This window comes from Octopus sinensis, linkage group LG1 (genome assembly GCF_006345805.1).
Source record: "Octopus sinensis linkage group LG1, ASM634580v1, whole genome shotgun sequence".
Lineage (NCBI taxonomy): Eukaryota > Metazoa > Mollusca > Cephalopoda > Octopoda > Octopodidae > Octopus > Octopus sinensis.
Window position 1 is genome coordinate 59,143,211 of NC_042997.1, and position 144,179 is coordinate 59,287,389.

A 144,179-nucleotide genomic window follows, 5' to 3' on the forward strand; every position below is an offset into this window, starting at 1 on the left:
GGTATGTATGATTTGAATGTGTGATAGTGTGTATTTATCAGGTTCTAATGTATGTTTGATACGTTCTGGCTTATATGTTTAAAGGGCAAAGTAATAGAACTTATTAATATTTGTAGCATTGTAAGGCAATGAGCTAGCAGAACTGTTAGCACACCAGGCAAAATTCTTAGCAGCATTTCATCTGTTATGAGTTCAAATCCTGCCAAGGTCAACTTTGCCGTTCATCCTTCTGGGTTCAATAAAATAAGTACCAGTTGAGCACTGGGGTTGATGTAATCGATTTACACCCATCCCCAAACTTTCTGGCCTTGTGCCAAAAATTTGAAACCAATAGTTGTAGCATTGCAAGGCAACAAGCTAGCAGAACCCAGCACACTATATAAGATCCTTAGCAGCATTTCATCTATCTTTATGTTCTGAGTTCAAATCTGCCTTTAATCCATCTGAGGTCAATAAAATAAGTACCAGTTGAGCTCTGGGGTCGATGTAATCGACTTATCCCTCCCACCCAGCTTGTAGGACTTGTGCCAAAAATTAATGAAATTAATATCTGTAACATTGTTCCATTCACCAACAAAACTACCACACAGTGATATCTATACTGAAAAATATAACCAGGAATAAGATAAAAGCGATTACAGAAGAATGGCAAAATCTCCAATAAGGAAATATTTTCGTTTTAAGTAAAGTTTCTGAATTATACTCCTTGTAGAAATATAATTTTATCATAATCACTTTTATCATTACCATTTTGCATCCATTTTTCCATGCTGGTGTGGGTTTGGCTGAGTTTTTCAGGGCTGACCATTTCTCATTTGAAGCTCCTGCTTTCCTGAATCAGGAATCAGATCTCACTCAATGCATTCCATTTTCACCATATTTTCTAAGGTAGGATGCCCTTCATATTAGTTTCAAATTTTGGCACAAAGCCAGCAATTTCAGGGGAGTGAGGAAGTTCATTACATCAACCCCAGTAATCAACTGGTTCTTATTTCATCACCCCATAAGGATGAAAGGCAAAGTCGACCCTGACAGGATTTTAACTCAGAACATAAAGACAAACAAAATACCATTAAGTATTTTTTTGCATACCCTTTATATCACCAGCCATCTTACTAAATGTACAAGGTGTATTTTATCATGGTACCTGCACTAGTGAAGTAATCAGAAGTAGTCCTCAGTAAGATCAAGAGTTCTTTCTAATTATATGATGTTGTTATCATTCATTCTTTCACCATCACCAGAGGATGATATGATATGTATATATATATATATTTATATATAAGAATTTTTTGCGTAATAAGATAAAAAAACTAAGGCTGTATAGATATTAGAGCATTTATAGTTAGAAGGTAATGGTCTAATATCTATACAGCTTTGGTTTTTTTATCTTATTACGCAAAAAATTCTTATATACACACACTGACATAGAACCAACGTTGAACCCTTTATTCGCAATATTACCAAATCTGGAACTTTAATTATGGTTTGTCTATAGCACTTATTCAGCATTAATCTGACACCTTTGGGTCTTAATGACACCATTATCTCTTATATATATATATATATATATATATATATATATGTGTGTGTATATATATAGAGGATCTTATACAAAAATTCTATAATTATGAGTATAATTATAATTAGGGTTCAGCAAAAATTTGCTTCACCACATACCGAAATTCAGAAATAGCAGTTAAAACTAATTATTTCACTACCACAAGAAAAATCTCCCAGACAGCAATATTCAACAACTCATGCAAGTAAAGAGAAAAAAATAATGAATCCACCCAGCTTTGATTAATTGTATACGCGTTTCGGAGTTAGAGAGATGTGAAAAATGTAAAACCATATTGAATTAATAATTCACACGATAATTATTAATTCACATAATAAGATACAAGGTAATAAAGATTCACAAGTTACAACACGGAGTCCAGTGCAAAATTTTAAATTATACAACATTAACAGGACATACTAATACATGAACATAATGTTCTATTGACGGGCCGTTTTGGAGACGTGTCCGATAATATGGCATAAATTTCATATTTTAGTGAAGCAGGCACTCCCTTCATCAGGATGCTTCATAACACGAAAGACACAATGACAGCAACATATAAAAGGACAACTTACTTCGTTACATTCTAACCAATTTCAAAAGTCTTATATTATGTTGATGTTTTATATTTTGCCTGCATATATATGAGCATTTTTAAATATTTTTAAATACCTACGAGTTTTTATCTTATATCAAATCAACGTTTTTTATATCTATTTATATATCTATTTATGTATTTATATATTTTTAAAATGTCAACATATTTTTTAATATTTTAAAATATTTGCATATTTTTAAATATTAAATATTTATATGTTTATATACTTGTATGTTTTTAATACTGTATTATCTGGAACTTTATATTGATTTATTAATGTCCAATGAAGGTACACATATATATTGAATATTCTACTGGACAATAGGTCATGTTCTTCTAGTTTTCTGCTGGTATTGCCTCCATTCAAATTATATACATACATATATATATACACACATATATATACACATATATATACATACATATATATATACATATATATATATATACATATATATATATTCATATATATAAACATATATATATATACTATATATATACACATATATATATACACATATATATATATACATATATACATATACATATATATACATACATACACATATATATATACGTATATATATATATATATACATACATATATATATTATACCAAATCAAAATAGATGAACATCAAGGGAATTTGTATCTTTGTGGTACCAGTGCCGGTGGCACATAAGAAAACCATCCGAACGTGGCTGTAGCCAGTACCACATTGACTGGCCTCCGTGCTGTGGGCATGTAACAAACACCATCCGATCATGGCCATTCGCCAGCCTCGTCTGGCACCTGTGTCGGTGGCACATAAAAAACACCATCCGAGCGTGGCCATCTGCCAGCCTCGTCTGGCACCTGTGTCGGTGGCACATAAAAAGCACCTTCCAAGCGTGGCCGTTCGCCAGCCTCGTCTGGCACCTGTGTCGGTGGCACATAAAATCACCCACTACACTCTCGGAGTGGTTGGCATTAGGAAGGGCATCCAGCTGTAGAAACACTACCAGATCTGACTGGCCTGGTGCAGCCTTTGGGCTCCCCAGACCCCAGTTGAACCGTCCAACCCATGCTAGCATGGAAAGCGGACGTTAAACGATGATGATGATGATGTATATATATATATATATATACATATATATATATATACATATATCGGGCATGGCTGTGTGGTTAGGGACCTTGCTTCCTAGCTACACGGTTTTGGGTTCAGTCCCACTGCGTGGCACTTTGGGTAGGTGTCTTCCACTATAGCCCCGAGCCAACCGGAGCTTTGTGATTGAATTCGGTAGGTGGAAGTTACTGCCGTGTGTGTATGTGTGCATATAGCTGCTCAGTGACTCTCCGAAAGAGAGAGAGGGTATACATATATATACATATATATATATACATACATACATATATATATATATATACATATATATAATATATATATATATATAACACAAATATATATATATATATATATATATACATAATATATATATATATATATATATAACACAAATAAGAAAATGGAGAAACAATTTAGTTGGTTCATCAGCTTTCGGATATTAGAATGTTAAATTATTTATTCATTTAACAAAAATGAGAACCTTAATAGCATACATATATACATTATAATTCAATACATATAAGATAAGAATACAATTATAAAAATCATAATATAAATTACTAAAATCATTAAAATCACTCCTTATAGCTGTTTCAGCCTATGGATAAAAGTGGTTTTTTTTTCATGCCTATAGTTGTCAATTATATTGAGGTTGTAGGCATTTAAAAATAGGGTACTTATATATATAACCATAGGCCTCATCAGAGGCCTATAGTCATATATATAGTTTTTTACTGCTCTTTCTAACACAAGGCTTGCCTATTTGGAAGCCTCTTAATGTGTCTTAATGTACATATTTTTATGCGAATAATATATAGTCTATTGACTAATTTTTTTTTTTGTGCTAGGCCACTGGTAATAATAATTTCTATAATTCTTATTACCCTGATACTATTCACTATGTTTAGATATTTTTTGATAAATTTGTTCGAAATTTTACCAACATCCTCTCTGTCGCCAGAAATAAACTGCATTTGCGTAGTGGTTTTGAAAAGTTAGGATATACAGGCAGCTAGTTTACATGTGGATCTAGTTGTGTGTATATTTAAAATCTAAAGACTAGCCTCAGTAAATATGTTTTTACTGGAATTAGTCAGAAACCATGGTCTAAGAACTAAATTAGATGGCAAACATTTTAAATTTTCATTCCTTTCGTGAATTTATCCCTAATTAGTGTTTTGAATTTTCTACTGCTCTTTCTAGCACAAGGCTTTCCTATTTGGAAGCCTCTTAATATATACATACATATACATACATATATATATGCATATATACATACATATATATACACACATATATATATACACACATATATATATACACACATATATATATACACACATATATATATATAAACACATATATATATACACACATATATATATATAAACACACATATACATATATATATACACATATACATAAATATATACACACACATATACATATATATATATACACATATACATAAATATATACACATATATATACACATATACATAAATATATACACATATATATACACATATACATAAATATATACACATATATATACACATATACATAAATATATACACATATATGTATATATATATACATACGCATATATATATATATATACGCATATATATATATATATACACACACAATATACATACATACTTGCACACATATATATCAACAGGCTATAGCAAAATTTTTCACCATCCTGAAAGGTCACAGTTTAAGTTCTGTTGTGATAAGTTATAAGTTAAAATTGATCTCATTAGCTTTTGACAAGATTTAAACTATCAAACCATAAAACTACAGGCTTTGAAATTGTAACTAATAAGTATCAATTCTAGTGTTCTTCCCACTGCATTTGCTTGATCCCACCAAGCTTCCGTTGTTTTAGAATTGCCATATAATCACTAGAATTGAAAAAGATTAATGATGGTCTATATTAGCAGTGATTGTTATGGTAGTGTTAAGAAAGCACTAATATCACCCAACACACTGTTACCTCTGTCTTTGATATATGTTCTTTTTCAATACAATTAGAATATTGCATGTATAAAAAAAAGTTAATTTCAGCATTGAGACAAATTTTAAGCTCTTTCCACATTGCCCACAATCTTATATATATTGCATGCATTTATGCAAAAAATTCCATAGATTCTCGTTGCTTACTATCCTGATGAAGAAAATCTGAAAATTCAGTAGGTAACATTTGATGTAGTAATTTATATAACCCTCACCAATTAGTAACACCCACCCCACTTAATGACTACTGCTGCATTCTCTCCACTAATACCATATTGCAACTATAATTCTATTCCTCTTATATTACTTACCCATTCTCATGCCTCCCTAGAATCATCACCCGCTCTGTCTTCTACTCTCCCTCAGTTATAGGGGCCATTCTGAGCCCTTAGTCTTGCAAGTTACAAGGCAATCTTCTCTAGTCCTGGTACCATGAAAAAAAGCACTTGGAACATTTTGTAAAGTGGTTGGCATAAGGAAAGACATCCAGCGATAGAATCCATGCTAAAGCAGACACTGGAAAATGACACACTGCTCTAACTCTCAGATCCTATTGAACCAATACATGCCAGTGTGGAAGCCAAACATTAAACGATAACAATGATGCCAATAGTTCAACAGAATGCATAATTAGATAACTGACACTATTACACTAACAGTAAGAAAAAAATGCAGATGATTAAACACTAATAATCTATGAAATCAGTCCTAAATATATTTCTCGCTCTCTCTTTTAGAATGTTTTTTCCGATCCTACTGTTGATTTTCTATTTACTTTTTAAAAGTTTCATTGCTCCACAAATGTCTGAGGTCAATGCATGAGAGCAAGGGATGTAACTCTGAAAATTCATAATCATTTACTTCAATGTTTTATAGTGTTCCAAGAAAATTTGATGTACAAGATTAGGCGTTCTTTAAATTTTTTTTCAAATTCATTCATTTTTAAAATGGTACAGCAATTTTTTTCTATATATTAATAAATTTTCTAAAACAGTTGTTTGCTTCACTTCATCCCTTATTAATATTGGGTAGCAGGATTTGTCTGAAAAAAAATATAGGTATGGATTCCATAATCTTTGGAAAATCATATAGTTCTATGAAGAAAATAGTTTAGGAACCACAGATCTACTCCACACTAACATAGGTTTTTGATTACAGTCATATACCATTTATGTTATGAATACTGAAAATTGATTTAGAAAGAAACTTTAGAGGCATGTTAGCTATTGCTCTAGTACCCTTCTATCAATGAAAATTTACAGCAGCTCCTAAAGAATCATGTTATTTCAGTGTAATAGAGTATTTGCTTTGAGAAGACCTTGCAAACCAAATGAGATCGTAGCCATGGCCTAGGCCAGTGTGGCATAACTGGCCTATTTAAAAGTACTCTTCAATCATCAGGCAATAATGCTGTGCTTGAGAAGACCTTAAGTCAAGTGAAATTGTTGTCATGGCCAATGCCAGTACCACCTGACTGCCATCCATGCCAGTGGTTTGTAAAAAGCACCATTCGAGCATGGTTGATGCCAGTGCCGCCTGACTGGCCCCCATGCCGGTAGTACATAAAAAGAACCCACTACACTTTCAGAGTGGTTGGTGTTAGGAATGGCATCCAGCTGTAGAAACCTTGCCAGATCAGATCGGAGCTTGGTGCAGCCTCCTCGCTTGCCAGTCCTCAGTCAAATCGTCCAACCCATGCCAGCATGGAAAGTAGACGTTAAACGATGATGTTGCCATTCCAATATAGACTGGCACTCCATTGGTTACAAATATTCCAATTGATCCAATCAATGGGACAGCCTGCTTGTGAAATTAACACACGTGGCTGAGCACTCCAGACACATATTCCCTTAACATAGCTCTCAAGGAAATTCAGCATGACACAATGTGACAAGGCTGGTTCTTTGAAATATAAGTAGTATTCACTTTTACTAGGTGAGAAGACTGGAACAATGTGAAATAAAGTGTCTTGCTCAAGGATACGCTGATGGAAATTGAACTCACTATCTTACAATTGTGAGCTGAATACCCTAAGCCACAAACCAAGCCATTATCACTTTATAAACAAGGATTTTAAAGTAGCATAGCATACATGGTTAAAGTGATGTGCTGGAGTTAAGTTATAAAGTTGCTTTGTTTCAGAGTTAATGACACATGAATGGTTCAGATTTTCTTCCAAAATATATGAAAATAAATTAATAAAAGCAGGATTAAAATCATAATAGTTTATAAGTTTTGATATTTTATTTTACAAAACAACTCCCTAGTTCCAACAAGTCTACTTCACACTATTGATTTTCTGAACTTCTTTCCATACTATGAACACAAAAAGTATTTAAAAAATAAAATAAATGACTTTGAATTTTATAACAACTTTCTGCAAACAGAAAGATAACTTTAATTCTTTAAATTTAACAAATAGACACACACACCCTCAAAAAACTTTAATATATAATCCAATACTCAGAAGAAAGTTTTAAGTATTTCAATTGAGCATGAAGGGGTGACAAAATCAACTTTCTTAAAGAACCAATTAGATTATTCACTGCCAAGTCAGCATCATTTCAGAGGCATCTTTAACAGATGTTGAATAGACACATTTCCAGAACAATTTTAGTCAAAAGCTTTTCAATGTGGTTTTAAAGTTTGCAACTAGAACAACCAGTCTGACAGTTTTAAGGTCCAATTTTTATCACCCCAACAAATATTGTTTACAAATACCAAACAGCTGCAAAGTTATTTGGATTTGTTACGAAGTGAAATAGTTTCTAAAGATATTTCTTTACAATAAATTTTCATTCAGTACCAGAAAAAAAAAATACAACTAACTTTTGGTTGTCAGACGAAAATTGTTCTCAAAGCATGTCATGATTAAGTTTCTTTGATGAATGTATTAAAGATTCAAGTTATTTTTTTCCAGGAATGCTGATTTTTTTAGATAATGATGAGGAAATGTTACAATGAATCCTCTTCATTTGTCTCTAAATATCAACAAGACTATCATATCAAGATGATAAAAATCACAGATCAACAAAATACAATTATATATCCCAAGACCAGCAATGCATTGGTAATGACCAATAACATTTTAGATACACAACTTTTGTTTTTCACACCAATAACGTACACCGTGCTGAAATAATTGCAGCCAAATGGCTAACTCTGCAACTGTACAAATTTGTTGTAGATAGAATCAGCCATGTTTATAGTATCATATATATATTTCTGTAGCTATCAACAAAATTAGAATTAACTTTGGTAATATCATCAATGCTAGGGTTCTATTATGACACACCAGCTTTTGTTATTTCAATTTTAAAATTAATGATATTAAAATTAGTCATACATCATTACATTAGAATAATATAATTTACAACTAGTTTATAAAAAAATATCAAAGGAATGTTTAAGTTAAAATGACTAAAAAAAAGCCAAATAAAAAGCACCAAAATAAATAAGAACTGTATGAAAACACGAAATTATATTCACCAAATACAAAACCTATTGTATCAACAGATTTTTATATCTAGACCTAAAAATAATTGGTTTTTTTTTTGTTAATATACTTGATTAATACTGAAAGGTTAACAAGGGAGGTAACTCTACAGTCTTCGGCATTTGTGGAACGAAGTTTTAAGCAGAAATATTAAGATAACCTAGTTCGGAGAACTTTTTAGTGAGGGAAAATATTTCCTAATTAACATGTGATATTTGATCCTTTCCATTCCAAAAATGGTCTAACAAATACTTAAACAAAATTTAGGTTATTCTTTAATTCTACACTAAACTTATGCACCAAAAGTAAATCTATGTAAAATGACACAATGAACTAAAGTTTTTGCTTTTTTATAGTTTTCTATTCTTTTCACATAAGACCATTTAGAATTTAAACAAAGCAATTGCCACTGTAAATCATACTTGGCTTGCAGAAGTATCATCAATAATTTAGTACCACCTTATGGTACTTGCAACAACAATAATAACAATACACGCCAATTGCTAATTCAAAACTATGAGCAATGGCAGAAACAGGCAAAAAGGAAAAGATAAACAAAATCAGCAATAACAAAGAACATAACAGTAAAACAGCAGACAATTTCAGCATAGCTCTAGTTTTGGCTACAGAAGTCTACAATGATGTGAAATCTTTCTATTCTAATGGTTTGATTCCTTTCATTTTGCTTTTATTGTTTGTTACTTTTTGTTTTTTCCTTCTTCCCACTTTACTCATTTTTTTTTTAAATTTACTTTTATATTTTCATCTGATTGATGGGAAGCACAGAAAGAAAAAAATTCCAAGATGATATAAAAAAAAAAGAAAGTGTTAGCAGTTGGTCTTCAACTAAATTTCAACAGATTCACAATGACTTCAGAAAATGGGTATGTAGCTGTCGATTTTGGCTCGGTGGCGCTGTGCTACACATTCAGCAATCCAGATGATGTTGCGACACTCTTGTTCTTTGAGTTTCAAGAAAGAGTAAAAGACACCATATTGGAACTGTTGCATGAAGGCATTCCTCATCAGCTTCACCTGAAACACATGCAATTGTAAAATATGTCACTTTACTTCATCCAACAGTTAAAACATTCAGATGTAACTCAGACGTCAGTTAACTCGTACATTTTTCCTTCCTATATATAAAAGATCTGATCACCATTAACTCTAACAACACCTCATTATAACCCCATGCTCCTCTAAAACTAACATTGCCTTTCTTCCTCCCTAACTTCATCCCCATCACATAATTTCATTACCACATTTTCTGGCATACAAGTCAAATTTTTCAGACTAAGATTTACAATGAAAAAACGTAAGGTGACTTTTACACCAAGGCAACTTTAGAGGACTATACATTCCATGTGAAATACAGCAGGGTTTTGTAATATAGTGACAATGTTTGACTGCTTACACTATATACATCAACATGTACACCAGAAAATATGGTGTGCCAAACTAAGCAAGATAACTTCCATAAATAACCTACAAAATGTCCTCCAAAATGCAAATGTTACATATCTGAACAAAATTTAACCACAAGAATACGTTCACACTATGAGCTAAAAATTTTTTTAAATATAATAACCCTGCATTTTCTGATTACACTTGTTGAAATAATACATTTAGGTAAGAGTATATAACAAAAGCTAATACATTTTCCAAACCACAAATTTCTGCCCCGAACAATAACTGCTTGAGAATTTCCATATTCATCCTACACTAGCAAACAGCTTACACTTCAGGAATAGTGTACCATCACACACATGCATAATTCCTGAAATGCTTGGAGAAAAAAAAAGAAATAAAGAGTACTCATCCTATGAATAAACATTTACTCACACCAACATTCTTCAATCAATGGTTTATCATCAAGCTGTTACTTTTATCACTACTGCAACAGTCTCTGCTCCAAGGAAATTGATAGTATATCATCTCCATTTACTTGTTTCACTAACCTTCTCTCCCATCTGTCAAATATACCCCACATCCTAAATGTTTGTTTAGTATGTCATCTCCAGAATAACCACCTGAACTGCATTTTTGTCTTAAAAACTATATAGCTTCAAAATGTTGAAACTTATGAGTAACTATAAATAACTTCAGCTTCCATTCTTTTTCTCCAATCTAAGCCACTCATATTAGTCTAAGTAAATTTTGAAGAAACAAACAAAAAGGAAAACACACACAAAAAGGTGCTAAATCAAAGAAAAACCTTGGTCATAAAAAATTACCTCATATTCAAAAAAACGATCTTCTAGAGTTTTTTCACCAGCATTTACTCCAACTCCTTCAAATAATTCTTTGTATACCTATAAAAATAACAGGAATATTGAAAATACAATAATAAAATTTAGCAAAATTAGTAACCATATTAAAGGCTTAAATGAAAACATAGGTTTGTAAACATTCATAGCACAATGGTTATTTTTTTTTTTGTGTATCTCTCAAATCTTTCCACTTTTTTATGCAGTCTTGTGTATTCTGTATTACTTCTCAACTCATCAAAATAAGAGGAATCCAACAATGAGCAAGACAGCAAATGGATCATAACTTGGATAGTTTCACAGTCACAGAAAGAGCATACAACACTATACTCCCATTTTACTTTGGTGTCTCAGGTTAAGCCAAAGCTAACACAGAGTTAGGGTTTTAAAACTTGTTCCATGCAGACAGCCCTTTGAAAAATCTCTGCTAGTTCTTTCAATATATCTGGCAAAGTAAGATGTGGCACAGATAAGAAATAATAGTTATGACTGCAGTTCTCAATTATCTATATTTTTTAGATTATTTAGAGTTTGGTTACTGACCTTGCTCATATTTTATTTCTAGAAGTTAGTCAGGGAAGGAAATGATGTACCCATATCTTTGTAGGCCTTCTCAGACTGCTAAAATCTAATGTGCAAGCTTGAACATTCATTGATCAAGAACAGATATCATGTAGTAGTGATAAAAGAGAGAAAACTGCACATCAGTAAGTAGTTCCAGTGTGCTGGTGAGTGAAAAACTTCCAATAATTCAAAGAGTCTTCTTTTAGATGTGATCTAGAATGTCAATATTTACATCACCAGCACCACCATCCCTGACATGTGAGCAATACTCGAAGGTTAGTTTACTTGAACTTTGTTGAGAAACAGTAACTGATCACAGTTGTCAGTTTAGTGATGCTATATAGATGGGAGAGCCATGAGAAATCAAAAATCAAGAAGCCAAGCATTTGTTGCAACTTCGTGATGTACATAACTACAGAGGTAATATGTGAGTCTGTATAAAGATATATGTAGCAACCATGTTTGTTGTATTGAAAGAGATTACATTTTGATGTCATCATTGAATAATGTTCTTGAGGTTACTGTTCATGGAGCTCAAGCAAGTTTGGTGCAAGGTTTTTATATCTGCTTGATTTGGGATGACCTGGGACTAAACATACTTTTAAGTAATGCAATTAACAGCTAATTGTAGCTTTGAAAAAAATAGTCAAAACTAATTTCCATTTTTTTAAGTGACATTCTTCAGCAGTCAGAGGTGACAGAGCTAGATCACATAGCAAATGGTGAAAGATGACACATAGAAGATAGGATGGATGGTATACTGATATTTCAATTACAATAATATTGATGTTTTTGATAAGTAAAAATGAAGCCAAACTACTTACTGCATAATAATCTGCAACAGCTCGTACTTGTTCATAATCATCTGCTCTGCCTAGCATATTAAGGCCATCAGGGTACAGTTTACCCAAACGTGGATACAACTTAGCACGATCTTCTTTGGTTAGCTCTGTCCCAAACGAATTAATGGTAATAACAAAGGCTCTTCTATCAGCTTCAAACTGCAAAATACACAAAGTAAAATGTCACACACAGTTACTTTTTGTTTCATTTTTATTGATATTGTTATTGTCTTTTCCAGTTTTGAGTTCATTTTGCAATTGTATTTTCTATTATTGTAATCACATTTTATGTGGCTGGGGCAATTTCATAAATACATCGATAGTCAATTATTGCTTTAATAAAAAATTTTTTTAATATTCTTAATTGAATTTGATATAGTTTTTTTTCCACTACAATCCTTATTTATCATCAATAATATATTCTCCTTCATTGTTCAGGATTTCTTGCCAACATTCCACAATCCTATCAATGCCTTGATGGTAAAAATAACTGTCTTGATTCAAAGATAAAAAAATAAGGTTTAAATTAAATGGGGGTGGAAAAAATAATTCAAATGAATTTATCTGACAACCCAACAGCTTTTATTTTTTTCTCAATAACATAGCCTAATCTATCTCTTAGTCTAACTTAATTTTACTGCACAAGATCAGTCTCAGTTTTCATTTTTCTGGTGAAAGGGAAAGACAAAATAAGGTTTTCTATAACCAAAAGCTATCATAATTGCCCTGTTTTCAAAATAACCTTTAGTTTCACCCCATGTTTTTGTTCTTAAGGACTTCTTAACTTTTATATATAATATAAAGGCTGAAAAACAACCAATTAAGAAATTGAAGAATACTTAAGGTCAGATAATCTATATCTTTAAGAATCCAGAGAATATTTTATGTTTTTGAACTGAAGTTAATATGTTATGTGCCATAACCTAATAACTGATTGGCAAACTCTTGTTCACAAACACCAACCCATCAAGAGCACTGTATCCTCTCTACTTCTTTTATCACCACTAACTACACCTCCGAACTTGCATGCTATGTATCTTGTTACAGTTAACTAGCCTCTTTTCATAAACCTTTGTATTGAACATTTGAATCATTCCTTCTAGGACACCTTCCCTGCCCATATTTTCTCAGACAGATACCATGTGTGACAAAAGTTTAAGCTCAACATTAATAGCACCAATCTTCTGAACCTCTCAAGTTGCTCTTTCTCATCTCTAAATACTAATAATAAACTGCATCTGTTGATCTCTTGAATTTAAACCTTACACTATCATTGTATTCTTTCTCAAAGAAAGGTACATAATCCTACCTTAAGTCTAGTTGACTAGTGGTACCACATCAAAACTTATATCAATATGAGCATTTAGTGGTAGAAAGGATATTTAGCTCTAACAATATGCAATCCACCCTACCCATTTAAACAGAGAAAACTGAATAGGAAAAGAGAAAAAAAAACATTAACTTATAAGGTATAAAAATTAAAAAGCCCTTAAAACAAAAGTATATGGTGAGATTAAATGAAGGTTATTTCGAAAATATAGAGCAACCATGGCAAATGACTGTTCCCATCACTGATTTTTATTTTTATTTAGCCTACATCATCCTTGGTGTTCTTTTTAAGAAGTTTGTAGGGTTTGATTTAAGAAGGATTTGGTTTCTACATCTAGCAAGCTGTGTGACAATGTAGAGGCTTCTTTGTTAGCTCTATTGTTAAAACCTGCATCAACCTTAGTCAAAGAAATCTATAGCACACATATGGATGGTAATATTAATAACAGATGAGGTATTGACCAATTTCAAGGGTCATGAGTTTGTATCAGTTACAAGTGTTTTGTTGCATCTCTGGCAAAGACAGTAAATTCTCCAGTCTTTCAGTTTCAGTAACTGGATAGCAGATCCAAAACATTTTATGAAGAAACTAAGATTGTCCCAAACCATGCAATAAGCTAGCCAGTAAGTTCCTCCTTAGATTTGGCATGATGGAGGATAGAATAGATTCTCCTGGGAGTGAAATGAAGGAAACAAAGAACAGGTAGGGGGATCTTGGCGTCTTGATCGACAAAGGGCTGACCTTCAGGAACCACAGAAACCAAGCAACTGCAAAAGCAAATCGAATACTTGGAGTCATCCGACAATCATTTGACTTCATCACCCATGTTATCTTCGTCCAGTTGTACAAGTCTCTAGTTCACCCAATTCTTGAATATGGACACACAGTTTCAAAACCCCGGCATAAGGCAATGTGTTGTGAGTTGCAGGATGTTCAGAGGTGTGCCACCAAACTCATTGCATCCTTGAAAAAAAAGCCATACCCAGAGTGCTTGACTGCACTAATCCTGCCTAGTCTCAAACATCGCTGTCTCAGTGGGGATATGATCAACATGTATAAGTATAAGCACAGCCTGTACCTGACCAACTACCCCTAATTCAACTACTTCCAAGGCAAAAATACAAGACACAGCCTGAAATTAGAAAGATCACACTGTAGGCTCAACATTAGAAGCTGCTTTTTCGTACAGCATATGACCACCTCCTGGAACAATCTGCCAAACAGTGTGGTCACACTCCATCAGTCAATGCCTTCAAGAACAGGCTTGACAAACACTGGAGGGAGCTTCCTGCAAAATTTGACCTTGTCTGTTACTATCAGCTACAACTGTCGAAGTGTTGTACCACACGACAAATTAATTGTACTAGTGGAAAAGGACCTACGAACAAGCTCCTAGTATCTTCAACACAGAAACCATCCAGTATTGTTACAATGCTACTAAAGTTAAGGCTTAACTAGGATTAGTTCCATACTTAGAAATTAGAACAACAATAACTCAGAATTAAATGGGTTGGCATTAAGACATGCATCCAGCCATAAAACTGCTTCAAAAAGTCCCGCTCAACCTATGCCAGTTCAGCAAATTGGATGTAAAAATGTTGATGATTTATACATGAGTATGTGAAATTTACTTAAAATCTTGTTTAGTGATTTCTTGAGATCAAGATTTGACAAGGGTGATTGTAGACTAGCAAAAAAAAAAAAAAGTATTTTTTTTAAAGGTATTTCAATATTGAAAATGTGATTTTAATTGTAGTAATAGCTGAGTCACATAACTGCTCACTACAAAATCACTGGTTTTTAACATAACTGCAGATTGGGCTGATTTAGCTTTAATAGTAGTCAACAAGAATGATCATCATTCTAATAAGAAATACCCACAAACTCTTGCACAACCTATTTCCAACAAAATAACAAAAGCAATGCCAAAAATAGACTATGCAAATAAAATGTGGATTCCACAAGCCACATCATAGTCTATTCATGTAGGAAACTGTAACTATGAATAAGAGTTGACAATAAGAACTAATACAGGGTAGAAGCATTCCCTATAGCCAGTACCATGATAAAATGCATCCAGACAAAACTAAGATTACATTATAATCAAGTTGGTTGGTATTCTCAATTGTTGTATGAGCCAGATGATTCAACTACAAAACTTTGCAAACATATAGCAGCATGGAAGAAAAGATATAAAATGATGAGGAATTCTTCAAATGTATGATGAAAAAAATACAAGGCATTTCAGACAGAAAACATACAATTGCCCATAGAACAGAGGTTGTTGATAATCTTAATCCATGAATCAGAAGATCTAAAGAATCAATCACATTGTAACCATGTAATGTATTCAAGATATTTAATAATACTTTGTATAAAAATATACTTACTTCAAGAGCTTCACACATAACCTCAGCTGTGGCACCACCAAGTTCTTTACAGAAGTTATAGAAGTCTTCAAGATATGCCTTTAAATTAATACATTAAAGCTGAATATAATGAAGTCACAAAATCTTTAATGTACATGTGGAAATGAAATATACTTTAAAACTAAAAAGCACATGTTATTGAGTAACTTTGATCAACTCTAAACAATAATTTCACACAAAAATAAGAATTCAAATAGCTAAGAGTAATCTGAGAGAGAGTCAAGTTCAACAAGTATTACAACTAAAGTACTTAGCTTCATCCATATCAGTCCTCATATCAACTTGGAACACATAAGAGTAATATTGGTTTTAAATTTTAGCACAAGGCCAGCAATTTCAAGAGAAGGGATAAATCGATTACATCAACCCCAGTACTCAACTGGTACTTATTGACCCCAAAAGGATAAAAGGCAAAGTCGGCCCCAGCAGCATTTGAACTCAGAACAAAGTCGGAAGAAATGCCACTAAGTATTTTGTCTGGTGTAGTAACAATTCTGCCAGCTCACTGCCTCACACAAGAGCAATATTGATAACAGCTCATAAGGAAACCTTTTTAGATTAGAAGATCATGGAGTATTAATGTGATTGGTGAAACTAACAAGTTACATAGTACAATTAGTTCTTAGAATGAAACAATGTATGCTGCAGGATTATATTGAAAAATATGAGATGAGATTTTTGATAGGAGTGGCTGCAAGATACATCTCTCAGGTGCTTTGGGAAGCATCATCAGTAATCTAGGATGTTTTGGACTAGTCAACATTCAGTAATGCAACATATGGCACCCAACCTTTACTAACCAGTGATTCCAAACCCAACCAGAGCATCACAGACTGATTGACCTGCAAACTCCCAGCAGCCCACTTCAATTGGCTCACAGTGAGCCCACCAGTTTCAGCTTCTGCACTGCTCCCTCTTCCTAGTGTTTGATAAGCTTACACTTGTGAGCTTCTACTAAGAGTCCTTCCCAGGGAACAAAATTCCTAGTTGTCTATAAATGAGAGGTTATGGATACATTCTTGAGTCCATAAATGAGAGGGTGCACAGAATCAATCAGATTGTGACTACAAATAATGGTTTATTCAAAGTATATTCTAATAACCTCAGTTAACTTGACTGGACAATATATACCATACCTACTTTATAAATAAGTAACATGTAAGGGATATCTAGCAATAAAACTAAGAATTGCTCTAGTCATTTGATCAGATGTTTAAACGCGCAAAAGTATTGCATTAAAACAAAGAGTTGAATGAAAAAAGAATTAAAAAGAAAAGAAAAAAGGAATTAAAACAAAAAAAAACAATATATTTACCTTGTAGAGAGTATTTCTTATGATTTCAACATTCATTTCATCAAGATCTTGTTCAGAAATACAATCAATGAAATATGGTGCTGAAAACAGACAAGTAGTAGTAATTGTAGTAATAATCAGGACTACACTCTCCAATGTCACCACAATCTCATTGCTATCAACATACTCCAACATGCTACCCATGTACCATTCCCACATAAATCCATATAAATAATCTCATGCACATGTATCTTTTACAATGATAAGCAGTGAATGAATATGAATAACTTAGAACCCTGCACTCATATAGGCATGTAATACAAATGGATCTAATCTGTTAGAGAGCATCTTGTATCGACCACTTGAATATTTCATCATTATCATTTAGCATCCATTTTTCATACTAGCATAGGTAAAACACTATAACTGGGGCTGCTAAACTGTACCATGCTCCAGTTTGTTTTGGCTTAATTTTTAAAGCTGGATGCCCTTCCTAATGCCAACCACTCCATAGAGTGTACTGAGTGCTTTTTATGTATCACCAGCATGAGTGTTTTTACATGTCGCTGACAAGGGTGCCTTTCACGGATCACCCACATAGATGCCTTTCACGAGTCGCCCGCACAGATGCCTTTCACGAGTCACCCGCATAGATGCCTTTTACGAATCACTTGCATAGATGCCTTTTATGAGTCACCCACACAGGTGCCTTTTATGAGTCACCCACACAGGTGTCTTTTACGAGTCACCAGCACAAGTGCTTTTTATGTGCCACCAGCAAAAGAAATGAGAATTGCTAGACTTACCAAGAGGGGTGTCAACCAAGACAGCATTGTAGAGTTCAGCTGGAGTGGAAGCAATATGGATGGCTTCCATCTGTTCAAAACTTCCCAGTGGATGGCTCTTGGGAATCAGTTCAGAAATTGGTCGCTGATGAACAGTACCAGTAATTAATAGAGTGATGTTGTCAATCATGTAGCTGTACCTGAAACAGAAACAAATCAATTACCTATTGCATTCACTGAATGCCTTATGACCATACTCACTAGTAACAACACATAGCCAACACCATTAACACCATCACAAAGAATATTTTTCAAATTAATATAGGGCAGTGATTCTCTAACTGTATACTGGAAGGGCTAACTAGGAGCAACTCAGATTTTTAAAATATAACTGAAGGCTTTAGAAAATCTATACAAATGCTTCAGTATCTTTATAAATGCTACATTCATTATTTTTCCATGTTTATCACACATCTGATAAAACACAGGTATACTCACACTAACTGCTGATACCATATAAATTAGATTTACATGTAGAGAGAAAGATTGAATGGTAGACATCCTCTCTCTCTCTCTCCATACATAGCATTTTAACCTCACATGTTCTTTTCTAGCTTTTGCTCCACTCTATAAGAACAGTCACTTTCTGCGATACATCTTCCTCATAAAAATATCTCCCAAGTATTTCACCACCCTCTCACAAATACTCTTTCTTCTTGCTTCCAGTTTTCTCTACTTCTCTCACTGCTTTCTGTCAGTTACATAGCTGCAAATTCTTACACTTTCTTTTTAGTTTTACCCCAACTCTAATAAATATATGATAGTTATGCTTGTCTACAACTATCATGTGATGCAAAGACAAAGAGACAGACAGACATACAAATATATACACACACGTGCATGTGAGGGGCTTCTTTGTTTTTGTCTACCAAATCCATTCACAAGGCTTTGATCAACATGAAGCGTTAATGAAAGACACTTACTCAAGATGCCACACAGTAGGACTGAACTTGAAACCATGTGGTTAGGAAGCGAACTTCTTAACCACACAGCTATACCTATGCCTTTGTCTATCTCAATTCAATTTTCAACATATTTATTTGCAATAGAACTTTCTTCATTGACCAACATTAAATGAAAAAGAATAAAGAAAATCAAAATCAATGGGGAAAGACGTTTGTGTCCAACAGTTAAAAAATTGCTGCAGAAAATCAAGCTCATGTTTTATACAAGCAGGACAAATTTTAAAAAGTATATATGATTGATTGATTGATTCTAGTTTCAGCTCATGAACTGTGGCCATGCTGGGGCACCGCCATTTGGTGTTGCTACATGGTTTTACTTCACGAAAGCTTTTTAGCAACTGCCATTTGGTGCATGAGAGAGTTCGATGCAGCTGCCCTCATCTGCACCTCCTGCCGTGAAGTTGGTTCATCTGGGATACCTGACAGGAAGAGATCCAGTTTCATTTTAAAGACATCTGCATCCACCCCATGCAGGTCTCTTAGGTTCTTCGGGAGGATATTGAAGAGCTGTGGGCCTCGCAAGCCCAGGCTATCACAGTATCTTGTCCTACATCTTGATGGCAAATTTGGAGTCCTAGGCATCATGCAGTGGCGCCCAGTTCTGGCATTTGTGTAACTCTCGATGCCAAAGTTTGGGACAAGTCCCTCCAGGATCTTCCAGATGTATATTATGGCATATCTTTCCCACCTACGCTCCAAGGAATATAGTTTTAATCTCTTGAGTCTTTCCCAGTAGCTTATATTCTGCATAGAGGCTATCTTCTTCGTGTAGCTACGTTGGATCGTCTCAAGTTCTGTGATCAACTTGACACTGGATGGTGACCATAACTGAGAGCAATAGTCAAAGTGGCTTAGGACAAGTGTCCTCCAGAGGACCATCATGGTTTCTTGTTCTCTTGTTCTAAAGGTTCTGAGAATCCACCCGGCCAGTCGTCTACATTTCATTGCCAATTTAGCAACATGTACACGGAAGGTTGCGTCATCACTCATGTAAATACCCAGGTCACGCACTGATTGTGCCTCTGGGATTGCAATTCCTCCAGGTCCAGTGTATTCACTGGGTATTGCATTTAGTTTTGCATGCTGATAGTATAAAGCTTGAAACTTTTCAGCATTGAACTGCATGCTATTCTTTTCAGCCCACTTGTATATTTTGTCCAGCTCACATTGCAGGCGTTTAGTGTCCTCAGGGTTCTGTATTGCCTGTGAAACTTTTGTATCATCTGCATAACTTGTGATCGTGGCTCTCTGCGTGGCTGAGGGCATGTCTGAGAGGGCCATTATGAACAGTAGTGGTCCCAAAACAGTGCCCTGCGGAACACCGCTCACTATTTGCGTGTTAATGGAAGTGGCCCCATTGGCTACTACCACCTGACTTCTATCTTTCAGAAAGTCATGAAGCCATTCTCCCAGTTTTCCAACTATGTCGAGATCACGCAGTTTGTGACATATCATTCCATGATCAACTTTATCAAAGGCCTTTGCAAAGTCGAGATATATCACTTCCATATTTGAGTGTTGAGCAGTCGTTTCAGCACCCAGTCATAGTGTTGTAGGAGCTGAGTTAAACAGCTTCTCCCTGGTCGGAAACCATGTTGGGTGTCGGGCAGCAAGTCATTTTCTTCAAGGAAGGTGATCAGTTTCCTTCTGACTATTCGTTCCATGACCTTGCTGATGTGTGAGGTCAGAGAGATAGGTCTGTAGTTCTTGGCCTCCGCTCTGCTACTGTATTTTTTTCCTAAAGATATAACTCTAAACAATTTTTTCTTAATTTCCTTTGTGATGGGTGCCAGTAATTTTTAAATGTTACAAATTCAAAAAGCTTGAGAATGAAGGAGAAGAAATGATAACCATTTCACTCAAAGTGTTTGGTTTTCATTTTACACTTGAAACCCACCAATATCAAGAACATGTGCCACCTACATGAACTAAAAAGGAAAGCCTCTATGTAGTTATTTGATCTGCTAGAAACAGCAACCAAACTCACCACACACACAGAATCACACTCTACCATTTTAAACAAAGTGGGACACTTTGGACAATATAGCTTCAGACATACTATGTCTAAAGATAAGATTGAATAGTCAAAGTTGGAACACCCCAGATTACAGCTCAGTTTGATCTAGACACGGTGCTAAACAACTTGCATTATTTGAAACACTATGAATTAAAACTGGATTTGCAGACTTGTTTTCCTGGAACTTTATAAGCCAACAGTTACAAAAGATAAACACATGATTACAATAAGAAAAATATGCAACAATATCTTTTACTTGTTTCAGTCATTAGACTGCAGTCATGCTGGGGCACTGCCTTGAAGAATTTTTAGTCAAAAGACTCAAACCCCAGTACTTTTTTTTTCTAAGCCTGGTACTTATTCAATTGATCTCTTTTGATGAACTGCTAAATTACAGGGATGTAAACACACCAACACTGGTTGTCAAGCAGTGATGGGGGACAAACACAAAGACACACACACTTAGATTTACATATATACAAGCTTCTTTCAGTTTCCACCTACCAAATCCACTCACAAGGCTTTGGTCAGCCTGAGGATATAGTAGAAGACATTTGCCTAAGGTGCCACACAATGGGACTGAACCCAGAACCATGTGGTTAGGAAGCAAGCTTCTTACCACACAGCCACACCTACATCTATATAATCAAGAAATGATAATACAAAGTTAAAAAAGCTGGCGTCAGCCTTTAAATAAATTTTAAAATTTATTTAACTTCTCATTTTCTGTGGAATAAAATACAGTTTGTATCCATTAAAATGATTTAAAGATACTTAATAAAAATTTACAGAAACATTGGACTAATTGCATCACAATATTTAGTTTCTTCACTTACAATTAATTCTACATTACAAACAGTTATGGTCAACTAAGTATTTCCTTCTAACAAGTGAAGGTACATGGCTCAGTGGTTAGAGTACTGGGCTCACAATCATGAGGTAGGGAGTTCGATTCCCAGACCAGGCTGTGTGTTGTGTTCTTGAGCAAGACACTTAATTCTTCATTGCTCCAGTTCACTCAGCTGAAGAAATGAGTTACGCCATGGGTGACAAGCTGCATTTGACCTCTGTCTTGGATAATATCAGTGGCATGGTGAGAGGAGGCTGGTATGCTGATCTTCCATAAACCTTGCCTGGACTTGTGCCTCAGAGAGTAACTTTCTAGGTGCAATCCCATGGTCATTCATGACCAAAGCAGATCATAACCCTTACCCTAGTATTTCCCATAAATAAAACCAATATACTGGGTATCGGTTCAATCTCCTTTAAATTCCTCTTTTATTGATTGAGATGTAACACTTCATATGCAATACTTCTTTTATTCAAACAAAAACAAAAAAAAAGTCTACAACATCTAACTATATACTCCAATAAAGGCCAACGATAATTTATAAACTAATACAAACAATTGGTCTTTAATAATATAATTTCACAAAATTCTATTATAGGCTCAAGACATGAAATCTTGTGGGAGGGGGCTAGTCAATTATGTTGACCCCAAAGTTCAACTTGTTCTTATTTTATTGATCCCCAAAAGTATGTAAGTTAAAGTTGACTTCAACAGAATTTGAACTCAGAACGTAAAGCCAGAAGAAATGCTGCTAGGCATGTTATCTGGCATGCTAACAATTCTGCCAGCTTGTCATCTTGGTGATTTTAATAATAAACATTTCTTTAAATACAGTTGATACAGCTTAGATTACAAAATTTGGCATGTCTAGCCAAAATAAACCAAAATTACTAAGAACTGTTCCTTATTATTCCTAATAAGACAGAATGTTGAAGAGCATACAAGATATAGATAATTTCTCTAATTATGAATTCCAGTACTATATCTAATGGCATATAAGACACTTTTTCTCACCACCCCATCCTCTGGGTCCTATATGGGAAATTGAGTCATCCATAAGCTAATTTTGTCCTTGTTGCTCACTTTTTCCAGAATATGTGCTACTGAAATTGTGTCTAGTATACATTGGTCCTTTTTTTTTTATGTTATCAATGATGGTACATACTAGCAAATATAATAACCAACTTAAGTGAATACAGCAAAAATCGAAGTACATATGACATTATATGAGAATGTAAAAACAATTTGAGGACCACAAAACAAATTAGCTTTGTTTGTGGTTCTTGGTAAACTCAAAAATAGTAATTGACATAATACTCACGTGATGTAGTCAAGGAATGTTGCCAAGGGTTCTAGGGAATGGTTGCGTAGATGTTGGAACTCAATGACTAGCTTATCTCGGAGGCGTTCATCAATCACATTCACTGTTAGAGGACTTGGTTCATTTGCCAAGAAGTTACCATAGTCAGTACTTTGGAGATGGAGTTTTAAATCTGTAGAAGAAAAGTTTATGAACTAAGTATCCATTATTTAACAAACGGAAGTAAATTAACTGGATTATCACCTAAAATAAGATAATTCTTACATCATAGGTTGCAGTTTGTTACATTTCTCCTGAATATGTACCAAAGCAGTTTTATTTTCCTTTTATAAGTTAGTCAAAAGAAGCAGATCAGTGCCATGGCTCCTGGTGGAAGCCAAGTTAGACTGGTGAGATTTATTCAAGTGATGTTCAGTTGCATTAGTGTACAAGTGGTTGAGTATTCCACAAATATGCGTGACCTTAATCCATTCATACACACTCGTGTGTGTTCTGTCATTTGTAATTTAAAGTTATCAGATAGGCTACATTCAAAGCAGGAAGACTCTAAGGCTGACAAAGAGAAAACAAAGTGAAGAAAATTGCAGACATAGAATAACAAGAGAAGGAATTTGAAGAGAACCATATAGATTGGGAAGAGATGACACTCAGCTAAGTGGTGATTGATAGGAGGGGAGCTGTCGTAGTTAAAGGTTAAATAATTCAAAAGAAAGCCCTGCAGCTTGTTATATTCTTTCAAACAGTTCAATCCATGCCAGCATGGAAAGTGGCCATTAAATGAGGATAATGACACCAGACAAGAGGCTACAGTGAAATAAGTCAATACAGAATTGTGAAAGGATAGTAAAATGAGATTAATTGTTGTAAGTACAAATGAAGCTTTATAATTAGGGAGAGATTAGGGAAAAGTGAAATAGGAAGTAGATTAGAGTATATGGATTACATGTAAACAACAGAATTTGATCTACACACATAACTATATGATACAAATTTCACTTTCAATCCACCTATTAAAATGATGCCTCTGTGTAATCACTCGATCAATGAAAAATAGTAAGCAACTTTCCCTCAAACCTTACTCGGTAACTTTATAAAGGACACATTGGATAGTGTAATCTGGGGTACACTATGCTTGAAGAGAAAAGACAGTTAAGGTTGGAACACCTAAACAATTATTCATTCATACAGAAGGAGATAGAAAAACGGAAGCAGAACCTATATTCTAACAATGCTGTCAATTCTTTATTCATTTCTATCATCATCATATTTCTAGCAATGCCAGTGAACACCAATGTGCATCACTAAGTTCTCAGCAAGCCTATTCTACAGTCCAATTTCAAATCTCAACACAATATTTTAGATTCAGTGCAGTAAGGAAGATCTACGAATTGAACAAGTTTTGCTTTTATGTGACAAAAATTCTCAAATATATTTATATCTTTAGGTATTAAAATTGTTTTAACAATTTGTAACCCCACTAGTGCCAGTGACATGAAAAAGCACTCAGTACACACTGTAAAGTGGTTGGCAATAGGAAGGGCATCCAGCCAGAGAAACCATGCCAAGCTGATATGAAATTCACCAGATCCTGTCAAGCCATCCAACCCATTCCAATATGGAAAAGACATTAAATGATGATGATGCATTGTACTGTATTCTTCAGAAAGACATTTTATATTCAAATATGGTATGTGCTGGTATGGTCATGTGACAAGAATGGCTGAAGATAGTTGTGTGCAAAAGTGCCACACCCTAGCAGTTGAAGGAACATGTGGAAGAGGTAGACCCAGGAAAACCTGGGACGAGGTGGTGAAGCACGACCTTCGAACTTTAGGTCTCACCAAGGAAATGACTAGAGACCGAGACCTATGGAAGTATGCTGTGCGTGAGAAGACCCGGCAAGACTAGTGAGACCATAACCCGTGGCCTCTACCTGGTATGTAGCCAGTCGACTTATACATACCTTTCCTTCTTGGGACACAAAACTCCACTTGTGGCAAGTGAAAATCAAACCAAATCAAATCAGATATCAGAACCAAAATCGAAGTCGATCAACATCAATGGAAATTGCGGCTGTGATACCAGTGCCGGTAACAAGTAAGCGAACCATCTGATCGTGGCCATTGCCAGCGCCGCCCCGACTGGTCTCTGTGCCGGCGACACATAAAAAGCACCATCCGTTCGTGGCCGTTGCCAGCCTCGCCTGGCCCCCGTGCCGCTGACACGTAAAAAGCACCATCTGTCCGTGGTCGTTTGCCAGCTCCGTCTGGCACCTGTGCGGGTAGCACGTAAAAAGCACCCACTACACTCACGGAGTGGTTGGCGTTAGGAAGGGCATCCAGCCGTAGAAACACTGCCAGATCAGACTGGGCCTGATGCAGCCTTCTGGCTTCACAGACCCCAGTTGAACCGTCCAACCCATGCTAGCATGGAAAGCGGACGCTAGATGATGATGATGATGACGAAATATATCCTCTTTTAATTTTTATTTAGTTAGAAATCATATATCTATGTTTCTTTATGGCTGCATTGTAAGGAATGCCTCAGACAATAAAACAGCTGCTCTAAGAGAACTGCAGAAGATAGTTCATGGGTTATGGTGTGATGCCTCGAAAGCATGTCCAACTGCCTACAGACACCATAGTAGTTACAATACAACTTCTTGCTTATGACTAAACCAAACTCTGTGTCAAGTTGCAAAACTCAGTAAAATCTTGAGGATCACAATAACTCAGCACTAGCTAAACTGCCTTGGACTACTACCACTGCTATTTATAAAAACCATTAAAAAAAACTGATTAGGTATATGACCTCCTGTTACAGTAGTTCTCAGACTGATATCAGTCTTCCCACCCACCAAAAATATAAATACAATTTTGTTCCCCACTCCCAAATCATAAACAAAACAGAATTTGCATGCATATAATTCTTCCTTCTTTCGATGATGTTGGACAAGTTTGAAAACATTAAAACCATCTCATTTTATTAAACATGGTGAATTGTATGTCCTCTTTTCAATCATTGCCACCAACACCTCCACTCAAACACTGTCCACTACTGCACTGCATTTCACACATCTAAACAATTCCTGATAGAATGGGCAATGCTATCAGAAATTGACAGAAATATATTTATTGTCAGTCCACACATCTCTCCATTAGTTTTGTTGTTTAGCACCAGGCCAGTCCTAACCCAGCAAACTTATGATCAAAGACTTTCCTAATCATGATCATCCCATTTTTTGTATAACAGGAACCACATTGTCCAATGTATCTACATTTAATACAATAGGGTGTTATCTGAGGTGGGATCTGGCTGCTATTTCTAGCAGATTGAGTCACCATGTAGAGCAGACATGAGTAACTTGTTTTTGAAAAGTGAGTTGCATGAGACGTGTCTCATCATCAGGCAAACTGCACTACTAAAAAGACTCAAGGTAATTTTTTATTAGATATGCCAATCAGAAAATTCTGCAGAACAGTTTACCTATGACTTCTGTGGCTTCTGTGTCATAGCTTAGTGCCAGGGTATCTGATAATATAGACAAATAGACAAATGCCAACCCTCTTAAACCAGTTCGTGCTAGAACAGAAAAATAAAAGATCATATGACTGAAAATGATAAAGCTCAAAAAAGAATTAAAACCTATAATTGATTTGTTCCTTATATTTCTGATATAAAGCTTTTGATACTAAACTAAAATTTCTTCAGAAGAATAAACAACTGTTCAACAAGTCCCTGTCGTGGACATTATCATTATCAACACCAGCTGTACCTTTGATGGTGCATGCGGCCTATTTCACAAAATGAAAACTATTCCTTAAAAGAAAAAAAACAATGCACATCCAATCAATAATGGGCTAATGCTGTTGTTTATTCTAATGACAGTTCAGTGTGGTTACTTTGTCTTGTCAACAATGTATTGAAAGGAATATCAACCAATTCAAATACATTGCCAATGAAAAAGAAACACTCAAGCAAGAGAAAACTAACAATATACATTATTAGTACAATATTTAATAATACAAAACAAACTCCTTTTATTAGAATTAGCCAGAGAGAATAGCATTTTATTGCAGACTGTACCAGTTTTTCCTTCAGGCAATTTTATCCCACTAAATGTCCAGTAAGTTTTAACAAGTATACACTGCTGAAAGCAGTGTCTCTCTCCAAATAGATATTGGTAGTCTATTTTATGAAACTCCTTGTATCTTTAGGTATGTGAATCCACCAAACAAGGTGACATTAAGTTAAAAACAAGGTTAATCTCTTCCAAAGCAAAGGACTAATGTTTACCATTATGACAGTAGATGAGATATGAATCTCCTAGTTAGTATTCAATTCCACTTCAAGTAACTTTCCAGTAGAGTATTTTAGGTTGATACTAAGAGATAAAATGCCTGCAAAGGAATGTGTCTTTTCATAAAAAAAAGGATGTTACATTGAACTGTTGCCATATTACATGGATCTATAATACAATGTCAGTTCCCGTGTCTTCCAATAAATTTACATGTCATCCATTAGGTCTTTCCAATTCAATCCTCTTTTCTTAGAGCAGCAAAGTCTAGAAATGTCTCAAAGAGAACACACAGTAATAAAACAAAAACACAATTCATTCTAGCTCCAACCAAGAAATTTACAAAGGGAAACTTCGAGGAAGCAAATACTAGATACAAACAGAAATAATGACTTTTAACAGAGACACAAGGCCACAAATTTTGAGAGAGGGGAATATAGCCAATTTAATCCTGCAATATTTCACTTGTGCTTATTTTATTAACCTACATAGGAATTAAAATTAAAGTCAACCCCAGCAGTGTTTGAATTTAAAATGTAAAGTACTGTATCCATTTCTAACACCCATCACCTCAGCTGTAGAATTAATAGTTGTACCAATCAATGGTATTTTTGAGCTCTTGTAATGAAGACATTTTAAATCTAATTTACACCATGGAACCTCATCCATAAAACAATCACTGTACACACCAAGAAAACATCACACTTCACACCCTTAACCCTTTAGTATTTAAACCGGCCATATCCAGCCAAAATAACTAATCTGTTTTATGTTCAAACTGACCAGATCCAGGCTCACACGCCTACCCTACAATGTTATTCTACATTAAGTAATTACACCATCAAGATCTTGAAGATATGAGATAATGCATGATTAATTCAAATCAATATGAATCAATAAGCATTATGTTTGATAGAATAATCTGAACACTAAAGGGTTAAACATGATCAGCATGATGCTCCAAATGCTGGGCAATATCAAAACTGGGAATCTTTTGAGGCAAACACATCCTCAACTTAGCAAAGGCTGATAGCCCTTCTCATTAGAGCTAGAAAATACTTTGGCCCACAACAACTATTAACACTACCAACAGATGAAACTTACAATGGTAATTCCTGCAAAATAAACGTTCAAGTGTGAAATTACCCAAAAAGGAATATTGAAATGGTAATCTTTAAAGCCAGTAATATAGTAATTTAAACTACTTAATAACAGGTAATTAAAAACAGAAAATTCAGAGTCCTTTATTTCATTTTTACAACCTGTGGTTGCAACCTAAACTGAAATGCAAAACAACTTTACAGAGAATTGAACAGATGTTAATGACAAGGAAAACAGGAAAAAGGAGAAGAAAAAAAGAAAAATGAACGAAAACACACACGCTGTGGGATGAAGTTAAAATAATAGACAGAGAACACCTCAGGAAAATACGAAAAGAAGCAGCACATATGCTAGGACACAACAACCATCCTAAGCAGACAGAGTGCAGATATGAATAGCATATGGGAACCGGTATTAAGGAAGAATAGGAAAATATTATATTTATAAGCCCTAAAATTCACTCCATAATTGCCCACGGGCATCTAGCGTAGTGGTTAAGTGCACAGGCTTAAGAATGAGAACCCAGGTTCGAAATTTCCCCCAAGACACCTGATGAAGGCTGGTGGGTATATCAGCCGAAACATTGAGTTAACAAACAAGATGAGGATAAATATCCGTCAAATGTAAATGATGTACATAATTCCTCATCATAAGTTTTAACAAAATCTTATATGGACCCTCAAGGGTCATGCTGCCCCCAGTTGAGAACCAATAGCAGAGAGAATATATTAGACGTGTTACTTTATGATATCGTTTCGTACAAGCGGTAGTACTTTTTTTTTTACATTTGACTGCGGCCATGCTGGAGTACCGCCTTTAGTCGAGCAAATCGACCCAGGACTTATTCTATCGGTCTCTTTTGCCGAACCGCTAAGTTACGGGAACGTAAACACACCAGCATCGGTTGTCAAGCGATGGTGGGGGACAAACACAGACACAAACATATACATATACGATGGGCTTCTTTCAGTTTCTGTCTACCAAAGCCACTCACAAGGTTTTGGTCGACCCGGGGCTATAGTAGAAGACACATGCCCAAGGTGCCACACAGTGGGACTGAACCCGGAACCGTGTGCTTAGTAAGCAATCTACTTACCACACAGCCACTCCTGCGCCTATAGTGGTTAATGTTTACAAAGAGTAAAAGAAAAATGATCGCAGGATTTTAATTATAGTGAATTACATAACCAAACATAAATCAACAAACCCATAACTGGATCTTGTATAGCTAGAGTACAAATCCCTATTATCAATTCGATCTTACTACTCAAAGCACAAAAAAAAATTTTCAAAAAAATACTTCAAGCTGAAGAATTCCTTTTGGAGCTTTTGAGGAATTTAGTAAACCATTTTAAAAACACTCTTACACCTACAGACCGACGAAGACCAATATTAACAATCAGACTAAGAGAAAACCAATATTAATGACTAAATGTTTAGAATAATAGTTAGCTATTAGCATACTTTTGTTTGCTATGAAAAAACTAGATATGAAACATATCAGAAAATTCATTATTGTAATTATTTTGGCTAATTACCTGAGTGCAGAGACTTAGGGTCTATTAAATCGATTGTTCGCTGCTATAAAATATGTGGCTTCATGCTAATTTTGGAATTCTTTATTATTTATTCAATAAAGTACCAGAGTTGATTTAGTCGACAAATCCTCTAACCCAAAATTTCAGGCCTTGTGTCAATGTTAGAAACAAAAATCTGGAAGAGATATTGTGAGGGAAATGTTAGAAAACGCAACCTGTATGCCTTTGTAAGAGTATTACTTTTCTATGTAAAAAAAAAAACAGTTCCAATAGGAAACACAAAGCAAGTCGTATACATTTCACCCAACTGATAGTTGAAATGGGAGTGTTCTAGTTAACCAAGAGTTGACGAAAATTGAAGTCATTTAGAAATATCATGTGATAAAAGCTCTATCGTGATTTATGGAGAAAAATTTAAAACGTGTATGGGTATGCGTACGCGTTAGGAATGCTTGGTATCTCTAGAAAGTACGTGTACCAGTAAGATACTGTTGCTGGTGCCATCAATGCATTGAGTGTTACATTCTACTGATAGTATAGATAAACTATGTTTGAGTGTATTCGTCCAAACACGTAGAATTGTGGTCCAAAACTCTCAAGGATCAGCTATCAATGACTTATAACTACGGCCTCCAAAATGTGGAAAGTGTGTCATTATAACTAGAACCAACAACAAAACCTATCATCATCAACATGGAAGGAAGTAATTTCCACAAATGAGTATATATTTGGAAAAGACTCACTTTAGATGGCTGAATGTACGATTGAAATCGCTCGGCAATAACCCTTGATCCCATCTAAAATTATTTCAATTTTACCAATATAATGGACAGAAAACGCATAAACAAATGCAGAAAATACATCAAGCTGTAATTAAGCCTTTAGTTTAAACTGTCGATACTCGAATTTAAACAGTTAATAAAATCTTATCAGTGTGGAGACCTTTCCAATAGGTTAAATGAAATTTTATAAATGCCTCGATATTAACATATATGGAGTAAGGGTTTATACTTGCAGTAAAACATAGTATTAAAGATTGAGAATAAAGTTCTTAGACGTAAAAAAATCCTTCTTCGAGGAAAATTTCGTATTAAAAAAAAGGTTAATAAAAAATTTAATTATTCAAATGAAACACCTTTTCTTGTTTTTTTTTTCTCTACGTCTGGAGTGTTATAAACTTAAATGCGACTCGTACTTCCTTAGCAGCATACAGTGAACATCGATATCCTCGGATGTGTAAAATATAGATATTAATGATTTCTTTAGACCATGCGAAGCAAATGCTTCCATTCATTCGATCTGTTGCGGAATGAATATAATGTATATAGACAGACAGACATTTTATATATATATATATATATATATATAATGTTTGTATGTATGTGTGTGAGTGTGTTAAATATTTATTTGAAAAATGAATTATTTAGGATATATCCGCTTATATTGAAGTTAGATATCGAAGCCCAAATGTAACCACCCACGGAATATAATTAATATATTGCACTCACCTTCCAATGTTTCACACTGAACCAAGTTCACGTAGTCGGATTGCTTAAGTATGCCACCTTTGAAACCACGGACCAGGCCTTCCAAGTAGCCGTGGTCAATGTTAAAAGATATTTCAGACATCATATTGAAGCCTGCCTGTATGACCACAGTTGCAAAGTAAATGAAGAAACGATGTTCACAACAGTATACGGACAAGAATTACAAGGGGAGTGTGTGTGTATGTCATGTGAGTATTCGCTACTGCCACCTGCTGTAAATTTTTTCCAGTAATTTATTTACTAACAGGAATTATCTCCCTTGTTCAGCGCTTACGCTCTATTCAAACATTGGTAAATATTTCGATTGTAATTTGTGCGATAGCGAATAAACCAAATTGTCAAAATGCAGCAGGGTCGACGAAAATCTAAACGAGGAGTTCACCTTCGTTATGTAAACTAACTTGGAAATCAATAAACAATTCCTAAGAACAAAGCACAACTTGTTTTTGAAAAATTACTTCGACTTTGACATCTGTTCGAAAGCAAGATAAAAAAATTATAGCTCCAAGGAAAATAAACGCCATGGATAAGCATCCATGATATGAATTTCACTTCGATTCCGAATTTCTGATTTTGACCGAAGGAAAGAATTTGATGTATATATGGTGAAGGCGAATGGTTGACTATCCAAAGTTCACGTTTGGCATCATTACCTTTCAAAAGCCCTTACAACCATGACTTTTAGTCGCCAACTTTGTTTCAGCCAGGATCAAATCCAAATCAAGCCCCAGCCTAGCAATATCATTGATGCCCAGTACAAAAATGGCTGTATTCAGATGAACTCTTGAAACAGAATGACTACACCATCAAAGGTTTCCAATAAGCCTTCCGAGCAAAATGGTTCTTGAGCCTTATCTTCTACTGATCTCTGAATGACATCACCTGTGACTGGATTGAAAACTTTTTTTTTTATTAAATTGAATTTGAGGAATACTCTGTGGGTCTCTGAAAGAGTGTTCGCGAATATCCTTGTGGCACGAATGGCTACTTCGAATCTGTAACGATTACATGCACATGTTTGCACGTCGGCGTCACCAAAATTGAAATGATTTATATGTAGCAAATGAATGACAGGAAGAAAATATTAGTTGGTTGAAATGGCCCTTCATTTTCATCGTTACAATGTAAGATACAACTTGTTTTTAGTTGTTACCCAATGATAATTTATCGTTCTGTTATCTAGTCAGTAGGCAGTTCAGTTCATATTTTGTTGACTGCTAGAAGACCGATGAAAGAAGGAGAGATTAAGAATACAAGGGTCTGGCCTTAGGGCTGACAAGTAGTTAGGGTAAAAGTTATGTTGTTGCTGGATAACAATCCATAAGAGAAGGGAGAGAAATAGATGCCCTTCAGCTAGGTGCCAACAGACCAGAGAGAGGACTTATTTGGGGTTCTGTATTAATATTTTTTGCTAACTGAATTAGGTCTGGCTAATAAAAAGATTTTCTGTCTCTTATCTGGCTAAAGTCTATTTAACCCAAGAATGTTAACTTAGACTATAGAACTTAACTTAGTGTGACACTTGACTCCCTTAAATTTCTAATTGCAAAAGCAAGAGAACAATAGGAACGGAACTGGTAGAAAAATGTAGACAAGGTTTCAAATCTTGGGTAAGAAACTCGGAAGCTATTCATTACTCATCAAAGTTTAATATCAACTCTAGGCTGAACAGTTTCGAAATATAAAGAGAGGTGGCAGGGGACCGATGACAAGCAAACTTTCAACGTCACTTCATCAGCTATTAACTGGAGACCACAAAGATATGAGCATCTTCCGATATCATTGCTCTTTTGAGTGGTGTTGAGTAGTATTGATACCACAAGAGAATATCCTTGTTATTCTGACTGAAACTACAACACGTTTCTCGCCACAGTTATCCTTGGAACCAACACAGTAACCAAGGTAGAAGTGTAACTATTCCAACTGCACAGCAACTAACTTGCTTCACTATTTGCAGAAGATATGGTTTATTTTTGCTGGGTTTTTTTTAATTTGTTTTGCTCTCGGCGCTGGTATTTTTCTCACATGCTTCTACCATATCCACGATGAAACATTTTGTTTTTCTATCTCATATTCGTTGAATTACTGTTTGTGACTCTTCATAAGTATAGTGTTTGTCAAATAGGACATTGTCAATCCAGCTACAAACCCATGGCATTCTACCTGTGTTGGAAGCACTGTACACTGTCATCCTTGTGCCTCCCACAATTCTCTAAAGCCATCATACTCCCTCTCATGGTCCCATTCTATCTCACCTTTCCAAGGTACCATCAACTCAACAATCAAGACTTTGCTTTGTTATTACTGTAGGGGTGATTCGAAACTTAACTGCTAAGTAGCCGGTCAAACACCACAGCCGAACCGCAGTAGTTTCATGTGATCTGTCTATTAAATCAGTGGAAAGCTGTTGCGTGATTCAATCTTCTAGAATATTCTTCTTGTTCCCAATAAAAGTGCTGCTTTTTTGGGGGGGCCTATACTCTTGTCACATCAGTCGGCCAGGCAGACAACCAAGACAGACAGCTCATATAAATATCAAAGAACATCTGTCGCGTTGAAGATAGCACAATTATTTTCAAATATGTTGGACAAACCGCATACACCAACGATACATAAACATTCAGGTCTCTCTAGCCCTGTTCTTTTTTATTGACAAGAGACAGAAGTACATCACAAATCGCTCTTAGGAGTAATTGCAACCCGGATACATTCTTATTTTATTTTACAGCATTAAAATATAAAAACTGCACAATACACTATAGTGTTAGGCGTATGCAATTTCATGAACTTTTGTCACATATAATTAAACAGGATTAAACATGTAGACATAAAGCTTTCATTCAATTATTCACACACGTGCACCTTGTATATCCTTCAAATCACACTGTACTATCTTATACGGTATACATATATCTGTTTGAATTTCTGAGATGGGAAATTATTATTACTATACACATATATTCGGATGAGTGTTCCCATTTTGGGTGTAGTTACAAAGTTTTGGCCATTGTAACTCCGGCCTTTTTCAGTTGTCTTTCATATTCGATAACATACTCGAAATTTCGAACCAAACCCTTTATTAAATCCAGGGTGTAGATTGTTCTCATTCAGATGTACATACAATGGATATTCTGTTATTTGAGATGTAGCATATTCATTCTACTTGAACCAGAATATATATACTATTTAGATAACCCAGGGTCTAAATTCATGTTCCTTAGCACTCCCTCCCTCAGACAATCGTATTAGCTTTGTTTTTGCCCCGGCAAAATTGACTGTCAGCTATCTCAAATCATGCAACATGTTAAGTTGATTGAGAAATATTGGGACAATATCTATTTGTACCAGTTTAAATAAACATACGTTATCTAATAGCTCTTTACTACTAGCATTATCTGCTTGAACACGTTTGATTCCAGAAACAAGAAAATATGTACACGTTACCATTTGTCTTAGGGGAGAAACCAGTGTCTGTTACCCTTAAGTTTTTTCAGAGCTTTCAAAACTTGTAGAGCGAAATTCTTCTCAAATTGGAGATCGGGCCCAAGTACTTGTAACAAAGTAGACTCCATCCCAAGGACTAGGCAGTGATGTTAAACACCAAAAGCATTGGCTTACCGCAATCTCACTGACTTTTCCAGACTAATCTTTACTCCGTATTAGTAGGTAGGCATCCACTTATTTAAAAAAAAAAATGATGCTCCTATAGATGGTCGTGGTCTCACGAGGTGAAACTATCTAATAACGACTCCGTTCAGAAGGCTGGAATAATACATATAATGTGCCAGTGAGGAAAAGAGAGAGAAACACAACCGAATAGAATGTTTAAGAGAGTTTTATTGATATTTTAACATGTGTGTCTGTGTATGCGTCATGTATACAGAATAATAGACAGTCTGTCACGAGAACAAAGTGTGTGTGTGTGTGTGTGTGTGTGTATAGGTATGGATGTATGCATGTGCGTTAAGTACTTATAAGAACCATAAAGAAGGAAACAGTGAGAAAGTCTATAATGAGAAGTTAGACGAATATTCATAGACACAAGAATGAGAAATATCAGTTTCGTAGTCAGTTGTACACGGCAGTTGAAATACTGTATCAAGAAGTTGTGGCAATGATGCAGAGCTGGTTGCAGTACATTTCGTACGAAGTTGTGGCTATAATGCTACTGTCTGGGTCGCTTGTACAGGAGTTCTCGCAGGTTGTATGTTTGCTGTTAACCATGGTGAAGTAATTCACAAACAGTGCCGTGTTAGAAGCTGTGCAGTGTTGCTTGAGCTGTGTACGTAGAGATGATGTTGACGACGTTAAGATGATGGTGGCGACGAAGAAAGAGATTACCGTAATGCTGTTGGACAGGTGTTGTCGTCTGGCTCGCAGGTTGTGTTGTTGCTGTTGGTCCATGGTGAAGTAATTCACGAACAGTACTGTATTGAAACCTGGGCGTGTTGCTGTTGGACGGATGTTGTCGCTGGAACTAGCTGTGTCTTGTGTGGTCAGTGGCTAGACGTTACAAGGTCTGGAACCGAAGAATTTATTTACCTATAAAGGTATACATAGAGGGGACACTACAAGAGACGAACACTTACATTCTTACAAATGGTTTGGGTTACAATGAAATGGGAAAAATCGGATAAAAGGATGAAATAAAATTATATACAATTAAAAGTTTATAAAATAATGTTCCGGGTTATTTTTCATGGTTAACCCGCCAGTTTTTTACTCTTTTGGGTTTTTTTCTTTCTTGCCCGGCTATGCTAGCACGGCCCCATTCATCCTCAGCTTCCTTACTACAGACATCCATATTTTTCCGAACGTAGTTTGCGACAGGTACCTTTTCTTCAAACGGATCTTTCTCAACAGATGGAAATTGAAATAACTTACCAACCCGTGTCCGGAGATGAAATGACTTATCCCAATCCCTTTCGCTCGTGTCGTCCATACTGTTTCTTTCAGTTTGGCTGCTATGCAGAAAAAAGATGCCTTCTTTTCCTTGTTGAAGGAAGAAGGCGGTACGATCTTAATCATGGACTCACTCGAGAGCCGTACTCTTTCTGCATCTGACATCAGTTATTCGACATAGGCTATCAACTCCCTCAACTCCTCAAAGTGTATGAAGGCGTGCGCGACAGTTTCACTGACGCGGCCGCACCTCGGGCATGTGGGAGAGGTGTCAAAACCGTGTCTAGACAACCTCTCTCGAACCGGTAAGGTCGATCGGTAGCACAACCAGGCCAAGGCTTTCTGGAAGTTATCCAGATACCTCGGCCAGAATGTCCTTCAGAACAGGTTGGTCAGTTGCTCCTCATCGAAGCCCAGAGTCTCCCCCAGGACATCGTCGGACTTATGCTCTGCCAACCCTTTATAAAAATCCGCAGTGGTAACCTCGCTGCCGGTATTGCTCACCCGAGAGAACAGAGTGAGTGCTTGTCCGCACTCCTTCTGCCATCCTCCCATCCTAGGTCTCCGCTTGATCCATGTATCTAAGTCCCTGAGGGACTTCAGTTGTGGAAAGAGTTGCTTGGCATGCGGTGACCACACCTGCTCACCATCCAGATAGCACCAGAGATGTCTCAGCCTCATGCACATCATCAGCCAAGGCACCCCCAGTCCACCCTTTAACGGTTTTTGACAGCAGATGGAGCGCCTCACAAGTGGCAATTTCCCTTTCCACAAAAAGCGGGAAAGGATCCGTTCCAACTTGGTCAGCCACAAACCGGGGCAAGGCACGACAATTAGGCGGTAGGTTATCACCGATGCTATAAACACCTGTGCAACCTCGACCCTTCCTAGTAAAGATAACGTCATCCCAGACCAGGTCTGGGTTATGGCCGTCATTTTACTCGCCACTTCGCTCCAGTTTTTCTCCACCTGAAGATCTGGTCCAAACCAGATTCCGAGCAATTTAACCGGGCCCTGCGTCCAGCGTCCGACCATGCTGTTGAGAGGCATCGACTTGCCGCGCCAGGTGCCGAGTTGCAAGCCGACTGATTTCTCCTAGTTAATTTTTGTCCCTGCCACCTGATAGATCCGTCGTTATTTGACCAATTCCACATTGGAACGCTCGGATTATCAAGTCTGTATCGATCTGCCAGCCTAAATCGCTTCAGCAAATCGATGAAGCGTGAGTTACACTTCCTAACATTCGAGCCTGCGCTATCCAGGCATGTATCCAGAATAGCGTTAAAATCACCTGGCAAAACTAGTGTCCTAGATGTCACAAGAAAGTTCTCCAGGCGTCGATAGAACTCATCCCGTTTGCCTAGCGTGCTGGGCGCGTGGATGCCAACCAACCTGAAGGCCTTACCTCTGTATGTCAGATCCAGAACGACCGATTCGCCTTCTGGGTCCACGAAGATCGTACGTGTCTGCAGAGCCAGACTTTTCCGGAGCAAAACTACAACACCTCTACTCCACCACGCTTCTGGCTAGGAGACATGATTTTCTCATAGCCATTTAGGAGAGTTTAGAAGGCCTGCAGTTTGTCCAGCCTGGTCTCTGTAGCAACCATAATATCAATTCTATGTGACCTGAGATCGTCGAGGAAGCAAGCCTGCTTCTTCGAACCCAGGCTACGGACATTTAAACACGCAATGCATAGCGTAGCCATATCAAACACAAAAAAGAAAGAAATTCGAGCTTACCTGCTCATTCGTCTTTCGAAGGGGATTATTCTCAGTATTTCTGAGACAAGTCCCGCCCCTCCTTTCTTTCATACAAAAATGGTTCTACTGGCGGGTTAAATACTTTAGGCAGTTCTTTCAGTTCTGTTGTCTCTTTTGGATGTCTACTTTTAAGTTTGTTGTATAATTTTCGAGCAATTTTTCCCAATGTTACTGGGCTCATTTTATTGTCGTTGACATATAGGGACGTTTTGTGATGAGGTCCAGTGACCCCATCCAGGTATTTGTTGTTTTTGTAAACGATTGTCGTAGTGTCCTCTCTTTCAGGAATATCGATTGTCTCCGACATAAACTTATTTTCTTTCTTTTTTTTCCTTTTCCTTCAGTTCAGGTTTCTTAACTATTTTGGTTTTTGGAGCCGCCTCCTGTGAATTGGTGGGCGACTCCAATCTCTTGGTTCACTTACGTGACACCATCTGAAAGTACATATTTTCAGTAGACGGTGTCACAACAAACTCTAGCTTCTCGGGGTTTTCCTCACTAATGGAAGCGGTTGGTAGCTGTGTAATGGCCTCCTTGACCAGAAGCGCTGTCTCTTTACTTTTCTCCTTGGAGTCATTTTTACTGGTAGAGGCGGTCGTTCGCTGTGTAATGGCCTTGTAACGATAAATTTGATTAGGTACACAATATTATGAAATGTCGGAGTCAACAGTTGTAACGATAAGTATTTGTTGTTATGGCGGCAAGTTGTAAGATGTGAAAGATGGACAATGCATGAAACTTTAAGGAAATATTTATTTACCGTTACGTTACAATACCTTGCCTCGACGGGCAGGTTATAATAAATTCAAAAGCATTCGAAGTTAAGTTTGTGTTTGTGTCCTCTTCATTGTTTAGTAGTAATTACAGAGAGAGATAGAATGATGTTGTAAGAGAACAGAATTAGAGCTAGTGAAAGTTGTAGGGTTGTGGGACGTTGCTGACAGTAAATTTCATTTCTCTCGCTGACCGGGTCTTTAGTAGCTGCATTCCTTGTGATCATGATTCTAGCAGTCCGTTCTCTAACTAATTGAGTCGTCACTAGCCGCCTCGCTCAGTTATCGCCAAGTGACTACCTGGTTGAGTCGTCACCCACTGATTTTTGCTTGGGGTATTCTTGCTTTTATAACTCTCCAGAAGGATAGATATACCATTAAGAACAATAGATTTAGTTGGTGGTTTTGTTATCTCTATTCTAGCTTTTGGTGAAGTAGAAGAGGTTAGAAAGGGTCAAGTGGTGAAGACATTATTTCGGCCTAGCTAAAGACATCTGGAAAATGTAAAACTGCTGTCAGAGAAAAACCATTGTTCCACTGTGGGAAAAGTTCTCTTGAAGTGTTAACTTAAATTTGGCTATGGTGGATCGAATCCACTTCATGCATGCAAGATCCACTACAGCCTTCTTGGCCAGAAGTGCTGCCTCTTTACTTATCCCCTTGACATATATAACATAAATACGGATGTAGCAGATATCAGCTAGACTTATGCCGTTTGGACCTTGTTGTGTCCACTACTCTGATTGGTTGGTATTGGCGCAATGTCTCTTGCTCTATTACGCACCAAGGTGCAACCCAACCAATCGCAGCCTTCTGATAAGGTCCCGTGACACAGTCTTCTAAATCTCCGTTGGAGCCTCCTAGTCCCTATAAAAGCTAGTTACAACAACCGTATTTCGTCACAGCCAGTTCTAACGACAACAACACCAGCAGCTCACATGCAAACTCAACTTCGTCCAGCAGCATTCAGGACCTCTATCTCTGTCGCCTCCGTCCTCTTTACGACGCTAACAACATCTCTACGTACACAGCAAAAATCGCTCAGGTCCAACTCCTCACTGTTTGTGAATCACTTCACCGTGGTTTACAGAAAGTACAACCTGCGAGATCTTCTTGTATCAAGTGACCGGCAGCAGCATAGTAGCCACAACTGCTTACATGACATGTGCTTCGACCGGCTCTGCTTCTACGCTACAACTTCTTGTTACAGAACTTCAACTATTTGTACCTGGCTATGAACTGGTGTCTATCATCATGTGTGAACTTCTTCTGGCGTCCTATTATAAATTCTTTCTATGCTCTGTATTTTATCTCACACGCATACACCCTTGTTTGTACACACATACACATTATGTATGCATGACGGCCTATTATTATTATTATTATATATGTACTTATGTCACACACACGTTAACACCTAAATAAAACCTTTCTCTTAACATTCTACGGTTGTGTTGTTTTTTTTTCCTTCTGGCACTCATACTCATTTATCTATATTGCTTTTATTGTAAGCGACCGTGCGGTGTATTAAAGGAGTCATTCATTCGTCACCTCTACTTTCGCACAGTTGTTCTACAGGGTCATCTTTACTGGTGGATGCAGTCGCTCGCTGTGTAACAGCCTCCTCGACCAGAAATACTGCCTCTTTACTTTTCCCCTTGGGTTCGTCTTTACTGGTAGTGGTGGTCTCCCACTGTGTCACAACCTCCATGGCTGGGGGGACCGTCTCTTTGTTTTTCTCTTCTTCTTCCTCCTCTGCTTCCTTGTCTTTTTTTGTTTGTTTTTTTTGGTGGGGCATTTTGACCTCAGGTGCCCTTTTTTTCCACATTGAAAGCATTTGGGTCTTCTCCCCTCCACATGGATTGTCAATATTGACTCCTCTATGTATTTTGTTTCAGGTAGACCTTCCAAATCCAGATTTCTCGCTTGTGCCAGGATCTCCATTTTGACCCCGCCAATTCTGTGGGGCGTCTCTGGAGATCTGAATAATATTTATTTTGTCCTCTCTCATGTAGAGGAGTGTGGCAACAATCCATGCTACCTCCACCTCTGATGGGGATGTTCGTAATCCTTATCCGGGACGTTCTGCATCCCAAATATAGAGACAGTAGCATGATGTTGCCACATAGCAAAGTTCAAGTTGAGAATTCTCTTGCCTTCTCAATTGATTTGAACCTTGCTTCGATGGTCGCGTACCTTGTGCCTCGGGCTAGGTATTTTATTTTGTTCATCACCGGCCCAAGACACCTTTCAACTGTGCTTTTCTCCAAATATTCCAGCCTCTTCTTTTCCACATCATATGTTTTATATATAATGGTCTTCTCCTTCATCTTGTTTCTTATTTCACTCGAGGGTGTTATCTTACTTTCACCGTTTTCTTTGGTGATCATACCATATTATGCTCGTATATCCTCCATCTTTAAAGTAATTGTTTCAAGTCCGCCAACAGCAGCAGCAAAATTCATTTTTCTTTTTTTTTTGTCCTTCTTCAGAAGACATCTTTAATATTTTTAAATAAAAATATTTGAAAATTTCACAATTTTTGTTCTGAACAGGAATGCAGTTCAAAATTAACCGCAAGTGGTAAACACAATTTTTATATCCTTTTATGTGAGAAGCAACTGATTTCATTTTAGAAACAAAGCCTTTCACTTTTCCAGTCATGGCTGCAGCTCCATGTGATGTAATGTTGATTAAATTAGTAAATGGAATATTTTTATCATTAAAGTACTGCATTACTTCATTGAATATATCTTCTCCATTAGTAGTTTCAGACAAACTCTTAATGAATAACATTTCTTCCCTTATATCACCTTCATGGATGAATCTGATATAGACCAGAGGATAGCTTGGTTATGAATTGTGCTATCATCAACCTGGATAGAAAAATTTGTTTTTTAGAGAATTTCTGCAATCTTCTCTTATCTATACAAAATTAGACATTTCATCCTGTCTTCTTGTAATTGTACTCAGAGTAAATGTAGTATCTTTTCTCAGAACCTCATTTACACAAGTTATCATAGCAGGCTTGACAAGTTTCTCACCATAAATCTGCAACCTTGGCAATAATTTCAGAGACCAAATAACTTGGTTTGAGTGTCTTAGCTTTTTCAGTATTTATCTTCTTTACAAAGTCAGGTAGTTTGATTGGCTGTATTTTCTTTTTATTCTCAAAATATTCCCTACCTTTAACAACAGATGATGGATGCCTTAATTTCTGGTGCTGCTACAGCTTAACTTTCTTCATGGAATGATTTGTCATGATGGCATCACACTCAAGACAGATTTTGAGTCTACAGATACAAAACCAAACATGATAAAATCTTCTTTGGAGTTCCTCAGTTTTACCTTTTTAGCAGTTGATTCAGACATTATTACAACTGATCTTTAAAAAAAATAAAAATAATAAATACTTTATTTCTATAAATTAAAAGTATTAAATTTATTATTAAGCAATATTGTGTAGTGATCTATTAAAAATATCAAATTTATTGTGAAACTGTCGTGATTGTAAAATTTAAATTATGTAATTCTTGATTGTAATATATTATTGATTATATATTATACATTATTGATTCTTATGGAATAATTATTGAATTTTGTTTTCTTATTTATTATTCTGTCTTCATATAACTTCTTATTAACTAACAGTGTCTTTATTATCGAACAATATTGTGTAGATCTGAAATGGCTTCAATTTTTTTATGGCTACAAATTCTCTGGGGACCACTATAAAATTTCTGGGCACCACCGGTGGGTCGCAGGAACGACGTTGGGAATCATTGGTTTAAACTATGCTTCAACTAAAACTAGTCAATCAAATTTACATAACAGGACAATTGCTGATGAAGTGCACAAATTAAATCACTTGCAATATATTACACATTTTTTCCCTCCCGATAATCTTAAATGTAGTTTAATGTAATACCACCTATTAAATATACAATATTGGCATTGCTGTAAAAACTAAACAAAATTATTACATCACAGGTTTTAAATAAATTTCTCTCTGAGTAGAAAAAGAGGGATCTATTTGGTAAAAGTTCTAGCAGGAACTAGTGAAGTCGAACCCACTCTTTCTATCCATAAAGATTTAAAAAAAAACTGTTGTGTAATCTCTTAGCTTACTTTCTTTCCATGACGAAATAAAAATTTTATGGTTAATAAAACATTTACTTAATGTTATATGGCATAGCATAACTACATCTGAATTTAAAGTATCTACTGTCGATGTATGAATAAATTACATGAGTAAATGTCAGTTAAGAAGCTTATTATTTTTATGGGAAAAAAATCATCACTTGGTTGGTGCTGAATAAGTGAAAAAAGTGGAAATCAATAATAAAATATTTTCTAAAATGCTGCATATTTCGTTGAAAATAAATTACTTCTAAAACCGGCGAGAAAAGTAGACGCACTGAAGTATTGTTCTGTCTAAAAGCCAGAGCGAACCAGCCATAGTATTTTGAAATGTTGACGTGTACATAAATAAAAACAACACCGCTGCCTCCGTTCATTGGCCAGTTGTGTAATCTCGTCTCAACGTTGATTTTAAAAATAAATATTTTAAACACAACTAAATGGTTTTAATTAATAACAATTCATATGGTTATGCAATTTAAATATCTGTCGAAAATTGAAGAATTATTTGAAAATATTTGTCATTAAATATAATCTCAGGGCTGCGCTAACGCGAAGTCAGTTGCGAAGCTGGTAGCGTATGACGTATGTAAGATCTTTCATGCTCTCCTGATACCGTGGTCGGATTTAACGATTCAGTTTCTCGTTTGAGTTCTATTAGGGTTTGGTTATTTCCAACTATTTCATATGGTCTTTTAACGGGAACACTTGTTAAACCATGGCTAGTAAGTATCCATTTGTTATTTATTCTCAATAACTCCATCTGGCTTTTGAAACCGAATTGGTTTTCAATTTCTTTTTAATCTTAGATTAAAAAAAATAAAACACAAGACCGGACAGGAATCCTTTGCATACGTGGCTCTTCTGTTCTCATACTTTCTTTATTTTCCTTTCCCAGGAATAACATTTTGATTTTCAGCTGAACCATCGACTTAACCTTATTTAAATCTATATATTTACTCATATTTATACGTAAATTGTATTTATGAATATATAAACTAGAAATCCTCAAAGATATTTGTAGAACCGTAGAAATCTGATGTTAGTTGCTTTTTGGTGATTGCCGTCGTGTAGCGTTACATATGGCTATAACATAACATAAGCCCACACCTATCATCTTTTCGTTATACTCTCTCTTAGCCACATATGTTAACATCTGTCCATATACTCAAACATCGTCATCGTTATTTTACAAATTAATTTCTTAATTAACGCTAAGTTAATTCATTGCTATTTTATTTGCAGTTAAGTTTCTCGAATTTGTGAAGCCTTTCTGTGCTGTTTTACCTGAAATCTCGAAACCAGACCGAAAAGTAAGGCACTTTTTTTTAAAATTATTTTTATTATCACATCTTTATTCTTAATTGAGGGGATAATTATAACCCAGGCTAGTAGTATTCCAAAATAAAAAGATGATCCTTTAGACTTTGATTATTTATATATATAATTGCTAATTCTTCTCGTTTCTTATAACCACTTATATTTGTAACGGCATGACTGCAACCATTAGTTATACGGTCCAACAAAATTAACATTATGCTGCGTTAATATCTCATTTCCTATTTGGTTTTAGCTGACGATGTGATTGATGTATGATATATATATATATCAGTGAGTGTGTGTGTAATGTTTCAAAACAGCCTCCTCCTTCTTCAAAAATTAACAAAATGAAATGACCATATTGTCAATTTTTGAGATGTGACATACTCTTGGTAAATAATGCCAATGATCCCGTTTCGATTTCCAGTTAACAATTATTCTACTACGTCGTTTATTTTTAGTAGAAGCATGCAGAGCGCATAGTACCCATTTTTAATCGTTTTATTTATAGCGCTACTATGATGGATGCAGACGATAGGGATCAGAATAGATGAACTTAAATGCACTGATCGTGTGTTTTTAGTTTAAAAGTAACTTGGGATCTATTTTTGCCTTGTAAAGATAAAATAAATGTCGGAAACGTAATAAGGCTCTTAATATTTCAGAATATGCCTCACACTACTCAATTTCATTTGATTATTCAAAAAAAGAATTGATTGCCTGTTATGTTTAAATTATTGTATGCAACTTCGCCACTAACAGTGACCTTCAGTCTGGTCAAAATGTTTGTATTTTGTCTGCTCTGCTCTAGTCCATTCCTTTTCAACGCCTTCACACAAGAAACTATTTTAACTGAAGCATGCTTTTATGTTTTTTTTTTGTTATCTAGATCCAGTTTCGAGAGAAAGTGTTATGGACCGCCATCACCCTATTCATCTTCCTTGTGTGTTGTCAGGTAAGTTGCGATTTCTGGCCCCTCCTCTAATCTGTCTCCTCGAAGGAAATTAATTGCTAATAAAATGCCGAGATCAGTCTAAGTGGCCTAATTCCTTCTATTTTAAGAGAGTATTTTATATTCTAACAATTTATTTTATTGTATCGCGCTCATGCTTGTATGAAAATATCCGATGGTCACAAAAAACTTTACAACCAGATTGTGCAACACTCATTAGTGATCTGCTTCTTATTAACAACGAAAATGTTGATTTATAAGCTTCTAGAGTTAATTTCGCACGTCTAACTGGGACGTGTCAAATTTGCTTCTTCATTCGTGATGTCTTTGCAGAAAATTTGTCACATGCCATATTTCTGTTTTGTGTCAGTGCATATAATCCGACCTCAAACCAATATTCTGTGAGCCCGTAATCTAAATCGTATTGTGGGAATTCTTTTACCTGTTTCAGTCGACTTATTGCGGTTATGTGGGAACACTTCTTTGAAGGATTTAGTCCGACCTCAGTCTCTTTATTTTAAATCTGGCTGTTATCGATTTCGTTTTGCCGAATCCCGAAACTACAGTCACATAAAGAAGCTATCACCGATTGTCAAGTGGGTGTAGGGAAACACACACGTGTATACATATATTTCTGTATGTACACGACCGGCTTGTACACAGTTTCCGTCTATCATATTCACTCAAAGGCCCGAGGAGGTTATATTAGAAGATACTTGTTCAGAGTGCCGGGCAGCAGAGAAGTCATTAACTGAATTTTGTTTTGGTGTCAATTGCTGAGAAAATAATGACTTCAGTTTTTTTTTTTTTTTTTTAAATTTCAGACTAAATCCGTAAAAACTAATACAGTTTTTATAATCTTTTTATTTAATTGTTCATGCGGTTATTAACCTAAATATCTGAAGATCAGCTCTTACAACTTTTAATTAAGTACATTGTTGTATCTAAAGTAACTCCTCCACTGTTGATAATAGGCTCTGGTGTTGCCCAGGTCGAGCAGACGAATAGTTTGTAGTTAGCTGTGTGTGTCTTTATATACATGCAAACATGCTATGCCTCCTTTTTAGTTGAGGACACGTGTGGGAGTTGTATTAGTAAGAGATATACAACTGTGAAGTCAGCTGTTGTACTAATGTTGCCTCATTCGTCTTTCCATTTCGCATTAAGTAATTTTTCCATTCTGTATTGATTCTCTAAGGAAAATAGTTGGATGACTGTTGAAGACATTCGTCTTTTGCTATAAATACTGGTCATCTAACTCGTGTACCCAGTATGTTTCTTATATATTTTGTAAATCTTCTTGTCAGCTAGATTAGCAAATAGATTTTTTTGTTGTTTTTTCTTATTTTTAACGTCCACTTTTCTGTGCTCGCATGAGTCGGACGAATTTGTTGAAGTGGATTTTCTGTAACCGGATGCTCTTCCTGTCGCCAACCTTCACTCGTTTTACAGAATATTAGAAATGAAGGCCATCACTTGCATGATGGTGACACTCACTTGCAAATGTTGATGGGCTTTTAGTTCCCATCTTATGAAAACAATGCTTGCCCATGCTGTGGGACTGAACCAAGATTCATGTGGTTAGGAAACAAACTTTTTATTAGACAGCCACAGCTAATTATTAATTCAACGCATTGTAGGTATTACTAACAAGCCTTCTCTTTGATAAACAGAAAAAGAAGTTCATATTAGATTAGACACAATGCTAGTATTATTCAAATTGTATGGATTTTTGCTTAGAATGATTGGGATGACATCCACATTCTATGTGAAAGAAACAGGTCTAACGTCAATAACCTCAGATAAACAATCACTTGTAATAGATTGTTCTATAGCCATGAAGTGATAGAGAGGTGAGAACAGCATTAAGTGCTGGCTGATAAAGTGGCTCCTGAAACCAGAAGTTTCTAGATTTAGATGGATTGGTACATCTTCAATGCAGTATTAAGAAATGTTGCGAGTTGAATCTGATTGTGCAACATTTAAAGAATCAAATAACATCAAAACCCAGTGTCTTTTCAAGCTACTTTGGATTTTGTCTTATGGATTTATTACCATACATTATAAGTTTAGAAAGTTTTCAGTAAATTGAGAAGTTCACAAGATATATCAGCAGTTACTGTTTCTTCTCTCTCTCCACTTAACAACCAATGTTGGTTTGCCTTCCACCCAACCCCTAACTTAGTAGTTTCGCAAAGGAGCCTGTTAGAATAAGTACCAACTTAAAATAGATATTGGGGCCAACTTCATCAACTAAACTTTTCGAAGAAGAACCACATGACTATACCTATTTTCTTTCCCATTGCTTAGCCTTTTAGCATTTAAACTGGCCATATCCAAACCAAATATTGTTATATGGTCAAGCCAACTTGATTCAACTTCTCACACTTTCCTTACAATATCTTTCTAAAAATAAACAATCCTATCATTGAAATCTCAGTCGCAAGAATTCAAAACGTGATAAAAAAATGTCTTACATTTAGTAGAGTAGTCTAAATGCTAAGCAGTTTCCTTGGATATTCAGAGCACTGACTTTTCTAATTGCCTGTATCTTCTTTCTTCCTTAGATTCCTCTTTTTGGAATCATGTCTTCAGATTCTGCAGATCCATTTTACTGGATTCGAGTGATCCTTGCTTCCAACAGAGGAACATTAATGGAACTTGGTATCTCTCCCATTGTGACTTCTGGCCTCATAATGCAACTTTTAGCTGGAGCTAAAATCATTGAAGTTGGTGATACCCCCAAAGACAGAGCCTTGTTTAATGGTGCTCAAAAATGTAAGTATCTTATAAAATCTTTGTCAGTCATTGGTGATAATGTAAATTTTCTTTTGGATTAACTTAGAGGAAAGGTGTGTAGCCCTTAGCCTTTGCAAGTTCAGTAAGATCATTGAATGCTGTTAACATTATGCTTGAAGAGTTGCAAATCAACTGTTAGAAATATATGTGCAAGGCTGAGTTTGAGATGAAGAGTAGTTAGTGTGGGCCTGGAGTTGAGGGTGGACTTTATGGGTAAAAAGAAGAGGAAGCAAGTGTGTCTGAAGTGCTTGAGTGATGATAGTAAAGTCAGAGAGGAGAGTACACGTGATGGTGAATGACTTCATGTTAAGTAGTCAAATGATCTTTACTGGAGTCTGTTTCTTCATTTTGTCTGAGAATGAGTACAAGTATCCAAATTTAAATTTCTTGAAGTAAAAATGATTGAATGTAATTTGGTGGAATTAAAGTCAGCTTTCAACAAGATGTTTCTTGAAATGAAGGCCTGTTTGTGAAACATCTTAGTGTAGCTCCTTCAGTGAAGAAAGACACTATGGCATGTATAAAAGAGAATGGGTATATCAAGTAGTTAAAAAGAAATGCCACGTTTGAAGTTTGGTTGTATTAGATAATATAGGGTCCCTGTTGATCATATTCTTGCACCTGTATACACAACACTAAGCAAGGGCTTTTGTGGGGAGGGTGGAAAATTGACACTAGTCAATTCATGCAAGTCTCACTTTACAACCATTGTTGTCTAAGAGAAAGACCACTGCATTAGGACCAATGAGCTTGGCACCAGTATTGTTACAAGCATTATTGTTAGAACACTAGAGATTGAAGCAGATATCAAGGCTTATTGTCTTGCTCTAGCACTTCAGCCAGCTTATTGCCCTGGATTTGTTCTTTTTTATCAACTCAGAAAGAATGAAAAGCAAAGTTGATTTTGGTAGGAAATGAATACAAAAATTGCAACTTACAAACTGTATCCAATTATAGCAGTGCAGGAAATTTATATTTTTATCAGTCCTACCAGGTTGTTAGCTGAGACATGATTTGGATGTTAGTCACTGGACTAAATAAAAACTGGTGTTTTACCAATAAGTTGTACCATTTTAAAGTTTAGTATGCTTCTTTTCATGTCTTGGTTGATTTTTGTTTTGTTTTGTTTTTTTAAGTGGGAGATTTCAGTTAAATTAGCAGGTCTTAAACACTTATGTTTATGCAGAAGGTTCTATACAACTTTTGTTTGAATCTTTTTTGTATTGACTAGTACAAAGCCAGAGCAAGAATGTATTTTGAATATTCGGGCTTCAAAATTTAAGATGAAGAAAATATATAATAGATTTACTTTGTCTTTTTAAAGTTGCTCTTGTACAGAATATTCTGAAACCCAAATATACTGAGTTGCCTATGCCAATTGTGAATAGACATTCTTATTTCTTATTCTCTTCAATTTGCATTGAATTTAATATTTTCATAGGTTTTTTAATGTGTTAAATGTTATTTTTATTTTAGTGTTTGGTATGATAATCACCATTGGTCAAGCTATTGTTTATGTAATGACTGGCATGTATGGTGACCCTGCTGAAATTGGACCTGGTGTCTGTTTACTCATTATCATTCAAGTAAGTAAACTAAATTTTATCCATCTTTTTTGTTATTTCATCATTTTTTTTTTATTTTACTGGGGTTAAAAAAGCATTTATTTTCTAGTTCAACCCTGTAGTTTCAAGGTACTCACAGATTACTTAAGCTGATGAAACTTTGAACTTTGTACTGTTTCTGTAAAAGTGATCAGCTAAACATTTACATAGATGAAAATGACTAGGAAAATGAATTTTCTCCTTAACTCTAAGTTCAAATCATTTGTTTACATTACTACCGTTTTGCTTTCCATTTGATTTTATTTCTAATTTTTCTCTCTTTCAGTTATTTGTTGCTGGTCTCATTGTACTACTTCTTGATGAGTTATTGCAAAAAGGCTATGGTTTAGGATCTGGTATTTCCTTGTTTATAGCTACCAACATTTGTGAGACAATTGTTTGGAAAGCTTTCAGTCCTGCTACAGTCAATACTGGGAGAGGTAAAGCTTTGATTACTTAGTTGTATAGATTTTAAAAACTTATGCTAATGCTCATAAATCTGTCAATTATTCATTTGGTTACTTTTTGCACCCTTTTGCTGTGGAAATCAGATATATCCACTCAAAATTTACTTAACCATAACTGCAGAAAGCAGTTTTATATGCCAGTCTATCTTTTGTGTTAAATACTCATTTTCTGTTGGGCAATATTTTAAATTCTATAAAACAAGGATGTTTTGTACATTTATTTCTTTTTTATAGAATTAGACTATTGATATGTTAAGATGCTAAATGATCAAAGAAAGTTGTAGTTGTCAACTGAAGCAATCAAGTCACAGTTTGGACTGTAAATGTGTTCATAAGTTCGTCAGTTTAGACTTACTGTAATTTTTGTATTATCTTAAGACACCTAGCTCTTATTACTTAAAGCCTTATGCATGCATGTGTGCACTCAACACTAATTTTGATCTGTGTTATAAATATGTAAAAGTATTAGAGTAAAATACAAAAATATTTAATCTTTCCCTTTTGAATTTTTCCCATCTAGGAACTGAATTTGAGGGTGCTATCATAGCTTTGTTCCACCTTTTGGCTACACGGCATGATAAAGTTCGGGCTTTGCGAGAAGCTTTCTACAGACAGAACCTGCCAAATTTATTAAATCTTATGGCCACTATTTTTGTATTTGCCATTGTCATCTATTTCCAAGTAAGTTAATATAGTATTGTTTAAGTGCTTACTTTTTGAATTGTTTTCTCCTTAGCTAGGGAGATATTTTATGTTGATAGTTCTATGAAGAGATTAAAATCAGGTGGATTTTTTTTTCTCTCTCTATTTTGTAACAGTAAACTGTAGAACTTGTCTTGTTTACAAATATTACTCTCTTGTATAAATGTTTAACATTATAGAATTTTTGTAAGACATTCTGAAAAGTTTTTTTTTTTTATAAATATTGAAATATGTTTGTGGTGATGTCCCAGCACGACTGCAGCTACATGGCTGGAATATATTTAAAAAAATACTAATTTGAATAATATGATAGTAAAGCTATTTAGCTTAATTAAAAATTTGATAATTTTACAAACTCAGGAATAGTTCAGTTTATTTAAAAGTAGGGTGTTAAACTGAAAGGTCAGTCCAGTATTTTTGTAGCCAATATTAGTAAGTTCCTCTCAAATTTACCTTTCAGAGGCCAGTTATAAATTGGACATAGTGCAAGCTGACATAGAAATATAATTTTGACCTATAGTTAATTGATCACTGTGAAAAGTGGACAAAAAATTAGTGCTATATACTTATAATATAACCATCTTTCAAATTTGCTCTCTGCAGACATAAAAAGATGAAATATTTAGCTGATGTTTTTACAAGCAAATATTCACTCCATTTCTTCTCATACCTATAATTTCTGGATATAATTAATTGCTTGGTGTGACACATGCTAATTTAACTTGGACTCAATACTTAAAGACCCAATTCTACTAACGGTTATAGTAAGGTTTAAATTTCTATATCGCCTGAGGAAGCCACCTTGTATTATCAAGTTTTACTTTTCTTTGCAACTATTAAAAAGGTTCTATAAATGGGATGCAACATACTTAAATTGTTATATTGCACTGCATTCAATCAAATATAATGAAGTGTGCAGTGCAATCTTAGACTAGGCATTTTACATCCTTTGTTATTTACATTTGTGGGGTTCATTGTTGGCTGTTCAATTCTACCCGCCATCCCTGTTAATTTACATTGTATCAGTCCAAAAGCTTGTAGTTATTGTTTCTTTTCCTTTAGGGCAATTTGCTTCTCTTCAACAATTGTTCCAACCTTCTCTTTTAGCATATTGCTATAAAGAGTGCCATCAGTTTTGCCTTAAACATTTTTATATTTCCTCAGACATTCTTTTTTTATCTCAGTATAGTTTTCATTCTTTCTCCTACAGACTTTACCTATGTGTAGCATTATGAATTTTTGTAGACCTTAAATTTTCAATCCCACTTAAGTTCTATAGATATTTAACAAGACTCCTAATTTGTGTGTTGACACATGCCTTCCTCAGTGAATTTATTTTAGAAAAAGTAATTAAAGAGCAGCCTCCCTTGGTTATAAGGAAGAAGAGAAAATATCCATTTAGATATTTGGAAATATGTTCAATTGCAATGGCTCTAGGTCTATGATTGCATTACTTTTACAAACTTTATTAGTAACTGACATTATGTAAAAAATGATGCTAACATTAAGATCTGGATCATTGTTTTTCTTAAATGATTTGATGAAATTAGTTCAAATGTATCAATTTAAGCTTTACTTATCTTTTTTTTTTTCTGTTTTGCAGGGATTCAGAGTCGATTTACCCATCAAGTCAGCCCGTTACAGAGGACAGTATAGCTCATACCCCATCAAGTTGTTTTACACATCAAATATTCCTATTATTCTTCAAAGTGCTTTAGTATCTAATTTGTACTTTATTTCTCAGGTAAGTTTAAATAGCTCAGTAAATTTTGGAATTATTACGATGTATTAAGTTACTGTCTTAAATTGACTTAGCTAGTGATTCTCTCTGTTAGGGTGAAAGCTAAATTTCCTTAAATGCTCTAGTTGTAAGATATATGTGATCACTTAGTCTTGTAATATACTTAGCAAACGAACCAAGTGAGTTTCTATATATTTCCTTGACCTGCTAGAAATAATCATATATCTATCTCAAACCACACCTGACCATCCTTAAAAAGAAATACACTGGACAATGTTGTCTTGGCAGAAATGCTCAGTAAGGGCTGATATTGGACGAAACAACCCTACCAAAGCACATTCCTGCTTTTCCTGTGTATTGTGGAATCACTACAGAGTTTAAACACTCTTCAATGGTACTTAAATAATAATAGCTAAAGGGAGATTTTCTACTCGTTTTTAAAACAAGTTCTGATTCAATGATTCTAAAGTTGAGTTTCACATTCTTGTGTTTGGTTAAGATATGTAATGTGCTCAACTAAAGATGAGTGAAAATTTTTGCATTATAAGTTGCTGGTTGACACTGCTTTTTCATTGGTCTGTTAGCAAAATAACTTCCCTCACAATGTCTTCATATACAGACATAAAATGTATTTAGCTTATACTGTGTAAAAGCACCCAGTGCACACTGTAAAGTGGTTGGTGTTAGGAAAGGCATCCTGCCTTAGAAACCATTCCAAAACAGACATGGAGCCTGGTCAGTTCCTGTCAAACCATCCAACCCATACCAGCATGGAAAATGATGTTAAATGATGATGATGTGGCTTGGATGAGAATAAGCACAAAGCAGTTATGCTAGGTATCTAACATAAACTAATAAAGAAAAATAGTCCAGGCTTGTGATGTGATGGTATTAAATAACACTATTTTACAGCTGTTATTGTGCTAGCTAAGGATAATTTATATTTAAAAGATATTTTGAAAGTTGACTATTTTTGCCTTTTTATATTTGGATTTATGGATATTTAATTGATTTTTTTTTTTTATTTCTTTGTTTATCCTTTTAGATGTTGGCTAATAAATTTCACGGCAATATCTTTGTAAATCTTCTAGGAATTTGGTCTGTAAGTACTGGATTATTTTATTTTTGTATTTAAATGAATTTCTTACAAACATGAAACACTTTGCAGTTCATTTATTTATCAATATCTTTAGTGATATATGTGCAGTGTAACAAATCAGTATTCCAAATTGCTTTGTTTTGTTTTTAAAAATATATATTACTTTACTAAACCAATGAAGTAATTTTTTTTGGTTATTATTGGTCTTCTGGTGCCTGGTCCATGGGTTCCTTTTCCAGGATTTGCTCTGTTGCAAACATTAGGACCCACTTCCTAACTGAGGTTATCATGACTTATAATGCACCAACTTCTCTAGTTACCAAAAACTAAATCTGAACCTTCTGGACAATTCTCTCATTAAAGCTTTTGGAAAACTCATTACCACATTCAGTTTCATTTCAATATAAAATGTAAGGCCATATACTTATGTACACAAGGGTTAAGTTTCTAATGTAGAATTAGATTTTTACTGCTACTTGTAAAGATTAACTGCTTGAAGAAATTGTACTGAAGTGTCTGTGATTTTCGATCTGTTTTAGCTAAATATAATAAGTGTGGCTATATATTTAGCAAAAGAAATACATTTAAAACAAGATTCAATAATATGAAAAAGTTCAGTTAAAACCCTTCATTGCATTCATGCTAGTATGAAAAAATAGATGCAAAAATAAACAAATGTGCAAAATTGACTGAAGAAAAGTTCTCTTTTTGCAATTAACTGGTTGACAGCAGAGATGGCATTCAGTTATAAAAGTAGTTGCTTCTACAAAGACCCATTGCACCTATGCATGCACAGAAAACAGTTTAGAAAGTAAAAAGTAACAGTTATGTAAATTCTACAGCAAGTACAATTTAGCCTTAGAATGAAAGAATAAATTTTTCTTTGTTTACAGACTGAAGGAGGTGGCCCTGCTCGTTCATATCCAACTGGTGGGTTGTGTTACTACCTATCTCCTCCGGATACTTTAACGCATGTTGTTGAAGATCCCATACATGCGTGTGTCTATATTTTCTTCATGTTGGGATCGTGTGCGTTCTTCTCAAAAACATGGATTGAAGTCTCAGGTTCCAGTGCTAAAGATGTAAGTTATTGCATTAGTTTTCTTTTTCTTTCTCTCTTTCCCCTATATTTTGTTATAAACTTGAGAGATGCTGAATATAGAAGCATTTGTCCTGTTGTTTTTGTTTTTTTGTGGCTAAGATACCCACCTCCCATTCATTAAAACTTTTTACACACTGATGTGCATTTTTTTTACTATGATACCTCAATATTTTCTGCTTCATTTCTTTTGAGCCTGCATGTCTTCAGCAGTCATGGCCCATGTTTCACTGTCATGTAGCATGGCAGTTCACACACATGCATTGTACAATCTACCTTTCACTCTGAGCGACAGGCCCTTTGTCACCAGTAGGGGTAGGAGCTTTCTGAACTTTGCCCTGGCTATTTTTATTCTAGTGGTAACACTCTGAGCATCCACCCCCACTACAGACTTGGTCACCTAGGTAGTGGAAGCTATCAACTACTTCTAGTTTCTTCCCCTGGGGAGTGTGATGGAATCTGTTTTCTGAGCATCTGTGGTATTTATTGCCCCTGTGCATCTGCCACACACGAAAGCTATCTTCCTGGTTAGTCTTCCTTTGATGTTGCTGCACCTCTTATGTGTCCATAGCTTACACTGGGTACATCTTATGGAGTTTCTACCTACACCTTTTCTACAGCTCGAAGAAGGGCACCTACTTACTAGAACTTTGGTCTTTGTGATGTTGACTCTAAGGCCCTTTGATTCTAAACCTTGCTTCAGCACCTGAAATTTCTTCTAGTTCTGGTAGTGATTTTGCTATGAGGGCCAGGTCATCAGCATGGAGGAGCTCCTAGGGGCAACCTGTTCTGAATTCCTGTTATTGCCTGGAGAACTATGATGAATAAGAGGGGGCTGAGGACTGATCCTTGGTGGACCTCTACTTCTACCTGGAATTCTTCACTATAATCAGTCGACCCTAACCTTACTAACGGCATCTCTGTTCTGAGTTCAAATTCCGCCAAGGTCTACTTTGCCTTTCATTCTTTCAGAGTCAATAAAATAAGTATCAGTTAAATGTAATAGATTACCCCTTCCCCAGAATTGCTGGCCTTGTGCCAAAATTTGAAATCACTATTAATTCCATTGAAGTGACTGGAGAATTATCTGTAAAATGTACACCACAATCTACCTTTCACTCTGAGCGACAGGCCCTTTGTCACCAGTAGGGGTAGGAGCTTTCTGAACTTTGCCCTGGCTATTTTTATTCTAGTGGTAACACTCTGAGCATCCACCCCCACTACAGACTTGGTCACCTAGGTAGTGGAAGCTATCAACTACTTCTAGTTTCTTCCCCTGGGGAGTGTGATGGAATCTGTTTTCTGAGCATCTGTGGTATTTATTGCCCCTGTGCATCTGCCACACACGAAAGCTATCTTCCTGGTTAGTCTTCCTTTGATGTTGCTGCACCTCTTATGTGTCCATAGCTTACACTGGGTACATCTTATGGAGTTTCTACCTACACCTTTTCTACAGCTCGAAGAAGGGCACCTACTTACTAGAACTTTGGTCTTTGTGATGTTGACTCTAAGGCCCTTTGATTCTAAACCTTGCTTCAGCACCTGAAATTTCTTCTAGTTCTGGTAGTGATTTTGCTATGAGGGCCAGGTCATCAGCATGGAGGAGCTCCTAGGGGCAACCTGTTCTGAATTCCTGTTATTGCCTGGAGAACTATGATGAATAAGAGGGGGCTGAGGACTGATCCTTGGTGGACCTCTACTTCTACCTGGAATTCTTCACTATAATCAGTCGACCCTAACCTTACTAACGGCATCTCTGTTCTGAGTTCAAATTCCGCCAAGGTCTACTTTGCCTTTCATTCTTTCAGGTCAATAAAATAAGTATCAGTTAAATGTAATAGATTACCCCTTCCCCAGAATTGCTGGCCTTGTGCCAAAATTTGAAATCACTATTAATTCCATTGAAGTGACTGGAGAATTATCTGTAAAATGTACACCACAATCTACCTTTCACTCTGAGCGACAGGCCCTTTGTCACCAGTAGGGGTAGGAGCTTTCTGAACTTTGCCCTGGCTATTTTTATTCTAGTGGCAACACTCTGAGCATCCACCCCCACTACAGACTTGGTCACCTAGGTAGTGGAAGCTATCAACTACTTCTAGTTTCTTCCCCTGGGGAGTGTGATGGAATCTGTTTTCTGAGCATCTGTGGTATTTATTGCCCCTGTGCATCTGCCACACACGAAAGCTATCTCCTTGGTTAGTCTTCCTTTGATGTTGCTGCACCTCTTATGTGTCCATAGCTTACACTGGGTACATCTTATGGAGTTTCTACCTACACCTTTTCTACAGCTCGAAGAAGGGCACCTACTTACTAGAACTTTGGTCTTTGTGATGTTGACTCTAAGGCCCTTTGATTCTAAACCTTGCTTCAGCACCTGAAATTTCTTCTAGTTCTGGTAGTGATTTTGCTATGAGGGCCAGGTCATCAGCATGGAGGAGCTCCTAGGGGCAACCTGTTCTGAATTCCTGTTATTGCCTGGAGAACTATGATGAATAAGAGGGGGCTGAGGACTGATCCTTGGTGGACCTCTACTTCTACCTGGAATTCTTCACTATAATCAGTCGACCCTAACCTTACTAACGGCATCTCTGTTCTGAGTTCAAATTCCGCCAAGGTCTACTTTGCCTTTCATTCTTTCAGGGTCAATAAAATAAGTATCAGTTAAATGTAATAGATTACCCCTTCCCCAGAATTGCTGGCCTTGTGCCAAAATTTGAAATCACTATTAATTCCATTGAAGTGACTGGAGAATTATCTGTAAAATGTACACCAGTGATTTAGGTGATTTTTCTTTACTTTCAAAGTTGTACATGAATAGATTTTTGTTTCCCTTTCTTTTTAAAGGTACATGAATGAATTTTTGTTTCTGTTTCTTTTCAAAGGTTGCTAAACAGCTTAAAGAACAGCAGATGGTAATGAGAGGTCATCGAGAGAAGTCCATGATCCATGAATTGAACCGTTATATCCCCACAGCAGCCGCCTTTGGTGGACTTTGTATAGGAGCCTTATCTGTTTTGGCTGATTTCTTAGGTAAAAACTTTCACAGTACTTTAATGTCCATTTTTATACCTATTATGAAATTTTCGTGGTAAGAAGTTTGCTTCCCATCTACATGGTTTGGGGTTCAGTCCCACTGGATGAAATGGCACCTTGAGCAAATGTCTTCTATACCCCCAGGCTGACCAAAGCCATTGTGAATGGCTTTGTTAGAAAGAAACTGAAAGATGCCTCTTGCCTTGACATCATATGATGGTTTTAAAGGAATATTACTGCCATGCTAGTAGTGACCTTTGTTATCCTTTATTTTGATCTTCTGTGAAAAGATGTATGATTATGAGGAAATACTACCTTAGATGGAAACAGTGAGAGTTGGCAACATGAATGGCATCCAGCCATAGAATACCTGCATCAACTAATTTTGCCCGAGCCATTCAAGCATGGAAAAGTGAATGATAAAATGATGGTGATGAATTAAATCTAAGATTATCATCGTTTAACCTCCTCCTTCCATGCTGACATGGGTTGGATGGTTTGACATGAGATGGTCAGGTAGAAGACTGAACCAAACTTTTGTCTCTGTTTTGGAATAATTTTTATGACTGGATGCCCTTCCTAGCACCAACCAACAGAGTGGACAGGGAAGAGGAGTGAAGAGATGGTGGCAAAGTACTGGGATAGTAAAGGAAGAGATAGAGAGTGGCATGTACCACATACCCTCAAGGTACAGTGGTTATAATATAAGTGGCAGGGCATTGCCAAAAAAGTGTGAGTAGGGAAAAAATAGAAAGCCATGTTTATGCTGTGTGGTTAGTGCAAGAATCAAAACTTATATGTAAACTCTTGAGAATTTCTCGAGGCAAGTGTGGTCAATGACAATAATTTCCATAATCTCAAGATCACTAATGTTTGTAGAGGTAACAGTTGATTAAATTGGCATAGATATGGTCATGTGGTTAAGATCACTTTGCAGCTACACGGCTCCAAGTTTGATCCTACAATACAGCACCTCAGACAAGTGTTTTGTCATTGTCTTGATTTGATTCGTCTTGTCATTGGAAATGTAGTGAACTTGTGATCAACCCATTGGAAACCTATAACCTACAATACACTTGTTCTTAAAATACCTGATAAAAATAAGTAAACTGACCCCAGTACTTATTTTATTGACTGTGAAACTAACATTGAGTTGCCAAAATTGAACTAAAAGGCGAGCTGGCAGAAACGTTAGCACGCTGGGCGAAATGCGTAGCCGTATTTCATCTGCCGTTATGTTCTGAGTTCAAATTACGCCGAGGTCGACTTTGCCTTTCATCCTTCTGGGATCAATAAATTAAGTACCAGTTACTCACTGGGGTCGATGTAATCGGCTTAATCCCTTTGTCCTTGTTTGTCCCCTCTGTTTAGCCCCTTGTGGGCAATAAAGAAATAAGATTGTACTAAAAGGTGAAAGTGTGCAGCTAAACGCTGAAAAACATTTTGTCCATCCTTCCGATATGGTAATGATATCTAGATATCCAGTATATTTAATGCTTTGCCTACCATGGGAGTCATTGATAACTCCCCATGCAACATTTCTTAATATGGCACAAAATGGATTTTGTTAGCAAAGTGTTAAGTATATATAAAAGGGATGATTGCACTGATGTTTGCTGAGTGAAGGTGCAAGGAGTTGGTAGTAAAAGCTAGATGTTAACTGAAGATGCAGTAGGAAAAATTTTTTTAAAGTTTGTTCTTTGATGTAATATTAAAATATATGGGAATATACTGCATTCCAGGTCATTTCAGTAGAGCCAGCTTTAAGAAATAAACCTTTAACCCCTTTTGAGACACATGGTGTTTTGGTATGTGTAGCCAAAAAGACCAAAACTTTTTTTGTATTGAAATACATCTGCTGAAAGATGATCTCTGATTAGCTATTACACTTCAAGACCAACCATTCACATTTGTTCCATCGGGTCGATGGATTGGCCTCAGAGTCCTTTCAGCTTATATCACTTGGGCTGATCAATCGGCTTTGGTATCCCAAGAGGTTTGAATGAACTTGGCCTTAAATATTGTGTACGTATTTAGGTGTACTAAACTGTATGACATTCGTTTGTAAAAGTAATTTGTTTTGAATTTCAGGTGCCATTGGCAGTGGAACTGGTATTTTATTGGCCGTTACAATCATCTATCAATATTTTGAAATCTTCGTCAAGGAACAGAGTGAAATGGGTGGAATGAGCACACTTCTATTTTAAGTTTATTTCCAATTTGAGTGACAGAAGAAATGAAAGCTTACAACTTTATTCTGTTTATTTTGTCTTCACACACAAACACATTCATACTTTGGAAACTATTATTGTCAGCTTGTGGGCACAGTTTAGACATGGCCATTTGCTTATCCAAGTTGTTAGCTGACTGGCTAATAATTACATTCTCACCTGTGCTTTATTAAGCTTTTTGTTTTGAAGTAGGTGAGTATGCTGAGCCTTGCCAGTTGCTACAGCTTGACTTCTGTGTATGTGTGTGCATGTGTGCACACCCATCTTTGGATGACGCTCACTCCTGAATCTTCTGCAACATTTACCTCCCAAATGTCATATCAAAACTCTGGCCATTTCTAGGTTTTACTAGCCTACTTTCTTCACGATCCTAATAACATAAGGATAGGGGCAAAATACATAAACATGTTGGAAACCCTGCAAACTAACCAAACCACTTCTAAAACTTCAGTCTTGTACATTCTTCAATGTCTTTGACCATACATATATCAGGAGTTGCCTAATAGAACTAAATGGTAAACAAGAAACTAGGAAAAAAATTTTTATTTAAAAAAATAATAATCAAAATAAATAAGAAAATCCTGAAAGACTTTAGTTAAAAAAAAAAAAAACAGGAAAGACAAAAAAATCTGAAACTGTTCTTTTGTTTTGTTTCCATACTGAGGTTTGTTTCTTGAATTGTATTTGAGACAAGTTATATTTTTGTTTTAAATTTTGTTAATATTTAGTATTTCAAGGATCAACCTAATCAAGCCAAATAAGCTTGCAAGTATTCTCTAGAAATCATTGTTTGTCAAGTAGTTTAATGCAGCCTGGAAAGTTTAGCCAAGATCTTTTAGCTTATCTCAGCAAATAATCATTGAGGACAATGTGTGCAATATCAACACACTACTTCCACTCACTCTAGACCTGGTTGGTCATGTAAATATACAACTTACTCAACTAACCAAATTAACTGAAAAGCTTTAAGAATATTCTAATATATTATCTTCCTACATCTCATTTCTGGTTCTAATGAATATATCTGCTGAGTGTATTTCCCCTTACAAAAATTATTTTTAGTTTAACATTCCACTCCAACACTACACATAAATGGTCCAAGTTGACTCCTAACAACTCTTCTTTGGAATGGGTATTGGATATTAACTGGATTGTAAACATTGCAAAAAATCAATGAATTTTACTTTTATTTTCACAGATGTATCATAGCACCAGAAAAGGAGTAAAGTATTGTCTAGAGTTTTAAGTCTTTTACCAAATTTGCATGTTTCATTCATATTATTTCCTAGAACTTTGACAGCCAATAATTGGTTTATTACATGTTCATTAAGAATTTCTTTAATGACATAAAAACGGTTAGGTTAGAATCATCCCACATAATTTTAACAGTACACTTAAGACCATTGAATAAGTGTACTCGTCTTAAATTAATTTCACCAGATTCTTTCCTTACATTTTTCTCTCTAAAACTCCATTTGAAGTAAATTCTGTAACTCACTGTTCACAAGCTGCTATTAACAAACAACAATGTATGCCTTTTTCAAATACAATTGCCTCTACATTGAATCTTCTTATATAAACCCTACTCTCTGTTTGTTGCTGTTCGCAGATATTACATTTTGATAAAAAAAAATATCCTTCAATATGATATGGTGCTCTATTTGTCTTCTTCAAGATGTTCAGAGTCCTGTCTCTCCCAACTGCTCTCTGTAAGTGTTGCTGATGAACTGGTAAATAAATATAAAATAAATATGAAAGATGTGTTTGGGGAACAAGTTTCCTGTGTGGTCAAAAGTTGGTTTCTCTTTATTTTATTTTTTACAGATGACCCCTAAACAGCTCCCTGGTTCTTTTCATAATTTAAGATATCTATTTTTTGCCAAATAATGACAAGATTGAGCTGCTGAACACAACTGAAAATATTGTCTTCTCAGACTTTGCTGCATTCATTGATTTGTTTTATTGAGTCAAAGTGCATTACTTTGCTTAGTTCACATTGAGTAAATTGATAGTAAATTTGATGGCCGTGTGGTTATTTTCTGTTGGAAAACATGTTGAGGAGTGGAATGTATTTACTTATGGTGATTTCTGTATTATTACTAGTTATTCTATATTATTACTGAAAACTGGGACTTTCTGTTATACATAGATTACCTTGCTTGGAAACAGGTGAGGGTTGATGACAGAAAAGCATCTTGCTAGAAATCTACCTCAATGAATTTCGTCTAAACCATGCAAGCATGGAATAAGTGGATGTTAACGATTATATATAGTGTGGTTACAAACAATTCTCTCTAGGTTTACTTTTAACTCTATTCAGCTTTGTAGAAGTGAAAGTTTTTATGTGTGAATGAGACATCTTTACTGCCTGAAACTTGATTTAATAAATTTGAAATTTAATAAGAAACTGTGTTTAATGGTTTGTGCTGTTATACATTTGCATAGTAAACTATTACATAACTAAATACAGTAGTATAACTCAAGGTAAAATAGTTGTGGGGGAAAAAAGAGTATGTTCTTCCTGGCTCCTCTAGGAGTAACATGGTGCAGCATTGTTAAAGACTTTTCTTGTGGAATATACTTAGGTTTAAGAATTTTGAATTAAAGTATTTAATACACTTTAGCAAGATTGTATTTCAAGCAACACTTCAACAGTTATCTTTTTATTGAGCACTTTATTTGTAAAGTGTTAATAAAAGTTTGGCAAAAAACAATTTTGATCAAGTATGTCCTTTAGTATCTCATACTTTCTTGTAATTTCTTTTTAATTAGGTGTTGGTAATCCAAATTATTCTAAAATAAAGAACACGTAAAACACTCAGCACACTATAAGTAGTTGGCATTAGGAAGGGCATCCAGCCATAGATACCATGCCACAACAGACAATTGGAGTCTGAACAGCTCCATATCAAACTATCCAACCCATAGAAAGCAGACATTAAATAGTGGAAGACATTTGACATATTTGAAATTTCTAATCTTGTTGAGTATCTTTCAAAACAGCAGTTAAAATTTTAATTGCAAAGACTGATTTATTTAATAAATTAACTTAATTTTCTAGAAATACATCATGACTGTTTTGTTTTTGGCTATAATTTTATCTTTAAAACTTAGTTGGTACAAATATTTTTGAGAGCATTAAGTGCACTGCTCTTTTGATCATTGATTCTGAGGAAGATATGATTAGTATTAAGAACATTTATTGGAAATGGTATAATGTGAAGTAACAAATCAGATCTTTATTTGAAAGATTTCTCCATTTTCATGTGGTGTGTTAGACATAGATTAAATTAACAGGAGTAACTTGCATTGAGTAGCTATATCAATGAAAATTATTCTCTAATTTCCAAGTCTTCAGAACAGAAACTTTGAGAATTCATTTTATAACTAATATCAAGTGGATTGTATGAGAAAGGAAAGATTGTTGCAATCTTTTGCAACAACAATATATACATAATTGTAACAATATATGGTTTGTAAAATAATTCATTAATTGTCATAACAAACTCTTCCACTTAAAAAGGTGAATACTACAGATAACTAAAAATGTTTTGCTACCTTCCTGAACATCTTCATACCAAAATTTAGTTAGACATTTTGTGAAAACAAAAACATTCACTTTTCGATACAGTAGGCTATTTTAATGGTTCAATTTTATAAAGGTTGTTCAGTGTTGTATAAAATAGCAATAAAAGTCAGACCTTACATGAGGTTGGCTCAAGGACATTTTTTTTTCCCACATTCTTGAAGCTGGCTCATACCCCTTGATAGTGCAGTTGACATACCTGTATTTCAGGAAAAAGATTTCACTGTTGCTGAGTTCCATTTAATTGTATTGAGAAATTCATCGGCTAAAGAAATGAGATACTGCAGTAATACAAAGAGTTAATTTGAATGCCTTTACTTGACCTAGTTATTTCATACGATTACATCTTTTTTAGTGACAATCTTCCTAAACTCAACGTGTCACTCGTTAAAAAGAAAATGTATACACTAGGAGAGTTAGGGTAAACCTCTCTTATATAAATATATTACATATATTTATATACACACACACTAAAGAGAAATTAGCAGCTTCCTCAGATTCCATTTTTCTCATAGCGCTTTTCAAACCAGGAAGAACTTACAGAATGTGGATAAATTTCCGTAAAGTATTTATATTTTATATATAGAAACATTTTTTAAAAAATAGTCCAAATAAGTATATTTAATCCTTAACAAAACAGAGAACTTTAAATATTTTGCAACCAAATAATCCCCAACAGGTCTACATTTGTGATGTTTCCGAATTTCGTCTTGGTTGTAAAATTAACATTTTTTAAAACCTAGTGTTATATGGAAGAAAAAATTATATACAAGCACATAAATGTAACAATGAGTGGATATTTGTAAAACAATTCCTTAATTGTTCCACTAAAAGATGAATGCAACTGATAAGTACTGTAAAAATGTTATGCTAACTTACTGTACGTCTTCATTGTAAAATTCAATTAGAAAATTATTAAAATAAGAGCATATTAATAATTTAACCCCATATATTCAAATAGTCGAAATTTAATAAAAAAAATTGTAAGATTTACGTAATGAATGAATTTTTTTATTTTTATATATTAATGGTTTTTTGATTGGGAGATTTACAGTTTTAAATTTCGAAGTTCAATTACTCTCTTCACGTTGAGGCGGGGGGGGGGTCATGCAACTGTCTGGTGGGGAAACAAATCTTGAATCAATGAAAAGAGAATTTGTAGTGAGTAGATAGATATGTCAGTGGAAATTGTTAGCATCGTTATTTAAATCTCTATTCTCTAATTTTTTTCCAATGCTGACATGCAAAGGCAAAGTTTTGGTAAATTTTTCGTAGAGTTTTAAATGAACGAGAAAACTTTCGTAGAGTTTTGAATGAAACATTAAGAATTTTTTAAATGAAGTAATATTTTTTTATAGAAACACGGTATTAAATTCCATTGGCGGGGTATTCACTGCTCCTGGAAAGAAATCTTCAAGGAACTTGTGACATTCATTACAATTTTACTTCTAATAATCGCATGACACACGAGACGTCGTCATCAGCCGTGGAGATAAAAGCAGAGTTCGCTGAATTCAAACCGTACAAAAACGGATATAGAGAACGAAACCAATAATTTCAAACATATTTCTGTCAAACAGCAGATGTATTTAAGCTCTAAGTGACATATTGCAGCAAAGAAATACATATAATAAAGAAAAATCCTTAATTTTAACTTGATCCGGCCATAGGTAATAGCGAAATTCGTAACTGTCTTCAGACACCAAATTATCACATGAAAACGTAGAGTTAGGTAACTGTCATAAAACAACATTATAGGGAAAATGTTGATTTTTTTTTTTTTTTGGTTATTAAGAATAATGAAATTATTTTCTCGACATCAAAGATACATTTTTGCAAATAGATAATAAAATAGATATTAGAGAAAACAATTGTTCTTGCGTTTCCGAGAAACTTGTTTGATATAAAAGCATTGTGACCTAAGTGGGGGAAACAAGTGTTTCGACCATTCCCTTCCTATACGAAAGAGCCGCTATTAGCACTCGTGTGTGATGTCATGAGTTTGTCATGGTGAATGTTAATATTCCTCTGACGACAATAACAGGAGTGGCTGGTTATACTTAATTTGACAACTACATCCGTCTTGTCAGTCGCCGAGTTCTAAAATGGATTTAACTGAGGCAACGAACGAGCCTCTGTATACGGACTTTCGACCTGCTAGAAATAGCAGCTAGATCTCCCTGACGTTCTGAAAAGTGGATAATATAATCCTCGATACAATGTCTGGAAATAAGAATGGAGATGGCAAAAACGCCTCTTATAGATTTGTTTAATCAGGACTACCCAGAGCAAAATAACAACCGTGAGGTAAACCACCTGCAAATCAACTACTTTTAAATGTGCTATGCTATTGGATAATGAGTATCGATAATAGGGGCTGCAGGTTGACCGTTCATATCCAGTCGTTGAATCTGGGCTATATCTATGACCAATATGCCTAATACCCAATGGCTTAGCACCCCAAGCAGCAAGGAATGGAAGCAATACATAGTTAACAAATGTTTGTAGGTTGCTCGACTGCGACAAGTTCCACAATTGTCTGCAGGAGCTTTGGTGACTGTACTAGAGTGATTATGCTAAATGATCACCACTACAGTTACCAGAACGATTTGGTGTCTAATTCGATACAAATTTTCTTTACAAAGAAATCACTAAACTCCAAAAATTAACTCCGTGAATTAAACTAACTGGTGATACTTTCAACATTAACAGTTACTAGCCTGCATGTCAAAAAAAAATTGAAACTATTAAATATACAATGAGTTCGAAGTATAAATTTTGAACTGTCTTTGAAAAGCAGCTGGTAGCATATTTAGACTGGTAACCTACTGCCTCAAGAGTTGACATTTTGTGCCTTGTCGTCAGCAATGTTCTAATTCTTGAGAATTTAATATATTCAGTTGGGATAAGGCATATTTTAGTGAGACACTTCAAGGCTACAAACAACGAATGCTTGTTTGTATTATAGGGATCAAATCTACAAAAAAAAAAAAAGAATATTTTGTCATTGGGATACTTTTTACTCTTTTACTTGTTTCAGTCATTTGACTGGCCATGCTGGAGCACCACCTTTTAGTCGAGCAAATCGACCCCGGGACTTATTCTTTGTAAGCCCAGTACATATTCTATCGGTCTCTTTTGCCGAACCGCTAAGTTACGGGGACGTAAACACACCAGCATCGGTTGTCAAGCGATGTTGGGGGGACAAACACATACACATATATACGACGGGCTTCTTTCAGTTTCCGTCTACCAAATCCACTCACACTTGAAGACACTTGCCCAAGGTGCCACGCAGTGGGACTGAACTCGGAACCATGTGGTTGGTAAGCAAGCTACTTACCACACAGCCACTCATGTCTTTCCATGTAATGGAACAATCTTTCTGTTGGGCTCATTCATCTTTTGGCAGGTCTTATTTTATCCTACTTGGAGTTGCTAGTTTAGTAGCTGTCTAAACTGGCACCCGCATTATGTTATCATGGTGAGAAAGATTGCCAGATGTGGCTAAGTTAAGAACAGCATGTTTGGGGTAAGAGGAAGGACCATGTCGAATGTAGGGACAAAGGCTAGACTGCATCAGAAGTTAACCATCTCAGTGGGCAGCAACCACAAAAGGAAATGATAAGAGTAAATAAAACCCTTAACTCTTCCTCGAATACCATGGACTCTCTAGTGCTGGTAACAAAATGCACCCATTACAGCCTTTAAAATAGCTGGAGATAGAAAAAGTGTCAATGAAACCATGCCAAAAATGTAATGTGTGAGTGAAGCAAAGATTCCATGAACTATATAGTTGGCTACCCATCTAGAAGAGCAGTAATTCCAAATAGGAGCCAACTGATAATCTATCCAAACTATACCAAAACGGAAAAACAGATGATACACATATAGATTCGGTCATATTATATATGTATGTAAGTGTGTGTATTTCTTTCTCTCTCATATATAAGCTTAATTATTCTCTCATGCACTCTGATCCATATCACTACCAAAAATATGCCTACTTCACTAATCCCAGCACTGTTACTCATCCAGAATTTGTACACGTGTTCCTTGGATATGGGGTGTTTGGCAGAAGATCCCTTTGACCTTATCTCTTGCACACAACTCATCTATGTCCCTCTACTCTAACATCTCTACAACCTCTTCAGATCTAGCATTCATTGATGATAATTTGCACCTGGTTAGGGATAGGAGAGTATACATACACATACACACATATGAGCTGTGGCCATGCTAGGGCACCACCATATGGTGTTGCTACATAATTTTACTTCACAAATGCTTTTTAGGTATTGACTTTTGGTTCATGAGGAAGCTTGATGCCACTGCCCTCATCTGCACCTCCTGCTGTGAAGTTGGCCCATCTGGGACACTTGACAGTAAGAGGTCCAGCTTTGTTTTGAAGACACCTATGTCCACCCCATGCAGGTCTCTCAGGTCCTTTGGGAGGATATCGAAGAGCTGAGGTCCTCTGAAGCTAAGGTTCTTGCAGTAGCTTGTCTTATACCTTGATGGCAAATTTGGAGTCCTTGGCACTATGCAGTGGCACCCAGTTCTAGTATTTGTGTAACTCTTGAATCCAAAGTTTGGGACAAGTTCCTCCAGGATCTTCCAGGTATATATTATGGCATATCTTTCTCACCTACGCTCTAAGGAATACAGTCTTTCCCAGTAGCTTATATGCTGCATAGAGGCTATCTTCTTCGTGTTGCTTCGTTGGATTGCCACAAGTTCTGAGATTAACTTGACACTGGTTGGTGACCATAGCTGAAAGCAATAGTCAAAGTGGCTTAGGACAAGTGTCCTCCAGAGGACCATCATGGTTTCCTGATCTCTTGTTCTAAAAGTTCTAAGAATCCATCTGATCAGCCGCCTGTATTTCATTGCCAATTTTGCAACATGCACATGGAAGGATGCATCATTACTCATGTAAATGCCCAGGTCTCACACTGACTGTACCCCTGGGATTGCAATCCCTCCAGGTCCAGTGTATTTAATGGGTTTTGCATGCTGATAGCACAAGTCTTGAAACTTTTCAGCATTAAACTGCACGCTATTCTTTTCAGCCCACTTGTATATTTCATCCAGCTCACATTGTCTTCAGAGTTCTGTATTACCTGTGAGACTTTTATATAATCTGCATAACTTGTGATCGTGGCTCTCTGTGAGGCTGAGAGCATGTCTGAGATGGCCATTATGAACAGTAGTGTTCCCAAAACAGTGCCTTGTGGAAAACCGTGTCATTGGAGGTGGCCCCACTGGCTACTACCACCTAACTTCTAGAAAGTCATGAAGCCATTCTCCCATTTTTCCAGCTATGCAGAGATCACAGTTTGTGCCATTTCTCAGGCCATCTGAGATTGGGCAGATTGAAGTCTCCCATAAGAAGTACACTTAAGTGTTGTTCTAATGTAACTAGAACTTCTATTTTTGTAAGGCGGCCTTCAAACTTGCCTACATGATTTGGAGCACTGGGAGGGCAATATGTAGCACATATAACTACATCAAGTTGTCGTATATGTACAATTAGTGTGTCACATACTGAATTTGAGTGTATCAAAAGGACCTGGGGTGTGAGGTCTTTGCGGATGTACATAGCAACTCCACCATGAGTCCTTTCTTTCCTGTCAGATGTGTTTCCATAAGTGCTATGGATAAAGCTTGATTGTATGCAACAAGGTCTCTCAGGAAAGGAATTTCTGTCCTGTTACTAAGTGTTAACAGTCCTCTAATGTTCAGTAAGAGCACAGATGTGATGTCTGTGTTGTTGCCAATAGTGCCCACCTTGGGTCTATTTGCTGTGGTGGTCTTGTGTATTGGGGATAGTCCCATCTGTGAGATTGATGTAGCCTGGTCAGCTGCTGTACAATCTTTTGTGCCATGCACAAAAAAGATTGTTGTTCAGCAGCTGCCCTTTCAACATGTTGATATATATTTCCACTGGCTTTGTCCAAACAATGAAAGAAACAAGTAGAGAAATGAGATAGGCAACATAAAGAACATTCCCTTCATCAGTTGTCCCGTTTTATCTACTCTGTGTTTCGAAGGTAGGGACAAGATGCAACTTCGTTAAGACAGTCCTTCTTGCAAAGCAAATTAAATAAAATTTGGGACTTTTTGCAGAGGGTTATTGTAGCAACAAAAACAGGACAGTAAGAACAAAACATGCTTCACCATCCCATATCTTACTGGGTCTACCTCTTCTACAGGTTCTTTCTACAGTTAGGGAGAGGCACTTCCTCACACAGCTGTCTTCATTCATACATAACACAGCCATACCAGCATAGTTGCCTCTCTTGCACACCACATTTGATGCTTCTTATGCCCAAATTTTCTCTCAGGGTGCTTACACTCTGTCATGTATACACACTGACATTACACATCCAGCAGATCATACTAGCTTCATTTCTTTCAAGCCTATGCATGTCTTCAGCCTTCATGGCCCATGTTTCACTGCCATGTAGCATGGCAGTTCACACACATGCATCATACAGGCTACCTTTCATCCTGAGCGAGAGGCCTTTAGTTGCCAGAAGAGGTAGGAGCTCCCTGAACTTTGCCCAGGCTATATATATATATATATATGGGAACGACCGGTTGATCTTCTGATTTGGTCCTATCTAACTATCATCTGTTCTCCAACATAGAAAAACACTTGGCTGAGAACCAGTGTCATAGTGATGATGACATGATATCTGCTGATGATGACTTTTTTGACCAACAGGATGAAAGCTTCTTCAGCAATGTGATCCAACCACTGCAACACTGATAGAAGTGTATGAATCGCAAGTGGGGTTAAGTTGAAAAATAAACCTCATTTGGGCACATTCCATGAGAGTATCTTGGTCAACGGACCCTTATAAACCCTTCAAGGCAGTACCCCAGCATGGTCACAGTCTAATGACTGAAACAAGTGAAAGACAGAAGATAAAGAGTTACAACTAGATGAGATTAAACTATATTCTGTAATACATTTAGTCTGGCACTGTTTAAGCTATTGTCAATATCATAGAATCTCTAAATAGAAAAATTTTATCTTCTTAAGTTGCATTAACTTTACTGAAGCTTCTGCCATTGGAAACAAACAATACGTTCAATGAAGCTGATGTCATTTTAAAAGATCATATACAAGATGCACGAAAAGAATTGAATTCAGAGGCATAAAAAGATTTATTTTGACAAGCATTTATATATAATTTTTTATAGAAATTTTTATATACTCTTTTAAATGATGATGATTCAATGGGCTTCACATTTTTATTTTATCTGTTTTCATTTTGTTGTTAGAAGTGTATGAACAGTTCTGGGTATGGAGAAGATAATCAGTGATCAAGGCATTTGGACTGTCATAGTCAATGAGACAATACTAGACTGTCAGAAATGATAATATTTGAGTAAAACACAAGGACTATCATTTTTTTTCTAAGAAATAGAACTGATGGTAATTGATATTAATAGTCATTCACAATAGAATGGCTCTCATAGAATATTATATTATCTGACATTCAGTCAAAGACCAGGTAATTTATCAAAGACTCCCAAGCATTTCAGAGGCCCACAACTTAAATGTCCGATCATAGGAAGAGGAAGCCATATATTTGAGATCTGGCGAGATGTCAAATCCCATGATTTTGCCTTCATGACCAGCAAGTGTTTTCATAGGTGACCATGTAGGGTGGGTCCATATCTAAAAACATAAAAATGAAACAAAAACAGAAATTAATCATTCAGTATATTTACAGATATAATTAGGTACATTATAAATGATGATGGATGACATTTGGACATTTCATATCATGTTGCGAAATGTTATTGATACTCAAAAGGTTAAGGATTTCTAAATGAAATACAAACAAAATATACTTCATTCTAGAAGACTGAACAACACCTTAGAACTAAGTAGGTTCTGGCTCTTTACAGGACACAAATATTAACCATAAAGGAATACAACTTCTATAATTTATATCTGAACATACAGGATTATTTCTGGGACAAACTGGTCACTCACTAGAAAAAGCCACACACACACACACACACACACTCTCTCTCTCTCTCTAGCATCTAACCCTCTATTGAATTGGCACTTCTTTTATTGGTTCTAATTATAGTTCCACTCATTTTGCATAATACATTACCACTAGATGGATAATTTTCTATTGCAATGATATCTACTTTGAACTTATCTTCAATAAAGCCTAATATACTCACTCCACCTTTGTTCATAAATCTCATTTTCTCAAATCCAAGATCTCTCAACTTGGAACAATTCAAATTTAACATTAACATTCACAAGATCATCCAGACACTCCCAATAGGAGGGCTTAAAGTGACTGTGGACATTGTAATTTAAAAAATTAAAAATCATCTAGAGGTTTCTTTTGACTTTAGAAATTAAATAGGAAGATTCAACATTGAAAAGAAACTATTTTGTACCATAAGCTCAACCTCCATATATGCCATACCACATACAGCTTTTTGCAATGATAGTTCAGCAATATCAAAACTTCCTCTCTCACAAAGTTTTTTTTTTTCTCACTCAATATACCTCATCAAGATGTAACCTGTAGAATGAAACCAAACTAAATAAGACTAAATCAAACAGTTCCACCATTCTGGTAAAGATATAAAATGAAACCACTGACCTTAGATGTATTGTCATATGAAGAAGTTACCAGGTAGTGACCATGGTCAGCTGTAAGTAAATATATAAAAGTCAATCACAAACAAAGGTCATGTAAAATATTTTTAAAACGTTAAGCAATTAAGATAAATATTATTATTAGCAAAGGCGTGGCTGTGTGGCACCTTGGCCAAGTATCTTCTGCTATAGCCTTGGGTTGACTAAAGCCATGTGAATGGATCTGGTAGATGGAAACTAAAAGATGTCCACTGTGTGTGTGTAACTATATGGGTCATTGTATTTGCGTTTGTCTCCCACCACCACATGATAACCAGTGTTGACTTCTTTATGCCCCCATAACTTAGTGGTTCAGCAAAAAGAGTAAGTACCATGCTTAACCCTTTCGTTACTGTATTTATTTTGAGATGCTCTGTGTTTCTTTCAATTACTTTAAATATAACAAAGAATTTAGTAAAATAACTTAGTTATCATTAAGTTAGTGTTAGGAACATAAATTGTGACTAAAGTTTGGTGGAAGATTTTAATTCAAAACTTATGAAAACAAGACATTTATACTCAGAACCAAAGCCGGTTTCAGCTGGGTTGGTATCGAAAGGGTTAAACAAAAGATAAATACTGAGACTGATTTGTTCAACTGATCCCTTCAAAGTGGTGCTCCATCATGGCCACAGTCCATGAAGCAAGTAAAAGTCAAAAGATAATCACTGCTACCAACATGAATTTTAGTAGCACTGTCACCCCTGTCAATGTTAGATTGTCCAGGTTTCAAATCCCAGCATGTACACTGAGTCCTGATCCCAGTTATGATTCCAAACTAAAACCATTTCATTTATAATGTTAATTTTTTTAAGGAAAGGTAAAGTGAAAAGGTGGCAGAAGCATTAGCATGCTGGGCAAAATGCTTAATGGTATTTCACCTGTCTTTATGTTACGAGTTCAAATTCTACCAAGGTTGACTTTTCCTTTGATCTTTTCGGGGTTGATAAAATAAGTACCAGTTGAACAATGGGGTAGATGCTATTTACTTACCTTCTCCTCCAAATCTGCTGGCCTTGTGCCAAAATTTGAAACTATTATTTTTAGGAAAGGTACAAATATCATAACTATTTATTATCCTTCAACTATAAATCTGGCGAGAAAAGCCAATGTTATATTAAAAAGAAACATAGTATAAAGTCAATACTAACACAGGTATTAATTATTTAAAGATGAAATGAAATGCATGATCTTTTAAATTCTACTAAACAGGTCACAGAATACCCACATTTTCAACTATGAGCTTTCCACATCAAAGAGATTCTGTCTTTCTCAAAAAAGCATAACTCCAATATACGAGATGCATGTCAACATTATCATTGACATCCAAATAATAATAATAATAATCCTTTCTACTATAGACCTGAAATTTTGCAGGATAGGGTTGGGGTGCTGGTCAATTACATCAACCCCAGTTCTGGCAGAGTTAACCTTGGTGAAATTTGAAATCAGATCATAGAATTGGATGAAATGCTGCTAAACATTTTGTTTGGTATGCCAAAGATTCTGCCAGCTCATTGCCTAAATAATAATAATAATAATAATAAAAATGTCACCCTTTTCAAGTCTAACCAGGCTCATGAGCCCGATTTCCTGGTTTCTGTGGCCTATGTGTTTCCCCCAGCTGGACGGGACGCCAGTCCACCGCAGTGTTACTCAAGAAACAGGAAGAGAGAGTGAGAGAAAGTTGTAGCGAAAGAGTACAACAGGGGTCACTACCACCCCCTGCTGGAGCCTCGTGGAGCTTTTAAGTGTTTTTGCTCAATAAACACACACAACGCCCAGTCTGGGAATCGAAACCGCGAGTCCGCTGCCCTAACCACTGGGCCATTGCGCCTCCAATAATAATAATAATAATAATAATAATAATAATAATAATAATAATAATAACAACAAGTTCAAATTTTTCCACAAGGGCAGCAATTTTGGGGGAGGAGATGAGTTGATTACGTCGACCCCAGTGTTCAGCTAGTACTTATTTTACTGACCCTGAAAGGATGAAAGGCAAAGTCAACCTCAGTAGAATTTGAACTCAGAACAAAAAGATGGATGAAATGCTGATAAGCATTTTGGCCAGCTTGTCACCCTAATAACAATAACAATAATTATAATAATAATAATAATGGTTTCAAAAATTTGGCACAAAGCCAGCAATTGTAAGGGAGAAGGTATGTCAATTATATCAAAGCCAGTGCTCAAGTGGTACTTATTTTATCGACCCCAAAAGGATGAAAGGCAAAGTCAACCCTGGTAGAATTTGAACTCAGAGCATAAAGTCAGGAAAAATGTTGCTAAACATTTTGTCTGGCATGGTAACAATTCTGCTGGCTCATTGCCTTATTAATAATAATAATAATAATAAGCCTTTCTACTATAGGCACAAGGCCTGAAAATTTTTGGGGGGGGGGGGAATAGTCAATTACATTGACCCGTGTTTCACTGGTACTTAATTTATTGATCCTGAAAGGATGAAAGGCAAAGTCAACCTCGGCAGAATTTGAACTCAGAACCTATAGACAAATGAAATACCACTAAGCATTTCACCTAGCCTGCTAACAATTCTGCCAGCTCACCACCTTAACAATAACAACGACGACGAGGATGATGATGATGATATAATAATAATAATAATAATAATAATAATAATAATTAATAATAATAATAATTAATAATAATAATAATAATAAAAATTAAAATAAATGATAATGATGATAACAGTAAGAGGCATAAAGAAACAACAGTGGAAATAGCTACACTAACTGCTTACTTACGTTGGAATTTCACATGTGAAACAAGGTTGGTGTGAGCAGGAATGGTGTAGACACATTTGTGTTGACGGATATCCCATAATCTAGCTGTGTTGTCTTCACTGCCAGTTGCAATGTGATACCTAGTGATAAACATAATAGAACAGAAACAATGATAAACTCAGCATATAGCTTTATTTGTGTCTAATGACTTAATTCATGTACAAAACACATTTCCTTTTCTAAACTACATCTTTACAATACAGCCATACAATAAGTCGTTCCAATACATCAATACAGTGTCTTATAAAAAAGATATAGTACTCACCCATCACTGTTGAAATCAATATCTAACACAGATTTAAGATGTCCTTCAAGAAACATTACACATCGACCAGTCCGAAGATCCCAAACTCTTCCAAAGGCATCAAGTCCTCTGAGAATAAATAGATGGAGAAACATATATATAGAAACAGAAATATATATATATACACACATACACACACAAATCATCATCATCATCATTGTTTAATGTCCACCTTCCATGCTGGCATGAGTGGGACAGTGTTATAGGAGCCAGCCAGGCAGAACCCTGCACCAGACTTCTTTGACTGTATTGGCAGGATTTTCACAGCTGGATGCCCTTCCTAACACTAACCACTTTACAGTATGGACTGGATGCTTTTTAAGTCGCACCTTCAATGACAGGGTCACCAAGTACTTTGCAAGACAAAAACAAGTCTTTTCAGAGGAGAGTGGGCTGATCATTAGTAAATCATAAATCCAAAAGAGAAGCACACTCTAAGTTATAGAGCAATAGAGTATTTAGATAAAGATAATTATGACCAGCTTATGGGTTTACCTAGGGTTTTGTGTCCATAAAGTGCTTAGCTTTACAATGTTTTATCAGACCCTAATGGCTTGGTCAGACAAGACATTGTAAAGCTAAGCAGTTTATAGATACAAAACCCTGTGTAGCCCTATAAACTGGCCATAACTATCTTTATCTAAATTATATATATATATACATATATATATAATTAGGTGGAGACATGGCTGAGTGGTAAGAAACTTGCTTCCCAACTACATGGTTCTGGGTTCAGTTCCACTGCATGACACCTTAGACAAGTGTCCTCTACTATAGCCTTGGGCCAACAAGAGCCTTATGAGTGGATTTGGCAGACGGAAACTGAAAGAAGTCCGCCGTGTATATATATATAAATATATTTATGCATGTCGGTATTTGTCCCCACCACCATCACTTGACAACTGATGTTGTTGTGTTTATGTCTCCATAACTTAGCAGTTCAACAAAAGAGACCAAAAGAATGCATATTTGCATATTGACTGCTTAAAACTATAAAATACGTGTTGCTTGTTTTTTTTTGTCATTGAGGTGCTAAAAATAACATGCACCCCTACAATTTATTAACTTTTTTTTGTTTTTATGCATAATTGTATGAAGTCCCATGTATAGAATACAAATTTGCAAAAATTGTCTGGAAATTCCAAAAAATATATATAACATTATGAGGGGTTTATATGGCATTCTTAAAGCCTTAAGCAGAGGTAAAGCACATGGACTGCACCCCTTTGGGTTTTTTGGAGGGTGCTTTTTCTACAGAATCTCATTTTTTTTACTGCAGAGATTCTGAACCTGCAAAAAAAAATCAGCATTTCAAAATTTTTATTTTCCCCTCAATGTCTTTCAGAAATCTTTTTGGCGAAATATGTAGAAAAATACAGACGCTATGCCTGCATGAAGCCACTACAAATATTTTGTAGAATATATATATATATATATACACACACACACAAACTCACATACATAAATACATGTTTTTTTTTACTTTTCCTTATCATTTCACTAGCACCATCCTTTTTTAGGGAAGAGGTGTAGAGACAAAACTTTTTTCTCAGTCTACTTTGTTTTATCGACCCTGTCTGCATGGCAAAATACAAAAAGAAAAATACTGACAGAATGAAAAAATTAAATTGATCAGAGAGATTCTTCAGGTATTAGGGGCCCTGAAGCTTAAGCTGCATTAGTCTTATAGATCTGCCACTGGGTTGTGAGTATGATTCCAGCACTACCCTGAGTGTTATGCTCTTGAGGAAGACATTTTATTTCACACTGCTTTAGTTCATTCAGCTGTAGAAGCAAGCTGTGTCATTATTCATGACCAAAGGGGGTCTTTTTACATGATGGACTTCTTTCAGTTTTTGTCTACCAAATTCACTTACAAGACTTAGGCCAGTCTGAGGCTATAGTAGAAGACACTTGCCCACAGTGCCATGTGGTTGGGAAGCAAGTTTCTTACCACAGAACCACACCTGTGCCTTTTTTAAAAATATGTATATTTTTTTAGAGGTGATCTTACTTCCAAGGTTGTAATGTCCACAAAGACATTAATATCAAATATTATATTTCCATCATCGCCATCATCATCATCGTTTAACATCCGTTTCCATGCTAGCATGAGTTGGACAGCTTGACTGGGTCTGGGAGGCCAGGAGGCTGCACCAGGCAATGAGTGTAGTTAGGAAGGGCATCCATGGTAATATATATACTAAAATAAGTTTATATAACATATTAAATTTCTATAATCATACATGTACAGAAAATCTTCCTACAGCGTGGTTAATGCCAGTGTCACCTGACTGGCTCCCATGCTGGTGGCACGTAAAAAGCACTATTCAAGTGTGGTCGATGCCAGTACTGCCTGACTGGCCCTCATGCTGGTGGCACGTAAAAAGCACCCACTACATTCTCGGAGTGGTTGGCATTAGGAAGGGCATCCAGCTGTAGAAACTTTGCCAAATCAGACTGGAGCCTGGTGCAGCCTTCTGGCTTGCTAGTTCTCAGTCAAACCGTCAAACCCATGCCAGCATGGAAAACAGATGTTAAACAATGATGATGACGATGTGATATTACATAATTTCATACAACATCCTTCCATTTTGTCTGCTGAGACCATGAGGTGGTCCAAATTACAGGAAATTGAGAGAATGTAAGAATTTTCTGGCTTACTACATAAACAATAAACTTGAACAACCCCTCTTCATTATATACATCTGTTAATAGATAAGAACTGCAACAGCAATAATAATAACATTTATTATGCTGCTCATGCAAAGATTATATTTATAGCATATCATTTATGATTTTAATTATTATACAAATAAATGATTTTCATCCTTACATAAGTCAAAGTTATTTTTATATTGTATTGTAATTCTACTATTGTAGACTAGCTTGCACCAATTTCATCTAACTTAAAAACAATATTCATTTCTTTTATCCCTTGTCATTATACAAACATTTCCCCACCCAAATCACCCAAGTATTAAACATTATGCAAAGTGCTTTCTGAATAAGCTTGCACAGAAGCTATTGTCATTCAAATATCTTACTAAACTTAAAAAGCAAAAGCAACAAGACTAACCTCACACAACCAACCTGCTTGTCAGGTGCAGTTTTCTTTTTCTTCTGTTTTCTTACAAATACTGCCCATCCTTATTGAAAACTCAACCCCTACCACCATCTAATTGTTCTTAACCCTTCCTTAGTCGGGTAACACTTTCAAATATCGTTTATATGATAGGATGTTACACCATTGCATTAGAAGAAAAATTCAAGTATCATTATTATCTTGTAAAATATATTCATACTGTTCCTATACCGTATTTCTCAATTCACTGGTGACAAAAAGACTGCATTGAAGCAGGGTTTAATACAAAAATATAATACTGATTAAAAAACTGTGCTGTTTATAACTCTGGTTTATTAAGTGGACATTCACAAGATTGCGCATATAATTTTTTTTATCAGTAAAATGATACAGAAGATAGAAAAAAATAAGAAATCAATCAACAACACAATTTGAAATAAAGAGTTACACTAATGTGATGATTGTGGTTGGAAGGTAATGAAGACACAACAGCTTCTGATCTGGCAATAGTCTTCTAATTTCTATTCTGAGATGTTTTTGAGAAGTATTTTCTAGTTTTCTTTTTAGATCCCCCTCTATAAGCACCATACATACGAAGTGATGGTGCTGTAGCTTATTCTGTGAACATATAGAATAGTCAAAATGAAAAAACAAGAGGTCAATGACAGACGTTTCTTGAAGCATCATTTCTCCCTGCTACCATATTGAACACATCAAACCACATCTCCCCTTTGTTTGAAAAGTGGTGATTTAAAGCTTCTTTTAGTTATGGTAGTAAAGTTCCTTCCCGAGTCATATAGACTCATAGGGCCGGTTTCCTGGTTTCCATGGTATATATATATATGTTCTCCAGTGGATGGGACACCAGTCTGTCATAGGATTACTCATTTTTGCCAGCTGAGTGGACTGGAATACACACACCTCCACTTTACATATCGTAATTTGGGATAATTTCACACCCCAACAGAGAAACAAACAAGTGTTCTCTTCACAACAGTAGAGACAAGACTGCACAATTCTTGCTGATACCATCTCTCACTGTTTCCAAAAAGCAGTCAAAAGGAAGAATCATCAACTTACCTTTTAAAAAAACTGTTGTGAATAAACAATCTGCCAGACAAATGGAAGATTAAAAAATTACTTACAATTCCAGGGATACTGTCTCACTCTGTACTTGTTAAAGCATACTCTTAAGGAATCAATCACACTCAGGCCTTATTATGTCTTTATGCATTATAAACACCCAACTTATACTCACTACTAATCTAAAAGATCTCCTCTTATCTGATATACATCAGAGTATTGTTGTTAAAAAAAGAAAAAGAAAACAAACTAACTCACTTGTATATTCCAAAGCAGTAGCTTTATTAAAAAGCAATTCACTCATATCTTGTAATTACAAGAACACTGTTTTGAAAGAAAACTCTCACACTCAACACTAACTAGATAGAGAATCAACCTTGAAAAAAAATTCATTACCACCTGCTTATTAGAAAAGAAATCTAAAGAAGCTTCTTGCATTTAGTATTTCTGAAAACATGAACTTAAAAAAACTTGCACACTCACCCTGTACTCGCTAGAGCACCATCTTTCTGGAAAGCAATGCAATAGACAGGTTTACTGTGTCCTTCTTGATGAAGAATTTCTTCCTGTACTTCCAAATCCCAGAGTCGCCAAGAATTGTCAAAACTACAATATTAAAGACATTAATAAACTGTAATAACAGCAATAATAAACATTTATCATCATTGCTATCCTCTATCTATTTTGTCTACTGCTCAGACTGTGAGCCAATCTCCAGTGTTCTGTGCTATTTTACCTATCAGACCTACAACTCCAACATCTGCATAAAAGCCTCTTGTATCACTAACCATTACCATCAGCTTGCATATATTTTGAGCTACATCATACATATCATAAATTTACCAGGGAATTTGTGTATTCTTATGGAGACAGGCTGCTTGGAGAATTATTCACTAATCAAAATAGGAAGAAGAGTAAGCTAAAATGTTAATAAGAGAAGATTATGGTAGTTAAAAGGAGCTTACCATTGTCCAGGATATATGTTAAGAGCAGTACTATTTCAATAAGAGAAAACATTTTTATTTATACCATATATTTTGTGAACAATAGTTTCCAATGAACCATTAGTTCACTTTTTTCAGATAGAAAGAGTGATAAGGTAGTGCCATGCAACTCATGCAAAATAAAGACCACAAGTAGTTTATTTTTGTCTAAATGCACTGCTTTATTGGTATTCTGTATGAAAATTGTGGTGGGAGATACTTTCCTAAAGTACTATATAGTGGAGTTGAACATAAGACTGTCATTTACTTGTGATATATAAAAAAAAAAAAAATCTCAGTTTATAAAGAATGTAACTGACCAACAGGTTCCAAGGAATCTTCCAGAAGGGTGATAAGCCAGTCTAGACACTCGGTATGGGGCATGGCCTTCAATATCAGCTACTGGTTCATCACTAAATGAAATATAGAAAAATGCTATCAACAATTAATTATTGTGAGATGGCATCAGGTACTAAGTCATTAAATAGATATAGATTCAAGCAGTGTTGAAATGATTGAGTTATTTCACTGTGTAAAACAGGTTACAGACACTTCAAAAAAATATTGAAAAATAATATTTGCTTCAAAATTCAAAAAATAATGTTCTACAAAACCAAACACTTCAGTACACTTTAGTTTTCAGGATAATGATTTACAGAACTAAAAAAATTTGAATACTACTTTTCTGCCAGAGTTTGATTGGTTAGAACTAATATGAGCTACATAACAATACTTAACAATGTAAAGTGAAGAAGCCAAAAGTGCAACCCGCCTACTTTTTTTAAGATTTTGTCTGACTTTTGAACCAAATTAAAAATATTTAAAATATCATGTAGTGCATAGACAGTGTAGATAATAAATACCCATAAACAAATACTACCTTATAAGGTTCCAGAGTTTTACTGTGCCATCTTGTCCACAAGAAGCCAGACAGCAAGATGCATCATCCATAGTAAGAGTTGCTTGAGGATGGAACACAATTGCTCCTACATTACAGTTATGGCCTGTAAATAAACAGAGTGACAAATTGACAAAATAATGACAAGCATCATTGTTCTATAGTTGTATTCTTCTTTGTAACACTTTACAATCATTTTTTAGATTTGTAAAAGACAGAAGCAGCTAACAGGAGAAGACATGGCTGTGTCATAAGAAGTTTACTTCCCAACCACATGGTTTCAGGTTCAGTCCCACTGTGTAGCACCATGGATGTCTTCTGCTATAATCACAGGCTGACCAAAGCCTTGTGATTGGATGTGGTAAACAGGGACTGAAAGAAGCCTGTCATATGTGTTTGTGGATGTGTGTACCTGTGTGCATGTGTGTATGTGCATATGTGTGTGTGTTACTATCTTTTTTCCTTGACATCATGTGATAGTTATGAGTGCCACCATCATACATACAGTGTCCTTTGTTTCCAATTTTCCCTGGAAACATGCCTGGTCATGGGGAAATATTACCTTACTTGGAAATAGGTGAGGGTTGGCTACAAGAAGAACGCCCAGCTGTGGAAAATCCACTTCAACATATTCTCTGGCCCATGAAAGCATCAGAAAGTGGATGTCAAAATGATGATGGTTTATGATGTGTGTGTGTGTTTGTTTATACACTTAGAATCTACAAACCTCGGAGAGTACGGATCAAACTGCAGTCAGGGACAGACCAAAGTTTACATAAACCAGACCTGAATAATAGATAAGAGATTAAATAGCCAAAATCAAAAAAGATAATTCAAAGAAAATCAACATTAAATCAAATGATAATGTTTACAGTTACTCATCATCAGTAATTAATAAAATCTTTATTTTTATTATGTCACAACTTAGACAGAGTTGTCAGTATTTAGCGAACCTCTGTAGAGTAGAACTGCACTGCTAAGCTCATTTCTTGATTTGGGAAAAAAATGAAGTTAACAGCTTGCCTGTTCACATTAAGTTCAACTTCTGACTGGTTAGCAATAGGACATTTAACTACAAAATTTCTAGCAAACCCACTGAAGAGGAATTTTGTCTACTTACCAAGATGCCACAGCAAGCATAGATGAATCTGGACTAAACTGACAGAATGAAAGAGGGCGGTTATCTCCTATCTGACTGCATTCATTAGACACAGACTACAAGATATTGAGACAAAAAGGAAATTATGACAACACAACACAAGATAAAAGAGAAGAATAATTCTATAATTATACAGCAATATTACTTAGCATAATTTGAGAGATTTTATTTGTAATTCTCAGACCCAAGCTCCTTACCCTCCATCCAGATTCCTGAGCAAAAAAGGTACATAGTTGCATACACAGCTCAAGAATAACGATCGCAGGCAAACTAATGGGCAAAATCACAAAAAAAAAATTATGCTTTCATAAGGGTAAAGACTTCATCTGAAGAGTAAATAATTTCCTTAGCTGCAAAGAGTCTAGGCCCCGCTTATTTACTAGATGAAGGGCTGGGCTCATCATATGCTCATTTCATTACAAAAAACCCATTTTTAAAATTAAAAACAAAAGTAGACAACAACTATAAGAGACAGCATTAACAATAAATCATAAACAGACTTGACTCAAAGCTGCAAAGTGATTGTTTGACTATTTTTAATATTGTATCTTCTTTTTCTATGAGTGTTGTTCATTACAGCTTTAACGGGAATCTGCTGGAGATTACATTTAAGCTATTCCCACTATAATGGGTTCATGGCATGATAGGGTTAATCAGTGAAACTAAAGAATGACCTTGGTTTTGCAAAAGTCCTTGTGAATTACAGTTAAGTTTGTTGCGAGGTCTTTTATGTGGAAACAGACCTCATTGGTGCTGGTGGCACATAAAAATTACTCAGTCCACTCTGTAAGGTAGTTGGTGTTAGGAAGGGCATCTAACCATAAAAGCCATGCCAAAATAGACAATGTAGCTTGGTGCAATCTTCTTCCTAGCCAGCTCCAGTCAAACCATCCTATCCAAGCCAAGCATGGAAAACATGTTAAATGATGATGATGAAGGGGGAAGTAGAAGATAGTTTAGGTTAATTCGAAGTTTGAAAAATTGGATGATACTGAATGGAATTAAACATATGGGCATATGAAGTTTTGTATGGTGTAAACCTTTTCCAGAAAGTTTATATATAACACATGGTACAAAGTTTGGGTAAGACACAAGTGTGGATTTTGTAAGAAATTCAATAGATTTTATCTGGTAAGGAAATGTTTTAGATCCAGATGATATAGCTTTAATTTTGCATAATTTTCTAAAGATTGAAAGTATTTGTTTTGCATAGATCAAGGGTTTTATAACCACATTGGTCACTTTGAAGATGTGATAATGAAGATACTGTAAGAGCTGATTGTCATTGATTATATCTGTTATTTTAAAACTGTAGATTGGGAGTAAGAGAAATGGAGTAATAATTAGCAAGACCAGAAAGATCTCTTTTAAGGGCATGGAATATACAATTGCTTGCTTCCATTGTTCTAATTCTGATGGCAAAGAGAAAGGGAGGGTTAAATAATATGAGTAGAATAGGAAATTTGAATCACATTTCATGCTTTTGAGAATACCAGCTCAGACACTCTCCAAACCTAGAAATTTTGCAAATGAAATATTATTGGTATTTATTTGATCAACCTTAGAGAGAGAGACATAAGACAAAACTGATTCTGAAATGGTTTGATTTTAAAACTATGAAATATTCAGATACAGCTCTTTGTGTTAATTTCAAAACAATAATACTGATATTATAAGTAGTACTAGTAGTGATGTTATGTGTTATTATTTTTAGCTAATGTTAATGATAAATACTTGTTTTCCAATTTAAAGTGAATGTCCTGAACATAATAAGAAAAACACTGCTCTCAAAGCCACCTAATTTGATAAAATACCTATTCACTTATGATTCATCTTCTAAAAAGAAATTTTAATTTCTACAATAATTCGTGTATAAAAACAAAAATACTTTATTCCAGTTAAAATTTTTAAAAATTCATTATTAGTGAGAGAAGCAACATTAGCTCAAAATAGAAATCTGTGTATTGTACTTAAAGTAAATACACTGTTGAGAGCCTTATGAACTGTGGTACTCATCTCGAGAAAGCATCTTTTGCTTGACAGTGTTAAAAAACTCAGAATATTTCAACAGTAGATGAAAATCATCCAACACTGCTAAATACATATTTATGCTTCTTCAAGTTTCCTCAGAAGTAAGTAACCAGTATGCAGATGCTAGTGGTTTCTTACTATTAATGAAGCCCCAAGAAGTAGAAATCTGTATTTAGCAATGCCACCACCACTGCTGGATGGTTTTTGGTTGCTACTGATATATTTCAAAGTTTTTTGCACTATATGTCTACAAGAGACACTTTTTGAGATGAATACTACAGCTTATAAGGCTTTCAAAAATGTGTCTACTTTAAGTGCGATACACAGATTGCAAAGAAAATTATAATTATAAATCATCATCATCATCATTCTTGATTATAATCTTTATAAATAAAAGTGAAATTCTATCTGTCCATCTGGAACCCTTGTATCTCAGTCTACATTCGCTCTACATAGACATACCTTTTTGCAATCAGAATGATCCCGGGATTGAAAATCTGACCTTGGTTCTTAAACATCCAGCATTGGGATCTGCTGTAAGAGCATTTGGACTGCTATATATATAGCAGGTAAAGTAACCGTAAGAGGTTTCAAACGGTTTACAAGAGTCACCTCCCTTAGCAATAATAATAACCACGACATTCTGTATCAGAAAATTTTTTTAATTTAATACCAAAACTTTGTGACATTTACCTCTATTACCTACACTAATAAATGCAACATTCTGTCTGTCAACCAAGAATGTTGTTCATCCTGCTGCTTTATAGTGATCTCAAAATGTCACAGCAATACAAAATTCTCCAAATGTGACACCCTGTGAAATAAATCTGAGATGGTAGGATACCAATAAATGTTTCATTATTATTGCTATCTTTAGTTTTGGGCCAAAGGCCCAATTAGCCCTCTGCAGGAGCTAGCCTAAAAGTTCACATGGAGTGCTGCTTTTAAGCTAGTTATGAAATATAACAAAAAGTATAACAATATGAAAGCATAAACAATTAAGAAAATTAATAAGTACCCGAATTCTTTTATGAAGATCATGTAATTTAGCATCTCTTTGTGCTTTGGGCATGTTTTTAGAATCTTTTTGAAGTTTGATGCGTGCTTTTGCTCTGAAAAAAAATAATTTAGAAAGAGAAATTCATGAAATGAAAGCATGTAACCAAAAGGTTTCAAAGAACTTTATATTTGTTTGTTATGGATTGAACAGACCTTCAAATTTAAGATATATGTATACAGAGCTATACAGCTAGGTAAGTGGGAAGGGATACATTGTTTTAAAGAAAAAAGACCACTCGACTGGGAGAGGGAGTAAAATAAGTTATCTTCTCAAGTCATGCCAACGCATAAGGACTGGTTTCCCAATTTCCATGGTGTATAAATTCCTCACCTGAACAGGACGCCAGTCCATGCAGGATTACTCATTTTTGCCAGCTGAGGGGACTGGAGTAACATGAAATGAGATGTTTTATTCAAGAACACAATGCATCGCCCTGTCCAGGAATCGAAACCACAATGTCACAATTACCAACAAAGGTAGTAGCTCTCTGAACTTTGCCCAGCCAGTTCTTATTCTAACAATATTTTCAGAGTATCCTCTACCATTGCTAACATGATCAACTAGCTATTTACTACTTCTAAGGATCCCACTGGACTATTTGAAGAAGTCTAGTTCCTGTATATTCTTCGTATTTATTGTACCTGCACATCTGCCACACGCAAAAACTACTTTCTCTGTTAACCTTCCTGTAATACGATTGCACCTCTTATGTGTCCATAGCTTGCACTGAAAACAGCATAATGGAATTTCTACCAACACTTTTTCCATATATTGAGCAAGGCCATCTCCCTGAAGATATTAGCAATTTGTCTGTTTTCTTACTTACTAGGACTTTGGTCTTTGCTAACTTAATTCTAAATTCCTTTGATTCCAGACCCTGCTTGCACATCTGAAATTTCTTCTCTAACTCTTGTAGGGATTCAGCTAAAAGAACAAGGTCATCAACATTGAGGTGCTCTTAAGAGTAACCAGTTTTAAATTCCTCTGTTATGGACTGGAGGACTATGATAACCAAGGGGGTGCTGAGAATCAATTTTTGGCAAACTCCTATCTGTACACTAAATTCATTGTTATACTTATGGCTGACTTTCACCCTACTGACAGCATCCCCGTACATGGTTTGCATGGCTTTTACAAACTACTCATCTATTCCTAGCTTTTGCATTGACTGTTAGTTAAAGGATAGAGGACTCTGTCAAAGGCTTTCTCTATGTCAACAAATGCCAAGTACAGAGGCTTATTTTTTGCTAAATGCTTCTGCAGTTGCCTAACTAGAAGGATAGCATCAGTAGTACTTCTTTTCAATCTCTGTATTGAACTCTCACAAGTCATCCAAGTAATGCCATAGTCATACAAGATCTTTTATTTCTGGATACTCTATTTAACTGCTTGGTTCATCTCACACACTGAAATACTAGTCTTGTTAAATAGTGCAGCTCAAATGACAAAGAGCTGAGTGACATGACACAGCAAGTATGCCAAACTCACAAAGCTACAACAAAATTGGTATATTTCTCCTTTCTTTTTGTAGAGCATTTGACCTCTTTTATACACTTGTAGAATTCAGCTGAACTTGTAGAAGCCAGCTGCTTTAAACAATCTTCAAAATCAATTATTGTCACATATACTAAATGTTGATACACACAGTGAATGTAAACACAAACAGAATGTAGTCACTAAATGTTAATACAAATCAAATGTAGGTTATACACTAAATGTTGATTCAAGCTGTGGTCACACAGATCAAAGAATCACCTTGTAAAGTATCAATCCAAAACAAAGCTGCCATTAATTCACCTCACATCTTCAGAGACAATGACAAGTGACTGAGACTTCTGTCAATTTGCTGCGCTTAAGAAGACATGCCAAGCTATGTAAAATAGTGAAACTGAGGTAGTGACTAGTGCTGGTGACATGTTAAAGGCACCCATGCTGGTGACACGTAAAAGACACCCTGTACACTCTGTAGAGTGGTTGGCATTAGGAAGGGCATCGGGCATCCAGCTGTAGAAACCAAGCCAAAGCAGACTGGAGCCTGATGCAGCTCTCCGGCTTACCAGGTCCAGGCAAACTGTCTAATTCATACTGGCATGGAAAACAGATGCTAAATGGTAATGATGATGATGAAAATGATAAAAGCTACAACTGCAAAAGATTCTTTATCACCAGATACTTTCATTTTATTTTAAAAGCAAAACAAAAAGAAGCAAGATTTTAGTTTATCTCTAATTGTGTGAGTACAAAACACAAAAATATTTTTCATTTCACAAATTTTCAAAATCATTCTCCTAGCAAACTTACCAAAATTTTTGTTTTTTTTCTCCAAAGTTTGTTAAATAACTTTAAACATTGTTTTTTTTTTCAGTACATATTTTCTTCTTTTTCTTTAAGTAGAAGTATTCAAATTACTTGAAAACAATTGGTTTGTACAATGTTCAACCATTGCTACTGTTTTATGACACCTTTTAGGATTTTTAAAAATAGATATTGCTCATTTATAGATATATGTCTCAAACAGTCATAAGCAATTTGGTATTTCTTACCAGTTCTTCCACAGATATCCCATTTTTGGATATTTATCAAAACTTAACTGTTCTATTGGGCAAGTTCACTTTCCTCTATTGAGTTTACTTTTAGACTATTTCTGTCTTCCAACTTTTTTAATTTTTTTCCTATTTGTTGCCATTATAACAAACCTGGTAGACATTATTTCTTTCCTTTTAGTGAAGTCTCAAGCACAATAGCCCGTCAAGTTATGACATAGACATATGAGATCCTTTATCTTTAGATAACATATCTAGTCCAGCTCTCACTTTGAACTGTCAGCCTTGTTAAATAGTAAAGCCCCTGTAACTAAAGGATTGAGTCACATGATACAACATGTCAAACTACATAACAAGAGGAATATTATAGCTTTTATTATACATTTTATTGTTACATTATATGAAAGTTGTCAAATTAAGAACCAGTAATATTATGGCTATGATTAAATAAATAATATTCCTTCTATGCAAGTGTATCTAAGGAGATAAAACCCTAAAAAACAGAAACAGTCACAAGTGGTTTCATAATATATAAAACAACAAATTCCACAATTTGACTTACCTTGGAATAGAATAAAGTGCTAACCAATATCGAGATTCTTTTAGTGTGTCTGAGCCTTCATGATACCAGGTAATATTTTCCTACATAAACATAAGAACAAATATTTAAAAAATCATTATTTGCACCATGCACAGTGAGATCTGGAATGATTATTTACAAATATACTCTTAATGCATCTAGGCACATTCAGATACAAAATATACAAATTGCTGTAGTGTACATCATAGGAGAATAACTTTTTTCTTTTACAATAATAGTGTATGCAACATACTCAGCTCATTGGTACATGGGTTTCTGGGACACTGATGTTTCAACATGTGTTGGCTGACGTAAAACAGTACTTATTCTGCAATGACATTCACTACAGCAATCAGAATATTTAATTTCTGAACCAGCCTAGACATATAAATATCAAAAAGAACAGTGTAAAATGTTTGAAATAATATATATATACTGCTCATGGCTAATGAGTCGGTCAATTTGGTTATTTGCCTGCAAATATCTGCAGTTAATAATTTTACAGAAAACAGATACTTTGTAATATTAGATATCTCAGTCTGAAATGGAAAAGCACCCATTTCTCATTGAGGTTGTTTAGGGCAGTGTTAAGAGGACATGAAAATGGTTATAGCAAGGTTTGAATTCAGAACCCTGTCAGCACTAAATATATCACTTTAGCATTAATATAACAGTCAGGTCTGAATTTTGAAATAGTGTGTCCAAAACAAAAGTAAGATGTGTCCAGTGAAGATAAATTATTTTCAGTAGTTGTCCACATATTGCAAAGTGAAGAGAGATGGCATCAATTGGAAACAGTTATGTCAGAGAACATGGAATCAAAGAATGAAGCAGTTGAAATGAGATGAAAACAGGATAAATAACTGGTTGATAACTTGGAAAGATATAAGAAAAATATCGAGTGAAATGGTCAGAGTAGAAATGGCAGATGGCTAAAAGTCATCAGGTTAGAAGTAAAGAGAGAGACAGACAGAGAGAGTGTATGAAGGGAAATCAAAACTTAACAGCGAAATAAACAACAAATGTAAACTAAGATCCAGAGAAGTCCAATATTAACAGAATTTTGATGACTAAACTTTCACAATTCCTACATCAGAAACAATAACTGAAAAGATAATGCACATTATTCAGAATCTACATACTATAAAATAGAATGATGTAATCATTTTTGAAAACTCTACCTCTTCTCTTTTCTTCTTTTTTTCTTCTTGTTCAATTTTCTTTTTTTTTATAGTGTCTTCTCCAATCTGAGCTAACAACTGCCTCAAACGTTCTCGACGATCAGCAGGACCTTCTCCAAAGAGACCTAAAGAACAAAATCGAACAAAGTTTATAAATAAAAATCCAAGAAAAAAATGCTTAAATAAAAAGAACAGCATGAATAATCTTTAACACATATACAATATAAACACATTGTTGAGAATGCTCCACCGTCCCATTCACTGATCTCGGTAGCTTTATAAAGGAGCATGGACAGTGTTTTTTTCCTGACTAAAATGGGGGGGAAAAAAAGCTGCCAAAGGAAGACAGCTATGCAAGTTTCATCATCAACAGTACAAATGAACTTAAGTATCCAAAGCAGGTAGGCAATTTTAAAGACAGAGTCACGTGCCCTCTAAGAATGGATATGCAGATAAAAATGATTTGTAACAGCTCCATACTGATGATGGACAGACACAAGACTGAAAAGATTGGAGTAAAAAGTGTAAGTATATAGACTGTTCTTTAATGGTATCCAACACTTGTGTATAGGAGAATAGATTGAAACCTGTGCAGCAGTGTGCATGTGTATAAGGGAAAACAAAAACAGTTAAAGTAAATAACAAAGTAAATATATTTCATTAAAGACTTACATATAGGCTCCCCGAGCTGCCTTAAAGTAGCTTTTACTTCAGTGTCATCAGTGGATACTTGGATCTGTCGAGCCTGCATTAGAGATTCAGAGAGACAAATCAAAAGTAATGTGCAAATTGTTGTGCAAAACAGTTATTACTAAACATTAACAAATCATCATCATCATGATTTTTACATCTGTTTTTCCACAGTGGAAAACCAAAGTGCCATGAAAAAAATCATTGGTATGGGTGCTGGTGCCATGTAAAAAGCACTGGTCCTGGTTCCACATAAAAAGCACAGTGACACATCATAAAAAGCACCCAGTACTCTCAGTAAAGTGGCTGGCATGAAGAAAAGCATCCAGCCTTAGAAACCAAGCCAAAACAGACTATGGAACCTGGTGTTGCCCATAGCCTTGCCAGCTACTGTCATGCTATCCAACCCATGCCAGCATGGAAAACAGACATTAAATGTTGATGATGATATTGAGGCAGATTTTCTACAACCAGACACCACCTGTCATCAACAAGTAAGATATTTTTCATTCCACTGGTCATCAAATGCCCAATGAACAATGGGACTTTTGTTTACTGGAGAATTTAAATAATGTTACTGTTTTTTTTGTTTTTGTTGTTTTTTCTCCGACAGCACTAACAAGGACATGCAGATGTGTATGTTTGCATCTCCTTCAAATTGCATGACAGTTGTCATACAATGCCAGTCATTTCCAATATTTTGCAAGATCATGTTTGGACATGAAAAAATTACCTTGTTTGGAAATAGGTGATGGTTAGTGATAGGAATGACATCTGACCATAGAAAATCCACTCCAATAAACTCCATAGACACACATGTGGAAACAAGCTTCCTTGACGTTTTTATCTATGTCTATCTACCAATTTCACTTACAAGATGTTGATTGATCTGAGGCTATTGTCGAAGACACTTGCCCAAGATACCACAGAGAGGGACTGAACCTGAAACCATGTAGTTGTGAAGCAGACTTCATAATCACACAGCCATAGCTGCACCTATACACAAAAGTCACCTTTCCCCTGTAAATATGAAGCACTGTACCTATATAAGAAAGCATGTTTTTTCAAGGCCTAGCAGCAAAAGCAAAATATTTCCAGCTTTTGACTGAGACTGAATCATAGATTTGACTCATCTGGAACTAAACACCCAATCTAGTTATGTCTGAAGTATGTTCTTTCGTTTTTAACTGATGATTTTATTATAATCATCATCATTTAACATCTACTTTCCATGCTGGCATGGTTTGAATGGTTTGATTAAAAACCGGTAAGCCAGGGAGCTGCACCAGGTTCCAATCTAATTTGGCAAGTTTCTATGGATGGATGCCCTTCCTAACTCCAAATAGATATGAAGTAAATTAATCTAATAATGACCTTGTCATTTTGAACAATGCAATTAAATCATTGATGGTTAGAGATCAGCTTCCATTAGCAAAGGACAGCATTCTACAAGTGCAAAAAAACCCTCTGATAAGAGTATACTCAGGATGATATTGTTGGATGAGTAAGAAGTAATTAATGTGATACAGTCTGTCTAATGATAAGGAAGCAGCACTATCAGGATCCTGGATTCAATCTCACTGAATAGCATCTTGGGTAAGTGTTAGTTACCATATCACCAGGTCAACACAAGCCTTGTAATTGAAGTTAGGTGGACAGAAAATGTTGAGAAGTTTGTTATAGAGATTGTACCAGTAATTCAATGACTCTGCCCAAGTATTACATTAAGGGTACATATCTGTGGAATGTTCAGCCACTTACATGCTAATTCATTCAGCAAGTAGGTCAGTCAATCAAACAACCGAATACTTATAACTTATGGACATCCATTTGCTTTGCTAATAGCCATACAGCAGCAGTGACAGTACCACATCATCTTCATCCTCCTCCTTCTCCCACTCCTTTAACATCTGTTTTCCATGCTGAAAAGCTGCACTGGGTTGCAATCTGGTTTGGCATGGATTCTGTGACTGGATGCCCTTCCTAATGCCAACCACTTTACAGTGTGTGCTGGGTACTTTTAATGTGGCACTGTACAAGCGCTTTTATATGGCCGCAGCATGAGTGCTTTTTACATGGTACATATATATTTATAATATCAGGTTGCCTCTATGTAGTCACTTGAGCTGCTACAAACAGCAGCCAAATTCCCCTCAAACTACACTCTACTGCTTAAAAACTGAAAAGGACACATAGGATAGTTGTAGTATATTACTCACAAAAAAGATGGAATAGTCAAGCTGGAATATATTTGATGGCAGGATGTCTAATAAGTGCTAAAGGGCAACAACATATCAGTATATTTATTTTTTATACTCATTTAAATGGCTGACACCTTTCATTCACAATATCTTCATAGACTAACAAAAAGAGAACTAACTGCACCCATGAAACTTAGAAAGAATCAACAGAGTTTTTGTTAGGAATGTGCTAAAAGTGTATAATGAAAATTTGCATCTCAATTAAATAATAAAAAATCTGTTTCTATCTAATACCACAATGATTTTTCTGTCAGCAGTTAAAGCCCTTTTGTTGCATATACATTATTAATATCCTTGAAAAGAAGATGAATATGACAATCTCATTCCCATCTCTGGAGTTTGATTTTTGTGCCAAAACAAGAAATTTTAATCACAAGAACTAGATAACTCTACATGATATCACAAAGAACTACATGCATTTATAGGATATCATAAATACTTAATGATCTCTTCATATTACAAAGACCTAGATGTCACTGATCTTTATGTAACTGACTGACACTAGGTAATATCTTAACATAAATGCATAAGTTCATAGTACCTTGAAGAATTTCATCATCTGCAAGAAAGAATGATCAACACAGACAAATAACAGAGTTGATTTTAGAAAGGCTCAAATCAAGTTACCCACCCTTTTCCTGCGTTCAAATTCTGCTAGTAATTCTGCTTGGCTTTCACTTTGCTCATCATCAATTTCAAACACTGCTCCTGAAATGGAAACAATTGTTTTTTTTTTTTAAATACAACAAACACTTGCTGTACATATCTGTTTTAAAATTTTTTCTGCATCATACTGAGAATACAATTAGTACTTCAAAGGTAAAACAAAATTTGAGAAGTATTGAAAAGTGCAAACCATCTGATATGTTAATATTTCCAGCAGCTATTCCAGCTTCTATAGCACTGGAGGTTTTACGGTGTGAATCATTGTCAGTATTCTGATGTTCTTCAAGACTCCCATAATGCAATCCTTTATCTTTCTTATAATAAGACACTTCATTTTCATCATCAGACATGGTTGGCTACTTCTGAAAAGTGAAAACAAAAAAAAAATAAGTTAAAAGAAGAGAGAACAAAAGAAATATACAGTGGAGATGATTTAACTAAAACAATATCAAAATGTTTTTTTTGACCTGGTCATTATTTTATAAGATGCCTCATTGATTTCACAGAGCATACTATATTAGAGGTACTTAATTTATTAACCTCAATGAGGGCGGCGAGCTGGCAGAAACGTTAGCATGCTGGATGAAATGCTTAGTGGTATTTCGTCTGTCTTTACGTTCTGAGTTAAAATTCCGCCAAGGTCGACTTTGCCTTTCATCCTTTCGGGGTCGATAAATATAGTACCAATTTCGCACTGGGGTCGATGTAATTGACTTAATCCCTTTGTCTGTCCTTGTTTGTCCCCTCTATGTTTAGCCCCTTGTGGGCAGTAAAGAAATATTACTAACCTCAATGGGAATTGCTCCAGTTCACTCAGCTGTAAAACTATGAGAAAAACTAGTTAAAGCAGACGTAAAACTAATTTTTAAAACATTTAATATGACCTAATCCAAATGAGCAACAGTTAACTATAAAGTTCTATCAGTAATAGAGAGTGTGACTAGCTAAGCACATAGGGTAACAGATAATCACCCATAAATGCAATGATTTGTGTCTTATCTTAGGTAACACGTTTTTTCTACGACTAGGCATTTGACTCTTAAATGGTCCAGTTCAGCAAGTAGAAAATAGATATCATAGGATAGGAATAATTCATTGCTCCAAGCAGTGACAGCATTGTTGATTTGATGAATGATTTGTTAGCTAGTAGCACCAAGTTTAATTCTGCCTGTTAGAAAGATACCTGTATAAACTAGCATCTCATCCAAATAGAGGAAGCTTTATTTCCCATTTGCTTAAGGTTACAAAAACTGTAGTATGTATCACGTAATATGGATCATTGTGATTCAGAAATGGATTAGCTTTATACCAGTAATAGCAAGTGTATATATGTGCAGTGACTAATTATACATCACATGAATCATTATTCTGTTTCTTCTAGACAGTGGTTCACAAATCCCATCTCTTTCATGGAATTAAGATTTTACCACTACTTAGAATGAAAGAGATACACCTTAAAATCTTGATACAAACTCATACTATGATGATGAATGGCTAGATTCTTTTTCAACAAAGTGCACAACATTGTCTTGCAACTCTATCAAAAGAAAATGATGTTGAACAATTTTCCAAGAGTACTTTCTTCACAAGATAATAAAATTAATCGAAAGTTACAATACTTAAATAGATTGCCCTTAACATATAGAAGTTAAGCTTGATTGGAACAGTGTGATACCAACTTAGTGTAAATAAATCTAAATTAATTCACACAAAGTTGATGACAAGCAACAAAGCATGAAATTACAATTGACATCACCGCCATGTACAAGCTACAGAAATAGGGAAAGAGGCGGGGAAAAGAAGACTGTAGAGCGTTCGTATTGCTAAACAACTGGTTGAGCTTGATTGAGCAGACCTACGAACCAAAGGCAATCCAGTGGTAACCATCCCGTCCTTTTTTCGAACAGATTGAGTGACATGTAAATGTTCCCTAACTGGCACATTCATGTCTTTTTCCAGGCTACAATTAGCAGTATAAGTAAAACAACAAACCTAGTCGAAGTACTAGGCTAGAAGGGAACTTTTTGACACTGGTCCTGTGAGTACAAAATATTAATTTCTTACACAAGCACAAAACTAGATTCGTGCGATAGAGATAATCGACTGAGTCGACACTAGTATATGACAGGTACTCATTTTATTGGCCCCCAGAAGAATGAAAGCCAGTTAGATCAACTTCAATGTTATTTGAATTCACGCCGTACAGGGGAAGTAGTTTAATGGTGTAGAACTAGCATTCTACACCATTCTTGCGAAAAGGAAATTTTAAAAAGTCAGTTGTCAGGTAAAACAGTCAAAGCCCATATCCTAGAATAAATCTGACAGGGAGGGGCGATAAGGTTCAATGTTGTTTACTAATTATAACAATTCATATATTATCAGTTCCTTGGAAGAAAAAAGTTTTGGCTTGTTCGTGTTTCTAACGTTACGTTGTTTTTCATTATTATTATTATTACTAACATTGTAAATTTTGATCTTGAATTAATTCATTTTTCGAAGCGTTACTACAAACAATCGAGGTTTTCTACTATCTCTCATACTGAATTTTTTTAAAATCAAATTTGTGTATGTGTACTTGAGTAGAATTCCTCAACGTTATCTTCTGATCCAAACTTTTAAAGAATCACTTTCTGATATCTTTTAATCTCAAATAAAACGAATATAAATCGAAGAGATTATTGGTTGTCTATGTCAGCAAGAAACAATAAACTACGTTGCCGGGTATCGACTAAAAGCGAACGTTTTGAATAAGATCCCTTAATCGGAAAAAAAGTCGCAATTCGTTTCACGTTTTTTGATTATTGTATAGTTAACCGTTATTTATTTTCTTACTATACACAAATTCACTTTTGTTGAGTAGAACATTTAATCGACTGAAAGGATCTTATAATACTAATGCTAATATTTATTCCATAGAGTTCCATACTTTTGGATCCGGAGGAACAAAACTTACCAGGCTAAAATTGAACAGAGGTCTTGATTTAAATACTATAAAAGAACACGTCATGGGAAACTAAATAGACTATTTAGGTGAAGACCGCGATGACAAAGAATAGAAAGAACAATTAATTAATTGAAAATTAAATGTAACCAAGGAAAATTTAGCATTGTATTACATACCGGCAATGGTATCTTACAAGTAAATAAATATAAAGACACCATGCAGTCATTAGAATACTTCCGGTAAAGGTCACATCCGGTGTTATATGTCATAGTTTATTTGTTTATTGTGAAAATTTCTACATTTATTGTGTGTTTAAATAACAAGCAATTTTTGCGATTAAATTTGAATAAAAAATTCTGATAGCAGAACTTTTTAAAGTTGTTGATCAAATTCTTATAATGACTACAGAAAATCGACCAACGTAGATTATTCTGTTTTTGTGTTATATCAAGAGTTTATAGTCTTTAAAAAAATTTTGTAGTTGTATCGTCTGGATGAAGGGGCTGCGTTCCCGGTCTTCTCAGACATTCTGAAACTGGTGAGATGAATGTAGTTAATGTTCTTCAACATTAAAGTGGGCGTAGTGATAAGTGTGAACATATGGGTGATGAGTAGAGGAGAATCTAATATGTTGAAGTAGCATGATAACTGCCAACTCTATCAGAGATAGAGGCCGCAGCGTAGAAAAGACCAGAGATAGTGTGTTGGTGAATAACTTAAAGCCAGCCAGTGTAGTGAATCCCTACTTCAAAACGCTTTGCTTATGAAGTATGGGATGTCTACGTGTAGAAGCAAAACAGCCCCATATGTGGGAGCAGTACTTCACTGGGTATTAAAGGGTTTTCTAGAGGGTTGGTAGTAGTTGTGAGATGTAATGTTTTCTGACATTAAAGACAAAGGCCACTCTTTGAGATACAATTTTAAGTGATGTTTGGGGTACTGTCATATTAAATTTTTTTCATGTTTATAGTAATTGTTTCTTTGTGATGCTGAAGGAGACATGATTGGTGTGACCTCATTTCAGAATATTTTCAAAGTTTTGCTTAAGGACTCAGCTCAAGGTTGGTATAAGGTTGCATACAGATGACACTTGGATATGGAAGAATAAAAGTGGTATTATCTCCAGAGATGACCTGTGAATTGTTGATGTATGGGAAGAAGAATGTGGGGAGCAAAATTGAACCAAATTTGATAGTGTAGATCTGAGAAAATTCCATCAGTATATACCATTGTAGCATACGCTCAGTGAAATTCTCTCTCTCTCTCTCTGTTATATATAACATAAATACGGACATAGCAGATAACAGCTAACCTTCGGCCGTTTGGACCCTGTTATGTCTACTACTCTGATTGGTTGGTATTGGCGCAATTTGTCTCTTGCTCTATTACGCGCCAAAGTGCAACCCAATCAATTGCAACCTTCTGATAAGGTCCCGTGACACAGTCTTCTAAATTCTCCGTTGGAGCCTCCTAGTTACTATAAAAGTTAGATCAACAAACCGTATTTCGTCTTTGGTTCTAGACCTTCTGAGGTCTCGCCACTGACTACAGAGCACTCAGCCAGTTCCAGCAACAACACCAACGGTAGCATTAACACTTCGTCTCGCAGCATTCTGGACCTCCACCGCTGTCACCTTCATCTTATCGATGCCAACAACATCTCTACATACACAGCAACTTCGCTCTGGTCTAACTTCACGCTGTTTGTGAATACTTCACCATAGATAACAGCAAGAACTACCTGCGAGATTTTTCTGTACCAAGTAATCTGGCAGCAGCATGGTAGCCACCACTTTTCCGTACAACATGTATCGCACAGGTTCTGCTATTTTCGCCTCAACTTCTTGTTACAGAACTCAACTATGAACAAGTATTTATCTTCATTGTGTCTGAATTACTTCTAGTGTCCTGTTATAGACTCTTTCTATGCTCTGTATTTTATCTCAAACACATACACCCTTGTTTGTAAACACATACACATTATGTATGCATGACGGCCTCTCTATTGTCTATTATTATTATTATATATGTACTTATGACGCACACACAGACACACACTCTGCTAACATCTAAATAAAACCTTTCTCTTAACATTCTACGGTTGTGTCATCTTTCTTTTCCTTCTGGCACTCAAACTCATTTATTCATTTTTGCTTTTATTGTAAGTGACTGTGCAGTATATTAAAAGAGTCATTCATTCGTCGCCTCTCCTTTTGCACGGTCATTCTACACCATAATAATTCAAGCTGATGGGAACAATCAATCTAAGAGAAATGAAAAGAGTCTCAAGATGGGTAGTTTTAGTAAGAAACTGCAAGACTTAGCTGAAAACTTTGCTGGTGTAAAAGACCAATGACAGTGTTTTCACCAAATTTCTTGAGTACAAAGGCCTACTTGTGAGTAGCATAAGACAGTTGGTCTCTAATAGACTTAGATTTATGAAAGCAGTACTTGAGATCATTAAGGAGGAAGAAGATTTCAAGGTGTTGGAGAAGATAATTGTTTGCATCAACTTTGAGAAAGTGTGTGCTAGGAAACAGTAAGGTCAGAGGACTTGACCATTTTGGGATTGTAACAAACTAGCATGTTTCCAAAGATTGGGGTATACCCCTGCAGAGACAGAAAGGAAAATAGAGAGCTTGAAGTGCTTTTTGAAATGGAGGCTATCTCAGGTGTGCATTGTTAGAAAGTATCAGAAGCTACTAAAAAAATTGGCTGTGCAGTCAAAGAAGGCACACTTCACATTTTGGATGATAATCTTGTCTTGCAAGAGTTGCAAAGCTAGGTAAAAGCCATTTACTTTGTAGTGGGGTTGAAGGACTTTTGTTTTATCTCAGTTTCTGTAGCATGGCTACATATGAGCCACTTGAAAAATTGGAGCTATGAAATTAGGCTTTGTAGGGGACATAGCTGAGAAAATAGTTTCAGTGACCTACCTAGTTGTTTCAAGTTAGTGGTCATTAAGGAGGAACTTTTGGAGAAAGTGTTATTAATGGCTATCTCCATTACTTTTATGATTTTGGAAGTATGACAAGTGACAGTTGGTGAGATCTGAAGGATTGCCTTTCTTGGAAATGAGATACCATGTAGCAAATTTAGAAGGAATCTTACTAGTTCAGAAGAAGAGGCCATTGTAGTTGTGGCAGAGATGCAAAAAGTAAGAACTAATTGGACATGAGCCTGTAACGGACACATGTGTGTGTACATTGGAGTTACTAAATGTAGTTAAGGGTCACTATATGTAGATGGTCAGTAGCAGGATGAAACAGCATAATAACAACATCGAAGAAGGAAGGAATAATATTCACAAATTTATTTGCCAGCAGTGATTAATAAAATATACATAATAGTAACTGAGAATAGTAATGATGTGTTAGTGGCTCACTAGTAGTTGGAAGGGTGTAAGCTGCGCATTCTGCTAACAGAGAAAAAGAAAGGGCAAGGATTACAAAGTCCCTTTCGATTTGGCTGATGCTATTGCTCCTGGCTGTGCTGCCTATTAGTGAGAGAGAGAGAGAGAGATGATCTCAGTTGGACTGACTCTTTCGTGACCAGCAAAATATAAAAAATCTCATTTTTCAGATATTTTATATATGCTAGGCTACTGGTTTTAAGTTGATATTAATTAAATTAATATTCAATTTATCTCCCTCATTATTTCAATTTTAAAATAATTATGTTCTCTAATCGGCAACATTAACTACAGTAAATTATCTACTGCAGAACTGTTTCCGGAATTTAGCATGCCAGAACTTAGACATTTGAAAATAACCCCAATGTAAATGGTAGAACTAAGCACATGTCTAGTTTTATATGGACAACGAGTGTTTGGTTTTGCAAATTATATTGAATTGGAACGATCATACTGACGAGTCTGCAGACGAAAGATTACATAATTTATTCAGTAATAGACGAAACCGGTATATGATTAATTCTTGATTTTTATTTAATTTTCATCTGTCTTGCCCGCTTATGTTCTGGTGTTCGCTGAATTTTCTCTGGAGAACATTCTTTCTTTGTAGTTAGATTGTATGTGATCTTCTAGCGTATTGGTTATCCACCTAGTGGTTTATCCCTAAATATACACATGTATTGAAATTTTTTCTGATTTTTCAGATATTTTATATATGCTAGGTTACTGGTTTTAAATTGATATTAATTAAATTAACATTCAATTTATCTCCCTCATTATATATATATAATGCTAAATTAAAAAGAAACAGCAACAACACATCAGTATATAAACAATAATAGCAATAAGGAAGAATAGAACAGTACAAAGTAAACTTTTAAAATCTTTCATTCAAATTTTATTTTAGCTGACTTTTTACAGTTCTAGCTCTAAGTCGCAAATAAACAGACAGGAGCAACAGTTTTTCAATTGGAACATCGAGGAAGAATTCTCAGAAACTCAAGCAGCATGGAAGCAACTAATGAACAACTTGAAGCATCACATTAGTAAAACCTAACCCTTAGTAAACAAAGGAGGGTCATTGATAAGGGTGAACATAATCACATTTGAATGGTACAAGCTTTTTCTGACATCAATTAAGTTTTGGTATTCATCTGAAAAAGAAAATTAAGAAAAATAGAGTATATATTCATACACATACAAACATATGTGTGTATGTGTGTATACATACATACAAATACATATATATATATATATATATATATATATATATATATATATATATATGTATATATATTTGTGTGTGTGTGTGTGTGTATACATATATATATATGTATGTATGTATGTATGAATGTATGTATGTACGTATGTATACATGTATGTGTATATATATATATATGTGTGTGTGTATATATATGTATAGATATATATGCATATATGTATATATATATATGTCTCCTGTGGAGGGCTCTTCATTAGGCCTTGGGCCCAACAATGACATTTCATGCATTGAGTACATATTAAATTTTATTAAACTTGAACAATATTTTGCAAGCAGTGAACAATTTTCATCAAAACAATGATATAATTGTCAATTTGGAATGTATTGCAAAGCTGCATGATAAACAACAACACCATCCACCATCGTCACCACATTTGCCATACACACACCTTTCAGACTTCTAACACCACCACCATCAGTACCTTTGACTTCGCAACCTTCCCCTCCACCACCATCTTTCACATCGCTTGCTCTCACTCTCATCCCTGACCACCACCATCACCACCACCATCATCACTGCTGCCTCCACCTCTATCACAACTACAGCTCATAATATTACTATCACCCCATTACCATCACAAAGAGGCTAAATGTGTGTAAAAGAATTTAGTGTTCAAAGTTGGGAATAAAAACAGGACAGTGAAGACATACAAGGAAACCAAACAAAAACAAACATGGAGGGTTGTTAGACTAGAATGAGGATAAAATACTGAATGCTGGAGAAATATTTTATTTGACAAGAGAAAAGATAGAAAAGTGAGATAGGATATGTCTAGTCCTTAGAACAGTCCTGAAAGAAAGGAAAGATGATCACGTGAGGAAAAGAAAGATGGACGACGGTCACACGTGAACAACAAGAGATTGAACAGGAGAAAGAGAGGGAGATGGAGAGAGAGACAGATAGAAAACAATGAAGGGGAGAAAAAAGGGAATTAGAGAAAGAATGCAAGAGAAAACAGTATAGAGTAGAGTCGCATCAAAAAGATTAAAACAAACTTACTTGGAAAGCTACACAAATTCCAGAACAGGTTGCCATTGCACAGTGCGAAATATCCCAACAATGCTGTCATGCTTCAGGACCAGTTACTGCAAAAGCCTAGGTTTCAGGGGCCCACATCTTTTTAATATTCTCCCAAAGAGCCTAAGGGACCTACACAAGGTGGATGTAGGTGTTTTCAAAACAAAACTGGGATCTCTTCTTGTTGAGAGTCCCAGATAAACCTACCTTGCAGCAGGAGGCGCAAATGAGAGCAGCGACATGACCAGAGGGAAGCCATCTTTCCAACTGCTATCTTCACCAAGTCAAGACGGCTTATCCTGTCCCTCTCAAGCTGTCTCCTTAACGCTTTCAAAATAATTTTTCCATCGTCTTAGCTTAACAGCCCTCATCATTTGTTTTTACTGTGTTATTCTCTTTGTTCTGTCTTTTACTGTTTTTACTTATATTGTTTTTACTGACTTGTTTTGTTCTTACTGTCCTGTTCTTGTTACCACTTTTACCTCTCCGCAAAAAATCCCAAATTTTATTTAATTTGCTTTGCGGGAAGGACTGTTTCAATGAAGTCGCGTCTTGTCCTTACCTTCGAAACGCAGAGTAGATGAAACAGGGACAACTGAAGAAGGGGAATATTCCTTGTGTTGTATGTCTTGTACTCTGTTTTCGTTGTTTGAAAAAAGTTTGTTTCCATGTTTTTGTTTTTATGTTTTCGTTTCTTCTTGTGTTCAACGTTTTTTTGATGTCCTGTACCCATATATGCATGTATATATACATATATGATTTTGATTTTGATTTGATTTTGATTTTTCCAGTTTCAGCTAATGAGCTGTGGCCATGCTGGGGCACCGCCATTTGGTTTGCTACACGGGTTTACCTCACGGATGCTTTTTAGCAAACGCCATCTGATGCATGAGAGAGTTCGATGCAGCTGCCCTCATCTGCACCTCCTGCCGTGAAGTTGGTTCATCCGGGACACCTGACAGGAAGAGATCCAGTCCTACTTTAAAGACATCCGCATCTACACCATGCAGGTCCCTCAGGTTCTTCGGGAGGACATTGAAGAGCCGTGGGCCTCTGAAGCCCAGGCTATCACAATATCTTGTCCTATATGTATGTATATATGCATATATTTATATATTAGTAGCAGTATTGCCCGGCGTTGCTCGGGTTTGTAAAGGAAATAACTATATAAGCATTTTTAGAGAGTTACTTCCCTTATAGATGCCAATTCGGGCTTTCTTAGCCATTTCTGTTTTGGTGTCTTCAAGCCATGAAGTCGTTCTAAAAGAACGCTGGTCTCCTTGACAACGCTTTACGACGTTGATTTCCTTACACTCCCTTCCCCACAGCTTCACGAGGGAGGGAAGAAGGGGGAGAAGCAAACAGGTGCAGTGTGACCATGGACGCCAACTCCGCCGCCATCGACACACGAAAAATTATGCATTAAAATGGAATAAAAAATTATGTTAAATTATTTTTAAAATCGTAGACTCATCGTAGACGCGCGCTAATACTCAGACGGGCTCGATATGAATCACGACTATAAGATACCCGAATTTGGTTAAACTGCACTGCAAAATGTGGGAGTAGTTAGGAATCTAAATCGAAGGGGACAGACTCACACAACTACAGTTTTATATATATATATAGATTTATATTATTATATGATCGAACGCCACACATCCTTTTCCAAGTAAGTTTTATCTCTCTCTCTCTCTCTCTCTCTCTCTCTCTCTCTCTATATATATATATATATATATATATATATATAGCAGAAAACACTTGCCCAAGGTTCCACAAGGTGGAACTGAACCCAGAACCATGTGATTGGGAAGCAAACGTCTTACCGCTTAAGTTAATCAGGTTGTTCAGGAAGATGTTATATAACTGTAACAAGGGAAAAGGAGACTCTGTAGATAGAAGTAGTCACAGAGGTATCATAGCATCATATTGTTGGACCAGGTGATGAAAGTTACAGAAAGAGTTATAGACCAATGAATTAGAGAGACAATTATGTTAGATGAGATGTAGTTTGGTTTTGTGCTAGGGAAAAGTACCATTGATACCCTCTTTCTGATGATATAAGAAACTACCAGTGGAAGAGAAAAGTTAAGAAAGACATGAGATGAAGAGGCAAGGTAAGATATCAAGATGGTTGACCTCAAAAAGAAGGTAACAAAAGATTGAGATGAGTGCTAATGTGTTGTAAGTTAAATGATAAACAACAATACTATTGCTAAGAATGACAGCTACTAGATAAGAAATTTACTTACCACTTCGGTAAAAATCATTAAAATGACTGTCTGACTTGAACTGGTGGATTACTATAGTTTTGCCCTGGATATCCCAGGTAGTTTGTCTAAACTGATGAATGTCATTAGAGGCAACAACACCATGAGCAACTTCAAATTTATCCATAATGGCTGCCGCAGGCCTGACATACTCTTTCTCAAACTTGGTAATTAATTCATCTGGAAACTGTACTTCAACTTCCATTAGCATAAATGTGGTATAAGCTAGTAAAGAACACAAATGGGAAAGAAACAAAATAGAAAAATATAATCTTCATATAAATCATAGGTCTGCATACATGTGTGGCTATATGAATGTAATATTTGTATATATGCATTATCATTTAATTACGGTAGTAGTTGAATAATATTCTTAAGGCTGCAATTTACTCACATGCAACATCTTTCAGACTTTGTTGCTAATTCAGTTCTTAACCAAATTGAAAACTGTTAACATTTTTGAAGAGGACTGGTCACTAGCTACATTTTGGCATTAAAAAAATTGAGATTTGGCCCAGTAGAAAAAAGTTTACCTCAAAATATGTAGCAACGTTACATACTCATAAATCTTTCACATTCTTAATTTCATTGACAATTAATCTACTTTCATATTGGGATTCTTAATACTACAGCTTTCCAATGAATGGTGGTGTTGGTGTTGGGAGGGGGGTTCGGAGGAATTACTTGCTTTTATAAATAACTTCATACTAATTTTTGTTTTAAACAACCTAAATTATTCAATAAAATACAGCTACTTGTGACTGTGTCTCCACATACAGTACTGAATCCTGTAGTAGGGCTGTTCAGAAAAGGCACAATTTTAAGTCATTATATTTCGTACTACTTTTAATTTTAATTTTAAATTTATTAACAATGAAGTTATCTATATGCTTTAATAAATCATATGTCACTAACCACTGTCAAATTAAATTTATTACATAACACAAGTGTTTATTTTTAATTTCAGTTAGCAACAATTATTATTTTCATCAACTCAAGATCTACGAGACTGAAGGTGAACCTGGTCACTGAAAATTTTGGGGTCTTGCAATTTGTTATCGTTTGGTGAGCCATGTTGCAAATGATTATATTGTTGTTGTTGTTATGAAATCAATAAGTTTTTGCTTATAAAAATGCATATAATTTATTAATAATTGCAAGAAAATAAATTAGCATAAAAGAATAACTTTATTTTATCTTTATTTTCTTTAAAATTCCAAATTCACTTGACAGAATATAGACGCTTCTGGGTGTGTCTCTATGGGTAGTACTAAAGTCATGTAGTAAGGCTATTCAGAAAAGGTATTGCTCAAAAGTGCTTATATTCTACAACTTATTTTTTACTTTTAATATTTAATTAATAAAGTTATTTTTAATATGCTATTACACTTAAGTAAGTTTAACTTTTATCATTAATTTTCACTTTCAGCCTTACATGCTTTCTGCTTTTTTTGATAATTCCTTTTTAGTTGCTTTCCTTTTTCATTTTTGTTAATTATTTAATCAGGCTAGTTCAGGCTAGTATTATATGCTTCAGATATACACATCTAATTTTATTAGGGAAAGAATAGTCTCTATAGGCAGACCTGGAGGCAGAAAAGGTGTTGTTATAAAGTGATTATATTCTAAACTTATTATTTAATACTGAAATTAATTTAAAGGGATTCTCAATTTTTGTATTATGGGAATGTAGGTAGTTTTCACTTGTGTATATCTGATATGCTTTCATAATTACTGTTGCATTGAATCATTATTGATAGATCTAGATTAGCAGTAGTCATTGCTATTATCACCAACTCAAAATCTAGGTTGCTTAAGGTGAGCCTGGTAACTGATGGTTTTGGGGTCTTGTTGTTTGTAACTGATTAGTGAACCATGGTGCAATCTTCAAGATGGTAAAATTCTCTGCCATTAATTTGGTGTGTATGGGTAATATCAGTAGCTGTTGCTCTTTGAAAGTTTATCAAATTCAGTTTTCAATTAGGTAAAATCTTAAATTATTAACTGACACATTATTAATTAACATAATAGTATAGCCTGGAAAAAAAACATGAATCACATGGAAAAATGCAAGCAAGAGAAATAATATTCTTAAGATTATAAACCTGGAAAAGTACAGGACAGGTTATTACGCTTGGAAAAGTTCAGGACAAGTTAATACATCTAGTAAAGTACAGAACAAGAAAAGTTTTACTTAAAATATTACAGCTAAGAATAAAATTTGAATATTAAAAATCCTTTGATTTTAATTTACAAAGTAACATTATAATTAAAAAAGGTACCATCATTTTGGTAAACTATTGATGCACTATTGATGAGGTGGGGTGGGATGAGGTGAGGGGGAGGGAGAGGCGGCAATGGTGAGAGGTAACTCACCTTCAAAAATAAAGAAATGTAATTTATTCAGAACTGAATCAAAATTCAAAAAATATCTCACCCAAATCAGGAATATATTGTAAAGGGACAACATATGCTTCATATTCCATATCCTGTTGTTTAAATATTCGATCACTGTTAATCCAACGTATTGCTTGCTCAAGGCTTAGGAAGCAGAGTATAACAATACAGTGGTTATTTGGCCATTCAGAATTCTCCAAGTTCGTAATCTGAAGAAGAAGAAGAGAAGAAGAAGAAGAAGGAAGAAGAAGAAGAAGAAGAAGAAGAAGAAGAGAAGAAGAAGAGAAGAAGAAGAAGAAGAAGAAGAAGAGAAGAAGAAGAAGAAGAAGAAGAAGAAGAAGAAGAAGAAGAAGAATAAGAAGAAGAAGAAGAAGAAGAAGAAGAAGAAGAAGAAGAGAAGAAGAAGAAGAAGAAGAAGAAGAAGAAGAAGAAGAAGAAAGAAGAAGAAGAAGAGAGAAGAAGAAGAAGAAGAAGAAGAAGAAGAAGAAGAAGAAGAAGAAGAAGAAGAAGAAGAAGAAGAAGAAGAAGAAGAAGAAGAAGAAGAAGAAGAAGAAGAAGAAGAAAGAAGAAGAGAAGAAGAAGAAGAAGAAGAAGAAGAAGAAGAAGAAGAAAGAAGAAGAAGAAGAAGAAGAAGAAGAAGAAGAAGAAGAAGAAGAAGAAGAAGAAGAAGAAGAAGAAGAAGAAGAAGAAGAAGATATTAGGAGAATGTGAATAGTATTCAATTGATAATGATATTTTTTTTCTTGTAAAATAATATTGATTTCTTACTTGAAAGTAAGAAAGATTTGAACTCAGACCATAGAAGATCACTGCTAGATACAATAAAGTGTTTCTGCCACTTTACTTTCCTAATATTCTTTCTAAGTTTTGGTACAAGGCCAGTATTTTAAGAGAAGTCAATTACATTAACCACAATGCTCAAAATCCCTATGTGTTGCAGCTCTACTGTTTCAAACATAGAGTAAACAGGAAGGAAACTAGCCCCAACTTTCCAAGCTGCCATGGAGTCACTGCAAACATTTATCATTTTCATTAGATTCGCCTCTATCTTCAACTAGTTGTACTACTTCCAGGACTTAATATTATAGAGTAGACAAGCAGCCATCACAAACTTTAGTTACTTATTTTTAACAACCTAGAAAGGATAAAAGTCAAAGTCAACCTTAGTAATATTTGAACTCAGAACATAAAGAGTCAAAACAAATGTTTCTAAGCACTTTATCCAGCACCTAACATTTCTACCAATTATCCTCTTTTACTCTTTTACTTCCTTAATATTAAAAAAAAAAAAAAAAAAGAATTAATATCTCATAATCTAAGAAGATACTGAGGCAAATGAACAATTTGTTTTCATGTGGAGATCAAAAGAGTGTTTACAGAAGTAGTGCGCTATTTTCACTGACAAGCACTTTGAATCCAGCTCTGTGAGTTAACGAAACACTATCTTATATGTTAATGAACTGAGCTTCTCCACATGTCTCAGAATAGGAACCATTAATATTTTGGTTAGTAAACAGAGCCATGTCAACTCAATCAACTTCAATATAAATGGAGACTTAGTTAAATAAAATCAATCCTTTCACAAAATGACCCATACAGTCAATATTTAGCAGAGTATATTACAGGTAACTTTACTAAGACCCCTGTACTCATTCAAGCACAGCAGAAACAACAGACACTTATAGGTTCTCTTGGCAAGTAAAAATCCCTGTGTTGTAGCTCTATTATTCCATACAGAGTAAACAAGAGAGAAACTAGCCTCAATCTTCCAAGTTGCCACAGTGTTACTGTCAATATTTATCATTTTCACCAGCTTCACTTCTATCTTCAACTAGTACTTCTACTTCCAGGACAATATTGTAGAGTAAACAAGCAGGCCGTCACAATCTTTAGTTACCTGAACCATTTAAGTAAGACATTCACACTAACCTTATCACTTTGTTTCTTATAACTCATAAAATCATTCTCGTCTTATTATTATAAAGACTTGCTATCACACAAACTAGTCATCACATTAGCAAACCACTGTACAAACTTATTGCCAGATTCATCAGTTTTCAGGTAATCTATGTTTCCATCCCCCTGTGCCATGTTTCAGCTGCAACATTTATCAGTAACAATACAAGCTAGCTATTATATGTGCAAGCCAAAGGTGGTGAGCTGGCAAAATTGCTAGCATACTGGACAAAATGCTTAGTGGCACTTCATCCATCCTTACATTCTGAGTTCAAATTCTGTCAAGGTTGACTTTTACCTTTCATCTTTTCAGGGTTGATAAAATAATACCAGTTGAGTTCTTGGGTAATCTGATGCTATTGATTACCCACCTTCCTGAAAATTTTAGGCCTTGTGCCTAAAATAGAAAAGATAATATGTACTAGCTGCCACATGTCTCAGTTACAATACATCCAGCTACTAACAGTTTCAGCTACCACATGTTTTAACCACTGAACAAACTAGGCAATACATAACTTAACAACCACAAAATTAAGCAAGTACAGCCTGATCACAACTACACAAAACAATAAAACACTTTATCTCACTTGATCTGAAAATCCAATAAATTTTCCACCATAATTCTGAATAATTTTTTGCTGTAAAACCCAGGCATTGCGGAAGCTCTGTTTACTTTCAGATCCATATCGAAAAATTACATAAACTTCTTTTAAAGCAGCCGGAAACTGCAAAACAAGTACAAAATACATAAACATCTTTCTGAGTACCAAGAAATTAGAGGTATTATTTATCCCCACTTAAACATGGATGTTTTGTAAGAACAAACTATACTGTGATAGATGCCATAAGAGAAACTCTCATATTGGTTTTTGGTGTAAAATGCACTCTTGCTTATATTGCTATTGGTTTTTGGTGTAAAATGCACTCTTGCTTATATTGCTAGCAGGGAGATAAATTCCCACTATTTCTAATGCTGAGATCACCCACTTGATTTCAACCAACGATGGATGTCGTCATACAACCACTACCTCTAGTACTCAAGTGTCTATTATTGATGAGACCAAGGAAGGTTGAAATCAAGTGATCTGATGGACTCAGCACTTGAGATAGCAGAGATTCATCTCCCCACTAGCAATATAAGCAAGAGTGCATTTTGAACTAAAACCCAATATGAGAGTTTCTCTCACAGTATCTACTGTGGTATAGTTTGTTCTAACAGAATATTCATGCTTAATTGGGGATAATTACCTCTCAGTATTAGTATTGCTTCTGTTGCTAGAATATATTTTTTAACAAGAAATTAGATAAAGCTTTTTTTTCAGTTTTGTTTCATTTGTCTCATTAAATATGTGTATCCACAGATGTTTGGTCAGAAGCAGAACTTCAAAATTTGGTTGTATCACAGTCATTGACAACCTATCCTTAAGTAAGCAAGTCAGCCCACAATTTTAGGTTTAAAACATGTGATCTTTCGTTTTAAGGATACCAGTGTGGATAAGTATTTTTGTATTTGTTACATTAAGTGACTTTTATAAAATATCACTGGTTTTGAAGTGTATGTCCATCTTATCAAATATTAAAAATTCAAAGTCAAGGATTAGGAAATAAGAAAAAAATTGGAAATTAAAACAGTTTGTTCTCATATTACCTGCATAGTTAAGAACATGTTTTGTGTGTGTGTGTGTGTGTGTGTGTTATACATATAAGTATAAAGAAATATAACTAATTATTGACAGTCAGATAGATATAGATAATATAGTAACAAGAACACTTCAGATGGTTCTTAAATGATAAAACAAATGTGATACTAAAGCAGATTTAAGGATGAGAGAACAATATAGCACCTCAGACATTTTATAACTGAAGAATAATATAGAACCTCAGATGTTTTAGTATTAAATTAAAAGTAAAACAAAAGCGACAATTTACAATATTTTCTCGTTTCCAGTTGTTTAGAAGTGGTGTGCATGGAGCCGAAGGATCTCTTGTTTGCACCTGAAAGAAATAAAACAAACAACAAAAATTGAATAATATAATAGTATAGAGAGTAAAAATTAGTTGGTCTCTATTACTAGGAAGATTGAACCAATAGGTATATTAGCCATTGACACAACACAATATTTATGACAGAATACAAACTGTTGATACTTCTGCCAGTAAGCAGATTCATCATCAACTTGGCCACCTGCAACTATGGCTGAGACATCATTGTCATCATTGGTAGTGTTAACGGTGATGGCATCATTTAACATCGATTTTCCATTCTGCTATGAGTTGGACAATTTGACAGGAGGTGGAAGGCTAGGAACCATACCATATTCCATTGTCTGTTTTGGCATGGCTTCTATAGCTGGATGCCCCTCCTAATGCAAACCATTTTACAATGTGTACTGGGTGCCTTTTATGTGGAACCAGCACCAGTGCTTTTCACAAGGTGCTATCACCAACACTTTTCATGTAGCACCAGCACCAGTGCTTTTTATGTGGCACCAGCACAAGTGCTTTTTACATGGCACCAGCACTTTATACATAGCACCATCACCACTGCTTTTTATGTGACACCAACACCAGTGCGTTTTATGTGGAACCAGCACCAGTGCTTTTTATATGGAACCAGTATCAGTGCTTTTTACATGTTACCAGCTTCAAGAGGGCCACCATGTACTTTAGTGGGAGTGGGGAGTAGTGAAGAGTGTGTGGCTGTGTGCCAGTTGAAAGATTTATGGTATTGAGAGGACAGATATAAGTGTCACTGTAAATAGATACATATATACCTCAGTTGGAAAACAAAGATAAGTGAGTTGAAGAATAAGATAAAAAGAATGGCAGTGAGAGAGATGATGGTAGAGATGTGTTGGGACATGCCCTTCAGAGACATTGGGGGTGGTGAGAATAGGTGAAGTGATATAGAAGTTGTGGCTAAGTAAGAGGGTAGGATGAGATGACTGCAGCAAATGATGCAGAGAAATATAGGAGAGGCTCAGGAGTAGGAATTGCAGCAGATATGTGAGGACGTTGAGATAGTAGGCAAGTGAAGAGTTGATGATGGAGAGCAGCACAAGGGAGGGGAGAGAAGGCACAGAAAGGAGGTGATTGGTGGAGACAGTAAGCAGGGAAAGACAAGTAACTGCTGGAGAGTAAAGGTATCTGAGTAAGCCACAGGGTATAGTATGTGCTTATTCTGCTCTTAGATGATAGAAGTGATGGGTTTTGGAGGATGAAATGTGACAGGAGATAGAAGGTTGACAGGGCAGAGAGGATGGAGGTAAGCATTACCAAGGTAGGTTTGAGATATTAATACTGCTATGACAGGTGGGTCTTCTTGAATACAGCAAAGTGTCAAATATCCATTGTCATCTCCTTTGTAAGGCTTAGCCTTTTCAGATTGGCCTTCAATACTTCGTCTCATGTCATCCTGGGTCTCCTTCTTCCACAACTTCCATCCACTTTAAGTGATGGGCACTTTTTTTATACAACTGTCCTCATCCATATGCATCACATATATAGTCTATTTGTTTATTTTATCTATTTCTATGTCTTATATTTATCAAAGGTATGTGACATATTTATATATTTATTTATTTACTTATTTTTTCTTATTCATCTATTTCTATTTCTCATAGGTATCACAGGTAAGTGCAAATATTTCTATTGTGTGTGTATTACCCTGTATGTTTCTGTGTATTATTTAAAAAATTTTTTCTCCCTCTCTTCTCATCCCTACTGTTTTTAGTCATGTGGTGGGGTGTGGTGGTGGGTGTTGCTGTTCCATTCATGTTCTCTACTGAGGCTTGGTCTATCTACTGTTATGTGTGTAGCCTCCAGTTCTATGTGTCAAAAGATGAATCCACAGGTTAACTGCTAACTGTAAAGTTAGGAATGTAGTGTATAGCTTACAATGTACTGAGGGATGGTGCAGAAACATGACAACTACCTACATTGGAGAGACTGCACACAACATAGGAGAGCGTATAGGTGAACATTGGCAAGAGCTCAAAGAAGGGAAAAGCTCACCAGTGCTCTGCCAACATGCTTGGGCAGAACATGGAGGCTTGATTAATAGCATAGAGATTAAAGTATCTCTATGACCCTCCTCTCACTCCTGTCCCCTTACGATGCCACTCTTGCTGACCCTCACCCTGACTTTTGGTACAGTTCCTATAGCTCTCTGTGTTGTTGCCCATGCTGCTGCCATCGTGGTAGTTGTTGTTGCTGTTGTCATTGGTCACATTGTTGATGTTGTTGCAGCCATTTGTGAAGTTATTGTATGTGTGTTTGTGTGTGTATATGGGTTCACTTACTATATTGTTTGTATCTGTGCCCTTCATACAGTTTTTTTTTTGGTGTTTACCTATTTATCTCTATTTCTTACACTTATCATATGAATGTGCATATTTGTCCATTGTGTATTACACTGATTGCATTTGTTTATTTTTTTCTCCCTTCTGTCTTTAGTTGTCATGTTGCATGGTGTGGTGGTGGGTATTATTGTTTCATTTGTGTTTTTTATTGAGGCTCAGCCTATCTATTGCTATGTGTGTAGCCTTTGTGGTCTGTCTAAGTATCATGTCAATTCTATGCGCTAATAATACCTTAACCTCTATATTATTAACTGAGCCTCTATGTTCTGCTTGAGCATGATGGTAGAGCACTGATGAGCCCTTCCCCTCTTTCAGCTCCTGCCAGTGTCACCTATACACTTCCCCCATGCTGTGTGCTGTCTCTCCAATCTCCAACATAAGTAGTTGTCAAATTTATAAATGTATATATATATATAGTTTATATCCAGTTAAATGAAGAAATGAAAATGGAGAGTAGGAAATTAATAATTATTTATTGACAAACTGGTCAACGCAGTGATTTGGAAGAATTGTTAGCATGCTGGGAAAATTCTTAGCAGTATTTCGTCTGCCGCTACATTCTGAGTTCAAATTTTGTTGAGGTCGGCTTTGCCTTTCATCCTTTCGGGGGTCAATGAAATAAGTATCAGTTACACACTGGGGTCGATATAATAGACTAGCCCCCTTCTCCCAAAATTTTCAAGGCCTTGTGCCTAGAGTAGAAACAATTATTAACAAATTCGTCATCTTTACTTCTTACAGCCATTTCAATTAATACTCAATAATTTAATTACAAGTTTGTACATTAAATTTACATTTATGTGGCATGAGCATAATTTCATCAGAGAAAAAGATATAATTTGTAATCAAATTATTGAGTGTTAATTGAAACAGCTGTCAGAAGTAAAGATGACCAATTTGTTAATAATAAATAATTATTCACTTCCTACTCTCCATTTTCTTTTCTTCATTTAACTGGATATAAACTATATGCTTGATATATAGTTATTATTATAAGGGAATTTCTTTCCCCACTAATACTAGGTATCAAACCAGTATTTCCTTGAATGTAACCATCCCTTTACGAGGTTAATATATCCTCTAATTAAATTTTTAAAAATGTATATATAGTAAATCCAACAAAAAAACAAAGAACAGACACAAGAAAAAAACAACAATGCAAGGACATAGTACATGTAAAGTATTAGCCAGCACTCAGGGAAGGAAAGAAAGGTGGTTTTACATTTCAAGCAAAGCTCTTCTTCAGATACAGGAGACAGAGAAAAGTCCAAGAGAAAAGGAAGAAAAAAAAACGCCAATGATTCACATGTGGTTACACAAAAACACCCCCCCACACACACATATATTATATACAAAATGCTGAACCTTATGAAGGAGATGACAGAAGACCAAAATATGTGATGCACTGCTGTACTTGAAAAGACCTGCCCACCACAACATAATCAAGATCCTAAAACCAAGGTGCCATGTAACAAGCACTGGTACAATGTAAAAAACACCCACTACACTCTGTGGGTGGTTGGCATTAGATAGGGCATCCAGCTAAAGAAAACAAACCAAAACAGACTATGTAGCCTGTTCCAGCCCCTGGTCTTGCCAATTCCTGTCAAACTATCCAATCCATGCCAGCATGGAAAATGGACATTAAATGTTATTGTTGATGATGATGATGATAATGACAATGATGATATTGTAGCAATAGAAGTGGTAATAATATGAAGCGGTACTATTTATCCTCACTTAAGCATGGATGTTCTGTTAGAACAAACTATGCTGCAGTAGATACCATGAGAGAAACTCTTGTATTGGCTTTTGGTACAAAATGCATAAACAAAAATGCATTTTGCACCAAAAACCAATATGAGAGTTTCTCTCATGGTATTTGCTACAGTATAGTTTGTTCTAACAGGACATCCATGTTTTAAGTTGGGATAAATTATGTATATATGTTTGTATATGTATACTTAATGTGTGTGTTACTATCATGATAACAAGGATGGAAGTAATGATAGTGCAAGACACCAACATTGTGTGTTATAGAATGATTGTTGCATGTAACTTACTCCTATGTTTTTCGTATTCATAACTGGATATAGGCTTTCAGTTCAGGGCTGGATCATCTGGAAGATGTAAGTTTTCATACAAATTAATACTTCACTTCCTGCACTTGTGAGAAAATACACCAAATAAAAAGGTGTTTCATCAACTTCACAGCCACATCATGTTTCCCATTCAGTTATACAAATACACTTACAAATGCAAATTAACTTTTTCCCCTTCTAAATGGTTTACTACATGGATTTGATATCTTCACATTACATTCCATCAATAAAATATACCATTTTAAAATCCAGTTCACTCCTCTCTTGGCAGATGTCTATTGGAACTGGCAGCAGACTGGGAAAAAAACAGTTATGTGAGCCCAAGTTTTGAGAAAGGCAATTTCAGGCCTAAAATTCTGCTGAACATATAGTTAAATATTTTGGCCAAGGTGCTTGCAAAAAGTTAGTAGATGATGATAATATTGTCAAATCCACATAAGCCTGTAAAATTAAGAAATTAAAACATTTGCAACAAACACAATAACATCCTCATCCTTGTCATTACTGTTATTGTTGCTTATATCATTCCCTTCATCATTGTCAGTCATCCTCAACGAGGATAACAAAAGCAAAACCACAGCAACAACAATATTATTAACATCCTTTTCATTATCAATATCAGTTCCTTAACACCAACAATTGCAACAGACACAAGACAACAAGGAAATATTTATGTAGTTACTTGACCTTATTTTTTGTTTAAGCCTCAATAGTTGATGACTGCAAGAAAAACATAGGTGAGAAGGTAATTCTAGAACAGACATGGGCAACTTTTTCAAGAAGTGGTCCACATGAAATATGGCTTCTCATCAAGTGAACCATACTGCTAAAATGCATTGGTGAATGAATCTATGCCAAATTAGCCAAAGGGTTTTCTTTTGAATACAGTCTTGGGTATTTGTATGTTGTAGCAGCAGCAGTACCATCTGGGATGTAGGGGCAACATTTCACTGTGGGTCTCACTTTAAGATTTGTAGAGTCAACAACTGCTTAAGCAGAAGATTAATCCTTGGGACGCAAATTTTTCTATTATGAACATGATATTATCAGGAAAGATAATCAGTTAGTATAACCCCAGTTAGTATAACTTTGAGAATTATAATAGTATGTTTTCCTAGATTAATGAGGGTTACATACAAAACTGTTTCCTTGATATCTATAGTAATTGTAACTTTGTTTAGTGAAGAAAAGATTATGTCTCCATTGGAGAAGGTTTTGGAAGTCTCTGTTCAGGGAAGTAGTGCACGCAGGTTTGATGAGGGGTGTTATGATTGGATGTAAATGATATATGTGTGCAAAAAGTTAGGCAAGTGTGAAGAATATCATATGTATTATTAAAGGTGACAGTAAAAGTATCATTAATGTACAGGATGGAGACTACAGCAGATATAACAAAAGATTCACTGGGAAACATGGTTTTTGGTGTTGGTGACATGCTTCCCTAGTAATTTGGGGGTACAGTTTTCAAAAATGAAATCGATTTTGCTTTATCATGTCAAAATCTTTCACAAATTCAAACGTCCATTTTGTGACATTTCTGGTATTGTCTATGTATGGAGTTTGACATAACTTTGAAAACAATTTTTAAATATCATTTAAAATAAGTGCAACTACAAAAGGGAAAACAAAAGTCATGATTTAAGTATCTTCAGTAAATGAAAAGTATCAAACTTGAGCAACTTACACTATTTTCAACCTAACCAGTTTTAAATATCACGATGATGACAGCAATGTCCTTTATACAATTAGATGTTAACAAACAACACATTTTTGTGGTCTTTGACATCATACATATTTCATATTTGTGGAATTTGTCTGTAGATATGCCCAGGCTGTGCTTGATTTAGTCTATCATTGCAAACCAGGTAAGACATATTTAGTTGAACCTTTAAACCATTTCTTACACAAATTGGTTTTTTGAATGTGCTTTTAGTGTTTTAATTACAAGATCACACGAGTCAAGATCACTTTTTGTCAAACATCATCAAAAAACTGTAAAAAAAAAACTTCATAGTATGCATGCTCTTTGTGGAACTTTGCCATCACAAACTTGCATTTGCTTACTTTATAACTGTTGACAATTTTGTAAATACTTTTCCCAGGTTACAGATGGCTTGAATATGTTTTGTATATCAGAAATATGGCCAGTTGTGTGAGAAGAAAATGCAAAAACAGCCCTGATGTCCTCTGCTTTATTTGTGGATGTTACACTTAATCTAGGCAGCAAAACAAAATCACAGATTTTGTGAAGAAAGCTTACTTCACTTACTTTGGTGTGTGACTGGGTCATCAAGACAAAACCTGGGCACCCTGTATAATGTTTAGAATGTGCTGAAACACTGAGACAGTGACTGATTCAAATACTTAAGCAGAAAGTTTCCAGTTTTGTCTTGTGAGAAAACTAAGGCTGGTGTGTTTGATGGGCCACAGATTAGGTGGCTGTTGCAGAACAAGCAGTTTTTGGAGACCATGTATAGCATTGAAAAAGAAACATGGAATGCATTTGCTGCAGTTGTATCTGATTTCCTTAGAAACAGGAAGTCATCAAATTATGAACTTGTGCAGACCCTCCTAATCAATTTTTGAGCACTGGGCTGCAACATGAGCCTAAAAGTGCATTTCCTGCACAGTAATGTGCACTACTTCCCTAAAAATCATAGTGCCATAAGTGAGAAAGATTCCACCAAGACATTGAAACCATGGAGACTAGGTATCAAGGCAAGTGGAACATAAACATGATGGATGACTACCACTGGTCTCTGCAAATAGACTATCATGATGCAAGTTATTCATGCAAAGCAGCAAAAAGGAAGTTCTGATGTGCATTGTTTCAGGGTTTGTAGCCTTGTTCATGTGAAATGGCTAGAATTGTTTTTGCACTTGCCATACATTTGTGTATAGTGGAGAGTAACAAGGAAGTTGTTAGACAATCTGATAAGTGCAGAGGGAGAATCAAACAGTTGTTGCTAGTCAGGAAAGTCCAGTGAACAATGGAGGTGTCAGACAAACACAGAGGAGTGAGGAAGGGAACTTTGATCACAAGCCCTTGTTGTTGGTATTCAGGTGAGAGAGGTAAGTAATGGACAGAAAGTATTCTACATGTGCAGATACCAAAGTTCAGAATGAAGTTTGAATATAGAGTTTGAACAGCAAAGATAGCTATCATTCATAAACGAGTATAACTTCATAACATGTGCCACACTTTCAATAATTGTTTAAAATGTGCAAATTGTCTCGAGCAAACACTATCACGGTCCTGTTGCTCTTGACCCAGGATGTGACAGTAAGAGAGAGGACTACATCAGTACTAGACTGGAACTTTATTTTTAGCTGCATGCATGGGAGCAATGTGAAATGGAGTCTTACACCTCATCGAACCCACAATCACTAACCACTAAGCCCCGCATCTTTATGTTTATATTTATGCATGCTTTGTACATATTTTTACATACATATTGTTTTGTTTTGCTGGTATTAATGCTATTAATAATAATAATAATGATATTAGTAGCAATAGTGTCTATGGTAATAGTAATATTAATGTAACTTAATATAAGGAATTCTTGACTTTGTATATCTGCATTTGAATATAGATATGGGTATGTTTCTATATTGTAATATTCTAATATATTGTTGTGACCAACTGTAACCTTGAATATTGTATCTTATTACTCATTGATGTACATTGTTTTGTTCTATATTATTATGTTCATATGTAGTGGTTTATTATTATGTTATTCTATATTATTATGTTCATATGTAGTGGTTTAATAAATTATATGATTGGGCATTATCTGGTAGTTGATTATTGATTAAGATGTATTACCAAATGATTAATTTAACCCTTTTGATACCAACCTACCTGAAACCACCTCTGGCTCTGTAGTACAAATGTATCGTTTTCATAAGTTTTGAATTAAAATCTTTCACCAAACCTTAGTCACAATTTCTGTTCCTAACACTACCTTAATGATAACTAAGTTATTTTACTAAATTCTATTGCTAAGAAACAAGGTATTTGTTTCTCGAGGGGAATATAATGTGTGTAAAGTAAGAGGTAATGAGTGATGTCCAAGTTGGACCGAAGTTCATAAATATTCGTAAAGAGAGAGAATTATCCAGCGGATTAGTGTTAAATCACATTCTACGTTCTTTAAAAAGGAAGGATACATAAGATAATCTAGTCCGTTGTGCATTATGTCTAAAACAAAAATATAAACAATACAATAAAATAAAGACGGACGATTTTAATTCTAGTTCTTCTGGATCAGGGATGACTGAGAACTTTGATATCTGCAATTGTAACATTACTATCATTATCTCTCGCTCTACTACGACTACTACTACAATTACTTCCGCTACCACCACCAATAGTATCATCATTATTATCAGTGACTTCCTCATCATCAATAACAGAACAGCAACACGCCGGCAAACAACAAAGCAGAATCACACATTCACAGTTCAGAAATTATAACAGAATCCTCTACGTGATCCCTCGACCTGCTAGGAAATAACAGCCAAATCTACAAATTACATCCAACCATATCTAAACAGATATATTGGAAGAACTTTGACCATGTGTCTGTTCAAACAAGATTGACATGAGACTAAACAACACCACTTACAACAATAACAATTTGATTTTTTTTTTACCACTTCTTCTTCTTCTTCTTCTTCTTCTTCTTCTACTTCTTCTTCTTCTTCTTCTTCTACAACAACAACTGCTATTAAAATACAAGTATATTTTTCAATAAAATCTAACTAAAATATTTCGATATTTGTTTATATTAACTATATTTTTGTTTGTTTTCACTCAAATTATCGATTTTAATTCCGTCGTCAGCGTTCAGTTTGGGTGTTATGGCAACTAGTTGCTAGGGAACGATATCTTTACTACGGATGCTCGCGCGGGACATTTTAAATATGTTTATTAGCATAGGCAACGGTAGTTTTTTTCTTCCTTTTTTCTTTTTAAACATATAACTACATAATGCAGCAAGCGTATGTCCAGGAAAATAAGAAAAGTCCTCCATTTATAACAACAATAGCAACAGCAGCTCCTGAGCTGGCTGTTTTCAAATCAGGAATATTTATCCTTACGTCAGCCCTAATTTATCAGGCATTTCTACGATCAAAATCATTGCAACGATGAACATCACATCATTTTTTATTTTCAGACTTTATACATCTTACACTACATTATCCAATGTAGTATATTAAATAGCACCTTTTTAAAGAAGGTAACGTATGATATACGGGAAAATTTGGCTGCTATTTTCATCTGACCAAACGATCACATAGAGCAAAATGAAGAAGCCGTTATGTCTAAAACAAGATTTCGTCTGAAAACTGACTTGTGACAAAATAAAAATATTTATCTCTTTTACTTGTTTCAGTGATTAGACTACAGTCATGAAGGGTTTAAGAGAATAAATCGACTCTAGTACTTGTTTTTAAGTCTAATACTTATTCGGCAAGACTTCCTTTTGCACCACCCCACAAAAAACACCCCCTTTATTTATTTATTTATTATTTCTACTCAAACCCCGTTTTCGGATACGGAGAATACGAATCTGCAAAAAAATTGGCAAAAATCGGTATTTTGAAATTACGCCTCCACCCCACCCCCCTAATTTTTTTCAGAAATTGTTTTTCGAAATATGCGGAAAAATATGGAGATTCTGAAAAAAATTTCCAAAAGTTTTTGTAAAATTTTTTTGGCCGAAATTTTTTTTCAAAATACGTGGAAAAATACGGAGATTATGATTCTGGAAAAAAATTTCTCAAAATTTTTGTAGTTACAGTTATGGTTAGGGTTAGGAAAAAAGTAAAAAGTGAAGAAATTGGGGGGAAGGGGGTAGGGGGCCGAAATTTCAAAATATCGATTTTTGGCAATTTTCCGGAGTCTCCATATCCGAAAACGAGGGTTTTTGGTTAAAAAAAAAAAATGGGAGAAAATGGTGGTGGTGGTGGTGGGGAGCGACAGGAGGAAGTCTTTCCACTTATTCTATCTTTTGCCGAACCGCCTATTTACAGGGATGTAAACAAACCACCACCGGTTGTCAAGCTGTGGCATGAGACAACATTAAAAACACACTCACATACACGTCTGCAATTTTGCTGCTGGTACTAAAACATTCCCATCAATGATAGTGCTCCTCCACGAAAAATTGCTGTTACTACTACTTAGAACCAATGCAGGAGTTTCTGTACCAAGGAAGAGAAATCTCATTAGTATCCAGAGTGAATTGCAGGTGCATATGTACTGATAAAAATAATGAATCTTTAATTTAACTGGATCTTTTCCTTTTGAACGGCAGTTTGTAACATAATTTCTAGGTAACTAAAAAGTTTTAAACTTCATATACTGGTAGAATGTGTTTATAAAACATCATTTTCTCTTGGTTTTATTGAGAAAATTCTATAGTTTGTAAGATATTTCGTCTGAAAATCGAGCATTTCGGCAATTTTAACCAATTGATTACCTCCATTGAACTTAAATCATTTGCTGTGTCTAAAACTGAGACAACATCCTGTAACTAACCCTAAACCTCCCCCTAACCCTAAATTTTTTTTTCTTAATTGTTAAATTAATTTAATTGTTACGCGTGTAAAAAAACTAAAGCAATGAAAAATAATTTAAACAATTAACAAACAAAATAATTCTATAATTTTATACACACGCTTTCCATATATGTATGGAAAGCGTGTGTATAAAATTATAGAATTATTTTGTTTGTTAATTGTTTAAATTATTTTCCATTGCTTTCGTTTTTTTTACATGCGTAACAATTAAATTAAGAAAAAAAAATTTAGGGTTAGGGTTAGTTACAGGATGTTGTCTCAGTTTTAGACTTAGCAAATGATTTTAGCTCAAAAGAGAGCATAGGATTGGTTAAAATTCGAAAAATTAAACTACGTTAAACGAACAAATTACAATTTTCTCAAGAAAGCCAAGAGAAAAAAATGTTTTAATTTGAAACATTCTACCAGTATACGAAGTTTTAAAGTGTTTAGTTAACTAGAAATTGTCTGCCATTCAAAAGGAAACGATCCCTTTAACTAGATGTACCCACCGTGACCTGTTGGGTCACAACCACTCCAAGTTGAAAATGTCGATTCGCAGTGGGAAAGGAAAAAATACTATTTCAAACTTGAAGCAATAAAATTCTTAAATAATAGTTCTCCTGCCTTTGGTGTGACAACATAAACACAACCAAATGTTTCTTCTTCAATTTTTTTTTCCTCGCTTTCTTCTTTGCCAGTCTTTGTTACTATTGTTCCTTGATGCACAATGAAAAGAATTCTGTCACTGTTGTTTTCATATGTTGCTCATTAACAACCATATATATCCTCATAATTTCTTAGCAATATTCTTTGTTCGTCTGGTAGATGAACTTGCAGTTTTACTATTGCAGGTACTCTTTCATGAACTGAAAATCCTAAAATGGATGGAACTGTTTTGGATGGTCCAACATACCTACCCATTAGATATTGACTAAGCTCGTAATCATAGCAGCTTTGTCATTTCCTTTCAGTGTGTACTTCATGATATACTTAATTGACCTCACTGAGGTAACGATTTCAACTTTGTAGTGGCATTTGAATGTTCTTAAAAGAGTCTCATTATGAGGTACAACCCATTTGTTGTTTGTTTTTCCATTCTTATGAGATTCAATTCCTCCCATTTCAACTGATCTTTGTCTATAAAGAGACAGTCTCTCTGTCTGGTTTTCTGCTTTTTGATTTAGATGATGAAGATTAATATTTTATTTTAATTTAAGAAAAAAAAATATCAATTACCCATGATTCAAAAATATCTCATAAAAATATAGGGAGAATTTCTATCTCTCAAGTCTACAGCACTTGCAAAGAAGAAAGTATGGAAAAAGGACGTATGGCTGTAGCTGACTGGACTCTTTGAAGTGTTGACATTTTCAACTTGATTTTTTTTTCTTAAAGGGGAAATGGCTATTTTATTTGTAATCTTTATCATCTTAATCAAATGACCAGAAAACAGACAAATTTTGAGTTTTAGTATAATATAGATATATACTTTTTTGACTTAGTTCTACCTACTACATACAGGACACCAAGTGACAAGAAATGGTTGCAAGCTCTTTCACGAACTTGTTTGCTCCCTGGTAAGGTCCTCTTTCACTGTCACAGTCCTTAAACAGGTTTTGAAAGGTCTATCTAGCATGTCTCTTTCAAGCTGTCACTTGAAAAAGGCTCTCCTTCATCTTTTCATGGATATGTGTAGCATATGGCTGAGTCACTTCCACCACCTCAGGGCGATGGTATCCTGTAGATTGTGGGTACCCAACAACTAGACTAGAAACCATTACCAAACCTTGTATCATTTGGTATCAGGCCACACAGAAAGAATATATTTAAAACATTTTTTCTATCTTATTGACCATTGCAGTCTGCAAGGTGTTTTTACATTATATATGTAATAATTAAATTATTTATAATGCACTTTATTTTGTTCCCCTGGTATGTGGGAAAATTGCATGGAACTGACCTTTGATGTAAGAAAGGTTGTGAACTGCTACAGTAGATTACTTGCCCCACCCCCTTTTTTCCGAATGAAAATAAGGGATTTGCAGCATATTAGGAGGCCAGGGTATTTGATTCCATGCAAAAAAAAAGTCCAATTTAAAAATTTTTACGTCAGTGAAAATTGTGCGGATGAAAAGATCAATGGGGTGAGGGTGAAATTTCCGAGACTTCCACCCCATTTTCAGACCCCAAAAAGGATTTTGTAGCATATTAAAAGGTCATAAGAGATTTGCAGCATATTAGGCAGTCAGGGTACTTAATTCCACACAAAAAAATCCGAGTTTTTACTTAGTGAAAACCGTGTAGGTATTAATCTAAAAATTTACCTTGTTTTTCTTTTGCTCCATTGCTAGACAGGGGACTTAACTCATGTTAGGAAACTTACAGATTTCACCAACGTGGAAATAGGCAAAAGTTATGGTTGAAAATCGATTTTTACCACTATCCATGGGTGCCTCGGGAAAAATAAGCTGACAAAAACACAGCCAGGGTCGTGATCAATGTCCTCCTAAAACTGGAGTGACATGCATGCTAATTTGTGGACGTGAATAAATTACATTCTCGTACACACACACATCCTGCCTTTTATAAAAATAGATTATTGTTTTGGGAAGTAATTTGTTTTTTCACTGATGATATATGTAAGTTACTCTCTCTTTCAAACCCATAACATTCATCCCCCATCACCATTATGGAAACTCTTTTATTTTATTATGTTAGTTTTTATCATAGCTATCAATTTTGAAACTATATTAATCAAGACAATCAACCCACTTCCCAGTCTGACTGATCTGGGGGAATACCAAATAGTTAAGGACATTGAATAACTTCCTTAGAAAAGTGGTATCAAAATAGTCTTCACCTCAATATATTCTGTTAGTCATGTATACTTTGAAGTTATTGTTTTACAGTGATTGCTGATCCAGTACCTGTGACATTTTGTCTCCTCATTTGTGACTATGAACCAATGTGACATGTTAATCATATAATGATATCGTTATAATTCATGTCACCTTTTGGTATGACTTTAGCTTGCTTAACAATAGTAATGAGAGCTAAGCTAAAGGTTTTAGTTCTGAATAGAACATGTGTACATAATTTGTTCTATCTCAGTATCTTTTTAGTATACAATGTTTTCTGACACATGTGCAACAATTTTGAGAGGAAGAGGGGTTAGTTAATATAGTCAACCTCAGTATTTGATTTTATTGACCCCAGAAGGACAAAAGGCAAAGTTGACCCTAGTGGTATTTGAACTCAGAATGTGAAGAATTGGAAAAAAATAAAAAATACTGCAAAGCATTTTCCTAATGCTTTAACAATTCTTCTAGCTCTATCCACCCAAAATACTGCACATCAAATATACACACAAAAATATCTACTAATAATTCTATACACACCTAAAAACATAATATGCATTCTTACGATTTAGTAAACTAGGGGATGTAGGAAGCAGGATTAGATGTCTTACACAGGGATACAATTGTAGTGATATCCAAACATATACCATATGGTCAGTAGTCAGCACCTTAATATTCACAACCAAATCTCTCTATGTATTCACCACTTGAATAAGACATCTGTTAATGTCCCTCTATCATACTTGCAAGAACTTGGTGACCTCACAAGTGCTGATGCCACAAAAGAAGCACCCAGTACTCTTTGCAAAATGCATCCAGCTGCAAAAACCATGTCCATGTCCAAGCAGATATTGGAGCTCAGCACAATCACTGGTTCATCAGTTTTTTTATTTCTTGAACCAACCAACCCACCCATACCAGCATGAAAAAAGTGATGTTAAAAATGACAATGACACAGATTTGTCTGTATCCTATCACCATGAATAACAACCTCTATATGACACTGGCCTTACTGTCATTCAAATCATTTTCATGTGTAAATGACACAAATTTGCATATCTCTCACAATTTCCATACAATGGTCTCATTTAAAATAACGGCCATACATGTTTTATGTTCAAACACTTCTATTGCCTACTTGTCTGAAAAGTTGACTGTATATTATTCAATACACCTATCTTCCTTTCTCCCATCAGTTATAATGACTCATTCTCTACTGACACAAATTAAATACTTCACCCAATCTACCTTATAAAAAAATATATTTCTAAAATTTCCTTCATCGCTATGTTTCTTCCCCTCCCAATAACTAATAATAGACTGGACGGAACAAAATACCTCACTTCCTGCTATTTCTCAGTCTATAAGGAATTTTTAACTTGTGAATTATCTCTTCTTCAGAGCAAGAATGATTTCTCACATAGATACAAGGCTATTTATTAACCCCTTTGATACTAACTGCCAGAAACTACCTTTGGTTCTATGATACAAATTCCATTTTAAAGTGATCTAAACTAAAACCTTTCATCTAAATTTATGTTATATTCCAAACAACAGCTTAATAATGACAAAGTTATTTTAATAAATTCTTCATTATTCTCAAAATTATTCTGTCTTTTACTTGCTTCAGTCATGCCTTGTAAGATTTAGTCAAACAGAGCTCAGTAGTTATTTAAAAAAAAATATCTGGTTCATATCCTAACAATCTCTTTTGTAGAGCGGCTAAGTTAAGGGGTTGTAAACAAACCAACACAAGTTGTCAAGCGGTGATAGAGGACAGATACATACACTCAGAAGCTTCTTTTAGTTTCCATCTATCAAGTCCACTCATAAGGCTTTAGTTGGCCTGGAGCTATAATAGAAGATACCTGCCCAAGATGCCATGCAGTACGACTGAACCCAGAACCATGTGGTTGGGAAGCAAACTTCAATGTATTTCAAGATAGATATGGTAATAAAAGAATTATTTTTTGTTTTAACTGCAACTTTAACATAAGAGAAATGATAGCTTATGTAGATTTTCAAGGCTATTCTATATGATTTCTACATATAGAGAAAAAAAAAGAGGTTAAAAAGTCACTAACCCTAACCCTGAATGAGACACCAAACGGTAAAACGAAATATTTTCCCAGTATAACTGTCATCAAAGTAGATATAATGTTGAGGTTATACAAGATAAATACTATTAAAATTTTTCATTTTAATATCTTACATGTTTATAAAATAGGAGCATTGGTTTTCAGCTTCACATCAGATAAGGTACAGAGTTGCAATATACTTAAATCTTTCTTCAATTTGTTCATAGTCAGACTGAAGATCTGAATGTCATTAGCTTTGGCATAAGGTAGTTATTATTTTTTTTGATGAACCTAAGTGGCTGCAAGCAGTAAAATAGTAAAGGGATGTTACTCCAAATTATTAGCGTTAATTCTTGTTTCTTTTTTTTTAATCTTTTGATCAGGAGGGAAAGCAGTTCTTATAACACTTTAAAGGGCCTACAAGACTGGTAGGAAGGAAGGAAAAAGATATCCTCAAACCAGAGACTTAGTCTGAATGCTTGCAACAGAACAGATTTTGCTAAGGTGGTGATAAACTAAGCAATGGGTAAAGTCTACCACCAATGAAAAATTACTAACAAACTTGACCAAAATATTTTACTAGTGCTCCAATCAATGAGTTCAAGAGCAGAATATAAACAAAGTTCATTTTAATTCCTGTTGACTACAACCTTTGACGTGTTAGTACTGAATGTTCCCCACCAACAAAAAATTTGAAAATTTTTCATTGTAAAAATAACTGATATTTATACTTCTTCCATCATAATCAAGATTGGGTTTCTCAACTGCAGTTACATCAAATAGCACCTTTATACTCCAATATATAATAATTAACAAACATTTTACCTATCAGTGTGAGTTTAGATCTTGGGCAAGTGTCTTCTACTATAGCTTCAGGATAAACAAAACCTTGAATGAATTTGGTAGAAGAAACCTGTTATATATATATACATGGATAAGCTTAAGAGATTTTATGTTTTCCTGACTCGACACCATGCAATAGCTGTAAAAAGCAAGGGTGGTGTTGTTTGTTTCATTTGTGAAAACAAGTCCAGCTGCAAGGAAATATTGATTTCAAATTTTGGCACAAGGCTAGCAATTTTGGGGGAGGGAATAAGTCAATTACATTGACCCTGAAAGGATGAAAGTCAACCTCAGTAAAATTTGAACTCAGAATGTAAAGATGGAAGCAATGCTACTAAGCATTTTGCCCAGTGTGCATACAATTCTGCCAGCTCACCACCTTTGGCCACAAGGGAATATTACCTTGCTTGACAACAGGAAGGGTATCCAATCATAGAAAAAACTGGCTTCAACAAATTTCATCTAACCTATAAAGGCAAGGTAAAACATGTCAAAATGATGATAAATTTTATCATATATTTTCACTGTTGATAAATGTATCTGATGCTGAAAAAGAAATACAACTTGTGCATCTTACATGTAGTTAGGCATAGTCCTTGAAAAGTAAAGTTATAATTCAAAATAGACTTTCTACCTTGTCACAGAAAGTTTGTGTGATTTTGTAACAGGAGCATTTAAGCCTTTTACATGATTTCAAAACAAAATATATCCGAGGAAAATCTTTCATTTGGAATAAATTTAGGTATGTATGTAAGCATAAATATGAGTATATTTACACACACTTCATATAAACTGTCTTGGATTGAAGGCCTTGAGACTACAAAGAGAACTTAGTGACCACAATAATATAATATTGTTAGAGGATGGCTTGTAATTCTAAAATTCCAAGTTACAAATACTACTATATACCTTTAGCCTAAACTAGCCAAATCAGGCCCAAATATTCAACCTGTTTTAAGTTCAAAATGGCCAGATCCAGCCTCTCACACCTACAGTGTAATGTCATTCTAAAAATAAACAATCTCATCATTAAAATCTTGAAGCTGAGATAATGTATGATCAATTCAAAACAATGTCAATAAATATTACGTTTGACAGAATAATCTAAACGATAAAGGAATATACATAAATAAATGCTAAACATTGTGCATGTATTCATTGAAGACTGCTGCAGTGCAAACCTATAACTGAGTGCACATTAGACTAAGCATATATTGTGTGCAGTATATCATGTACAATCAAATATATCAAATAATATAACTAAAGAAGTATGTTCAAAACTAAAATAGTGAAATTTGGGAAAAGCAGGCTGAGAAAATTATATAAGGAAACAACTCAAACAAGTACATATTTACAAAAGTATACTCACACACACATACCACTCCCACAATATAACCCTAGATAATGTATTTATGTAGTTGGTACAAAATCCTAAACATGTCACAGAATGTAAGGCAAACAGGGTTGTATTTCCTGATGAAAATATTTTACAAGAAAGGCCAGTGATTCTGAAACAAACTCTCTTCTACTTATATGTTAGCATATTTATGTTGTCCTCCCACAGAATATATTGGTCTCAAATTTTGACACAAGCCAGCAAATTTGGGGGAGGGGGTAAGTTTATTATATCGACTTCAGTGCTCAACTGGTATTTATTTTATCAACTCCAAAAGGATGAGAGGCAATGTTGACCTGGGTGGAATTTGAACCTAGAATGTTAAGATGGATGAAATACCACTAAGCATTTTGCCCAGCATGCTAAGATTCTGCCAGCCCACTGCATAACTTACCCACAGAAAATAGTGATCACAATAACACATAGAGATGTCAAAGTAGGGCTATATATAAATATATATGTACTTGAATACAAACCCTAGCTGCTCTTTTATATACACACACACACACGAACGTGTTGACAAATGGAAGGAAGTGGCACTCAACACATTTTGTAGAAGTTACATTTTTAATAGCAGCTTGTCTCAGCTTCATATGAGTTAAAAATCTATGAGCATGTCCATCTTATCAGTAAAATGGAAGATGAGATAAATTCAAGATAGCTTCTAGATGTTAGGCTTCGATTGGTCAGCTCAGGTCACACGGTATTAATGCCGGTGTTACTTCCACATCATTAATGCTGTGACCTGGGATGACCAAAATAGAGGCCTGATATTTAGAAGCTATCTTCAATATGTCTTAATCTGTAACTCTTCTGATATGTTGAGATGGATGCATCCTATATGCCCACAAAACATTCAAGCCATATGGACATTCGTCAAACTGTTATTAATATATATATAAATACTCACAATATATACCAGTGTTGTAGTGCTCTAACACAAATTACCAAGCTAATGATAATAATAATCATATGAATAACAACAACAACAACAATAATAATAAGTCAGTTATTATTGTAAAAAGATTATATAAAAAAAAAATTCTGTACAGTTACTGTACAATTTGCACAATATTTACAAAGTTATATTTAACCACATGGAAATTTAGAATTTTAGAAAGAAAAAAACAAAACAAAACAAAAATAAAAACTAAAGGATTCACTGAAAAAAAAAATACTCAGTAAAACTGCCTGACAACCATATATACGAAATGTCACTTACTGTATTTGGTCTGGTAACATGAAGCTTGCAAGGTTTACTTATGATATACACATATAATGATGTATATATATATATATACATACACATATATACATACATATATATATACATACATATATATATACACATACATATATATATATATATACACACACATGCATATATATATACACACATATATATATAATATAAATATATATACATATATATATATATATATATATATAATATATAAAAAATTAACAGAATGAGATAAAAATCCAAGGCTGAGAAAGATTTCAGAACATTTGTAAAGGGAAGGTCTTATAGCTGTTTCTGGGATATTTTTATTTATCCTTTCATTGGTGACGGTGCAAGAAAATGGTTAAGTAATAGCTATTCTAGGGAAGATATGAAATAGAGAGTGAAGTGAAGGAATGAAAACAGACGTGAGATATGCAGGGATATTGTATCTGCAGATCCATTATTTCAGCAGAATGGTATACATGTAAGTTTTTTCCTGTACCTTGTTTGTAAGTTCCAATAGTATCTAAATTTGGTCATTCCAAGCATAGAGTTTGTAAACGGTGTTACTGAATCGAGGTTTATTTTTTGAAGTGACTAAAAAGTTGGGAATGTGTTTCATTCTCAACCTTAAGAATAACTATTGCTTAACTATTTTCTTGCACCGCTGCCGATGAAGGGATATATAAAATATCCCAAAACAGCTATAAGACCTTCTCTTTATAAATGTTCTGAAATCTTTCACAGCCTTGGATATTTATCACATTCCGTTAATTTTTTATATATATGCATGCTGATATATGACTGACGTTGGACTCCTCATTCGTATAATCACTGAACCTGGAGCTAAACTATAGTCTATCCATAGCACTTATTCAGCATTAACTGACACCTTTGGGTCTTTTTGACACCATTTACCTCTCATAATCTCTCTCTCTCTATATATATATATACATATATGGACAATATATATACACACACATACACATATAATCATGATGATGATGTATATATATACATACATATATGGATATATATACATACATATATGGATATATATACATACATATATGGATATATATACATACATATATGAATATATATACATATATACACACACATATACATATATGGATATATATATACATACACACACACATACATATATGTATAGATATATATAAATATGCATAGATACACATCTATATACACACACACACATATACAGCATACAATTGACAGAAAGTACAACTTTTGTCTTTTCTAATATTTTTTTACACACATTTTTCAAAATTTATTTTTTCAAAACCTTATATAAATATCATTGAAGAAAGATGTTTTGTATCAGGAAGCACAGTTTTTTTTTTAATTAACTTTATTATTGTGGAAATATTTTTTGTTTGTTTTTACAAGAGTCGAGGCAGTATGGAGGTGGAGTAGAGAAGAAAAAAATATATAATTGGTTCCTGGGGGTTAAAAATTAGTTGGGAAATGATAATGTATTAATGGAAAATGGGAGATATTAATAATAAAATAAAAATATAAATTTGCAAAGTCAATAGCGACTCCACATTGAATTTGAAATGAAATGGAGTCCTTAGATTCAATTAAAGCTGAGTTTATTAGATTTCAATTTTCAAATTTTTTTTTTATTAAAACTGATGTTGACCAACTCTGGCAAAAGATATAGTTTTAGGTTCATAGAGAAGCCCACCTACAATTTAAGTCCAGCACATGTTGAAGGCTAATTACCAATGAGGATGATGAGAATGATGATGACGATGATTATGATGATGATAATGAAAATGACAATGATAGTGGTTGTGATGTTGAAGATATCGAACCCATGTATCATAAATTCATTCATTCTCCCACCCAAGCCATAAAGATAGAAAAAAAAATTGTTTTTATAGTGGACTGTTAGAGTTAGTATGCCTGCCCATAAAAAAAAAAGTCACCTCCATGCTTGTTTGCTATTTATCTGGTAGGCACTGTGTCTCCATTTGGTAAGAATGAGAAATCTCTGGTTCCAAACAGACTGTACAACTCGTGAGCTATCAATAACAACAAACAAAAATAAAAAAGACAAAATACCATTCCTAAACAAGTTAGGATTATTGCAACAGCTGGCCAGAGCTGTTTTTGTCTAGAGCTTTTTTGCAACCTGGTGACACCCATCCTTTTTTGCCAGACCAAGACAAACAAGCACGAAGCACTTTTCCTAAGGACAGTACAAAGCTTATGATGAAATCCGAACTCATTATTCATGAGGTGAGAGGCACACCAGATCCACTAAGGTGTTACAACCTCTAAAGACTACAGAAATAATAACTACTAATAGTAAATAATGGAAGAATATAAGATTTCTCTCATTTCTGCTCCTTTCAAAAAGTCTTTCTTATCAAACAATGCTGTTTAGGATAGAAGCAGCCAAACTGACTAAAAATATGTATTAGGAATGAAGAGGAAAAATCTTTTATTCAATCATTGCACTGTCAGAAGAAAATATAAAAATTTTTCTAAATGGATAACTGATATTAAAAAAAAAATGAATAAAATAGTCACACACACACATTTATATGCAAACATACATGGTAACTCTTTGGAGAAAGGAAAAGCATTAAAAAAATTTAAATTTAAAAATACATTTAAAAATCTCAACCCATATTCTTCTGTTTCAATAATCAGGGGAAAAAGATCTTTCAAATATATAAATACTCACATACATTCTTTACCCACCCATGCTTAAATGCAAATAAGCTTAAAAGTTTCAAATATTAAAAAAGAAAAATAAATAAAAATTAGAAAAAAAAAAGCTTTTAAATACTATAAATACTTTCACACTTAACTCACTCCCCTTTTAAATGCAAATAAACATAACAATTCCAAATAAAGGAAGGAAAAGAAAAAGCACTTTATGTATGACCATAAAAAAGTTTTGAGCTGATATTAAAGATAATTATACAAGGCAACTGTGATGTTAATTGGTGATTATGAGAAGTTTTTTGTAATGTTTCTTTTGTGTTTATGTTTTGCATGTGGACGTGACTTGGTTAGGGTAAAATGGAATTACACAAAAAAAAGGGAATGGGGAGAAAACCTGTACAGTTTGCACTGACAGTGTTACGCACAACTGAAATGCGTATATACACACATACCCATAATGCTGGTGATCACAAGTACTTCAAAACCTTTGCATTAGATTTCAGAGTCACTTTGTTTTGTTTTGTATTTCCTAGCAACATCATCACAAATGATCATAGAAAGAGAAATATATAAAAATACCTGAATGGGTCAAATCTGAGAATGTAGCACAATTAGCAAGCCATCTGAGCATAGTGCTTCAGTCCAGATCCCAACTAGGGTGTTAGTTCAGCCCCTCCTCCTCATACCACCATACAAGTTCAACAGCTTTCCACTTTCCCCACCTTTCTAGGTAAAAGTTTTTAAATGTTTAATTCATACAGTCGTAGTAATACTACAAATAATAATGGTTTATTTTCTCTTGGCACAAGGCCAAATTTGTAGGAAGGAAGGGTATAGTTGACTGAATAACCCACAATGTGTCATTTGGTCCTGATGAGATGAAAGGCAAAGCTGATCCTAGTTAGATTTGAGCTTAGAACAAGGCATTGAAGTGATACCAAAAGCAGCCTATCCAGCTCTCTCAAGCAACTGCACATTACTATTTTCAGTAACAGCAGTGATATAACAATAATGATTTCTGAAAGCCTTGAATTTATTGAAAGAGAGGAAAATGAATGTGGAAAGAGAAATGCCTTTTCCTTGATCCTTTATGATGGAAATGAAACCAGGATGCACATGTAGTTCTTTGAGAACCAAATTCTGCAGCTATGGCACTCATGACATTACATAATAATGATAATAGTAATTCTTTGAATAGGCATTAGCCCAAATTTTATTCATTCCTAATATTGTAAGTAATTATTTCATCAACACTTACAGGATTTGAACTTTGAAAAGAGAGATACCAAATCCAACATTTAAAGCATCTCTTCCAGTGCTTTACCGTCTTTAATAATAATAATAATTTTTCTCAAGATACATCTCCAGTACTTTGTAGGAAAAGTATAGGGTTGAGCTGAGATTTAACTGACACCAGTAAAATTACATGTAGTTCATATTTTACACCCCATCCCACCCCACTAGGGATGAAAGGCAAAGCCAACTTTGGTGGGATTTGACCCCAGAGCCAAGACAGCTTTTAGCCAAGTGATACTACCACTGTCCTGGCCATTGCCTTTAATTGTCCTTTATGAGAGCCATGGAAGGGAAGGTAAAAAAAAATTAAATGTGGTGAACAAGGTCAAGTGGAGGGAGAGTAGGGCATTGTATCAAACACAATGAGGTTGCTATATTAATACTGGTTTTGGTTGTAAGAGTAACCTGTCTGACCTTGACTAGACATCTGGCTATTAGGCATGTGTGACTGACCACTGTTGCTACTTCCACCACCACTGCTATTACTGTTGCTGCCAACACCACCGCTGCCACCACCACCACCACCACCTCCACCACCTGCCCCGCTAACACTGTTGCTCATACTATTTGACTGTTGCATTGAATTACTTCCTGACACTGGCATTTGGTTTTGTCCACCCATTTGATTGCTGTTGGGATTCATTTGTCCACCACCACTAGGCCCCATCGGACCAGACATAGAAACTGGAGTAACAGACATAGAACCAGGAGGACCAGACATGGAAACAGGAGGACCAGACATAGAAACTGGTGGACCAGACATGGAAACAGGTGGACCAGACATTGGACCTGCTGGACCAGACATGGGTCCTGGTGGACCAGACATAGGACCTGGTGGTCCAGACATGGGGCCTGGTGGCCCAGACATAGAACCTGGTGGGCCAGACATTGAACCAGGAGGACCAGACATAGATCCTGGTGGGCCTTGCATGGATCCTGGTGGACCTTGCATGGGACCAGGTGGGCCTTGCATGGACCCTGGGGGACCTTGCATAGAACCAGGTGGGCCTTGCATGGATCCTGGTGGACCTTGCATAGATCCTGGTGGGCCTTGCATGGAACTTGGTGGGCCCTGCATAGAGCCAGGTGGGCCCTGCATGCCTCCAGGAGGACCTTGCATGCCTCCAGGAGGACCTTGCATACCTCCAGGAGGACCTTGCATACCTCCAGGTGGACCTTGCATACCTCCAGGTGGACCCTGCATACCTCCAGGTGGACCTTGCATACCTCCAGGTGGACCTTGCATGCCACCAGGTGGACCTTGCATGCCACCAGGTGGACCTTGCATACCACCAGGTGGACCTTGCATGCCACCGGGTGGACCCTGCATGCCTCCGGGTGGACCCTGCATAGAACCAGGTGGACCTTGCATGGAACCAGGTGGAAGAGGTCCAGAAGGTGGCATACCTGGTGGACCCTGAGGAGGTCTATTATAGGGGTTATAGCGTGTTTGAGATTGACCACCGCCAGGATAGTTTGTGTACTGTGACTGTGGAGACATGTTGGGTCCAGGTGCTGGACCTCCACCAGGTCCTGGAGCTTGACTGTAACCTGGTTGTTGAGTGTAAGACTGCTGTCCTTGACCCTGAGTGTATGGTGGCTGTGAATTATACTGCTGCTGGGCATAAGCTTGCTGCTGACCATACTGCTGGCCTGTCAAGAGAAAAAAAGTATTGCATTAAGATAAATTTGATCAGCAAAAGTTCATTCTCAATGGGTTGACACATCATCTACATAAAATTTTGCATTTTTACAACATACTCCAAATAAATATTGATATCTTGGAACAAGTTTGTTATTTCTAAAATAATTATGTCACAGTTACTCAATGAATCAGAGACACTCTTAAGAATTAGAATTTACTTTTTCTAACAGCTAGGGCATAAAAGTTCACCAGAGTGAGGTACAACTGTCTTGTTTGATGAGATCCAGTGGAAGCAGGTTTTCAACTTATGATTCATGCAGGTACTTGTTTAAACAAAGTGACAGTGCATTTAATGTTGAAATGAACAACTCGTGCAAAACTTTGCTTTTCTTTCTTTTTAAAACAATTTCTAATCTAATCATCAGTTCAAAATTCACTGCCACCTCCATCAACTTTTAAACAATATAATGTTGTCTATTAAGAAATCTTCAAATTCCTGCATCCTTTTTAATTAAGGATATAAATACTAGTCAAGAGAAATCAAATTTGGTAATATGAAATTATAGCATAAACATATTTCTTTTAACTCAAACTAAGTTTAATTCAGGATACTAGAATTAAGCAAAAGATTTTACCACCTCAATATTTTCTGTAAACAAACAATAATACTTAAGTTTCTAAGAATGAAGGAGAAGAACTAGCAGTTTTTCCACTATAGTTAAATATACTTGACTCTATATAGCTATACAGTTTTTAATCATTTCTTCAGGAGGAAAGGGCATTGACCATGACCTTTTACAGGATCCCCAAGACAGTAAAAGGAATGGCTACAACAGAGTGGATTGTGCAAAAAGCATACAAAGACCAGGAGATATTGTGAAAGTAGGCAATAGATTCAATCTACCACTCATGTAGACCACAACAGGATTTGAATTCTGAATGCAAGAAACCAGAACGCATAACACAAGGCATCCCATTTGACATTCCAATGATTCTGCCAGTCCACTGCCCAAGACTGGGAGTTTTTTGTTAACTCCAGAAGATGAGTGGCAAAGTTGACCGTTGCAAAATTTGAATTCAGAGCAAAAAAAGCTGGAATAAGTACTGCAAAGCATTTTGTCTGGTGCTAACAGCCAATTTATTGCCTATAAAACATTAGATTTAATCTGTGAAATGATTGCATTACTGCCAATCTCTAGGGTATATTTCCATACCCAAAACATACAGAGTAGAAGACTGTAATAGAGACTTAAATAGAGTAATACACTTGATATGCGAATATCTGTGCTACAGAAAATTTAGGGGCAAAATTATGGGGACAAAGTAAATTTAAAGGAGGATGGTTTGTTTATTATTAACTTTATATGACTGCTTACTCTTTCTTTCCCACAAGTTACAAGGATATATAACTCAGCAATAAGAGAAAAGACATAGTGACAAGAGAGAATGAAAATAGACCAAAGACTTGTCTCTGAACTTATTTTTAATTTGATTCCAGTTGAATAATTGCAAGTAACTAGCTAAATACTAACAGAAAATAAAAATATTCCAAAATTTCTCAATAAAATCACTTAGGGTTAGTGGGTTTTGATGGAAAGGGAAAAATAAAAAGACAGTTAAATAACACACTTCCGAAAATGTGTAAAAAAAAAAGTTTCTGAAAGTGTCTTTCACCTTGCATATTGAGCCTACCCTGAGATGGTGATCTCCTATAGGCATTGGGTGGTGGCATTGCTCGTGATCCCATTGGTTGATTTGAAGGTGGCGGTCCTGGAGAAGGCCCACTCATCATAGGATTGTTGCCAGCTTGACTCTGTTGCATCATTGACTGCTGTGGTGGCATAGCCTGACCCTGAGACATTCCTGGAGGAGCTGAAGAAGATTGTGACATCATAGGTTGTTGAGGACCTGGATAACCCTGTGGACTTTGGGGAGGAGGCCCTTGTTGCTGTTGAGACATAGGTGGACCGTAGCCAGGTTGATTGTTCATAGCATTTGGAGTATTCATTGGAGGACCTACAAAAAACATTTAAAAATACCAATAATGCATAGTTTACTAATATATATGTACACAGACAGACAACTAATTTGTTAGATCAAAACAATAATTTTTTCTTTGTTTACATTGACTCTATTTATTAACAACCTGTAATAGTTGATCTTTAAGCTACCATAATCTATTCTTAGGTTAATGATGAGTATATCAATAATTACATTCTTCCACCAAAATGCCAAAACTATATATACAATCAAAGAATCAGACACATGGATTGGATGATTTGTGTTTGGAAAAATGCTCGAAGGAGCTAGTAGTGGCAAGGGAAGAGAATCTAGAGTATTTAGGTGAAGATGTTGAATTCAAAAGAATTAACATATAGTATGTACAAATTGTAGAAAAAAAGAAATAAAAAAAACAACCAAATTCTAAAACAATCACAACAAAGAAAATTATTTAAAATTTGACAAGATGATATTGTTTATATTTTCCCTGAGATATTCAACAACTCACAAAATCAGAAACACCAAATTTAGAATTACCTGCACGTGATTTTCCTTGTGTCATCATAGCTTGCTGTTGTTGATTCATTTGTGGCCGAGAATAGCCTGACATAGACTGCTGAGGTCCATTGTAACCAGGTTGGCCACCAGCAGATGTCATTGGCATACCAGTACTACCTGTTATGTAAGAGTTTAGAGGTCATTTACAGTTTTACCACAAACAAATTTATTGGGCTAGAGTCAGAATAAACAAAAATATAACAAGTACAGAGTATACTTTCTATGACTTTTTATTCTTTCTTCTTGATTTATATCCATTCTTCCATAGTACCGTGGCTGGATTTAATTTCGTATATTTATTCTCGAACAACTAATCCTTAAAGCTAGAATGTTTTCCAATAAATCGCTCATTAACTGTATGTATTAGTTGACACAAGAGTTAATGACTTTGATTGGGTTGGTGCATAATTAATGACCAGTTTTTTTTTATCAATTGTAAATTAAGTTATAAAACAGTCATTAATTATGCACCAATCCAATAGATAACAGCTAACTTCACTGCTACTGGTTACATAAATACAGTATCTTAGATCAAGCTGATCGTTTCTGATGAACAGCATACATAAAAGATTAAACACTGTATCCAACAAAATCAAGAATTTATTCCTTAAAGCAAAAACATGAAGAAACTTTTAGATTGGACTTCTTAAAGTCTTCTGTACTTAAGTTACTTCCATCAATAAACATTTTACAAAATGGATACAAAGCACCCTATTTTAAAAGAGATAAGAACTTAAATGATATCTAACAAGTACACAGCCATACATTTTGAAACAGGAACAGCTGAATATAGCTAGTAGGTACCTGCTACTTATTTTATTTACAACAGAAAGACGGAAGGTAAAATTAGCAGTGATGGATTTTGAACTCAGAAATATAAAGAGATGTAAATAAAAGCCACCAAAGACAACACTGTATGGTTCCTAACAACTCAAATGCTATTCAACAGATTAAATAAGGTAAATATCATGGAACAGCTGCTGCAAGTATATATCATACCACCTATCAAGCTCATGGTAGCTGACAGCAACTATAATACTTAAATCTTCAGGTTCTGTAACATATGCATTCAAAATTGCCAATGCAAATTGACAGGATGCTTAGTAATAATGGCAAAATAACTTATATATAAAATAATAATAATAATAATAATAAATTCTAGTTTATTGGCCACAAGGGCTAATATAAAATCAAAAACATGAAAGGGCAAACACAGGACGATAAAAACAAAGGATTTTGTGAAAAAGAAAGGTCCGTGTAAACAAGTAAAAAAAACTTTCAATAGAGGGAGGCACATTGAAAGGTTACTCATGGAAAAATCCATAAAAGCCATGAGAGCCTGGTCAAATGGCGAGAGAGCCCCGTCTTTTATATTTCTTTTTTTTACAGGTGTAATCTCAGAATTGGTCCATTCATACTGGCCATGTTACCAGCATTCACCCACTTTTCAACAAATTTGCTGTGAGACAGCACTTTCCTCTCTACTCTCACCTTCCTTTTCAAGTGAAACTTGAAAAAGTTGATGAGGCCTTGGCCAAAGAGGAAAGTCTGACTTTAGTCCTTTCAAATGTGTCAACTGTACCACCTCTTTTGCTACAGCCACCAGACAAATGAAAATTGCCATGCCATCCCGGTTAAAGGCGGTCGGCGGGGCAATCTTCACTACAGATTCAGCTGATAGCCAGATCCATCCTACACACAACAGTAGCTGTTCGACATAAATCCACAGGTATTGGACACTGGACGAGTGCGTGAAGAATGGTTTGGTCATTCTGAGCTCACCTCGGGCAGGCCTGGCTGACAGCACTTCTGTGCTGGTAGAGTTTATCCCGAACATGCAGCGCCCCTCGGTAGCACTGCCAGACAAGGGACTTTTGGAAGTTATCCATGGGCCCCGGCCCAAAAGTTCTGCCAAAAAGACTGCTCAGTTGGTCATTGTTGATGCCTAGAGTTTCCCTGAGAATGTCATCGCACTTTTCCTGCACTAACCCTCTATAGAATGCTAGAGTGGAACTACTACTGATCGCATTGCCCACCTGGCGGAGGGTGGTGACAGCTTGACAGCACTCAAGGTGCCAAGCGCCCTTTCTTGGTCTACGTTTGATCCAAGATTGCAGCTTCGTCAAGGACATGAGCCGTGGAAAGGAGAGCCTGACAAACGGCAACTACACCTACTCACCATCTAGGAAACGCTTGAGATGCCGTAGCCTGAGCGCATGTCTGCGCATCAGCAACCATGGCATGCCCAGGCCTCTGTTCAGTGGCTGTTGACAGCAGATGGAGTGCCTGACCAGTGGTACCTGACCTTTTCACATAAAGTCAAAGAGCAAGCGCACCAGCTTGGTTAACCAGCGGTCGGAACAAGGGATGACAGCCAAGCAGTAATAGATAACAGATATGTTGAACGCATTCGCCACCTCCGCTTGATCTTCCAGAGACAGCTTCCTCTCGGCTCATTTCTGGGTGAGATTAGCCACTCTGCTCATCACCTAATCCCAGTTTTTCTGCACCTGGAGGTCTGGACCAAATCAGACCCCAAGCAATTTAACAGGACCGTCTGTCCAGCACCCCACAACACTGTTGGACAGCATGGACTTGCTCCTCCAGGTCCCAAATTGCAAGCCCACAGACTTTCTGCATTAATTTTCGCACCTGTCTCCACTTCGTATTTGCTTAGCATCTCGCCAATCAGGTCGATGTGCCTGTGGCATGACACCATTACGGCGACATTGTTGGCATAGGCAGACATGCTCCTTCCACATCCCAGATCACACAGGAAACCCTTCAAAGCCTCCAACTTCTACAGTAATGGCTTGAGAGTCATTATGTAGAGGAGGGAGGAGAGATGGCATCCTTGGCGGACTGAACGCAAGATATTGAACAGTTCCGAAAGGTGACCACTCTCCCGTATGACTGAGCTGATGCCACTGTACAAAGCAGCAATACACTCACAGAAGACCAGACCAAAACTGGCTGCCAAGTGTCGATGGTCAACCCTACAGAAGGCTTTAGACTGATCTAAATTGACCAAAGCCCCACCTGTACCAGCTTCGTGATGTAGCACAAGAGATGGAGGTTATCGAGGAAAGACCTGGTCAGCATGGCGCATGTCTGCGCCTTGCCAATCAGCTTGTCCTCTTCAAAGACATTTTGGCAAAATATATAAGTTTCAATACAAAACTTCAAATTTTAAAACGAAAATTTCACCCCTAAAAGGAGAAAATTCCACCTAACCGACTAGCTCAGCAAGATCCCAGTCGGCTTGGCTACACAAATATTCAAAAATATAAAAGTGTTAAGCAAAATTGCCAATAAAAATTGGCCCAAAACTCAGCCTCTGGAGACCCGTCAGTCATCTTTGAAAAAAATAATAATAATAAAACAACAGCAGCAATTACTAGTACTGTATAAAAATTACAATTCTCAATAGTTATACAACTGTTTGCCTACTTGGGGCCAAGTTATATTTTTCGATATAGGTCATAAACAAATGATTGTTGGAAAAGGGTCTTGTACTTTTTGGGGGTGGGGGAAGAAGAGGGGCAGGTAGATTAAGGCAAACAGTTTTACCTTGAAATAAAAGCACAATGGCTGTAACATTGCTTGAGCTGAGTTATAGCCTCACAATAACTGAGCAACATTACTTAAAGCAAAAAACAAAAACTGACCTGGTGGCGGGGCATTCATTTGGTTTGGAGGCATATTTCCTGGCCTTGGCATCTGATTCATGGGAGCTGAGTTATTAGGAGGAGGTCCACCAGGGTTTTGCCCTCCAGGCATACCTTGGTTGGGATTTACCTGACCAGGAGCCTAAATATATAAAAGTTTAGTCATAATCATAGACTCAATGCATTCATTAATGAACAAAATTAAACAACATAAACAAGTACTCGCTGTTTGGTTTGTTTTACTGCTTTACATTGCCATAAAAGTTCAGTGATAAAACAGTTATGTCCCTTACATCTTCTAGGGGAACCATGTTACTTTAAAGAAAAAAAAACCTGGAACTTTATCATAACAGTTTAATCAATTTAAAGTTATCTATTACTGAAACAAACTGAACGAAATTCTAAGACCAGACAAATCTGATATTTCAATAATCTGTTAAGAAATACAAGTATATCCTGACTACTATCAATTCTGAACTTAATCCTAGTAACCTAGAGATTTTGTCCCTATATACTGGTCTTAATGAAGAATATTTAAGGGGCAAACTTTAATAATTTGCTGCAGTAAAAACTTAAAACTTGGAGTACATATATTTTCTGTGGCAATTTGGTTTCTCATCCTTGTACTCCATGCCAGGCTAAAACTACTGTTCGTCAAAAGTGTAAAAGAATAGGATATTGGTTTATTGAATACCAGTCTATTGGTCACACCTCTTTTGACTCACAAATCTTAAATCTATTTCTCTAGCAAATAAATGTTCTAAACCTTCTATGATAACAGTGATAAATTAATGAGAAACCAGTTGAAATGTAAATATATATACATAGAATGTGTATTAATATACATACATAATAACAAGTTATTTAATGGGGGGAAATGTTGCAAGTGCTTAATTACAAAATAGTTATATCCCTTACAATTCCCATTACCACCAAGCCAGCAATAGTAGGTAAAATTATGTCACTTTTATATTACATAAGGCAGTGGCTCTCAAAAGAAGTTATTAATGGAAACAAAACAGAGTTTGCATCCACATAATTCTTCTTTCTTCATCATGGCATTGAATAAATTTAAGAAGAAACTATCTTAATGTTATTAGACATTTGTTCACCCCTTTTCAATCCTTACAGTTCCTCTACTATGCGAAACACTGGTCTAAGGATATCTGGAACTATCTTTATCACAGCAACACACAATTTGCCATATTATCATGGATGGAATGATGTTGGTCTTTTTTCATACATCCAAACGCTCACAACTTGGTGAAATCCTTCTTATATCTCCCTTTTAAAGACTCAACTGTAAAATATTTGTACCTATTATTAAGAAAAACATCTGAAGCAAGTAGAGATCATGAGCCTTGCCT

General features: G+C 35.4%; 5 protein-coding genes and 1 long non-coding RNA gene across 11 annotated transcripts in view; 2 read left to right on the forward strand and 4 right to left on the reverse strand.

The window, feature by feature from the left end:
- Positions 1 to 7,514: 7,514 nt before the first annotated feature.
- Positions 7,515 to 32,197, reverse strand: LOC115210723 (V-type proton ATPase subunit d). The gene is made up of 8 exons (XM_029779430.2): positions 31,957 to 32,197; positions 23,513 to 23,684; positions 18,321 to 18,499; positions 17,536 to 17,615; positions 16,182 to 16,259; positions 12,444 to 12,620; positions 11,023 to 11,100; positions 7,515 to 9,823 (listed from the first exon to the last, which is right to left on the reverse strand). The coding sequence occupies exons 1-8, from the start codon at positions 32,078 to 32,080 to the stop codon at positions 9,662 to 9,664; spliced, it is 1,050 nt and encodes a 349-aa protein (XP_029635290.1). The 5' UTR covers positions 32,081 to 32,197; the 3' UTR covers positions 7,515 to 9,661.
- An 11,940-nt stretch (positions 32,198 to 44,137) lies between these two features.
- Positions 44,138 to 63,025, forward strand: LOC115232438 (protein transport protein Sec61 subunit alpha-like 1). Its single transcript, XM_029777076.2, has 12 exons — positions 44,138 to 44,298; positions 44,819 to 44,886; positions 45,783 to 45,848; positions 48,413 to 48,623; positions 50,121 to 50,230; positions 50,535 to 50,688; positions 51,236 to 51,396; positions 53,021 to 53,161; positions 54,204 to 54,260; positions 55,151 to 55,339; positions 58,242 to 58,389; positions 60,484 to 63,025. The coding sequence occupies exons 1-12, from the start codon at positions 44,292 to 44,294 to the stop codon at positions 60,597 to 60,599; spliced, it is 1,428 nt and encodes a 475-aa protein (XP_029632936.1). The 5' UTR covers positions 44,138 to 44,291; the 3' UTR covers positions 60,600 to 63,025.
- Positions 63,026 to 71,461: 8,436 nt separating this feature from the next.
- On the reverse strand, positions 71,462 to 97,450 carry LOC115215593 (U4/U6 small nuclear ribonucleoprotein Prp4). Of its 2 annotated transcripts, none has more exons than XM_029784821.2 (16): positions 97,347 to 97,450; positions 94,417 to 94,588; positions 94,192 to 94,268; positions 91,282 to 91,354; positions 90,610 to 90,734; positions 89,411 to 89,490; positions 86,264 to 86,357; positions 83,176 to 83,270; positions 82,783 to 82,841; positions 82,038 to 82,161; positions 81,478 to 81,570; positions 80,658 to 80,780; positions 75,968 to 76,075; positions 75,664 to 75,782; positions 72,858 to 72,907; positions 71,462 to 71,902 (listed from the first exon to the last, which is right to left on the reverse strand). In XM_029784821.2, exons 2-16 carry the CDS (start codon positions 94,574 to 94,576, stop codon positions 71,744 to 71,746), a joined length of 1,539 nt encoding a protein of 512 aa, XP_029640681.1. In that variant the 5' UTR covers positions 94,577 to 94,588; positions 97,347 to 97,450; the 3' UTR covers positions 71,462 to 71,743. The 2 variants fall into 2 exon arrangements, with proteins under 2 accessions (XP_029640681.1, XP_036357211.1); XM_036501318.1 differs by lacking the exon at positions 97,347 to 97,450 and adding an exon at positions 97,180 to 97,326.
- Positions 97,451 to 101,447: 3,997 nt separating this feature from the next.
- LOC115215607 lies at positions 101,448 to 120,858 on the reverse strand. 5 transcript variants are annotated; one of them, XM_029784841.2, is made up of 7 exons: positions 120,625 to 120,858; positions 115,930 to 115,986; positions 111,435 to 111,500; positions 110,093 to 110,230; positions 107,590 to 107,758; positions 105,135 to 105,377; positions 101,448 to 101,736 (listed from the first exon to the last, which is right to left on the reverse strand). In XM_029784841.2, the coding sequence occupies exons 2-7, from the start codon at positions 115,948 to 115,950 to the stop codon at positions 101,636 to 101,638; spliced, it is 738 nt and encodes a 245-aa protein (XP_029640701.1). In that variant the 5' UTR covers positions 115,951 to 115,986; positions 120,625 to 120,858; the 3' UTR covers positions 101,448 to 101,635. The 5 variants fall into 5 exon arrangements, with proteins under 5 accessions (XP_029640701.1, XP_029640693.1, XP_036357240.1 ...); XM_029784833.2 differs by lacking the exon at positions 120,625 to 120,858 and adding an exon at positions 120,597 to 120,615; XM_036501347.1 differs by lacking the exon at positions 120,625 to 120,858 and adding an exon at positions 118,238 to 119,136.
- Positions 105,497 to 118,881, forward strand: LOC118762582. The gene is made up of 3 exons (XR_004998342.1): positions 105,497 to 105,703; positions 117,160 to 117,164; positions 118,870 to 118,881. It is a non-coding gene; the product is annotated as an uncharacterized LOC118762582 (long non-coding RNA).
- Positions 120,859 to 132,275: 11,417 nt separating the features above from the next.
- The window catches only part of LOC115211113 (basic salivary proline-rich protein 1), a 29,999-nt gene continuing 18,095 nt past the window's right edge, over positions 132,276 to 144,179 (reverse strand). The window contains exons 4-7 of the mRNA XM_029780032.2: positions 142,813 to 142,954; positions 139,124 to 139,261; positions 138,260 to 138,601; positions 132,276 to 136,593 (exon numbers count right to left, since the gene is read on the reverse strand). Coding sequence (XP_029635892.1) covers positions 135,317 to 136,593; positions 138,260 to 138,601; positions 139,124 to 139,261; positions 142,813 to 142,954 — 1,899 coding nt within the window. The 3' untranslated portion in view covers positions 132,276 to 135,316. The remainder of the gene's footprint in view (positions 136,594 to 138,259; positions 138,602 to 139,123; positions 139,262 to 142,812; positions 142,955 to 144,179) is intronic.

What these genes read in the sequence shown, in the direction of transcription:
- LOC115210723 (XM_029779430.2), bottom strand. Translation starts at nt 32,080, where the DNA reads ATGATGTCTGAAATATCTTTTAACATTGACCACGGCTACTTGGAAGGC. An exon ending in ACATTCCTTGACTACATCAC is followed by an intron (nt 18,500 to 23,512) that starts GTGAGTATTATG and finishes TTTCTGTTTCAG; the next exon opens with GTACAGCTACATGATTGACA. An exon ending in TAAGAAATACTCTCTACAAG is followed by an intron (nt 16,260 to 17,535) that starts GTAAATATATTG and finishes ATTAATTTAAAG; the next exon opens with GCATATCTTGAAGACTTCTA.
- LOC115232438 (XM_029777076.2), top strand. An exon ending in TCTCGAAACCAGACCGAAAA is followed by an intron (nt 44,887 to 45,782) that starts GTAAGGCACTTT and finishes TTTGTTATCTAG; the next exon opens with ATCCAGTTTCGAGAGAAAGT. An exon ending in ATCTTCTAGGAATTTGGTCT is followed by an intron (nt 54,261 to 55,150) that starts GTAAGTACTGGA and finishes CTTTGTTTACAG; the next exon opens with ACTGAAGGAGGTGGCCCTGC.
- LOC115215607 (XM_029784841.2), bottom strand. Translation starts at nt 115,950, where the DNA reads ATGAATACGAAAAACATAGGA. An exon ending in ACTGGAAACGAGAAAATATT is followed by an intron (nt 110,231 to 111,434) that starts GTAAATTGTCGC and finishes CTTGTTTTGCAG; the next exon opens with TTTCCGGCTGCTTTAAAAGA. An exon ending in TTATTGGATTTTCAGATCAA is followed by an intron (nt 107,759 to 110,092) that starts GTGAGATAAAGT and finishes CTTCTTCTTCAG; the next exon opens with ATTACGAACTTGGAGAATTC.
- LOC115215593 (XM_029784821.2), bottom strand. Translation starts at nt 94,576, where the DNA reads ATGTCTGATGATGAAAATGAAGTGTCTTATTATAAGAAAGATAAAGGA. An exon ending in GCACTTTATTCTATTCCAAG is followed by an intron (nt 86,358 to 89,410) that starts GTAAGTCAAATT and finishes ATTTTTTTTCAG; the next exon opens with AGCAAAAGCACGCATCAAAC. An exon ending in CATATGACAATACATCTAAG is followed by an intron (nt 71,903 to 72,857) that starts GTCAGTGGTTTC and finishes TTATGTTTTTAG; the next exon opens with ATATGGACCCACCCTACATG.